The 114,791-nt window shown below is 42.2% G+C and overlaps 6 protein-coding genes and 2 long non-coding RNA genes across 62 annotated transcripts; 3 read left to right on the top strand and 5 right to left on the bottom strand.

Annotated features, from left to right (window-relative positions):
• Nucleotides 1-11,238: 11,238 nt before the first annotated feature.
• On the bottom strand, nt 11,239-31,603 carry LOC116354705 (uncharacterized). Its single transcript, XM_031795274.1, is given in 9 exon segments — nt 11,239-11,243; nt 12,127-12,260; nt 19,512-19,536; nt 21,206-21,283; nt 21,507-21,512; nt 22,112-22,165; nt 22,483-22,785; nt 28,781-29,042; nt 31,487-31,603. Coding segments are annotated over 9 exon segments (984 nt in total).
• A 2,195-nt stretch (nt 31,604-33,798) lies between these two features.
• Nucleotides 33,799-51,896, bottom strand: LOC109909183 (SH3 domain-binding glutamic acid-rich-like protein). 50 transcript variants are annotated; one of them, XM_031795613.1, is made up of 13 exons: nt 51,748-51,896; nt 48,323-48,508; nt 48,090-48,170; nt 47,579-47,707; nt 45,810-45,965; nt 42,898-42,927; nt 42,773-42,799; nt 41,835-41,861; nt 38,668-38,694; nt 37,369-37,386; nt 36,118-36,153; nt 35,683-35,746; nt 33,799-34,798 (listed from the first exon to the last, which is right to left on the bottom strand). In XM_031795613.1, exons 1-12 carry the CDS (start codon nt 51,790-51,792, stop codon nt 35,726-35,728), a joined length of 783 nt encoding a protein of 260 aa, XP_031651473.1. In that variant the 5' UTR covers nt 51,793-51,896; the 3' UTR covers nt 33,799-34,798; nt 35,683-35,725. The 50 variants fall into 50 exon arrangements, with proteins under 50 accessions (XP_031651473.1, XP_031651474.1, XP_031651492.1 ...); XM_031795614.1 differs by having other exon boundaries at nt 35,683-35,743; XM_031795632.1 differs by lacking the exon at nt 47,579-47,707 and adding an exon at nt 37,546-37,609.
• Nucleotides 51,897-52,521: 625 nt separating this feature from the next.
• On the top strand, nt 52,522-58,689 carry LOC109909175 (lebercilin-like protein). The gene is made up of 9 exons (XM_020508171.2): nt 52,522-52,804; nt 52,916-53,232; nt 54,924-55,201; nt 55,786-56,028; nt 56,245-56,382; nt 57,151-57,220; nt 57,320-57,453; nt 57,628-57,718; nt 58,012-58,689. The coding sequence occupies exons 2-9, from the start codon at nt 52,941-52,943 to the stop codon at nt 58,620-58,622; spliced, it is 1,857 nt and encodes a 618-aa protein (XP_020363760.1). The 5' UTR covers nt 52,522-52,804; nt 52,916-52,940; the 3' UTR covers nt 58,623-58,689.
• A 308-nt stretch (nt 58,690-58,997) lies between these two features.
• On the bottom strand, nt 58,998-68,275 carry LOC109909187 (tail-anchored protein insertion receptor WRB). Of its 2 annotated transcripts, none has more exons than XM_020508222.2 (5): nt 68,143-68,275; nt 66,279-66,444; nt 60,148-60,215; nt 59,880-59,994; nt 58,998-59,573 (listed from the first exon to the last, which is right to left on the bottom strand). In XM_020508222.2, the coding sequence occupies exons 1-5, from the start codon at nt 68,230-68,232 to the stop codon at nt 59,500-59,502; spliced, it is 513 nt and encodes a 170-aa protein (XP_020363811.1). In that variant the 5' UTR covers nt 68,233-68,275; the 3' UTR covers nt 58,998-59,499. The 2 variants fall into 2 exon arrangements, with proteins under 2 accessions (XP_020363811.1, XP_020363810.1); XM_020508221.2 differs by lacking the exon at nt 68,143-68,275 and adding an exon at nt 66,878-67,058.
• LOC109909190 (high mobility group nucleosome-binding domain-containing protein 3-like) lies at nt 67,043-71,987 on the top strand. Of its 2 annotated transcripts, none has more exons than XM_031795656.1 (6): nt 67,043-67,081; nt 70,273-70,296; nt 70,383-70,412; nt 70,534-70,572; nt 70,688-70,819; nt 71,009-71,987. In XM_031795656.1, exons 1-6 carry the CDS (start codon nt 67,058-67,060, stop codon nt 71,072-71,074), a joined length of 315 nt encoding a protein of 104 aa, XP_031651516.1. In that variant the 5' UTR covers nt 67,043-67,057; the 3' UTR covers nt 71,075-71,987. The 2 variants fall into 2 exon arrangements, with proteins under 2 accessions (XP_031651516.1, XP_020363813.1); XM_020508224.2 differs by lacking the exon at nt 67,043-67,081 and adding an exon at nt 68,731-68,935.
• A 7,458-nt stretch (nt 71,988-79,445) lies between these two features.
• On the top strand, nt 79,446-107,540 carry LOC109909192 (bromodomain and WD repeat-containing protein 3). Of its 4 annotated transcripts, XR_004203948.1 has the most exons (42): nt 79,446-79,680; nt 79,783-79,841; nt 79,951-79,980; nt 80,200-80,259; nt 81,110-81,257; nt 81,384-81,482; nt 81,639-81,799; nt 81,903-82,124; nt 82,450-82,550; nt 82,642-82,712; nt 82,946-83,046; nt 83,228-83,268; nt 83,367-83,468; nt 83,558-83,711; nt 84,037-84,171; nt 84,263-84,391; nt 86,111-86,336; nt 86,563-86,730; nt 86,997-87,186; nt 87,349-87,439; nt 87,544-87,687; nt 87,787-87,857; nt 87,969-88,170; nt 88,301-88,417; nt 88,646-88,753; nt 88,902-89,026; nt 89,131-89,213; nt 89,352-89,463; nt 89,575-89,636; nt 89,726-89,881; nt 90,000-90,246; nt 90,329-90,398; nt 90,487-90,534; nt 90,621-90,746; nt 90,825-90,977; nt 91,173-91,342; nt 91,445-91,737; nt 91,828-91,983; nt 92,149-92,502; nt 92,640-92,795; nt 92,908-94,567; nt 107,025-107,540. XR_004203948.1 is itself a non-coding variant. In XM_031795611.1 (41 exons), the coding sequence occupies exons 1-41, from the start codon at nt 79,644-79,646 to the stop codon at nt 94,320-94,322; spliced, it is 6,684 nt and encodes a 2,227-aa protein (XP_031651471.1). In that variant the 5' UTR covers nt 79,446-79,643; the 3' UTR covers nt 94,323-95,523. The 4 variants fall into 4 exon arrangements, 3 of the variants coding, with proteins under 3 accessions (XP_031651471.1, XP_031651470.1, XP_031651469.1); XM_031795611.1 differs by lacking the exon at nt 107,025-107,540 and having other exon boundaries at nt 92,640-92,789; nt 92,911-95,523; XM_031795610.1 differs by lacking the exon at nt 107,025-107,540 and having other exon boundaries at nt 92,640-92,789; nt 92,908-95,523.
• Nucleotides 98,057-99,865, bottom strand: LOC116354748 (uncharacterized). The gene is made up of 2 exons (XR_004203950.1): nt 98,627-99,865; nt 98,057-98,419 (listed from the first exon to the last, which is right to left on the bottom strand). It is a non-coding gene; the product is annotated as an uncharacterized LOC116354748 (long non-coding RNA).
• LOC116354747 (uncharacterized) lies at nt 103,622-105,114 on the bottom strand. Its single transcript, XR_004203949.1, has 3 exons — nt 104,945-105,114; nt 104,701-104,813; nt 103,622-104,018 (listed from the first exon to the last, which is right to left on the bottom strand). It is a non-coding gene; the product is annotated as an uncharacterized LOC116354747 (long non-coding RNA).
• Nucleotides 107,541-114,791: the final 7,251 nt, after the last annotated feature.

Below are 114,791 nucleotides of genomic sequence, written 5' to 3'. Positions count from 1 at the left end.
CCAATGGGAACAAATGAGTCATGGTGGGCAGAACAAGCAAGGAGGTGGGCAGAGCTAAGCACGAGCTAGCGAGATCCTATTGGCAGCATCTGCAAATTTACATTAGGGAACGCCTACTCTGTGAAGTGTATGCGTTTCCTAAGCCTTTGCACTCCTAAACAACGCGTTTAAAAAAACGTAGTCCTCTCTGTTCATAAAGATTTTAGTTTGGGAAAAGAAAACTGTGTTGAGATTAAATATTTAATCGATGAGAAAATTTGCTGAATGTCAGCCAAAAATCTCTTTCCATCTTCTCCCAATGCCGGCCAGTGGGTTTCCTCTCACTACCATTTTTGGTAGTGAGAGGAAATGCCAAGCGGATGCTTCACATTTATACATCCAGTGAAATATCTGTCTGATTGTTCTATCTGTGACTGAGTTGAGCCAAACAGCCTTTCGAAGTCCACTTTGGCTTATAAGCCCTGGAGCGGATTAAAATAGTGGGTGCAAACATATTTTTCACCTCCACTTTTTACCAGATAATTAACATAATAACATAATCCATTGGATAATTTTTTAATTTTCACTTATTTTTGAGCTAGTCTGTATTAAAATGACATTTGACTAAATTATATAATTGCATTTTGTAACCCTGCTCCCCCTGTCGCCCCAAGAAGAATGGTTTTGACCACTACAGTTTTGCTTCACATGCCACTGCTTTCATTGGTGCATCTAGAAAGCACTATTTCATGAGTGTCTATCTTATAATGAAAGGCACCCGTGAAAGAAAATTCAAGGAACTTATATATCTATTTTGTTGTGCTGTTGTTACATTTGTATTGGTGTTTTGTCCGATGCGCTCAGGGTGTTATTACATATCATTTGAGCAGTGTGCATCATGAGCAAAGTCATTGTAGCCTATCATTTCACTTCCCCTGTGGGAACCATGAGTACTGCAGCCAACCAAAAGTTGCACCTTGTCCATTACAAGGTATAATACCGCATGTCTAGACCATATCGTTCAATAATTAACCATATTATTCTTTCTAACTATTATATTATTGTGGTGGATTGGCGGCCACAATTTATGGAAGATGTCAAAATTTGGAGATAACAGTAGATTGTGAAGTGAAAGATAGGGTACTTGTTTCCCCTATGCGGCGAAGTTTCTCTAATGCTTAAGACAAATCCAGCTCCAGCAGCAGCCATAGCTGCTATGTATGTAAAACAGCAACAAAAGATAACAACTAGCTAGTTAAATAAAGGTAAAAATAATAATTAAAAAATAATAATAATAAGGTTAGCAAAATAGCTAGCTAGCTAAATAAGGTTAGCATGCTAGCTGGCTACACTGACAGCTGTCAGAGCCTTATTTGTTGTTGCTTATCTACACTTCACATGGAATTCACAACAGTGTTCACACCCCAAATTGTGAATATGTATGAGCCTGCATCATTCTTCAGAGGTTCAACACAACAAGAGCTTCTGTTCTAGGACAGGAATTCCTTTGAAATAGGGGTGGAAACTTCCTCTGGAGGGCGCCTTTAAGGTTACCAAGCAGGAGAGAAGGAGCAGGAGAGAGAGGGAAAGGTTAGACTAGAGGAAGTCTGCTCATCTACTGTTACCCAGGGAATGGCTCCAATGTTTGCTTTTTCCTCCATGAAGGGTCTGGGTGTGAAATGTACATGTTGAAGTGGATAGTCCAGGCAGAGTAGCTATGGAGGTGTGCTATTAAGTTAGAGAGAGAAGGTAATAGATGAAGAGTAGAAACCTCAGACAATCTACCTACATTATCTCATCCTCCTACTTCTAGTTCTGGTACAGCTGAACACAAAGCCCATGCAGTGCTGACAGAAAGAAGCAATGACTGCCATCTCCCAGTCAGCATAGTGAGATCAAAGTGAAAGATGGGTCAATGCTTAATTACTGCCCAGTCAGAAGACCTTGGGTTTCTCCACTATCCCAATAGCTTTATTGAAAAATGTTTCTGAAGATTAACTTAAGCAGTTTTTATGAGATGTGAAAATACTGAGGTAAGCAAAGACCCAGACCAGGAGTTAAAATGCCTTGGGGAGCAGAGGTTATATGACTGATGGTCTACCAATAGCCATTAGCCATTTCTCATTCCCTGCTGCCCTGAGAATAGTTTTTGCTAAAAAAGGGGAGAGATAATTTATACATTCTAGAAACAAAGTTAGTCTATTTAGCCCAGAATGAGACCTCAGACGGTGAAAGGAGCAACACAGAGAATCAATGGCTCCAGTGGTTCTGTAAAAGGAGCGGCACATTTGGGAGTCAATCATGTCCTTCTTGCCCCATTGCTCAGCCCTTGTCTTCAACAGCTCTGTCTGTTCATCTGTGGACGAAAGGCTATAGGGATGCATGTCTTCAGAGCCAGGGCTGACACCTAGCATAAGAGCCAGAGGTGATGCTAAAGGGAGAGGCCTAAGCTAAGGTACACACCCCTAGAATAAAATAAAATCAATTGTTATTAGTCACATGCGCCAAATACAACAGGTATTTCACCTTACAGTGAAATGCTTACTTACAAGCCACTAACCAACAATGCAGTTTAAAAAAATACAGATAAGAATAAGAAATAAAATGAACGAGTAATTAAAGAGCAGAGACTATATACAGGGGGGTACCGGTACAGAGTCAATGTACCGGTTAGTTGAGGTATTATGTACATGTAGTTAGAGTTATTAAGAGACTATGCATAGATGATAACAACAGAGAGTAGCAGCAGTGTAAAAGAGGGGGGGGGGGGGGCAATGCAAATAGTCTGGGTAGCCATTTGATTAGATGTTCAGGAGTCTTACGGCTTGGGGGTAGAAACTGTTTAGAAGCCTCTTGGATCTAGACTTGGCGCCCCAGTACCGCTTGCTGTGCGGTAGCAGAGTGAACAGTCTATGGCTAGGGTGATGAATACAAATTGTCTATTTAACTATGTGTTAATAATTGAGGCCGATGATTAACTGTGGAGTGGGATTCACCCAGGGATGCTGCTTTCTATCTCTCTTTCTGTCTGCTAATGGCTATAGATGGGATTACCCCAGCCCCTCCCCTGCAGCCTCACACTTAGGCTGATCCTTGATGATGGTCTGCATAGTTTAGGGGAAGTGTATTGAAACCAATACCTACATCAACAATGACTTCGACAGCAATTGATCAACCCTCTCTGGTTAGTGCAATAGGTGGACTATTGGATCAACTGGATCAACTACAGCGGGGCAAAAAAGTATTTAGTCAGCCACCAATTGTGCAAGTTCTCCCACTTAAAAAGATGAGAGAGGCCTGCAATTTTCATCATAGGTACACTTCAACTATGACAGACAAAATGAGAAAAAAAATCCAGAAAATCACATTGTAGGATTTTTTATGAATTTATTTGCAAATGATGGTGGGAAATAAGTATTTGGTCACCTACAAACAAGCAAGATTTCTGCCTCTCACAGACCTGTAACTTCATTCTTTAAGAGGCTCCTCTGTCCTCCACTCGTTACCTGTATTAATGGCACCTGTTTGAACTTGTTATCAGTATAAAAGACTTCACAACCTCAAACAGTCACACTCCAAACTCCACTATGGCCAAGACCAAAGAGCTGTCAAAGGACACCAGAAACAAAATTGTAGACCTGCACCAGGCTGGGAAGACTGAATCTGCAATAGGTAAGCAGCTTGGTTTGAAGAAATAAACTGTGGGAGCAATAATTAGGAAATGGAAGACATACAAGACCACTGATAGTCTCCCTCGATCTGGGGCTCCACGCAAGATCTCACAACGTGGGGTCAAAATGATCACAAGAATGGTGAGCAAAAATCCCAGAACCACACGGGGGGACCTAGTGAATGACCTGCAGAGAGCTGGGACCAAAGTAATATAGCCTACCATCAGTAACACACTACGGCGCCAGGGACTCAAATCCTGCAGTGCCAGATGTGTCCCCCTGCTTAAGCCAGTACATGTCCAGGCCCGTCTGAAGTTTGCTAGAGAGCATTTGGATGATCCAGAAGAAGATTGGGAGAATGTCATATGGTCAGATGAAACCAAAATAGATATTTTTGGTAAAAACTCAACTCGTCGTGTTTGGAGGACAAAGAATGCTTGTTGTATCCAAAGAACACCATACCTACTGTGAAGCATGGGGGTGGAAACATCATGCTTTGGGGCTGTTTTTATGCAAAGGGACCAGGTCGACTCATCCGTGTAAAGGAAAGAATGAATGGGGCCATGTATCGAGAGATTTTGAGTGAAAACCTCCTTCCATCAGCAAGAGCATTGAAGATGAAACGTGGCTGGGTCTTTCAGCATGACAATGATCCCAAACACACTGCCCGGGCAACGAAGGAGTGGCTTCATAAGAAGCATTTCAAGGTCCTGGAGTGGCCTAGCCAGTCTCCAGATCTCATCCCCATAGAAAATCTTTGGAGGGAGTTGAAAGTCCGTGTTTCCCAGCAACAGCCCCAAAACATCACTGCTCTAGAGGAGATCTGCATGGAGGAATGGGCCAAAATACCAGCAACAGTGTGTGAAAACCTTGTGAAGACTTACAGAAAACGTTTGACCTCTGTCATTGCCAACAAAGGGTATATAACAAAGTATTGAGATAAACTTTTGTTATTGACCAAATACTTATTTTCCACCATAATTTGCAAATTAATGAATAAAAAATCCTACAATGTGATTTTCTGGATTTTTTTTCTAATTTTGTCTGTCATAATTGAAATGTACCTATGATGAAAATTACAGGCCTCTCTCATCTTTTTAAGTGGGAGAACTTGCACAATTGGTGGCTAACTAAATACTTTTTTGCCCGACTGTATACATTCCCAATATACACTACCGTTCAAAAGCAGGTTTTTTTGTCCATTAAAATAACATTAAATTGATCAGAAATACAGGGTAGACATTGTTTATGTTGTCAAGGACTATTGTAGGGTTAGATTTTTTTATGGAATATCTACATAGGTGTACAGAGGCCCATTATCAGCAATTATCACTCCTGTGGTCCAATAGCACGTTGTGTTAGCTAATCCAAGTTTATAATTTTAAAAGGCTAATTGATCATTAGAAAACCATTTGCAATTATGTTAGCACAGCTGAAAACTGTTGTTCTGATTAAGGAAGCAATAAAACTTATCTGGAGTATCTGGAGCATCAGCATGTGTGGGTTCGATTAGAGGCTCAAAATGTCCAGAAACAAATAACTTTCTTCTGAAACTCGTCAGTCTATTCTTGTTCTGAGAAATGAAGGCTATTCCATGCGAGAAACGGGTTTTCTAATGATCAATTAGCCTTTTAAAATTATAAACTTGGATTAGCTAACACAACATGCCATTGGAACACAGGAGTGATGGTTGCTGATAATGGGCCTCTGTACGTCTATGTAGAAATTCCATTACAAATCTGACATTTCCAGCTACAATAGTCATTTACATCCTCATTAAAAATATCTACACTGTATTTCTGATCAATTTGATGTTATTTTAATGGACAAAAAAAAAGCTTTTCTTTCAAAAACAAGGACATTTCTAAGTGATACTAAACTTTTGAACTTTTTATATCTTATTTTATTTGTATTTCTTATATATTTTTTTATGTTTTATATTTTTTCAATTTGTTTAATTTAATGTCCCTGTCTATAACTGTTCTGTACTTTGTCATGTATTTGTACATTTTATGTGGACCCCAGGAAGAGTTGATGCTGCATTTGCATATCGATTGCCAGTGTTGGTCACTAATATTTTGTAAATGGATAAGAGGAGTTGGTTTGGTTCTAGCCTTTGAGAGGCTAGTTTAGGATAATATCACCTCCACCTTACCTGACACCCTAGACCCACTTCAATTTGCTTACCGCCCCAATAGATCCACAGACAAAGCAATCGCCATCGCACTGCACACTGCCCTATCCCATCTGGACAAGAGGAATACCTATGTCGGAATGTTGTTCACTGACTATAGTGACTATAGCTCAGCCTTCAACACCATAGTACCCTCCAAGTTCATCATTAAGCTTGGGGTCCTGGGTCTGAACCCTCGCCCTGTGCAACTGGGTCCTGGACTTCCTGACAGGCCGCCCCCAGGTGGTGAAGCTAGGAAACAACACCTCCACTTCTCTGATTCTCAACACAGGGGCCCCACAATTGTGCCTGCTCAGCCCCCTACTGTACTCCCTGTTCACCCATGTCTGCGTCACCACGCATGCCTCCAACTCAATCATCAAGTTTACAGATGACACAACAGTAGTAGGCCTGATTACCAACAACGAGGAGACAGGGAGGAGGGCAGGGCCCTGGCGGAGTGGTGCCAGGAAAACAACCTCTCACTCAACGTCAACAAAACAAAGGAGCTGATCGTGGACTTCAGGAAACAGCAGAGAGAGCATGCCCATATCCACATCGACGGCACCGCAGTAGAGAAGGTAGAAAGCTTAAAGTTCCTCGGCATACACATTGCTGACGATCTGAAATGGTCCACCCACACAGACAGTGTGGTGACAAATGCGCAACATTGCCTCTTCAGGAGGCTGAAGGAGGCTGAAGAAATTCCCCTTGCCCCCTAAGATCCTCAGAAACTTTTACAGATGCACAATTGTGGTACGATCTGCCCAACGCATCACCGGGGACACACTGCCTGCCCCCCAGGACACCTACAGCACCTGATGTCATAGGAAGGCCAAAAAGATCATCAAGGACATCAACCACCTGAGCCACAGTGTGTTCACCTCGCTACCATCCAGAAGGCAAGGTCAGTACAGGTGCATCAAAGCTGGGACTGAGAGACTGAAAAACTACTTCTATCTCAAGGCCATCAGACTGTTAAATAGCCATCACTAGCCGGCTACCACCCGGCTACTCAACCCTGCACCTTAGAGGCTACTGCCCTAATATACATAGACATGGAATCACCGGCTACTTGAATAATGGAACACTATTCACTTTAATAATGTTTACATATTTTTGCTTTACTCATCTCATATGTATATATCATATATACTGATTTCTATTCTACTGCATTTTGGTCAATGCCACTCCGACATTGCTCATCCTAATATTTATATTTTTCTTTATTCCATTATTTTACTTTTAGATTAGCGTATTATTGTGAATTGTTAGATACTACTGCGCTGTTGGAGCTAGGAACACAAGCATTTTGCTACACCCACAATAACATCTGCTAAATATGTGTATGTGACCAATACAATTTGATTTGATTTATTGATGATTTAGCAGTGTTGAGAAAACCTCTTACACACTAATTCCACACAGCCTTGCGGTTTAGCAGTATCTAGGCTTTCTGTCATTAATAAACCCATGTAGATTATTCAAAGTGCAAGGCTTTGACATTATGATTTGCAATGATGATCATTCAGATCAAGGATTTAAAGATTGTTTAGGCTGCTGAACCAAAACAAATGCCAGTGGTTAGTCAAGAGGGTCATTTTAGAGGACCAGACAAATTTACATTTACAGCTAAAATAGATGCACTTCAAATTAAGTATTGTGTTGGTGTGCAGAAGAGTGGTTCCGGTCTAATGCACTAACCTTAGGGCATGGTTACCGTCTAGGTGCTTCTAATTGGGGGGGGGGGGACTTGGCTTTGGGTTTTGGCAAACATGAATTTTGGGCATTTGCTGCTCAAGTGGAGAGCAGAGAGAATCATCAAAATGCACAGCTGTGGCTGTTGATAAAATACTGCCCATTGCTAAGCTCTGCTAGCATGTTGTGATAAACCTGGAAAGCTTCTTTCAGAAACATCAACATTTTCCAGACCAGTGTGAACCTTTTAAAATACCTGACACAGCACTCGAAGTTCAAGAAGAGAACATAGAGTAAATTCATAAAAAAAGCTTGAAAACTTTCACCTTGATTGGTACCCAATGTACTGTACTGGTGTGTATGCATCCCTATCTTGACATAACTTTACAGGTGGTGTCCTGCCCAGCTGCCTTCACGGTTTCATTTCGGTTTGATGTGACAGAACATAGTCTGTGAGAGAGGTTCACTTTCCTCGCAGAGCCAGAGGTGAACTCTCTCATAACCTCCTGTACTAGATAGTTCCAATCCAGTTATCGGTTGGTGCCATTTTTGGTCATGGTATGTGTCTTTAATCTGTTGCTCATGGGCTAATACCGGAGTTAGCAAACTAATCCACACATACTGTATGAGGTCTAACATTCTACCTAATGCTGTAGGTCTCCATTTGGGAGTTGTTTTACTAAGTTACTTCTGTGATGTGGAGTGAACAATGATGAGTCAATGCAGATTTGTTATGAAAAGGCTTTCTGTCAGGGGCTCTAGTATTGCATGTCTTTTGCTTGCTGGCCAGTGGGTGTTATTTATCAGGATGAGAGCTGTCAGGGTATGTGAACTGATGCCCCCTTTCTGCCAAAGTCCCTGCCATCTGTGCCCAGCAGTGACAGATGAGCAGGTCGGGACATATGGAAAAGGGTCCACAGAATCTGCAGAGAGTTCATCGGAGCAACTCTGGGTGGACTCAATGTAAGGATGGGTGGGATGATGAAATTAGATTTCAGTGAAGTGTCCATGCACCCAATCTCACTGTGTTAATATTCAAATGTGTACAGGGTAAAACAAATACAATAGACTGGACATAAGGAGATAACATCTGTTAGATAAAATATGTTCTTATTTTCCCACAATGGGTGAAATTGAAGTGATAAAAAACAACAGAAAAATGTGACTCAAATGCAGTCTACACTGATATAAAAATGATATCCATCCTTGGTTGGCTGGTGATATAATCGATTCTACACCCTCGTTTGAAACAGCAGGATGCCCTTAGCAACACACTACGAAGCAATTCCCCAACTCAAGACATTAGGGACTGTATTTGTTTTATATTTTTGTCTACAGAAACAAAATACTTCTATCCAGTTTACTTATGCTTCCCAGAGAATTGCCAGGGGTCAAATAAAAACATGGTGCAAAAAGAAGAAGAATAACTTGCACTCTTGAAGAAATGAACCAGAACATTTTGGACTGCAAATAATTATTTGAGTGCACATGACATGAATCGTTCCCAAGGCTTAACTTGGGGACGATACCACATAAGTCGAATAGCGCTTTCTTTCCAGCTACCATTGAGTCATTAGTGTGATTAAAGTCTGTTGACACATAGGAAAAGGAGAAAACAAAGCTAAGATGAAAGAGTTGTCATGCAATGATGCTGCTATGATTTAGCAAAGTACCATTAGAGTATAGGGAACACTATACTGTATGTATAATGTATAATACTATTCTTCCTAGAATGGCTAAAAGGTCATTCATTCATTAATTAATTGACATTCATCCCATGCTCGTTCAAGATGCATCCCACTAGAGGTCTTGTTGTTTTTATTCTGGTGATAACCCTCATGCAGCTAAAAATGTGTGTTTGGCTATGGCTAATGTTAATGGTAGGATATGAAATTGAATCTGACTGAAAGCACTGTGAGTCAGAGACACATACTGGATGTAGAGGGAAGGCTGGGGAGGATTGGAGACGCCTCACAGGCTTAAAAGTGGAAGTGCTCTGCTTAGCTAGGAATCAGATGGTGGCCATCCCTTGAACCTGCTCCACATTCAGCCACAACCAGTTAAAGTGATGCTCCAGAGCTTTTGTATAATTTCAAGCCAGTAGTTTTGAAAGTAGTGCTCATGAGCCAAAATGGGTCCGTTCTATTTTTTTGTCAACTTTTTTTGTAATTTGTATGATATGTTACAAATTCCTAAATGCTTAAGATCCCGGACTGCACCTTCAATCAGCCACTGGGGCCTGGAGGGTAGCGAAGAGACATGTACCACTGTGCCTCTCACAGAGATCTCTCACAGAGAATTGACCACCACATTTAGCTCTCACTCTGTCGCACTCTGGTAAAGGGCTGCCACATCTATTTCTAAATTGCGTTAATCAGCTAATTAAGAGAGACTTGATTATGTTAACAGGGTCACGTCAAGGATGTTTTGCTCCAGTTGCCTTTAATAGCCCAGGCACATAATACAGTAGCAAATGGCTGGTTTTGGAAGCCCTTCACTCGTGCCCAGGCCAGTGAAAGACGCACTTGAGAGCATTGGCTTTCAATAAGGAGAGGGAGGTCGTGCTAAGTTATTCATCAGCATTGGCCCTGAGAGGCACAAACCGAGCACAATTGTTTTATTTTCCCTGACCAATGCCAACAGGGCCCATTTAACTCAAGTAAATTATATAAACTCAGGACCCATCCTGAAGAGGCAAAGTATTGTATGTCGCTGGGGTCTAATATGCATGAATACATGTTTATAGAAATGGTGAAGAGCTCAGGCTTTATATCCTATTATTATGTTAATATTGGAGTGACAGAGTTGCACTCCTATCTACATTCATGGGTCAATAAGGAGAGATAAATCTGGTGCCACCTTGGTGCCACCAACTCAATAAAATAATCTGTTTTCCTATATCTGTGCAAGCCATGTTTCTCTCAGGCAACAGCAGTTCAAGATTAAGGAGATACTTTCTGTATGTACACTGTTTAAACTGGCCTGACATAGCAGTAAACACAGCTAAATGGTACTGTGGTGTTTTGAGGTCAGCTGTTTCTGTTTTTCTGTTGCATCAGTGCTCGTCTCTGCTCCATCCTCACTGACTCAGTCCTCCATAATGGACACAGCAGTCCTACAGGAAGTAAAAGTTCCACATAACAAGCCACTGGAGAGAACCTAAAAAGCTCCAGAGAGCCATTAGCAAAGGCTCTATTTATTTATTCATACATTAGGAAAGGTCTTGGGCACCCTGGGTAATTGCGAGGGCAAGCTATGAAAGGAACCTGGGAGCTGAACCCTTATCACTGCTTCTCCTCATTGGTTGCTTTTAATTGTGGAACATCTGCTGAGATCTCCTGTGTTCTGTTCGAGTATGAGGGGAAAAACAACTGCCGAAATTACAGAAGCCCCTCGAAGAGAGGAGTGTTGATTACGCAAGAGCTACACCAAAAGGCTGAGAGACGGGACGGCACTTGAGAGAGACTGTGCAACGTGACCACCTCACACAAGAACGTGAGCAGGTGGAGAGCTAACAAAGGAAGGTGGAGAGATGGAGAATGAGTGAAGGAGATACAGAGATGGCATTTAAGAGACTGCCAAGACGTTGATGCTGGAAAGGCACACCTTGCCTGACAAACTCTTGGTGTTTTATATGGTTCACAGCGAAATGAATACATTGTTTGTGAAGGGTAACTGAAAACCTTGGAGCTCAAGTCAGTTCCAGAAAGGGTAACATTAGTCTGGAAAACAAAACACAGAACAGGGTCATGTAATAGGCCTCTCATATCACTCCTCTCTTTGTTAACCCACTGGAGGATGTTTCATTTATTTAATAGCTGCCGCTTTGACGGTATGGCAGGCGTTTGATATGGCAGGCGACTTTCCTCTCAGGCACAGGCACTATGTTATTTTTAAGATGGAGAAGATCTGTACTATCACCCATCTGGTGAAATAGAATAGCGGTGAACAAAATGTTATTTCAAATCAATTCTAATTTTATTTGTCACATGCGGCGAATAAAACAGGTGTAGACCTTACAGTGAAATGCTTACTTACAAGACCTTAACCAACAATGCAGTTCAAGAAATAGAGTTAATAAAATATTTAAATAGTCAGAGTGGCCATTTGGTTAATTGCTCAGCAGTCTTTGGACCTAGATTTGGCGCTCCGGTACCGTTTTCCGTGCGGTAGTAGAGAGAACAGACTACGACTTGAGTGACTGGAGTCTTTGACCATTTTTTGGGCCTTCCTCTGACACCGCCTAGTATATAGGTCCTGGATGGCAGGAAGCTTGTCCCCAGTGATGTACTGGGCTGTGCGCACTACCCTCTGTAGCACCTTACGGTCAGTTGCCGAGCAGTTGCCATACCAGGCGGTGATGCAACCGGTCAGGATGCTCTCGATGGTGCATCTGTAGATTTTTTTAAAGATCTGGGGACCCATGCCAAATCTTTTCATTCTCCTGAGGGGGAAAAGGCATTGTCGTACCTTCTTCACGAATGTCTTAGTGTGTTTGGACCATGATAGTTAGTTGGTGATGTGGACACCAGGTATGTGTCCAACCTGGGCGCATACCTGGTTGACCGGGGTGAGGCCTGGGTCCAGGATGTCCCTGGCGGGGACCCAGCACCTCCTCCGGATCATAACCCTCCCAGTCAACCAGGTACTGGAACCCCCTGCCCCGAGGTCGAACCTTCAGGAGACGCTTCACCGTGTAAGCCAGTTGGCCGTCGGTGAGACAGGGAAGAGGGGTGGGCCTGGAAACAGGAGACATAGGTACTTCTTAGGGATAGGGGCAGTATTCGGAAGTTCGGATGACTGACGTGCCCAAAGTAAACTACCTGTTACTCAGGCCCAGAAGCTAGGATATGCATATCATTGGTAATATTGGATAGAAAACACTCTGAAGTTTCTAATACTGTTAAAATAATGTATGTGAGTATTACAGAACTGATATGGCAGGCGGAAACCCAAGGAGAATCCAACCATAATGTTTTTGTTTGTTGAGGTGACCACCCATTGAAATCCTTGTCTATGGGAAATTCAAAGGAAATCCTCCCAGATTGCAGTTCCAATGGCTTCCAATAGATGTAAACGGTATTTAGAAAGGGTTTCAGGCTTGTTTTTTGAAAAATAAGCTAGAATTTGTAGTTTTTCAAGGTGGCTCTCATTTTGACTGTAATCATGTGGCTCGAGTGGATGAGGGAGCGCACTTCGTTATTTATCTCTGGTATTGAACACACTACTCTCCGTCTTAAAATTGATAATTTATTTACATATTAGGGTACCTGAGAATTGATTACAAACGTTGTTTGACTTGTTTGGACAAAGTTTATTGGTAACTTTTGGGATTCCTTTGTATGCATTTTGAAAGAGTGGAACAGGTGGGTTACTGAATCAAGGGCGCCAACTAAACTGACTTTTTTGGGACATAAAGAAGGACAATATCGAACAAAACGACCATTTGTTGTGTAGCTGGGACCCTTGGGATTGCAAACAGAGGAAGATCTTCAAAGGTAAGTGATTTATTTTATCGCTATTTCTGACTTTTGTGACGCTTCTGCTGGTTTGGAAAATGATTTTAATGCTTTTGTATGCTGGGCGCTGTCCTCAGATAATCGAATGGATGCTTTCACCATAAAGCCTTTTTGAAATCTGAAAGTGGCTGGATTAACAAGAAGTTAAGCTTTTAAATGATGTATGACACTTGTATTTTCATGAATGTTTAATATTACGATTTTTGTATTTTGAATTTTGCGCTCTGCAATTTCACCGGATGTTGTCGAGATTCCCAAAGAAGTTAACTCGGTACACATGAAAGGTGGAGTGTATACAAAGGGTACGGGGCAGCAGAAGACGAACAGCAGAGGGACTAATAATTTTGGAGATGGGAAACAGGACAATAAACCAGGTGGAGGGATTATCAGCCGGAGTGATTTGGACTGGTTACCCCACAGCAGAATGGCATGAATGGTGTGGCTGTTGAACGTTTTGCTCTTAATTGTAATCAGAGGGCTGATATAAATACTATGCAGTGTCTCTTGGCTAAGAGTTGAGGAAAGACTGACTTCATCACTTCTTCTTTTTATAAGAAACATTAACGTGCTGAAAATCCCAAATTGTTTGCAACTTACACACAGCTCTGACACACACACTTATCCCACCAGGGGTCTTTTCATAGTCCCCAAATCCAGAACAAATTCAAGAGCACATATAGTATTAAATAGAGCCCTTTATTGCATGGAACTTCCTCCCATCTCATATTGCTCAAATAAACAGCAAACCTGGTTTCAAAAAACAGATAAAGCAACACCTTGCGGCACAACGCCTCTCCCCTATTTGACCTAGATAGTTTGTGTGTATGCATTGATATGTAGGCTACGTGTGCATTTAAAAAAATGTGTGTAGTTCTGTCCTTGAGCTGTTCTTGTCTAATGATGCTCTGTATTATGTCATTCTGTATTATGTTTCATGTTATGTGTGGACCCCAGGAAGAGTAGCTGCTGCTTTTGCAACAGCTAATGGGGATCCTAATAAATAAAAAAGGTTATAAAAAATAAAAAGTAGAGCGTCGGAACTGGTGTAGTACGATTCAATCTTAGTCCTGTATTGATGCTTTGCCTGTTTGATAAGCTTCTGGACTAGAGTCCCACTCCTTGAAAGTGGCAGCTCTGCCCTTTAGCTCGGTGTGAATGTTGCCTGTAATCCATGTCTTCTGGTTGGGGTATGTACGTACAGTCACTGTGGGGACGACGTCATCGATGCACTTATTGATAAAGCCAGTGACTGATGTGGTGTTCTCAATGCCATCAGAAGAATCCCAGAACATATTCCAGTCTGTGCTAGCAAAACAGTCCTGTAGTTTAGCATCTGCTTCATCTGACCCCTTTTTTCTAGACCAAGTCACTGGTGCTTCCTGCTTTAATTTTTGCTTGTAAGCAGGAGTCAGGAGGATAGAGTTATGGTCAGATTTGCCAAATGGAGGGCGAGGGAGAGCTTTGTACGCGTCTCTGTATGTGGAGTAAAGGTGGTCTAGAAAGGGCAGATTATTGTTGGGGAAAATGTTCTTTCTGACTAGCTATTGTTGGGGGAAATGTTATTTCGGCTTAAATGTTTTATGACACTGGTTCCTACTCATTGAATTTTTTAGGGACACTGACTGACCAAACACTGTTGCTCTGTAAGTTTACTGGGGTTTGGTTGCTCCTTGGTTGCTTAGCTCTATTAATGGGTAGATAGAGACAGTGAATGGTCTTTCTATTCATGCCAGTAATGTGTATTGAATACATACTTTATTGGATTATTGAGTTCCAGCATGATAATATTGTGTAACATAGCTTTCCTCTCATATAATATAGGACATGCTTTATATCATAGACAGATTTTGAAGAGCACGTCTGCATATTGCATGTAATAAAAATCTATTTCTGTCTTCCTTTTTGTTGAATGTCTCTTGTATCCCATTTTCACTAGAAGGGATAGCATACATTATTAATGTTGGCATCATTGATCGATGAACACAAGAAGGTACAGTTGAAGTCGGACGTTTACATACACTTAGGTTGGAGTCATTAAAACTTGTTTTTCAACCACTCCACAAATTTCTTGTTAACAAACTATAGTTTTGGCAAGTCGGTTAGGACATCTACTTTGTGCATGACACAAGTAATTTTCCCAACAATTGTTTACAGACAGATTATTCCACTTATAATTCACTGTACCACAATTCCAGTGGGTCAGAAGTTTACATACACTAAGTTGACTGTGCCTTTAAACAGCTTTGAAATTTCCAGAAAATGATGTCATGGCTTTAGAAGCTTCTGATAGGCTAATTGACATCATTTGAGTCAATTGGAGGTGTATCTGTGATGTATTTCAAGGCCTACTTTCAAACTCAGTGCCTCTTTGCTTGACATCATGGGGAAATCTAAATAAATCAGCCAAGACCTCTGACATTTTTTTGTAGACCTCCACAAGTCTGTTTCATCCTTGGGAGAGATTTCCAAACGCCTGAAGGTGCTGGAGGAAACAGGTACAAAAGTATCTATATCCACAGTAAAACAAGTCCTATATCAACATAACCTGAAAAGCCAGTCAGCAAGGAAGAAGCCACTATTCCAAAACCTCCATAAAAAAGCCAGACTACGGTTTGCAACTGCACATGGGGACAAAGATTGTACTTTTTGGAGAAATGTCCTCTGGTCTGATGAAGCAAAAATAGAACTGTTCGGCCATAATGACCATCGTTGTGTTTGGAGGAAAAAGGGGGAGGCTTGCAAGCTGAAGAACACTATCCCAACTGTGAAGCACAGGGGTGACAGCATCATGTTGTGGGGGTGCTTTGCTGCAGGATGGACTGGTGCACTTCACAAAATAGATGGCATTATGAGGGGGGAAAATTATGTGGATATATTGAAGCAACATCTCAAGACATCAGTTAAACTTTGGTCGCAAATGAGTCATCCAAATGGACAATGACCCAAAGCATACTTCCAAAGTTGTGGAAAAATGGCTTAATAAGGACAACACAGTTAAGGTATTGGAGTGGCCATCACAAAGCCCTGACCTCAATCCTATAGAAAATTTGTGGGCAGAACTGAAAAAGCGTGTGCGAGCAAGGAGGCCTACAAACCTGACTCAGTTACACCAGATCTGTCAGGAGGAATGGGCCAAAATTTGCCCAATCTATTGTGGGAAGCTTGTTTACAGACAGATTATTTCACTTATAATTCATTGAATCATAATTCCAGTGGGTCAGAAGTTTACATACACTAACTTGACTGTGTCTTTAAACAGCTTGGAAAAGTCCAGAAAACTATGTCATGGCTTTTGAAGCTTCTGATAGGCTAATTGACATAATTGGAGTCAATTGGAGGTGTACCTGTGGATTTCAAGGTCTACCTTCAAACTCAGTGCCTCTTTGCTTGACATCATGGGAAAATCCAAATAAATCAGCCAAGACCTCTGAAAAAAAATTGTAGACCTCCACAAGTCTGTTTCATCCGTGGGAGCCATTTCCAAACGCCTGAAGGTACCACGGTCATCTGTACAAACAATAGTACGCAAGTATAAATGCCATGGGACCACGCAGCTGTCATATCTGTCAGGAAGGAGACACGTTCTGTCTGCTAGAGATGACCGTACTTTGGTGCGAAACGTGCAAATCAATCCCAGAACAACAGCAAAGGACCTTGTGAAGATGGTGGAGAAAACAGGTACAAAAGTATCTATATCCACAGTCAAACGAGACCTTGTGCAAAGTTACTTCACGGACAATAAAAGGGGACAAAAGAAACTCCACCAATCTAAGGACAGTGTAGTTGCCATATCGTTCTCCCATCACCATTAGTGATCATGCAGCAACTCTGAACAAAATAGAATTGTATCTGGTCAAACACAATTTTTCCCAAAAGTTTACTAAGGGCTGGTAACAGGCTGATTGGTCAGCTATTTGAGGCAGTAAACTATTCTTGAGTAGCGGCATGACTTTTGCTTCCCTCCAGGCCTGAGGGCACACACTTTATAGTAGGCTTAATTGAAGATATGGCAAAAAGAAGTGGCAATATCGTCCGTTATTATCCTCAGTAATTTTCCATCCAGGTTGTCAGTCCCCAGTGGCTTGTCAGTGTTGATTGACACCTCTTCCACAGTCACTTTACGGAATTCAAAAGTACAATGCTTGTCTTTCATAATTTGGTCAGATATACTTGGATGTGTAGTGTCAGCATTTGTTGCTGGCATGTGATTCCTAAGTTTGCTAATCTTGCCAATGAAAAAAAAACATTCAATTAGTTGGCAATATCAATGGGTTTTGTGAAGAATGAGAATGATATCTCAATTTGCAGTACGCATGCCAGTCGGTTGTGCTGCCAGACTTATTTGCCATACCCTTTGCCTCATTCCAATTCAAACATGCAATTTTTCAATTCCTCATCAATCCAAGTGGATTTAACAGTTTTTACAGTAATTTTCTTAATGGGTGCATGCTTATTAGTAACTGGAAAAAGCAATTTCATAAATGTGTCAAGTTCAGCATTATGAGTGACTCATGGGCCCTGGTCAAAACTAGTGCACTATATAGTGAATAGGATGTCATTTTGAATACAGCCATTGAGAGTTAACTGTCCCCCGGCCAGGGGAGGATGTTGGTAATCCCTGCAGTCCCCGTCAATGTGAGAGCCTGGGAGGTGTCAGGGGCTCCGGCTGCAGTATGGAGACTGACTGCATTATTCAACTGCGATAATTTGCTCTCTCCCTCTCCTTAACTTGTGAGTGCTGATGGAGCTAATCTGGCTGTGGGTTCCCCCAGTGACGATGAGGTCACTGCGGCCAGCTTCTGTCAAGAGATAAATAGTTGTTTAACTGACCTGACATCATCTGACCTGACCATTTCACTGTACCACACTGTAAACTCAGGGGAGGAAGTATAGTACAGCGGCTCCAACATAGAACACGGCATTATGATTACATCATAGTCAATTATAGCCTCTAATGCTGTTAGTAGCCTATAATACTTTTAACAACAAACAAAAATCACATATCAAATAGAATAGCCTATCCAATCTGTTTTTCTATGCCAACATACCTCACTGATCTCATTAGATGTTGAAGATAATGTGTCCTAATGAGGAGCAGGGGTATTTGTCACACTGACTCTCACCTGAGTGGCCCTCTGTGGTGTATCCCAGGTTGACCTTCCCCCCCTGTTGCCTTGGCAACAGAGCTTCTCCTACTCTGTGATTTGTCTATCCTGTGGATACCCAGAGTAACAGCCCAATAGAAAATGTGACCAATTACTACCCTACAAAAGGAAAATGGTGCAACCTTGAAAGAATCAACAGTTTTGTGAGCTTTACGTTGGTACTATCAATTGTCTTGCCGGTGTACAAGCTGATACCTACGAAAAATCCAATATCATTATTGAATTAATTTAGACTTAACCACTCTTAAGTCAGCGTGTTCACTGCTTCAGTAGTAAAATCGTATCATGAGGGACATTAAAACTGCTGACAAATGGTATAAAACTAGATCTACTAGCTATGCTTGACCCTGCCTAGAATATGCCGCACCAGCTTGGCACAGCTCATCGACTCAAGTCCTCTCTGAACAACTCAAGAACATACAGAAGCGTACTTGCAGAATCATCGTTGGCACGGCATATCCTGGATACAACAATGCTTTGACATCACTATCATTGCCCTATCTTCATGAGAGAAGAGATAAACTGTGACTGGACTTTGTTTCAAGTCCCCCTTGAGAGACTGGTAACCTGCCTGCTGGGGACAAGTGTTAGGAAGTTCCACCCACAGCACACACCTGCTTTCAATTCCACAGGCCAGGACTGAGAAATATAGAAAGTGTCCCATTCCATACCTATACAAAGTCTTCTGAATGAGTCTTCTGAATGTACTGTACATATTGTCATGAATTTCACTTGTTTGTACTGATATCCACATGGAAGTCAATGCAGTCAATGAAACAGAAATACATGGATATTGCAATACATACACAGTAGCACATTCGAGTTGAAATATTCTTTGGGGGGGTAAACTAGAGTTTCAATTTTAATGTGGATGTTATAATCTAATAACCATCTAATGTTCCAAATAATTATTCTCAATTCTTTATTTTAATTAACTATAAAATCCCAGTATCTTTCTCAGACACAAGGCAGACTCAGAGACATTTAAATACATGCCTTTGGGTAGACTTATTTACTAAGATTTATGCAGAGTGCCAGCAGTAACTTGTGTAAAGGACTAATGGAATTTTGAATGAATAGGATGACACTATATTAGTACCCTCTCACAAATGTTTCCAATAAGTCAGTAAATGGATGGTTAGTCATATCCTCTCAAGTAACCATACTTGATCCTGGATATTCATTCGGCAGCTCTTGCCAATAAAGAAATGCCAAGGTCTGTACCTTTTCAAATATTGTATAATCCTACATTAACAAGCAGGTTGAGAGGTTGGAAAGAATGGCACAAAGAGCGTCAAACGCTCACTTTCTAGTCTCCAGTTGGCTTGATTCTGAAAGACAAGCAAATACAGAAAGTTACAACAGTCAATATCTTATGTGAATTTATATTACAGCTATCGTACAGGATTTTCACTGTCTCAATGCTCACTCTAGATTCATACAGTAATCCTGACCTTGCTTGTGGTTGCATAGACCACAGCATCGACTGTCCGCACAGGAGAACCCTTTTTGGTTCCAGGTTAAACCCTTTTTGGTTTCAGGTAGAACCCTTTTGGGTTACATTTAGAAAGGGTTCTACCTATAACCAAAAAGTGTTCCTTTAAGGCCCTAGATAGAACCTTTTTTCTAAGAGTGTATGTATGCTAGCTGTAAATGCAGCGTTAATTAGTTTTGGGCCAGCACACACTCACTCAAGCCTGAGGTCACTTTAGAAATGTTAGAGTGAAAGCCTGAGCTGATTGTTAATGAATCTTATCACACAGCATCATTACCTTTCTTAGCCCAAGGTCCTGGCCAGAGCCAAAACAATCCTATAACAATGGCGGTACAGATGGTGCTGACCCAGGAGAAGGATAAACAAGACTCTTTGCAGGAGGAGAAATTGCCTCTGTCTTGATGTTTTAAACCCATACTGTCCAACGTTATTAAGGTGAATATATTTAATCCCCATTCTGTCTGAATAATTGCAATGCATGCATTACTCTTCAGTGTGTTGGATTTGCCAACTGAGAGCAGTACTGACTTGGAGTCATGCCATTTTGTTAAATGTGAAAAATCCTGAGTAATGGGAGTTATAGTAAGGAAATCGGGGAAAGGAACTGGACCAAATCAAGGACAGTGAAAAAGATATCAGACTATTGGGTGAATACTGTAAATGTACTAAGGAGGGCACACCTGCTTTATTAAGATAATCCTACAGCTCCCAAATCATGGCCCTGGTTTGCACTGGTCTGAAATCAGTCACAGGGATTAGAGCAGTCTAATGTATGACTCAGGGGCAGGTTTTGTTATCGTGCACAAACAGCCAGACGGACGCCTCGTCGCACACAACAACGATCCCCTCTGAGATGGCTCTCCAGAAACTCCTCACCATCCGTCTCTACTCTGAAAGCCGCCAAAGACTCACAAAAACGTATATTCACTGTCTGCTGGTAACCCAGTAAGACATTAATCCCAGAGGTGGGAAGTTTAAGATTTTTAGGGGTCACTTCAGAGACATGTTTGTGGGTTGTGGCCCCTATTAGAGTCATTATGAATCTGTCTTGGTATTTATAACACCAGATCATAAGACTGTTTGATGATTGACATAACTCTCAGAATATGCCAATTCCTGCCTAATGACATTCTCACCCATATTCATGAGTATGTTTACCTGTGTTACTTAGTGACAGCATAACTGCATTTCCACATAGTGACCACCAGGTGTGTGTCTCTCCTGGACAACTGTCTCTCCATGGTGGTGCTACAGTGTTTTGTGAACAGGTGGGGGGTTAGGCCAAAGCCAGCACTTTAGAACTGGAGCATTCTGCTGACAGCGGAAGTTCTGTATACGTTGAAAACCCCTATGCCCTTGCCGATGCAGGCGTGGAACACATTGCAGAATCACTGCGCGTGACCGCTTAACTCCTTCATTATACTTTAATCATTGTTCCCGTGAGGGTGGGGGGGGGGGTGGACATTTTTCACTGAGCGGTACAAAAAGAAAAGAAAGGCGCTTACTTGCTCTTCTCCTCTGTCTGTAACAGAGGACAGTGCAGATGCTCATCCACAGGAGCAGGAGGACGGCGGACACTGAGGCTACTCAAATCAAATCACATTTTATTAGTCACATGCACCGAATACAACCGCTGTAGACCTTACAGTGAAATGCTTACTTACGAGCTCCCAACCAACAATGCAGTTTAAAGAAATATGGATAAGAATAAGAGATAAAAGTAACAAGTAATTAAAGAGCAGTTAAACAACAATAGCGAGACTATATACAGGCAGGTACCAGTACAGAGTCAATGTGCGGGGGCACCGGTTAGTTGAGGTATTATGTACATGCAAGTAGAGTTATTGAAGTGACTATGCTTAGATGGTAACAACAGAGAGTAGCAGCAGTGTAAAAAGGGGGGGGGGGGTCAATGCAAATTGTCTGGGTAGCCATTTGATTAGATGTTCAGGACTCTTATGGCTTGGGGGTAGAAGCTGTTTAGAAGCCTCTTGGAGAACAGTCTATGACTAGAGTGGCTGGAGTCTTTGACAATTTTTAGGGCCTTCCTCTGACACCGTCTGGTATAGAGGTCCTGGATGGCAGGCAGCTTAGCCCCAGTGATGTACTGGGCCGTTTGCACTACCCTACCCGAGCAGTTGCCATACCAGGATGCTCTCGATGGTGCAGCTGTAGAACCTTTTGAGGATCTGAGGACCCGTGCCAAATCTTTTCAGTCTCCTGAGGGGGAATAGGTTTTGTCGCGCCCTCTTCACGACTGTCTTGGTGTGCTTGGACCATGATAGTTCATTGGTGATGTGGACACCAAGGAACTTGAAGCTCTCAAACTGCTTCACTGCAGCCCCATCGATGAGAATGGGGGTGTGCTCGGTCCTCTTTTTCCTGTAGTCCACAATCATCTCCTTTGTCATCAGAAATTAGAACAGTGCAGTCGTCGCATATATTCTCCACCAGCACCTCTGCAACTAAACTAAAAAGGTAATTTATGAGGTTTAGTCCCAAAGAAGCCGAGAAATGTAATTCTTCATTTAATATTTTAATTGATGCAATCTATTATCACAGTGAGCGTACCAAATCCTGTAGCTCCCAAGTCTCTATTTATGTAGGATGACTTCAATGGTGATAAAAGATGTGTCTGTCCTGCAATGCCTTTCTTGTCATTCCTCTCATCAACAATAACAAACCCCCACAGTCTGTTTTCACTGATGAATATGAGGATGTAGACTAATCTCAGCTCTGAGTAGAGGGAAAGAGAGAGAGCGAGTGATTTTGTGTTTCTCACCCATGGTCAGATGCACATTGCTGGCCTGAGGCATTTGGAGAGCAGACACAGAGGCTAGGCACTCCACATGAGAGCTCTCTGCTGCCTGGACACTGAAGTTACTGGTCAGGTTGTGGAGGCACTCCACATCAACAGTCCCTTCAGTGCTGATGTTGTACTGACCCTGGTCCACTTCTCTGCCATTCACCAGCCAAGTCAGACTGAGCTCTGGGTAACAGCCTACAACAGGACCTCTGCCTGGAACAGGACCTCTTCCCCTTCAGCACAGTCACGTTCCCCCCATGATGGTCACGTTACCCTTCTCTAGAAATAAAAGATAAAGCGTTTTGGGGTACTGTATGTAATTTCTTACAGTTTGCCAGATCATTCTAGTCCATTGTGCTATTTTGCAAGAGTGTGTGTAGTATTTAGCTGGTTCGGTCACATGCATAACTGTGTGTTTCTGGAATAGAGGAAGGCGCTGTGTGTAGTACGCCATATGCGTGTGTACTGTATGCATGCCAAGTGTATCCTGAGACGGATAGGGATTCTCTGATCGCAATTGACCTGCTCACTTAGAGGCTTCTTACTCTTCCTAAATGACCAATCGTGTGCCTCGAGGTCTCAAAAGACTGATGGGAGAATGCCTCTTTCCACCTATCTCATACACTGGCAGCCAAATAAGCCACTTAGACTGGGCGTTATCTTCTGTGAAGTCTATTATCTGGCAGAGTGAAAGGCAGAGGGTGCAGCAGAGAATTGCTATAGATAGACTGATAATTACTGAAGCTTTGTCGCTTTGTCTAACTGAATTACATGTCTATGTTGATTCACGATCAAAGCTCTCAACGTTCTGTGCACAATGATGGCTTCCCCTGTTCCTTATAGGCTGCGTCTTGATATTTGATTTGGTTGATATAAAACTTTTATTATGCTGTCTCCCCATTGAAAATCTCAGCAGTGCAATAAAATAAAGAGGATCAGAAGAAGAAAACAGTGTCTCACTTCCATGGACTAATAAACTACTGCAACTAATTATGGATGGAAGATTGATACATTTGAGGAAAGATGGTCAGTCCCTTACAACATGAGGCTCCTCCCATCATTCCAATCTAAGTGATCTCTGAAATAACGTTTTATAAGGTTCATTAATCACAGTAAGCCTAGCCATCTAAGACAGGCTTTGTGACTGTTCCCTGAGATGATGCTGGTGAGGAGTACAACTCTTTTTAATTCCTGTGATTTTTCAACAGGGCTCTTGGCAGTGAAATTGCCACTCTGAGGGACAGCCTTTAATCTGGAAGAAGTATGGGCGCCTTCTGCTCGGATGAGCAGTATTGTCTCTCTCCAACAGCACTAGTAGCTCTGTCTGTCTTTCTGTCTGTCTGTCTGTCTGTCTGTCTGTCTGTCTGTCTGTCTGTCTGTCTGTCTGTCTGTCTGTCTGTCTGTCTGTCTGTCTGTCTGTCTGTCTGTCTGTCTGTCTGTCTGTCTGTCTGTCTGTCTGTCTGTCTGTCTGTCTGTCTGTCTGTCTGTCTGTCTGTCTGTCTGTCTGTCTGGTCTGTCTGTCTGTCTGTCTGTCTGTCTGTCTGTCTGTCTGTCTGTCTGTCTGTCTGTCTGTCTGTCTGTCTGTCTGTCTGTCTGTCTGTCTTGTCTGTCTGTCTGTCTGTCTGTCTGTCTGTCTGTCTGTCTGTCTGTCTGTCTGTCTGTCTGTCTGTCTGTCTGTCTGTCTGTCTGTCTGTCTGTCTGTCTGTCTGTCTGTCTGTCTGTCTGTCTGTCTGTCTGTCTGTCTGTCTGTCTGTCTGTCTGTCTGTCTGTCTGTCTGTCTGTCTGTCTGTCTGTCTGTCTGTCTGTCTGTCTGTCTGTCTGTCTGTCTGTCTGTCTGTCTGTCTGTCTGTCTGTCTGTCTGTCTGTCTGTCTGTCTGTCTGTCTGTCTGTCTGTCTGTCTGTCTGTCTGTCTGTCTGTCTGTCTGTCTGTCTGTCTGTCTGTCTGTCTGTCTGTCTGTCTGTCTGTCTGTCTGTCTGTCTGTCTGTCTGTCTGTCTGTCTGTCTGTCTGTCTGTCTGTCTGTCTGTCTGTCTGTCTGTCTGTCTGTCTGTCTGTCTGTCTGTCTGTCTGTCTGTCTGTCTGTCTGTCTGTCTGTCTGTCTGTCTGTCTGTCTGTACAGCACAGCACAGCACAGCACAGCACAGCACAGCACAGCACAGCACAGCACAGCACAGCACAGCACAGCACAGCACAGCACACTGCGCCTCTCCAGCCCAATCACCAAAGGCACGCTCACTCGTCTCTGATTTACATCAAAGTGGCCTCATCCTCGGCTGCAGCCCTTACAGCACATTCTGTTCATATTCAACAACCCCATACAGGCATATTGATTTCTTCATGTAAAAAAAGTGTGCGTGTGTACACTATGTTCATACATGTATGTTTGTGTGTCTGCCAGCAGTATGTATGTTCTGTGTGGGCGTGTTTGCATCATATTCATAAGGGGTGAGACCAGTCTCCAGTGGAGATTTGTAGTTCTCCTCCAATGGACCAACGGGCCACAAATCACCAGCAGAGTTGCTAACTGGAAACTGGAAAAGGCCTAGATGCACAATTAATTCAAAGGCTCTGAGATCCTCTGCATCCACACTGGAGGGCTTGATCCACCATGCACTATTGTTAATGGGTAGTGGTTACATACACTGAGTATATAAAACATTAAGAACACCTGCCTTTTCCATCACATAGACTGTCCAGGTGAATCCAGGTGAAATCTATGATCCCTTATTGATGTAATTTGTTAAATCCACGTAAAATGTAACCTTTATTTAACTAGGCAAATTCTTATTTACAACGGCATACACCGGCCAAACCCACAAAACGCTGGGACAATTGTGCACCTCCCTATGGGACTCCCAATCATGGCCAGTTGTGATACAGCCTGAATTTGAACCGGGGTGTCTATAGTGACACCTCTAGCACTGAGATGCAGTGCCTTAGACCACTGCACCACTCGGGAGCCCTAAGGGAAGGAGACAGGTTAAAGAAAGATTTTTAAGCCTTCAGACAATTGAGACATGGATTGTGCATGTGTGCCATTCAGAAGGTGAATGGGCAAGACAAAAGATTTAAATGCCTTTGAAAGGGGTATGGTAATAGGTGCCAGGTGTTTTTGACGCTCAACCGTTTCCTATGTGTACCAAGAATGCTTCACCAGCCAAAGGACATTGAGCCATCTTGACACAACTGTGGGAAGCATTGGAGTCAACATGGGCCAGAATCCCTGTGGAACACTTTCGATACCTTGTAGAGTCCATGCACAGACAAATTGAGGCTGTTCTGATGGAAAAATGGGCACAACTCAATATTAGGAAGATGTTCCTAATGTTTGGTATACTCAGTGTACGTCAGTGATAATGTGTAGCTCTGGCAATACAGGAGGACTCCTCCTGTAATATATTGAAGGCAATGGGTCATTGCTTTGTTCCTTCCTTTTTGCATGGAGGACATTGCTCAGGCTTTTAGCTGAGCTCTCAGTTTGCAGCAGGGTGAAATTAGCTGAATAATGAGAGAGGAAAGGGGAATACATGAATATCCTCTATGGTGTAATAAAGATTCATCACCCGATATGTCATCATCATGCTATTTTTTTCACACATCATCATCATAACCATCTCATTCATTTTTATGCTAAAACATTCCAGAGTAAACATCATTAATACAATACTTATGTTTTTATCAAAAAATGAATTATACATTTCTCAGCTTGTATTGTTTACAACCCATTTGTCTTCGGTCCAACTTTCCAATATGAGTGGAGTTTATAATAAGATTATATGAAAAATGTAGAAGAGATATGAGCAATACCTCCTAGCATTGCTACTGTCCATAACAGCTTATCATTCGTCATCTTTCTTCATTTCTAGTTGAGTATTCTTTGTGGCATGCAGGGTATCCCCAGCAAACTCTCGGAGATGATTCACTGGGATAGAGATAACAATTTCAGATAACTATTTTGACACTGAATCTCTCCACACCTTTAGCCCCTGTGGAACAGAGTTTATCTGCATACTGGAAACAGGGTCAAAGGGAAACATGGACAGAAGGATAGAGGGGAAAATGGAAACATGGACAGAGGGATAGAGGGGAAAATGGAAACATGGACAGAGGGATAGAGGGGAAAAGGGAAACATGGACAGAGGGACAGAGGGGAAAAGGGAAACATGGACAGAGGGACAGAGGGGAAAAGGGAAACATGGACAGAGGGACAGAGGGAAAAGGGAAACATGGACAGAGGGACAGAGGGGAAAAGGGAAACATGGACAGAGGGATAGAGGGGAAAAGGGAAACATGGACAGAGGGATAGAGGGGAAAAGGGAAACATGGACAGAGGGACAGAGGGGAAAAGGGAAACATGGACAGAGGGACAGAGGGGAAAAGGGAAACATGGACAGAGGGATAGAGGGGAAAAGGGAAACATGGACAGAGGGACAGAGGGAAAAGGGAAACATGGACAGAGGGATAGAGGGGGAAAGGGAAACATGGACAGAGGGATAGAGGGGAAAAGGGAAACATGGACAGAGGGATAGAGGGGAAAAGGGAAACATGGACAGAGGGACAGAGGGAAAAGGGAAACATGGACAGAGGGATAGAGGGGAAAAGGGAAACATGGACAGAGGGATAGAGGGGAAAAGGGAAACATGGACAGAGGGACAGAGGGGAAAAGGGAAACATGGACAGAGGGACAGAGGGACAGAGGGAAAACGGAAACATGGGCAGAGGGATAGAGGGGAAAAGGGAAACATGGACAGAGGGATAGAGGGCAAAAGGGAAACATGGACCGAGGGATAGAGGGGAAAAGGGAAATATGGACCGAGGGATAGAGGGGAAAAGGGAAAGTCAGTTGTACAACTGAATGCATTCAATCAAAATGTGTCTTCCGCATTTAACCCAAACCCCTCTGAATCAGAGAGATGCGGGGGGTTGCCTTAATCGGCATCCAAGTCGAAGATAATGAAAGAGAGATAGAGGGGGGAAAGGGAAGCAGGGATAGAGCAATAGAGGAATACAGGGATAGAGGGAGGGCATATCAGGTGAGGGATCACAGACTCTAAATCCCGGGTGGTGCATGATTGGTGCTCAGGAGAGTTCCCTTCACCTTGTATTTATACCTGGCCCAATCGATTCCCATCCCACACCCTTCAACCCTGGCATCAACAATGTCATACAGCCCATCAAAATAGCCACTGCAGCAGTCCTCCTCTTTGATATACACCTGGCTCGATGCCCAACAACTAAATCAGCTGCTTTGAGAAAAATTTGAGAAGATCTGCTGCATGCATGAAACCTCAAACAAATTTAAACAAAGGTTTTCAATTAAAGCAACAAGCCAATATGGCTTAGGAAAACATTGAGTTTTTGTCTCTAGTGTCAGGGAGTGTGTGGGTGGCATCATCAAGGATTAGGTTCAACTTTTGTTTATTCTGCTTTTCTTCTCCTAGTCCAGGTTAAATTCCCCTTTTTTGTCTTCTTTCATTCTGCCATTGTTTTCAAAAGGGGTTCCAGCTGTTTTGTTTTCTTTGTATGTGTATGCACATGTACATGTGAGTGTGCACACATGTGTGAGAGACAAGGAGAGAGAGAGAGAGAGAGAGAGAGAGAACCCATAAGAAAACAAAAATCCCACTTCCCAGCTGGCCTTTGAAATCCTCTCTTGAAAAACCTCTGCAGTACTGTAACTGTGGCTCCTTTGTTTCTCTACAAAAGCTGAACCACACGCATATCCAGGTACTTTCTGCAGGTGCTGGAGTTGTAGGCAAACTCATGGAAAACAGAAAGGAAAACGCTGCAGGCTGCTCATGCTCATGTGATATTTAGGTCTTCAGCAGGCATCCATATCGCAGGTGGGGATGGAAGGTCCTATATATAGGGGCAGTACTTAGTGACATCACTTCCTGAAACAGGAGGTAAAAAATATCTAACTTAGGTTCACATTATTAACATTCAATTCATCAAAATATATGATCATACACAAGGAATGTGATCCATATTTACAGTAATATATACTGTATATACACAAACAATATTCAATTAGGGCACACAATAATTTTGACATTTTGTCACTAAGTACTGCCCCTATATATAGGACCTTCCAGCCCCACCTGGGATATGGATGCCTGATGAAGACCGTTATAAATAAATATCACCTGGGAGCATGAGCAGCAGTGTCGCGTTTTCCTTTCTGTTATCCTTTGTTTCTCTGCCATACTGAACACTGTCAGCCTGCCAGTAGGCAGCCAGCTCAAGGACAGCCAAATGAGAAAAGCACACAAAACTTGAACAAACAGATCGGCAGTTTTTACTCTGGATGTTTTGGAGGTCACAGGTCACCTGTACCTGGTGGCTGCGCTGGACTCTCCTCAAGACAAATTCCCAGCTAAAGACTTGATTGGTGGAGCGGTTTATGGCAGTCGCATTGGGGTTGTTTGAGAGAATACCGTACTGGGCTGAAATGGTCAACACAGAGCCACTATTGAGGATCCAAACCTCGCAGCACCGTGATGGTTCTGGGCTCCAGCTGCACCCAGGCCTCCAGCACTGACAAGGACAGACGTAGAGACATGGGCGTCAGAAGCATGGCGGTCGGGGAATGTGGGTGACATTGGGGTGTTGTGATACAATCATGATTGAGTTATAATGGAAACCAATGACACATTTCCATTTAACCTAAAGGAGTAGTAAAGTGTTTGAATTCCACTGAATTATTCTCTGGTATGGTACATGAGGCGTGACCATCTTTGTTGATTGGGAAGCTGTAAGAAACATGTACTATCTGACTGTAAGATTCATCCTCTAAAAAACAATACATAAAACTGAGTCGAGAAGGCTTTTGAAATGTGACCTACTCAAGCTTATCTCTCTCCGTCTTACCCCAAATCTGTGTATAAATCTGTTTTGATTGCCGACAGAGGTAAAACATGAGTCACGTGCTTGTCAGCTCCAGACAAACACATGTTAAACCAGTGAGACAAACACATGTTAAACCAGTGGGTCCAAATGAGGAGAGCAACTATAAATCTATGCTGAGCTGTCCAGATGGCAAGCAGGATCTGGCTCGGGATCCAGGACTTACAGAGTAGAGTACAGACCAAAAGGGTAGAGTGAATTAGGTCCCATAGCAGCAGCGGGCAGCGGGTGGGCGCTCTTTAAGTAGCACTGCGCTGGGATGGGTAAACAAACACATTAACAGCTGAAGTGCCATGTTAGATTTAATAGCCCACAAGACCATGTTCCTGATTAAGAATAGATAGACGGTATAGTCTGTGAGGAGAGAAGATCTATACCCTGTTGTGAGGCATTCACATTACACTCCTCCTTTAGAAGAGTCACTCCCCAATTGAATTTCAGTGGCGCTTCACAGAGCTTAATTCCATTGATAGATGGAGGTGAAAGGGGAGAATATTTGTGGGTCAGGTGCGACTTTGGAATATAATATAGTAATATGCTCATTTCCAAGTAATCTGGGTGATCTATAAATTGTTTGTGCAGTGCTAACTGTGTTAGCCGATATGGCCTGTGTGGAGTCATAAATGATGTATCCGTTTAGGAAATTAGGTCTGAGAAATATCTAGGGCAGCTTATGTAGCTCATACTTTTCCTCCAAATGAGAGAATGAATGAAGTAATGAACATGTTCCTGCTCTAATTTGAGATGGGATTCAGTGACACTCTTGTTCCTGACCACTATATCCTCCCACTAATTTGAGGAATTTGAGGAAATTAATTATGCAGAGCACATAGATCACTAGGAAGTTAATTAGTGTGGCTGTGGGTTTAATACCAAGGGGTACAATGACCAAGCACATTGTGGTGGTGGTGGGTGGGTGTGTTGATGGTAAACCTTCAATGTGTGTTGATGGTAAACCCTCACTCATTACAGGAATGTAGGAGTGTGTTACATTTACGCTTATGCCCACCGTTTTGGCAGTAATCTTGATTGCTTTTTTTTCTAAATTGGCAGGTAAAACAGAATTTATTTTGTGTAATGAATGTTATTCAAATGTAAACACCTACTACCTCGATTAAATGAACCAAGAAATATATCAAGGTAATTCAATCAATTAAATGGACTTAATTATCTCAAATAAGAAAAACAGATCGCAAAATGTTGTTTTCTAATTGTTCCTTTGAATAGTTATATTTCAACCAACCTGAATTTAAGTGCACTGACAAGGATTAAACAAACATTTCCCTATGGTATAGCTTGAGAAGAAACAATCTTAGTAAAATAGGTACAGTAAGTCCCAAGAGATACACACCAATATTTCCCATACAGTGGTGGAAAAAGTATCCAATTCTAGTACTTGAGTAAATGTAAAGATACCTTAATAGAAAATGACTCAAGTAAAAGTGAAAGTCATTCAGTAAAATACTACTTGAGTAAAAGTCGAAAAGTATTTGGATTTTATACTTAAGTATCAAGAGTTAAGGTTAAAGTATAAATAATTTCAAATTCCTTATATTAAGCAAACCAGACGGCACCACACAAAGCATGTGTGTTTAGTGAGTCTCCCAGATAAGAGGCAGTCAGAATGACCAGGCATTAGTGAGTGAATTGGACCATTTTCCTGTCCTGCTAAGCATTCAAAAGTAGTTTTGGGTGTCAGGGGAAATGTATGGAGGAAAAAGTACTATATTTTCTTTAGGAATATAGTGAAGTAAAAGAGTAAAAATATACATAGTGAGGTACAGATACCCCAAAAAACTACTTAAGTAGTACTTTAAAGTATTTTTACTTAAGTACTTTACACCACTGGTACTATAACATTTTTAAAATGTAATCTCGATGCAACTTCTCAAACTTATATGTTGTTTTAATCATAAATATCCTACTGTTCATCAAATACAGGATCTTTATGGTAATATGCTATGTTTGTCCTCCTATTGTACTGTATATGGTAGATACCACAGAAATATGTTGACTGGGTGAATTTATTGTTGAACAAAATACAGCTCTTTTTTTACAGTATCTATTTCACTTACCTCAGTGTGACTCTGGGGATTTCTGACAGGTACTGCACCACAGGCTGTCAGCTGAGGAACACTATTGACGCTGCTGCTATTTCCTCTAGTGTGGCGGTTGTGTATTGTGGCTACCATATCACCCAAAACCAGCCTGTTAAACATTACCACAGACCAGTGGCAAATTTGCTCCCTGCCTCTAACAAATGGCGACACACATACAGTTGAAGTCGGAAGTTTACATACACTTAGGTTGGAGTCATTAAAACTCGTTTTTCAACCACTCCACACATTTCTTGTTAGCAACCTATAGTTTTGGCAAGTCGGTTAGAACATCTACTTTGTACATGACACAAGTCATTTCTCCAAACATTGTTGACATACAGATTATTTCACTTATAATTCACTGTATCACAATTCCAGTGGGTCAGAAGTTTACATACACTAAGTTGACTGTGCCTTTAAACAGCTTGGAAATTTCCAGAAAACGATGTCATAGCTTTAGAAGCTTCTGTTAGGCTAATTGACATCATTTGAGTCAATTGGAGGTGTACTGTACCTGTAGATCTATTTCAAGGCCTACCTTCAAATTCAATGCCTCTTTGCTTGACATCATGGGAAAATCAAAAGAAATCAGCCAAGACCTCTGACAAAATGTCTGGTTCATCCTTGGGAGCAATTTCCAAACACCTGAAGGTACCACGTTCATCTGTACAAACAATAGTACGCAAGTATAAACACCATGGGACCACGCTGCCGTCATACCATTCAGGAAGAAGACGAGTTCTGTCTCCTAGAGATGAACGCAATTTGGTGCGAAAAGTGCAAATCAATCCAAGAACAACAGCAAAGGACCTTGTGAAGATGCTGGAGGAAACAGGTACAAAAGTATCTATATCCACAGTAAAACAAGTCCTATATCAACATAACCTGAAAGGCCACTCAGCAAGGAAATAGCCACTGCTCCAAAACCGACATAAAAAAGCCAGACTACGGTTTGCAACTGCACATGGGGACAAAGATTGTACTTCTTGGAGAAATGTCCTCTGGTCTGATGAAACAAAAATAGAACTGTTTGGCCATAATGACCATCGTTGTGTTTGGAGGAAAAAGGGGGAGGCTTTCAAACCGGAGAATACCACCCCAACCGTGAAGCACAGAGGTGGCAGCATCATGTTGTTGGGGTGCTTTGCTGCAGGAGGGACTGGTGCACTTCACAAAATAGATGGCTTTATGAGGGTGGAAAATTATATAGATATATTTGCTTGGTCGCAAATGGGTCTTCCAAATGGACAATGACCCCAAGCAAACTTCCAAAGTTGTGGCAAAATGGCTTAAGGACAACAAAGTCAAGTATTGGAGTGGCCATCACAAAGCCCTGACCTCAATGCTATAGATATTTTGTGGGAAGAACTGAAAAAGTGGGTGCGAGCAAGGAGGCCTACAAACCTGACTCAGTTACACCATCTCTGTCAGGTGGAATGGACCGGAATTCACCCAACTTATTGTGGGAAGCTTGTGGAAGGCTACCCGAAACATTAACCTAAGTTAAACAATTTAAAGGCAATGCAAACAAATACTAATTGAGTGTATGTAAACTTCTGACCCACTGGGAATGTGATGAAAGAAATAAAAGCTGAAAAAATAATTATCTAAACTATTATTCTGACATTTCACATTCTTAAAATAAAGTGGTGCTCCTAACTTACCTAAAACAGATAATTTTTACTAGGATTAAATGTCAGGAAGTGTGAAAAACTGAGTTTAAATGTATTTGGCCAAGGTGTATGTAAATTTTTGACTTAAACTGTACATCATGATTCACTCCCACAGTCCCAGAGAGAACAATGCCATTGAAATTCCCCCAGTCTACAGGGGCTTCATGGCAGCTCCCCTCCCTCTCCAGGAGAATGGGTCTGGACAGACATGATGACCTGTGTGTGAATTTAGAGGGACAGCATTGATCACTGTAATGCCAACCGACCAAAAGTATGCTGTGTTCCAAGGGAGAGACCACAGACAATATTGATTTCTCAGGTCTCTTTCATTCAAATGCATATATCTTTCAATATAGTTATGTTTTCAAAGGAGAGCACCAAATATCACATTTCATGACAAATTCTCAAAACTAATAATACTCTATCAAAATGTACACATAAATGTACTTTTTCACCTATATATTTTCACTGTGCAATACCCTCCTCAGTAACCTCTTTCTGGAGTCCCCCAGAGAAAGGCTTTACACTGAGCTACATCCTGTTGACTTGACCTTGCTCTGCCCAACCCTAAAATTGCACACTGATCTATAAACAAAACCCAATGAATTGAAAATAGAACATAATAGGCCATGTAACTTTATTGGCATTTCACCTCTCTTACATCTTGGGAGGATCTCTTAGTCATCCACATCTTTTTACATTCAACAAACTGCAGAGTAAATCAGCTAACAGTAATGTTCAGTGAATGGTGTCCAGTAGCTGTCATAAGGCACGCTACAATGAGGGTCGTCACTAGTATCCATAGCCACAAAGTCATAATTATGGCTAAACCCCGCCCATTTCTACAATTTCTTAACATTTTATTTTAAACCTAACCCTAATCACACTGCTAACCTTATCCTTCACCCTAACATTAAAGACCAAAAGGCTATTCTTTTTGTCATATGTGACTTTGTGGCTGTGGAATCTGACTTTGTGGCTATGGAAGCTAGTGGAAACCCTACATGAGGGTCTTTCTCATGTTGGACTGAGGCATTGAGAGTCACTGGGTTGCATTCACACATATAGATCTAACGTCTTTGCCGGCATCGAGTGAGAGGCACTGCATTGATAGATCGGTTTCAGTCCGAGAGTCCATTCACTGGTTGCAGTTCACAGTAGAGTGATCTTCACTCAGATACTCACAGGGTTAAAGCTGTCGGTCATTGACTGCTAAGGTGTTGGTGGTAAGATGCTCATCATCCTATACAAACTGTGGTATAAAACTAACCTTTTCAATTTGAAACATGAGAAGTATGTCTGAAATATTTAAATGCTTAACATATGACTGTGTATGTACAATTAGAAAAGCTGCTAAAAACTACAAACTGATAACACTATTTAATTGAGCTACACACTGAATGCAATATAAACATCTGGTAAAACAGGGGGTTATCTCTGGAGTATGGGTGGGCCGTACAGACAGTGTGTGATTGGCAGGTTTCAGCCAGCAGGTTCCAGCAGGGGGACATGTGTGTTCCCAGTGAGCAGTTGGGGGCAATGTGGGTAGTCCGGTGGGGGACGGTCTGAGGGATCAGAGGGGTCAGGAAGGGCCGGAACAAGGGGTCTCTCTAGGCTGGAAGACAAAAAAAAGTCACCAATGCGCCTCTGCTAGTGGCTGTGGGTCCTAAGCTTCTAGTCACCACTGTGCCCAAACTGCCCATGCCATCCTGAGTGCCAGTCCCTCTCGAGGCCCTTCAGTAGCTCACTTAGCTGCTTTCTCTAACTGGGCGTGACAGGTTAGCTTTTTTTATTTGGGAGGGCTGTGCCATCCGATCAAAGTCTCAGGCTGTTCCCTCTCCTCAACCCAAATATATCCTGCAGCGAGCAGAGCCTTTTTCTACACTACTGGAGAGGGGCGATGAGTGCAGCTTTGAAGATTACGATTATTATTATCATCATCATCACTGCCACAGGAAAATAAAAGACAATTCATGAGATATCGTTTTATATGGCTGTTCACTTGATCCTTCAGGCATTTTGTGCTCACTGAAGCTTTCGGTGTAAAGAGACTGGTGACAGTCCCTGTTAAATAGCCCAATGCTCTGTTCTCTCTAGCTTCTCTGATAAAACACTTGAAAACACACAGCTACCAATACAGAACAGCAACACAGTGTACATTAAATACAGGGATTATATCCTCACTTTACACTGGTTGGGCTATGTGTTTTTTAGGATTTGTATCTGTAATCTGGGTACATGTAGGGCACTAAACAATACAATGGTTTAATAATGCCAGTATGAGGAGACATTTGATAAAGGGGTCAAAAAGGCACAAAGTAATACATGTACTGAATAGTTTTATTTTTAAAAGACTCTAGAAAGATATTTAGTAACAAGAAGACATGTTTCCGAGTTTTACGATGCAGCCATCAGTTCATGGCAAATTAAATGCTCTAATACTGCCACTCAGTGGCAGAGAATAGAATTCTGATTAAGTAATAGAGTAGTGTATTTTACCTGGGCAGTAGTAAATCACATCCTAAACCTTTCTTGGCTGTAACTACTCATCCTCTTCTTCCTGCTGAGAAAATAAAACTGAGTAATGGCAACGTTGATGACAAAGTAAAGCAAGACAACAGAAGAGAGGAGAACCAAGATTTCCCACTCAGTCCTATCAATATAAGAATATAAGAGCAGACCGTAGTTTAAATCCATATTAGTTTATTTTTAAAAAAGAGCACAGATGACTCATCTTATAGTGCTAGTTTAATAAAGAGAGCAGCCAGAACAAAGCTTTCCTCTTCAGTTAAGTGTTCTCTCAGCTGTGCTTGATTACAGTTGAACAAGATTACTGAGGAGTGGAGAAACTGATTTCATTCAGATAAGGCAATTTGTCTTTGCATCAAAGAACACTGGTGAGAACATCCGTGTGTTTGCTGGTTGATATACTACCTCTGCTTCCTCTGTCACTTCTTCTTCTTCCTCCTCCTTGGCATAGAAAAAAAGATATATTTTTTGTGAAGGGATGAGTCCAGCATAGGGGAAAAGGAAGAAGTAGAGTGTATAGTTGGGTTAAAAGGGAGTTAAACCATCCAGGGGAGGCATCAAGAAAACAGGTAGCAGAGATGAGACTGGGAAGACACTAGGAATATCACCATTACTTAGGCCAATGGAACAAGTTAGCCACAGGGATAGTGCACCATTTCCTTAACTGCTAGTGAAGTAGTAAGATTAGTGTGGGCCTTTAAGCAAGGCCCTCTATGAGGTGGTATCATATGACGTGAAACTGCAAGGCACTGCATACTTCACAAATCATCAGACCACATTCACTCCGAGGTGCATCTGTTGGGTTGAGCATGGTGTTGCAATTAGCTACATTTCTACAAATGTAAAAAGCCTTTACCCTATATGCTACACTTAAAACAGGGGGTGAAGTGCAATTAATTGGTCCTGTGACCAATTCATTCACTGTTTTTAATGACTAAGTTTTACAGAAAACTTGCTTGTGGATATAGTGCTTGCTGTGTATTCAAGATTTGACGAATGATGTCCACAGTAACACATTATTTAAAGCAGTGTAGTTTGGTGCAACGTATCTGACACTGCCAAGATCTTGTTGTGGGGGAGCATTGCACAATAACAAACAGTCCATTCATCTTCTGCTGTGCTTGTCCTGTCCACACAGTCTCAAGACTCTCCTCGCAAAGTGAAGCCATGCCAATGGCTATTTAAACATCCTGGTTGTCATGGAGTTCTGGTCAGGTCACTAGGGATCCCTATGCAACACTGTAAGATCCAATTCACAAGCATGTCTATGTGTCAGACTTGTACTCATGTGCGCAGAGGCAGATCTGGACACCAAACGATGAATGTCACCTGTTATGAAACATCCACTGGCACAATGCTGCAGAATCCTCAAGCCTCCAGGTAAACCAACGGGTAATGACCTCATCCCAGTCACACAGCATCAAAACCACAACCAGAGTCCAGAGAGAGCTCAATAATTTCCTTGAAATTAAAGACAGCATACCACAGGAGGGATGCTGGCAGCCTTGAAGAATAAGAGGGTAGAGAGCTCTTCACAAACCAACCCACACTAAATCCACATATGAAGGAGTAGGGTCATGCATAAGATCCATTAACTCCACATCAGGGGCCACACCATGCAATGGGCTTGGAGCACAGCCAGAATATACCTCTTACCTCTGGGGCCTCTTCTTCCTAAGGTAGGAGATATGAGGGGTTTTGAGCATTTCAATGTCAAAGAGGGAACAAAACGCAAGAGATACAACAGCCTATATTTGAGATAAGCGAATGTTACTAAGGAGACTACAAGAGGGAGGAAAACCCTGTGTTACCTAATGGTCCCATTATTATTACCATAAGTGAACCGAATGACGGTGTTGGCGATGTTGTGTCTGCCATGCTGCACACCGTCAGTTATCTGTACCACAGAGACCACCACCCATGCAGCAGAGAGAGAGACAGAGAGAGGGTCTTTCTAATCTAAGATAACACAGAAGACACCACAAATTACAACCAGAGGAAACTATTTCAACCTCACTGACTGACTCTTCTTGCTCCTGCAATGAAAGTATAGGAGGAGGTGGAAGAGAGCAAGAAAGTATAGGAGGAGGTGGAAGAGAGCAAGAAAGTATAGGAGGAGGTGGAAGAGAGCAAGAAAGTATAGGAGGAGGTGGAAGAGAGCAAGAAAGTATAGGAGGAGGTGGAAGAGAGCAAGAAAGTATAGGAGGAGGTGGAAGAGAGCAAGAAAGTATAGGAGGAGGTGGAAGAGAGCAAGAAAGTATAGGAGGAGGTGGAAGAGAGCAAGAAAGTATAGGAGGAGGTGGAAGAGAGCAAGAAACTATAGGAGGTGGAAGAGAGCAAGAAACTATAGGAGGTGGAAGAGAGCAAGAAACTATAGGAGGTGGAAGAGAGCAAGAAACTATAGGAGGTGGAAGAGAGCAAGAAACTATAGGAGGTGGAGGAGAGCAAGAAAGTATAGGAGGAGGTGGAGGACGTGGAGGAGAGCAAGAAAGGGGAGAAAGAATAAGAGCAGAGAGAGCAAAAGCAGTGAAGCTTGTGTGGAAGAGAAGAGAGGGCAGGCAGAGGCAGTAAGGAATGTTGGAGAGGCTCTGTGTAAGTGAGTGAGTGAGTGAGTGAAATTCTAAAATCAGGATGAATGACAGTGCTGGGTTTCTCTATCATGGTCTGTGTTCTGATGGCTACCAGAGTTACCATGTTGCTCATCCAACTATGTGATTGAGATATCATTATCTGACATAAGACAGAGGGCTAAAGAAAGTGAAGGGATACAGTCTGTTCAGATGCCATAGGTGAGATAAGGTCTGTTCCATCTACACAAAAAGTAGTGAAGGAGGAAATTGAAGGAATGCTGAATAAACTGTGCAAGATGTGGAATCAAGAAAAGCAGCATTGATAGAATGGTGAAGAGGTAGAGGGGGGACGAGTGTAGTTGGAAAAAAACACTTATCAATCTACCTCAAGCTGTCGCAGCTCTTCTTCCTCCTAGATAGGATGAGATTGAGTGTCAGTGGTGTGGATGGTCTGGTCAGAGGTGACACCAGAAGCATGCGCGATAGGAAAAGTCTTCAAATGTTTATCTACAGGGATAGTTCAGGCTGACAGAAAGGAAGCAGCTACCGGACTAGGGAAGAAATGAGGAGGAGGAAGGCTAAGAGAGATGGGAGAAAGAGAGGTTCAGAGGGAGTGAACATGGACTACTGATGAGGGAACGAACGGCAGATAGATCACAAGACAAGCTCTTCCGTCCTACAACACAAAGCCTTCTGATCTCTGCCAGACAAACCCACACAGCTCGTGACTAAGGGAACAACCACAGAAATTCACAGCCGCAGACGCCCAGTTACCTCCGACCCCAAATCCTCTTATCCCTGCAAAAGCAAACCAAGAGATGGGGGAAAAGGGCAAAGGTGAGAGAGGTCAATGTGTGGAGAAGGTACAAGGAGTTGCTGGCAGAGGAGACCCTCTTGCAGATAGCTTTTCATGCATGATTCAACATGGAGCCCTAAAATATTTTGTTAACTTAAATTATCTTTATTGGATTTATTTATTTATTTTTACTGTGTCTGGTGTTAACTACTTACACAATATATATTTCAATGTAGACACAGTAGCAGCTAAAGGAGCAAGCCATTTTTCAAAATCAAATCATCAAACTATCTTAACAAATGACAAATACAGCGCCTTCGGAAAGCATTCAGGTCACTTTGTGTCACATTTTGTTAGGTTACAGCCTTATTCTAAAATGGATGAAATGTTTTTTTCCCCTCACAATGACAAAGCAAAAACAGGTTCCTGCTAATTTATTTTTAAAAAACAAAGCACTGAAATATCACATTTACATAAGTATTCAAACCCTTTACTCAGTACTTTGTTGAAGTACCTTTGGCAGCGATTACAGCCTTGAATCTTCTTGGGTATGACACTACAAGCTTGGCACACCTGTATTTGGGGAGTTTCTCCCATTCTTCTCTGCAGATCCTCTCAAGCTCTGTCAGGTTGGATGGGGAGCGTTTCTGTACAGCTATTTTCAGGTCTCTCCAGAGATGTTTCGATCAGGTTCAAGTCCGGGCTGTGGCTGGGCTACTCAAGGACATTCAGACTTGTCCTGAAGCCACTCTTGCATTGTCTTGGCTTTGTGCTTAGGGTTGTTGTGCTGTTGGAAGGTGAACCTTTGCCCCAGTCTGAGGTCCGGAGCACTCTGTAGCAAATTTTCATCAAGGATCTCTCTGTACTTTGCTCCTTTCATCTTTGTCTCGATCCTGAATAGTCTTTCAGTCCTTGCCGCTGAAAAACATCCCCCACAGCATGATGCTGCCACCACCATGCTTCACCGTAGCAATAGTGCCAGGTTTCCTCCAGATGTGACGCTTGGCATTCAGGCCAAAGAGTTTAATCTTGGTTTCATCAGACCAGAGAATCTAGTTTCTCATGGTCTGAGAGTCTTTAGGTGCCTGATTGGTGGAGTGCTGCTGAGATGGTTGTCCTACTGGAAGGTTCTCCCATCTCCACAGAGGAACTCCAGAGCTCTGTCAGAGTGACCATTGGGTTCTTGGTCACCTCCCTGACCAAGGCCCTTCTCCCCCGATTGCTCAATTGGCCGGTTGACCAGCTCTAGGAAGAGTCTTGGTGGTTCCAAACTTCTTCCATTTAAGAATGATGGAGGCCACTGTGTTCTTGGGGACCTTCAATGCTGCAGACATTTTTTGCACCCTTCCCCAGATCTGTGCCTTGACACAATCCTGTCTCGGTGCTATACGGACAATTCCTTCAACCTCATGGCTTGGTTTTTGCTCTGACATGCAGTGTCAACTGTGCAACCATATATTAGACAGGTGTGTGCCTTTCCAATTTATGTCCAATCAATTGAATTTACCACAGGTGGACTCCAAGTTGTAGAAACATCTCAAGGATGATCAATGGAAACAGGATGCACCTGAGCTCAATTTCGAGTCTCATAGCAAAGGGTGTGAATACTTATGTAAATAAGATATTTAAGTTGTTTTATTTTTAATACATTCGCAAACATTTCTAAAAACCTGTTTTCAATTTGCCATTATGGGGTATTGTGTGTAGATTTTATTTGTTTTTTAATGTAATCCACTTTAAAATAAGGCTGTAATGTAACAAAATGTGAAAAAAGTCAAGGGGTCTAAATACTTTCTGAAGGCACTGTATGAATGTTGAATGCTAGGGTATCTAATGATTATATCTCTACGGTGGCATGCCATAGAAAAGATCAGTAGTGTTCTAAAACTGTGTCAAGGACTAAGATGAAATGCATCCAAACATAGAGAAATCCCTCCATAGGAGACCTGAGGAAAATGAGAAGGGGGCAAAAAACGACAAAAGTGGGTCTGCAAGTGAGTTGCAAGTCATGGTATTACGAAGGAAGAGGGGTTTCAAGCATTCAATACTGCACAAGAAAAGCTACAACAAAGAAGAATATGTGAGGTTAGTAGTCAGGACAATCAGACACAGACCACAATCACAAGGATGCAAAAAAAACACACATTAAAACTGAACACCCAAGGCCCTTAGCACAGAAATTTAGAAAACATTATATAATGAATTCGATTTAAGGGCTGAACACTACAGCTATAGAACATGGAACACAATTCAAAGTAGATCTACCTCGGCCTCCCGAGTGGCGCAGTGGTCTAAGGCAATGATCAGTTCTAGAGAATGTCACTACAGATCCGGATTCGATCCCGGGTTGTGTTGCATCCGACCGCGACCGGGAGACCCATGAGGCGGCACATAATTGGCCCAGCGTCGTCAAGGTAAGGGCAGGGTTTGGCCGGCTGGGATGACCTTGTCCCATTGCGCTCTAGCGACTCCTTGTGGCGGCAAGGTGCATGCACACTGGCTTCGGTCGCCAGCTGTATGGTGATTCCTCCGACACATTGGTGCGGCTGGCTTCCGGGTTGAATGAGCAGCGTTTCAAGAAGCAGTACAGCTTGGCGGGGTCTTGTTTTGGAGGACGCATGGCTATTGACCTTCGCATCTCCAGAGTCCGCTAGGGAGTTGCAGCGATGGGACAAGACTGTAACTACCAATTGAATATCACGAAGTTGGGGAGAAAAAGGGGTAAAAAAACAACATTCAAAAATAAGTAGATCTACCTCAGAAACCGGCTGATCATCTTCTCCCTAAAACAACGAATAGCAATGATTAGCTTCGGATCAACTCACTAGCTTTCACCAGGTTACTGTAACTAAGAAATAGAGATTTTAACAAATGGACTACTACTACATTCCAATAACATCACAAGTGCTTTGATATCTATTGACACATTGCACATAAGTCTGATGGATATATTCAGTTGAACAGAAGTTTATAACTTTATATCTTATCAATAAAGAGTTGATAGTGGTTCACTCTGTAATGAACAACAGTGCCCTGGGTAACACTAACACATCTAGGGTTAACTCTGCGTTTGTTTGTTTGTACCACAGCATTTTGTATTCAATACCATCATTAGCTAGCTTCTGTGCACTTCTGAGCCCAACAGAACACGACAGTGGTATGAGACATTAAAACAATGTGACCTTTGCTGATCAGTCAGGCAGCTTTCAAGTCACAATAAAAGCATTTATTAATGAATTAAGCTACTGGTGAGTTGTGAAACTTTGCAAATGTATATAGCATGTTATTAAGCATGTATGATGTAATCATATTTTGAAACAATGGCTAGCAGACATAGCTGTGCCTGGGCATTGGAAGAGAAACTTCATAGTACTGATAATCAGTGACTATGGCCAGGAAAACATAGACCTAAGATCTGTATGTCCCTTTTAGACGTACATGTATATGCTTTGTTTAGAATAGTTGGATGACTAAAATATCTACAAGTTAATAATTGACTTCATTCCAGGATATTAGAGTGCTCAATAAAGGCACAATGTAGTATGGAACCGTGTGTCAGGTCTATGAGATCCAGGCTAAGATCGTTTCTTATAGCGAGGCAGATGGCACAATGCAGCGAGCAGTGGCTGTTGTTATTACTGACAATGCCATTCATATCAGGAATTACTCCGGCGGACACAGTGTCGCCTGTTACCTTAGCCTCTTCATCCTCTGCTTCCTCCTGTTTAGAATAAGAATAAGACAAACAGTGAGACTGAGACATGACTCCCAAATGTCTATTTGATTTCAATACTTTTCAGAAATGTAAGAACAATTTACCTGGGCTTCTTCCTCCTTCACGGGGGCCTTCTGGCAGAAAAAGGAGAAAGTAGAAAAGATTGTGTATCAGGATTATTAGAATGATAGCATGACCTCAAGGAGGCATATAGGAAATAGAGAACCTCTCCTCAAACATGAATGAGACACTTCTACATTGGAGGTCATGCAACTTGAACAGATCACGCACATTGAACAACATGGTGGGATTTCCAGAGGACCCCCACCAACACACACACCTAGACATGGATGGACAGCGGAACGACACATACACACCTAGACATGGATGGACAGCGGAACGACACATACACAACTAGACATGGATGGACAGAGGAACGACACATACACACCTAGACATGGATGGACAGCGGAACGACACATACACACCTAGACATGGATGGACAGCGGAACGACACATACACACCTAGACATGGATGGACAGCGGAACGACACATACACACCTAGACATGGATGGACAGCGGAACGACACATACACACCTAGACATGGATGGACAGCGGAACGACACATACACACCTAGACATGGATGGACAGCGGAACGACACATACACACCTAGACATGGATGGACAGCGGAACGACACATACACACCTAGACATGGATGGACAGCGGAACGACACATACACACCTAGACATGGATGGACAGCGGAACGACACATACACACCTAGACATGGATGGACAGCGGAACGACACATACACACCTAGACATGGATGGACAGCGGAACGACACATACACACCTAGACATGGATGGACAGCGGAACGACACATACACACCTAGACATGGATGGACAGCGGAACGACACATACACACCTAGACATGGATGGACAGAGGAACGACACATACACACCTAGACATGGATGGACAGCGGAACGACACATACACACCTAGACATGGATGGACAGCGGAACGACACATACACACCTAGACATGGATGGACAGCGGAACGACACATACACACCTAGACATGGATGGACAGCGGAACGACACATACACACCTAGACATGGATGGACAGCGGAACGACACATACACACCTAGACATGGATGGACAGCGGAACGACACATACACACCTAGACATGGATGGACAGCGGAACGACACATACACACCTAGACATGGATGGACAGCGGAACGACACATACACACCTTGACATGGATGGACAGCGGAACGACACATACACACCTTGACATGGATGGACAGCGGAACGACACATACACACCTAGACATGGATGGACAGCGGAACGACACATACACACCTTGACATGGATGGACAGCGGAACGACACATACACACCTAGACATGGATGGACAGCGGAACGACACATACACACCTAGACATGGATGGACAGCGGAACGACACATACACACCTTGACATGGATGGACAGCGGAACGACACATACACACCTAGACATGGATGGACAGCGGAACGACACATACACACCTAGACATGGATGGACAGCGGAACGACACATACACACCTAGACATGGATGGACAGCGGAACGACACATACACACCTAGACATGGATGGACAGAGGAACGACACATACACACCTAGACATGGATGGACAGCGGAACGACACATACACACCTAGACATGGATGGACAGCGGAACGACACATACACACCTAGACATGGATGGACAGCGGAACGACACATACACACCTAGACATGGATGGACAGCGGAACGACACATACACACCTAGACATGGATGGACAGCGGAACGACACATACACACCTAGACATGGATGGACAGCGGAACGACACATACACACCTAGACATGGATGGACAGCGGAACGACACATACACACCTAGACATGGATGGACAGCGGAACGACACATACACACCTTGACATGGATGGACAGCGGAACGACACATACACACCTTGACATGGATGGACAGCGGAACGACACATACACACCTAGACATGGATGGACAGCGGAACGACACATACACACCTTGACATGGATGGACAGCGGAACGACACATACACACCTAGACATGGATGGACAGCGGAACGACACATACACACCTAGACATGGATGGACAGCGGAACGACACATACACACCTAGACATGGATGGACAGCGGAACGACACATACACACCTAGACATGGATGGACAGCGGAACGACACATACACACCTAGACATGGATGGACAGCGGAACGACACATACACACCTAGACATGGATGGACAGCGGAACGACACATACACACCTTGACATGGATGGACAGCGGAACGACACATACACACCTTGACATGGATGGACAGCGGAACGACACATACACACCTAGACATGGATGGACAGCGGAACGACACATACACACCTTGACATGGATGGACAGCGGAACGACACATACACACCTAGACATGGATGGACAGCGGAACGACACATACACACCTAGACATGGATGGACAGCGGAACGACACATACACACCTAGACATGGATGGACAGCGGAACGACACATACACACCTAGACATGGATGGACAGCGGAACGACACATACACACCTAGACATGGATGGACAGCGGAACAAAGGACATAGTACATATCAAAGAAAATCAAGACCAAGGATTATGTAGTCATTGAGATGCCATTACAGTTAACTGCTACAGAACAGAGAAGTGGTTGAACATCCAACAGATCTAAGGAACAAACAGAACAGTCAACAGTCAATAGAAACAGTTATAGAACAGTCAATTGAAACAGTTATGGGACAGTCAATATAACAGAATACAGGTGGGTTAGTATGGTCCAGAGTTGAGGAGGAGATGAGAATAACAGCAGCTTGAGGGAAACAAAACCCTGAGGTCGAGAAAAAGACAACGTTAAAGAGATGGAGAGAGGAGACATCACGGGAGGACACAGCATGGGATTCTGGGAGCCAATTACAGTGTTCTCTAAGGATTCCTCTGTGTCTTCGACTGCCTCCTTTTCCTCTGCCACCTTCTCTTCTGCTGCTTCCTCTCCTGTTTCTCCTCCCACCTCTGCTTCCACCTCCTCTGTGTGTTCATCTCCATTGCACTCCTCCATTGGAACCTCTCTTTTCTAGAGTGAAAACAACAATGTGCCATCAAGGGGGAAAAAACGATGTGTTAGAATAATAATGACACAGCAGCTGTCATGGGCACACATCAAACACCAGGAGGGGGGCAGCCCTACTGCTGGAGTCACATTTTCAAAGACATCACAGAGTAAGGCCTCAGCATCAGCAGCTCCTCTGAGTAAAGGAAAATGCATGAATAAATTAAGGGCAATTACATATGGTTGCAAGGTGATGAATAGCAGCATAGTGGTGCTGCGGAGATAAATTAGAGGTTTTCAATGATGTATGCAGTAGCGAAAAAGACTGCATATTATCACACTGCCGGGAGCCAGCCAACAGGACAGGAGTCCAGTCAACAGTATCAATAAAAAAAACTGTCATTCCAACATTGCAACTTAAATGGAAAATAAACCAGCCTGGTACTCTGGAGAGCAGCGAAAACAGAGGGCGTCTGAACTCTTTTCCCAGAAATAACCATGAAGCTGGTCCAGTAAAATTAACTCAATTTGCACCCTTCTCGAAACAGCATCCTCTAAAAGCCTGTGGGATTTGTTATAAGACGATCACAGGTTCAGCTGGGCAATAATTTCTCTGCTGTCCCTTGCCACCTTTTTGGAAAAAATATACAAATAATTTCTCTGTGATGCTCATGCACCAGGTCAATCTCTACGGTTTGGCAGCATCCCAAAGTGAGTTGAGAAGTTTAAGATTTTTCTTAATATATCTACGTATAAATGTTCAGATAATTTTTTACAACAGCATCGGCATGTTCTTCTATAAGAATAGTCCTATTATACAAATAATGAATTAGAAAAAAAAATAACTGATTCCCAATCATCTGCTTTCTATTGAGTATAAATCCTATATAATATCATAGAATTATTATAAATACTTTATATGCTTTGCAAAAACTACAGATGCAATATAAACACAATGAAACACTATAAAAACTGAGAAATGGCCGTCATTGTAGGCCGTCATTGTAAATAAGAATTTGTTCTTAACTGGCTTGCCTAGTTAAATCAAACTAAAACTTGGTAATCATCCATGGAAAATTAAACCAACAAGATTTAACTGGGTAACTGGAAAATGAATCCAACAGGAGTTAACTGGAGAAATGGTTAAGGTTATGCTGGATGGGAGGAAACCAGGGGAGAAATGGTTAAGGTTATGCTGGATGGGAGGAAACCAGGGGATAAATGGTTAAGGTTATGCTGGATGGGACGAAACCAGGGGAGAAATGGTTAAGGTTATGCTGGATGGGAGGAAACCAGGGGAGAAATGGTTAAGGTTATGCTGGATGGGAGGAAACCAGGGGAGAAATGGTTATGGTTATGCTGGATGGGAGGAAACCAGGGGATAAATGGTTAAGGTTATGCTGGATGGGAGGAAACCAGGGCAGAAATGGTTAAGGTTATGCTGGATGGGAGGAAACCAGGGGATAAATGGTTAAGGTTATGCTGGATGGGAGGAAACCAGGGGAGAAATGGTTAAGGTTATGCTGGATGGGAGGAAACCAGGAGAGAAATGGTTAAGGTTATGCTGGATGGGATGGAAACCAAGGGAGAAATGGTAAAGGTGAGACAGGGACTGAGGGATAAGAGAAAGACATTACTAGTGTGTCATCATCAATGTTCTCCTCCTCAGCTTCAAGGTTCTCTTCATCCTCAGCATCATCAGTTCCATTTACAATGGTTCCATTCTCAACAGGCCCATTTTCAAGGAGATATGCCTCTTTCGCTTCCTGCACCAAGGAAAATTGGCAGGTTGTTTAACAAATTTGCAACAGGCTCAACTACGTTAGCCTACATGTCACATCGTATCCCTCTCACACAATTAACCTCACTAACTCCTATTTGCCCTCCAAAGAAATATGTTATGTGGTGTGCACTCAGGCACGTCTCAACCTGAGCGAAAACAAATTAGGAGGACAATACATGCCTGAGCATTTCAGCTAAACAAACATTAAAACAGCCTGTCTCTGACAGCAACAATATTGGGGCGAGTTTATTTGCATTATAAAATCCCTGGAGTGGAAAACACATTTTGTGGTTGAATTCTATAGCTAAAAAGCTATATAAACACAATTTATATTTTAGAAAATTAAGTGAAAGTTGAATTCCAACCTTGGAACCTGGAGGAGGTGGCAGACCCAGGAAGGCATATACCGCATTGTCTTCTTTAGCGTCAAAGAATGTCTCGTAGTCCTATGGTAAAAGGCAAATTAGACATTTCTGTTTATTCTCCAATCGTTCTCTCAGCATTTGAATGGACACTTCTCCCCACCTTTACCTGAACCATTCAGTAGGGAGTAGGCTTATTGGTCACCACACCTTCTATATTATCTTGTTATGCTCACCCCACAGTAGCTCTCTTCGTTGAAGATCTGAGGGGGTAGAGGGATCCCGTTGGTGGGCTTTTTCTCCACAGGGACATTTTCCCTCATCCACATGCGGTTGTCCTCATTGCAGGCAATGTCCAATGGAGCGTAGTCCACTTTCAGGGCCTCCAGGAACCCAAGCACATCCTGTTGCTTCTTTTTGATCTGGACCATCACACAGGTGTACAGACAGACAACAAACACAGTATAGATAGGCTTCATCTTCATCACTAGGTTGGGGAGAGCAGAGTAGAAGGCTAATACATTAATGAAAGCTTTTAACTTTTTGTTTTATAGTTTGACAAAGAATCTATTCCCATATCATACACTATATGCAGTTGACGACGGAAGTTTGGAGGTTGGAGTCATTAAAACTTGTTTTTCAACCACTCCACAAATGTATTGTTAGCGAACTATAGTTTCGGCAAGTCGGTTAGGACATCTACTTTGCGCATGACACGTCATTTTCCCAACAATTGTTTACAGACAGATTATTTCACTGTATCACAATTCCAGTGGGTCAGAAGTTTACATACACTAAGTTGACTGTGCCTTTAAACAGCTTGGAAAATTCCAGAAAATTATGTTATGGCTTTAGAAGCTTCTGATTGACTCAAATTATATCAATTAGCCTATTGGAGGTGTACCTGTGGATGTATTTCAAGGCCTACCTTCAAACTCATGCCTCTTTGCTTGACATCATGGGAAAATCAAAAGAACTCAGCCAAGACCTCAGAAAAAAAATTGTAGACCATAAGTCTGGTTCATCCTTGGGAGCAATTTCCAAATGCCTGAAAATACCACGTTCATCTGTACAAACCATAGTACGCAAGTATAAACACCATGGGACCATGCAACCGCCATACCGCTCAGGAAGGAGGTGCGTTCTGTCTTCTAGAGATGAACGTACTTTGGTGCAAAAAGTGCAAATCAATACCAGAACAACAGCAAAGGACCTTGTGAAGAAGCTGGAGGAAACAGGTACAAAAGTATCTATATCCACAGTAAAACGAGTCCTATATTGACATAACCTGAAAGGCCACTCAGCAAGGAAGAGGCCACTGCTCCACAACCACCATAAAAAGCCAGACTACAGTTTGCAACTGCACATGAGGACAAAGATTGTACTTTTTGGAGAAATGTCCTCTGGTCTGATGAAACAAAAATGGAACTGTTTGGCCATAATGACCATCGTTATGTTTGGAGGAAAAAGGGGGAAGCTTGCAAGCCGAAGAACACCATCCCAACTGTGAAGCACGGGGGTGGCAACATCATGTTGTGGGGGTGCTTTGCGGCAGGAGGGACTGGTGGACTTCACAAAATAGATGGCATTATGAGGGAGGAAAATTATGTGGATATATTGAAGCAACATCTCAAGACATCAGTCAGGAAGTTAAAGCTTGGTCGCAAATGGGTCTTCCAAAGTTCCAATGGACAATGACCCCAAGCATACTTCCAAAGTTGTGGCAAAATGGCTTAAGGACAACAAAGTAATGGTATTGGAGTGGCCATCACAAAGCCCTGACCTCAATGCTATAGACATTTTGGGGGCAGAACTGAAAAAGTGGGTGCGAGCAAGGAGGCCTACAAACCTGACTCAGTTACACCAGCTCTGTCAGGAGGAATGGACTGGAATTCACCCAACTTATTGTGGGAAGCTTGTGGAAGGCTACCCGAAACATTTGACCTAAGTTAAACAATTTAAAGGCAATGCTACCAAATACTAATTGAGTGTATGTAAACTTCTGACCCACTGAGAATGTGATGAAATAAAAGCTGAAACAAATCATACTCTCTACTATTATTCTGATATTTCACATCTTAAAATAAAGAGGAGGTGACCCTAACTGACCGAAGACAGGGAATTTTTACTTGGATTAAAAGTAAGGTATTGTGCAAAACTGAGTTTAAATGACCTTGGCTATGCTGTATGTAAACGTCCGACTTCAACTGTATACAAAAGTATGTGTACACCCCCTTCAAATTAGTGAATTTGGCCATTTTAGCCACACCTGTTGTTGACAGGTGTATAAAATCGAGCACACCGCCATGCAATCACCATAGACAAACATTAGCAGTAGAATGGCCTTACTGAAGAGCTCAGTGACCTCCAATGTGTCACCGTCATAGGATGCCACCTTTCCAACAAGTTAGTTTGTCAAATTTCTGCCGTGATAGAGCTGCCCAGGTTTACTGTAAGTGCTGTCATTGTGAAGTGGAAACATTTAGGAGCAACAAGGGCTCTGCAGCGAAGTGGTAGGCCACAAAAATGGCCTGTCCTCGGTTGCAACACTCACTACCGAGTTCCAAACTGTCTCTGCAAGCAGCGTCAGCACAATAACTGTTTAGTCGGGAACTTCATTAAAATGGGTTTCCGTGGCTGAGCAGCTGCACACAAGCCTAAGATCATCATGTGCAATGTCAAGCATCGGCTGGAGTGGTGTAAAGCTCGCCGCCATTGGACTTGGGAACACGTTCTATGGAGTGATGAATTACGCTTCACCATCTGACAGTCCTAGGGATGAATCTGGGTTTGGCAGCTGCCAGGAGAACGCTACGCCCCAATGCATAGTGCCAACTGTAACGTTTGATGGCGGAGGAATAATGGTCTGGGGCTGTGTTTCATGGTTCGGGCTAGGCTCCTTAGTTCCAGTGAAGGGAAATCGTAACGCTACACCATACAATGACATTCTGGATGATTCTGTGCTTCCAATTTTGTGGTAACAGTTTGAGGAAGGCCCAGTCCTGTTTTAGCATGACAATACCCTCGTGCACAAAGCAAGGTCCATACAGAAAAGGTTTGTCGAAATCCGTGCAGAAGAACTTGACTGGCCTGCACAGACCCCTCACTAATGCTCTTGTGGCTGAATGGAAGCAAGTCCCAGTTGCAATGTTCCAACATCTAGTGGAAAGCCTTCCCAGAAGAGGGGAGGCTGTTATAGAAACAAAGGGGGGACCAACGCTATGTTAATGCCCATGATTTTGGAATGAGATGTTCGACAACCAGGTGTCCACACACTTTTGGTCATGTAGTGTACATTTCCTTTGATATTGTAGATTAGGTTTGAGGTAATCCAAATATATTCCAGAAGGTTCTGCAAGTGAGTGCATGGTGATTAATCTTCAACAGATTGCTGTTGCAGGTTAGGAATATGATCTCAGCGACCGTAGAGATATATATGGAACTCGGGTAGTCCTAGTGCTCCTCAAATGAGAAGTTAGACGCAAATAACGGTACTAAAAGTTGACAAACCGCTAAATTGCCTAGGCCTATAATAACTTCAAGCGATTTGAATCTGTTTGCCAGTCACATAAACGCATGAATTAAGAGCTGAACAATAGTCGTGGTAAACCGGCCACGAAGTTAATAGCATTTAAAAACAAAGACTCGGGTAAATGCTTACCGCTGTCGATCCTGATGAAGAAGCTAGAAATACTTTTATAACCATTTTGTTACAACGTGTTCTGTAGAATGAGGTACTAACGTAGGTTAGTAAAAATAAAGCCTGCCTCCCCTAATAGTAGAGCACACCCAAGCCACACACACCACTGAGGCTATTTTTGTCCCCAAACTCTCCATCACCGCAGGATTGGTGGGCCAGGTTTTAGGGGTGCAGCGCTGACCGAGTGATTGGCAACTTCAGCTGTCTGTCGGCATGGGGACCACAAAGTTAGTTCGCAGCTACATGCATAGTGCATATATGGACAGAAATAGCCACTGCCCAACAGAGCAACTAGTGAAACAAAACCAAGAGTTAAAGCGGCAGGTGAAATGTATGCTGTTGGACCATGATTATCTATAAGCCTAACAGTCATTTTTGTAGATCTACATTGTGCATGTTTATTTTAGGCTAATGTATCGTTTTTTTATTGTAGTATATCCTGAAAGTTGATCAAAGCAACAATTGTACTATGTACTAACTTGTACTAAGTCTAATATAATTGGTTTAGTTGAAAACAGTTTGAGTTTATTTACAAATTAGGATGGTGTGTTTTTTAATTCTCCCAAAAGCTGTCAGTTCAAATAAATGTCATATGAGCTGTGATTTAACCATATAATTAGAACGTATTCCAACGAGGTTCAGTAGACCGACAACTACATTTCCCATTGTCATATTCTATGAGAACGCTGGTTTCTAGGGCAACCAAAAATACATTTTCAGAGACAGCCAGCCAGCAACATAATCGTCAACGATTGTCTCTTGCTATTGAAGATAAATAATAACTCAACTGAATGCGTGTAGGGGAAAAAAACATTGAGATATTTTAATAATTGAATGTAGGGATAGCCTTGGCATGGGGAATAATTAGGCTTGGTTGTTAGTTATGTAGAATAGTTGAGGTCAGGAAAGGTTTTCAATCGAGCTAATGATTGTCTTCAATCACTCTGTGTCTTCAATTGGCTAGACCTAGCTAGATAACGTTAGATAGATAGCTAAACGGATTATACTATTAAATAATGTAAGTACGCTATAGTTGGAAGTATAGATTGCTTTGATTCTTATAATTTAACATACAGTGTGGCTAAATGAACTACTTCAACTAATTGGATATCTTTCTGCTATATTACAGAAACTGGTGCAGGATCATATTTTGCATGGGAGACATGTCTCTGAGTCTGAGACACCACACAAGAGACATAGTGCAGCAGGACGATGCTAACTATGAAGTTGGAGCAGGGGATGTAGACTCAAGCTGCTCCTCAGGCCAGTCCACCCCCTCCAGGTCAAGCAGGGGATACAGCAGTACGACAGGCAGCAGGGTAGACTCTCAGGGGTCATGCACCCAGTCAGACTACGAGGAGGAGGCTGACACTACTGCAAATAGGACCTTTGCCCTCTCGCCAAACAAGAAGCCAGGTCTAGGCCTGAAGACAGCTAAAACACGAAGTATGTGATATCTGATATTTCATATCTTCTCATTACTACTAGCTTTAATGACACACAGTGCATTCGGAAAGTATTCAGATCCCTTGACCTTTTCCACATTTTGTTACGTTACAGCCTTATTCTAAAATGGATTAAATCCGTTTTTATTCCTCATCAATCTACACACAATACCCCACAATGACAAAGCGAAAACATTTTTGCAAATGTATTAAAAATAAAAAACGGGGGGAAAAATGTACATACGTTTTCAGAACCTTTACTCAGTACTTTGTTGAAGCACCTTTGGCAGCGATTACAGCCTACAAGCTTGGCACACCTGTATTTGGGGAGTTTCTCCCATTCTCTGCAGATCCTTTCAAGCTCTGTCAGGTTGGATGGGGAGCGTTGCTGCACAGCTATTATCAGGTCTCTCCAGAGATGTTCAATTGGGTTCAAGTCCGGGCTCTGGCTAGGCCACTCAAGGACATTCAGAGACTTGTCCCGAAGCCACTCCTGAGCTGAGCTGTCTTGGCTATGTGCTCAGGGTCGTTGTCCTGTTGGAAGGTGAATCTTCGCCCCAGTCTGAGGTCCTAAGTGCTCTGGAGCAGGTTTTCATCAAGGATCTCTCTGTACTTTGCTCCGTTCATCTTTCCCTCGATCCTGACTGGTCTCCGAGTCCCTGCCGCTGAAAAACATCCCCACAGCATGATGCTGCCACCACCATGCTTCGCCTTAGGGATGGTTCCAGGTTTCCTCCAGACGTGACGCTTGGCATTCAGGCCAATGAGTTCAATCTTGGTTTCATCAGACCAGAGAATCTTGTTTCTCAAGGCCTGAGAGTCCTTTAGGTGCCTTTTGTAAAACTACAAGCGGGCCGTCATGTGCCTTTTACTGAGGAGTGGCTTCCGTCTGGCCACTCTACCATAAAGGCCTGATTGGTGGAGTGCTGCAGAGATGGTTGACCTTCTGGAAGTTTCTCCCATCTCCACAGAGGAACTCTGGAGCTCTTGGTCACCTCCCTGACCAAGGCCCTTCTCCTCTGACTGCTGGCCGTGCGGCCAGCTCTAGAAAGAGTCTTGGTGGATCCAAACTTCTTACATTTAAAAATGATGGAGGCCACTGTGATCTTGGGGACCTTTAATGCTGCAGACATTTTTTGGTACCCTTCCCCAGATCTGTGCCTCGATATAATCCTGCCTCGGAGCACTACGGACAATTCCTTCAACCTCATGGCTTAATTTTTGTTCTGACATGCACTGTCAACTGTGGGACCTTATATAGATATGTGTGTGCCTTTTCAAATGATGTCCAATCAATTGACTTTACTACAGGTGAACTCCAATCAATTTATAGAAACATCTCAAGAATGATCAATGGAAACAGGATGCACCTGTGCTCAATTTTGAGTCTCATAGCAAATGGTCTTTATACTTATTTATATAAGGTTTTTCAGTTTTTATTTCTAATACATAATACAAACTTTTCTAAAAACCTATTTTCGCTTTGTCATTTTGGGGTATTGTGTTTAGATTGATGAGGGGGAAAAACCATTTAATCCATTTTAGAATAATGGAGGTAAGGTAACAAAATGTGGAAAAAGTCAAGAGGTCTGAATACATTCCGAATGTACCGTAAGTGTAGGCCTATAGGCAGAGATGGTTTGCAGCATATTCCCATGTACACATCACACTTAGGCACATTTTTCCTCTCAGCGCAAAACAAGGGAGGGCAGTGGTGCAAAAAGAAGAAAAACACTAATTTAAGGAACCGCAAGGCCTCTCTCGTCCCTCCAATCAAGCCCCTGGAGGGCCCAAACCAGCGCATTAGGTCTGCCCACAGGCACCGCATCAAGGAGCTCAACAGCCAAGTGTGGGAGCTACAGCAGCAGCTGAGTGGTGTCACCACAGAGAACAAACTGCTAAAGCAGCTCCAGGTCCGCCACACAGTGGCGCTACAGCGCTTCCAAGACTCACAGAGTGGCCTTCCCCAGGTACGCTGCAGTTTTTCTGGGGGCTTTAATAACTGATCTGTAACACAGCTATAACCAACTCTGATCTGTAACACAGCTATAACAAACTCTGATCTGTAACACAGCTATAACAAACTCTGATCTGTAACACAGCTATAACAAACTCTGATCTGTAACACAGCTATAACAAACTCTGATCTGTAGCACAGCTATAAAAAACTCTGATCTGTAACACAGCTATAACAAACTCTGATCTGTAACACAGCTATAACAAACTCTGATCTGTAACACAGCTATAACAAACTCTGATCTGTAACACAGCTATAACAAACTCTGATCTGTAACACAGCTATAACAAACTCTGATCTGTAGCACAGCTATAAAAAACTCTGATCTGTAACACAGCTATAACAAACTCTGATCTGAAACACAGCTATAACAAACTCTGATCTGTAACACAGCTATAACAAACTCTGATCTGTAACACAGCTATAACAAACTCTGATCTGAAACACAGCTATAACAAACTCATCAGCTAACAACAATAATCTGATCTTGTAGCATTGGCTAAGATCATAATGTTTTGCACCCACCCACACCCTCAGGTCCTGGCCAAGCACGGCAATGAGGTGCGTGGTCTGCAGGAGCTCCTGCGCAAAGCCCGCATCCGCCGCAACAGTCTGTCCAGGCGTCTGCGTGGTACGGAGGAGGAGCTGCTGCGTACCAAGGATGTTCTGCACAGGCTGCAGCTGCTCAGCGAGGACCGCAGCCTGAAAGAGAGGGAAGAGCTTAGCCACAGGCTGGCCCTGATCAGTGTGGACCTGAACAGAAAGAACAAGAGGATACAGGTAGAGTACATGGCAGGGCTGACTCCATGTTCACAGGCCAGGTGGATGTCTGTATTGAAACTGATTGGGTTTTCAAATATGTCCATCTGTATTGGTCTTCTACTGGGAGACCAATATAGGTGGACAGGGTCAATACAGTTATGCTAGATTGATACTGTACACATAGTATCACAATGTTATATATGTAGTGAAACTTACATATATTGTATGTTGTAGGACTTGGAAAGAAATTTTGAGCTGAGCCAGATATCCTTCAATCGCCATCTTGCCACAGAAACAAGGAAGACCAATGAGGCCAGAGAGATGTCTGATTACCTCCAGGCACAGATCAGTCTGTTGACCCAAAAAATCAAAGTAAGTTTATAAGTAATTGAGAGCAGCAACATACAGAGTGGAAAAACTTTAGGAACACCTTCCTAATATTGAGTTGCACCCTACCCTACCCCACCCCACCCTCAACCTGGTCAGTCTATATCATGGAAAGAGCAGGTGTTCACAATGTTTTGTACAATCAGTGTAGGTAAACTGTTCCAGATCTGAGTAGATTTGGAACAGTACTGTTGTTTGAAAGAGTGAGTCATTTAACTTGCAGTACTGCAATGTAAACACAAGAGGGTGTCTAATACAGCTGTATTTCAAAAGCCATAATTGAATGAAGCAAAATACCCATTACCCTCTCGTAAACTTGCCTGGCTACCCAAACGCTATGCCACGCCCACAGACGTTAGTTTCTTCTCCACAATGAACCTGGATCTGAGTACCTCCCAGACGATTTCTAGAACGCAAACACATTCTAACCCTTCTGATTGGTCCCAGAAACCGATGGGTTGGGCCAGAGCCAGAACACACATGGGTAAGGCAGCGTTTTGAAAAAGTGTCATTGGCTTTGATACTCTAATCTAATTGGTTAGAAATGATCCAATCGCTGATTACTTTGTTTTGTTCAACAAAACAAAGTAATCAGAGAAGTGGACTAATTCGGTTTGAGTCGTCAAGCAACTGGCAACAAACCAGCCTGGTAATAGATATCAGGATGATTACACTACATTTGAGAAAGTAACATTTATTGTACATATTGCATTCTTGAGAAATGATTACTGATGCATTTAACATGAAATATAGGAAAAAGAGAGAGAATTGGAGATCCACAATATCTACTCACATAGATTTCCAAATGGCTGGAACGGAAAAGGTACAAAGACATTATAAGCTACTTTTAACATGTTCAACCCATGATCCAGATCAGACTATTTGTTTTTACTTGAGGCTGAATATCTTTTCACATTTACAGGGGCAAGAGAAACTAAATCTGTTCAAACAGATGACTTGTCCTCTCTCCCCATTGAGGCTCCGTGCCAACTTGAACTAGAATATGCCTGTTCACTCCAGCATCTGGAGTTGGAGAAGCAGAAGAGCTTGAGCTGGGTACGTAAATGGATTTCGTTCTCTCTCACATTCTGTGCAGAAAGCTGTTTAAATGGGTAATGGTCAATAAAACATTTATTCAATATTGACCGATAAAAGCAAGAGTGTAACTCTTTGATAAATGTTTGTGTAGTGAGTTCCAGTGTAAAGCTAATATCTGGTTGTTTTTTTCAGGAGTCCTTTGCCATCGACTTCACAGACAGAAGTGACGCAGCAGACACGTTAGTGGATGACAGAGGATCAAACAATAATGAAGACTTTGCAGGTAAGGATTTAAAAAAACTTTACTACAGACTATTGGGAGAACCAATGAACAGCTGCAAAGCGAAGGGGATATTGAGGAAATAAATGGTTAAATTACATTCTGAAAAGGCTTGTATGTACTCTCCAGTCACAGTATATGCAAACACAAAAAACTCCAATATTGGGAATAATTAAAGCTCACGTGTCATAGTAATTAACAGGACTGAAATCATCTTTCCTGTGTCATGTTATATCCCCAAAAAATCTGAGGGAATGACAACCGCAAATGCAAGCAACTATCATATTTATCCACAGAGGATGGAGAGTTGGATGGTGATTCGGACAAGGAGAATCCTCAGCTTCAGGGTGAGGAGGATTGCCTTGCAGAGAAGGCAGCGAGTTCCCCGAAGGCTTCAGGAGAGCAAACAGAACCATTTGAAAGCCAGGTCCGGTACACACTGGAGGATTTTCTGAATACAGAACGTGCCAACAAGGCCCTTGAATCCTCTCCCAGGACCAAACGCCTCTACAAATTCAAAGAAACCATCCAGAACCTACACAGTGGAAAGCCTGCCTATACCAGCCATACCCACAGCCTGAGAAAGAGCCCTCCTAGATACATCAAGAGCCAGGCCAGGGTCGAGAACCTTGGGTCTGGGGCATATGAGCCCTCCTTTGTCACTCTACCAGCAGAGAAGTGGCAAAGTGACACCAGGGGCCCTCAACCGGAGGATGGTGTAGTCCGCAGCAAGAAGAGCAGCTTGATGAAAGAGCTTTTCGGCCAGGCCCCAATCACTGATCCAATTGCCATGCAGACAGGCAGATCCAGAGTTCAAAGTACAGACCTGGACAGAATGTCATCTCACCATACAGGAGATGCTAGCCCAGTCTCACCTGGGAGAGAGACCAAGATCATTTTTGATTGACCCAAGAACAATACAAAATGATAATCTATTTTCACAAGTTGATTATTTTAATAAATATTTCATCTGCCATGGCAACTCAACGCATTACTAAACGGAGTATTTGTATACGTGATATTTATAGTGAGTTAAATACCTGGAAAGTATTGTTTAACTATTTGTTACAGAGGTAATATTAAGCTATCTGTTTGTGATTAGAGCATCAAACATTGTCTGACACTATTGCTCATGACGAATTCCTTAACTCCCTTCAAATCAGATTGTAATGAAAGCAACATTCAATGAAGACCATTCCTATGCCACAATGGTACATTGTACAATTTTGTACCAGCTTCTGTAAAATACCCAAGATGCTAAGAACAACCAACACTTGAGGCCTTCGGATTTCAAATTCTTTATTGTGTTGAAGTACACATATTTTCTTATGCATACTTCAACACTTCCAAAACCCAAACAGTAAACTTTGTGATATTAGTTCAGCAAAATGAAAATGTTGCCACAGACCATGCCTACAATTAACATGAATAACAAATTAACAAAATGACATAACAATTAAACCATTTTAACACTTCTTCCTCAACTCATCTCAATAAGTTGGAATGAGATTTAAATACATGCTCATTAAAACATGCTCATACAATCATTTCGCAGAGTAGCAACCTGTGAAATAACATACAATTCCAAAGCCAACATGAGAGACCGTCAAATATGTGCAATAACACTGGCAATGTAAGGCAACGGTTGAATATGGGGTGCTTTGTAAAAAGGTGCTTACCAACAGTACCGGTTTAAACTTTAATATCAAAGCGCTGAGTAACACTGCCTGACTTCATTCTCAGAACATTTGGGGAATAAATAAGACATGAGAAGATACCATTCCTTAGCTAACAGCATGTAGACCAATAGACACCACTTTGTTGCACACCACCAGCCAGCATGTGATTCCAACACCACCTGAAAGGATAAAAAGACTGGTTTCAAATATGTTTCGTCAGAGTTGTCAGTTAGCAGTATTTGATGACAGTTTTCAAAAGAAAATAAAGTTGAATTTGGAGACAACACAGAGTTTTGAATTCCATATTAAGATGGAAAAGGGTCATGTGATTCTATCTTCAGTATTTAAAGAGACCGAATAAAAGGGACATTCAGTAGTCGTCTATAATTAAGTATTTTACACATTAAACTTGATTATAATGAATTGACCCACTTTGAAAGCGAGTGTGGGCCTCAATTCTCAGGTGTTGAAATCACACAATTTACCTGCTACTCTAGATGGGAAAGCCACCATCTGCTCCAGGGGGGCAATCCACTTACTGGGTACAACAGTCACTGGGTCAGCATAATACTTCCAAATCAGTGAGATCATCAGAGCAGCCTAGAGAGACAAGAGAAAACAGTCTGATTCCGTGCATCAGAATTACTTGTGCATGTCTTCTGGTGGTGACAACTGACATTTAAAAAAAGGTATGTGTATTTTGTACCTATTAAAGAATATAGGACATATTTCTCACTTAAATGTTTAACTTACCTGCAGGATATAAAAACCTATATTCACCATCCATTTCATTTTGGCTTGTTGAGCAGTTCTTGACTTGACTGTAAGAAGAAAAAACTAAATGACCAATCTGCACAGGAACCATCTAAATTAATTATTGGTATCCATTCTCTAAATATCCATTAAAATGCCTACAGACATACATTAAATGTTAGGAATTTTGGCAGATCTAATAACACTTGCCTTTTGTGTGTTCTTCACAATTCATTTCAGTGTATACTACTCAACATGCATTGGAATAGAACCTGCTTTTTATGGTATGGCGTAAGGGAGGGGTTGGCGGGACCAATAAGACTGATGTGTGACCAGTGTATACAGTGCATTTACATTTTTTTAAAGTATCTTTATTTAACTAGGCAAGTCATTTAAGAACAAATTCTTATTTACAATGACAGCCTACCCCGGGCCAAACCCTAACCCAGGCGGCGTTGGGCCAATTGTGCGCCACCCTATGGAACTCCCAATCACAGCCAGTTGTGATACAGCCTGGAATTGAACCAGGCTCTGTAGTGACACCTCTAGCACTGAGATGCAGTGTCTTAGACTGGAGAATTACTGGAGAAATACATGTGGTGCATTTCAATGTGAAAACCTTTTGATTCCAAAATAGTGAAATATTCCTGTCATTGAACAACAGGATTTGAACGTGAAGGCATGTTGGTTGATAGGCAGTGGCCCTGAACTTAGACAACATATAAAACACCATATATCAAGGTCACCTGCATTGTGACTCATTTAATAAACAATGTGGTAAAGCGTGAACGTGTGGACTTTTTTGGCCATTTTGACAAATTCAAAACTAAATCTCTTCAAACAAAACCCCCCAAAATAGCCTTTGGGTTTTTGTCACAACCTGTATTTGCCCCTGTAGAAAACAAAAATTGTGTAACAAAATCCACTTGAGGAATGTTTTCCAAACGAACCATTCTCATTCCTGAGAATTTGTCCAAAATAGTTTTTCATAACAAAAAAAATTAAATCCATCTGAGTATAGTATTTCCTTGTTGGCTCGGCCATAGCCCTTACAGTTACAGGGCAGGCGCCATAGTGTAATGCAAAGGCTGTCATTCATATGACATTAACTCGTCAAACGGCTGTTGGAGACATGTGGTTGTTGTCTGATAGTCAATGGAGTGTGTGTCTGTATGACAGTCGGAATGAGGCTCTATACTATGCTTCCTGCCTCTGTATAGTTCAGAGCTATGGCCTGGACATGAAGGAGAGCAACAGGCAGCAACTGCAACAGGCCCCCCAGTATCAAATCAAATCAAATGTATTTATATAGCCCTTCGTACATCAGCTGATATCTCAAAGTGCTGTACAGAAACCCAGCCTAAAACCCCAAACAGCAAGCAATGCAGGTGTAGAAGCACGGTGGCTAGGAAAAACTCCCTAGAAAGGCCATAACCTAGGAAGAAACCTAGAGAGGAACCAGGCTATGTGGGGTGGCCAGTCCTCTTCTGGCTGTGCCGGGTGGAGATTATAACAGAACATGGCCAAGATGTTCAAATGTTCATAAATGATCAGCATGTTCGAATAATAAGAAGGCAGAACAGTTGAAACTGGAGCAGCAGCACGGCCAGGTGGACTGGGGACAGCAAGGAGTCATCATGTCAGGTAATCCTGGGGCATGGTCCTAGGGCTCAGGTCCTCCGAGAGAGAGAAGGAGAGAATTAGAGAATGCACACTTAGAGTCACACAGGACACCGAATAGGACAGGAGAAGTACTCCAGATATAACAAACTGACCCTAGCCCCCCGACACATAAACTACTGCAGCATAAATACTGGAGGCTGAGACAGGAGGGGTCAGGAGACACTGTGGACCCATCCGAGGACACCCCCAGACAGGGCCAAACAGGAAGGATATAACCCCACCCACTTTGCCAAAGCACAGCCCCCACACCACTAGAGGGATATCTTCAACCACCAACTTACCATCCTGAGACAGGGCCGAGTATAGCCCACAAAGATCTCCGCCATGGCACAACCCAAGGGGGGGCGCCAACCCAGACAGGATGACCACATCAGTGAATCAACCCACTCAGGTGACACACCCCTTCCAGGGACGGCATGAGAGAGCCCCAGTAAGCCAGTGACTCAGCCCCTGTAATAGGGTTAGAGGCAGAGAATCCCAGTGGAAAGAGGGGAACCGGCCAGGCAGAGACAGCAAGGGTGGTTCGTTGCTCCAGAGCCTTTCCGTTCACCTTCCCACTCCTGGGCCAGACTACACTCAATCATATGACCCACTGAAGAGATGAGTCTTCAGTAAAGACTTAAAGGTTGAGACCGAGTTTGCGTCTCTGACATGGGTAGGCAGACCGTTCCATAAAAATGGAGCTCTATAGGAGAAAGCCCTGCCTCCAGCTGTTTGCTTAGAAATTCTAGGGACAATTAGGAGGCCTGCGTCTTGTGACCGTAGCGTACGCGTAGGTATGTACGGCAGGACCAAATCAGAGAGATAGGTAGGAGCAAGCCCATGTAATGCTTTGTAGGTTAGCAGTAAAACCTTGAAATCAGCCCTTGCTTTGACAGGAAGCCAGTGTAGAGAGGCTAGCACTGGAGTAATATGATCAAATTTTTGGGTTCTAGTCAGGATTCTAGCAGCCGTATTTAGCACCAACTGAAGTTTATTTAATGCTTTATCCGGGTAGCCGGAAAGTAGAGCATTGCAGTAGTCTAACCTAGAAGTGACAAAAGCATGGATAAATTTTTCTGCATCATTTTTGGACAGACAGTACACACTCAGTCTGTTATCTAAACCCCACCTCTCACACATGGTGCATTAACATGCAATTCCCCTATAGGCAGCAGAGAGCAGTTTGAAAAACCTAGAGGTATGGATCATTTGGTTTCCTGTCTTTTTGCCCCTTATCTTATATAGAAGGTAAATGAGGGAGCTATAGCATCTGCATTACTTGCTGTCTCAAAACCCCAACCCACTGTGGCTGCAAGGCATGAGGTAGGGATAATGGTTTCGGAGACCGAGGGTGTGGCAGAGGAACTGTATAGGCGGGAGAGAGCGTCAGGCTTAACATTTTTGGACCCTGGGTGGTAGGAAACGGTGAAGTTGAATCTAGTAAACAAGAGAGCCCACCCAGCCTGCCTGGAGTTAAGGCGCTTGGCTGTACGGAGATATTCCCCCCCCAAAAAAATCTGAAAAATAAGGGAGCATTGAGAAAGATAACCCCTGCAGGTTCCAGGATCCCCAGAATATCACTCCGGAGGTGGTAAGCGGGGGTTCTCGGGGAGCCGGGGTAGGCTGTACAAACCCATCACTGATAGTAGACAGGTTACTGGGTGGTTGGGAGGGCTGAGGTGGCAGGTTGCCTATAAGAGCTAACTCACTGATTCGCACCATGATAGCCTTGAACCCTTGGTCGTGACATTCTGTCAGGGAACGAAGCCCTTCCAAAAGGTCCAGCAGTAGATCCTCATGCCGCCCAATGGTGGCTCCCTGCAAGGAGATAGCATGGCGGAGCTGGTCCAAGTCTGCTGGGTCTGTCATGGCCAGTTCGTACTATAAAGGCACAAGGCGAGACTCAGATGCAGACACGGGAGGCATGAGTCTTTGATATTTATTATATCCAAAAGGGGTAGGCAAGAGAATGGTCGTGGACAGGCAAAAAGTCAAAACCAATTCAGAGTCAAGGAGGTACAGTGTGGCAGGCAAGCTCAAGGTCAGGGCAGGCAGGAATTGTCAGGCAGGCAGGTAACGTCCAGAAAACAGGAACGGGTCAAAACCGGGAGGACTAGTAAAAGAGAATAGAAAAGGCAGGCGCACAGGAAAAACACACTGGTTGACTTGAAACATACAAAACAAACTGGCACAGAGAGACAGGAAACACAGGGATCTATACACCAGTGATAACAAGCGACACCTGGATAGGGTGGAGACAATAACAAGGACAGGTGAAACTGATCAGGGTGTGACAGGGACAGACACACCGGTCTCTACATTGCAGATGAGCTGAAGGCAGTCATCAATGACCTTGGACCACAGAAGGCATTTGCACTGGTGACAGACAATGCAGCGAACATGAAGGCTGCTTGGTCTAAAGAGGTGGAGTCCTACCCTCACATCACACCCATTGGCTGTGCTGCTCATGAATTGAATCTGCTCCTCAAGGACATCTTGGCACTGAAAACAATGGATACACTCTACAAGAGAGCCAAGGAAATGTTTAGCTATGTGAAGGGTCATCAAGTTATAGCAGCAATCTACCTCACCAAGCAAATTGAGAAGAATAAGAACACCACGTTGAAGCTGCCCAGCAACACCAGTTGGGGTGGTGTTGTCATCGTGTTTGACAGTCTCCTGGAGGGGAAGGAGTCTCTCTAAGAAATTGCCATATCACAGTCTGCCGATATGGACAGCCCCATCAAGAGGATCCTCCTAGATTATGTATTTTGGGAGAGAGTGGTAAACAGCCTGAAACTCCTGAAAAATGTAGCCATTGCACAGATTGAGGGAGACAATGCCATCCTGTCTGATGTTGACTCTGCTTGCAGATGTAAGATAAGAAATCCGTACTGCCCTGCCCATTTCACTGTTGCTCCATGCAGAGGAAACTGCACTTCTGAAATACATAAAAAAGCGTGAAGACTTCTGCCTGAATCTCATACACGCCGCAGCATACATGTTGGACACCAAGCATGCTGGCAAGAGCATCCTGTCTGATGCAGAGATCAACCAGGCCTATGGTGTCATCACTACCGTGTCTCACCACCTTGGCCTGGATGAGGGCAAGGTTTTTGACAGTTTGGCAAAGTACACTTCCAAGCAAGGGCTTTGGGATGGAGATGCAATATGGCAGTCATGCCAACATATATCATCAGCCACCTGGTGGAAAGGACTTTGTGGATCTGAGGCTCTTTCCCTTGTTGCCTCCATCATCCTTCAAATATCACCAACATCAGCCACCTCAGAGCGCAACTGGGCCTTGTTTGGGAACACACACACCAAAGCATGCAACAGGCTGACCAATACAAGGGTTGAACAATTGGTGGCCATTCTGTAAAATGTGAGGCTTTTTGAGCCTGACAACGAGCCATCCTCAACAAGGTTGGAAAGTGACAGTGAAGATGAGGCCTCAGAGTCTGATGTTCAAGAGGTGGACATTAAGGAGGTCCAGGGAGAACACATGGAAGCCTGAGAAGAAGAGCCTAGAAACTAAAGCTTTGGTTATCATTTTACAGATGTATGTTGAAAACGTTTTTGGGTGATGCGATGGATCATTGGGGATCGTTCAATATTCCCTTTTGTTGTTCAGTGAAATCATCCCATGTGAAGAGTCAACTCATTTAATTAAAGTTCAATTCGTAACTAAATCGTTTTTGTTATTTCTATTGGAAGGATGTCATAATTTGCAATTATGTCTACTTATGATAAGGTAAAATGTTTATGTTTCTGTCTCCATATGATATGGTAAATATATCCAATGCAAAAAACATCTACATTTAAATTATATTCATTTGCATGTATTTCCATTAATGTCCATATATTCCCATGGAAAGTTTCCACCTCTGAATATTCCCCAAAATGTGCAACCCTACTCACTATAAGGGATTTTTCTCCCATTGCAATTTCTGGGTGGGCAGCCTAAGCATTTTTTCAGGCCACCTAATTACAAACAGTGTTAAATTTAAACAATTATACCATTACAATACATTTTTGGAGTGGAAAAACACTTTCAGTGTAAACTTAAACAACTAAAACCACCTATAAAGTATGTAGAACATTTTAAAGACATATCTTATTTAATTAAATAACCTTTATAAAAGCTAGAATATCAGGGAGAATTGAAAATTCCAAAAGCAATGAATTTAGCAGTATTAGCAATGACGAATTGCAAGAAATAAGCTTTAAAACAATTATCTTAGCTCTATTGCAGAATGTGGAATTGCATGAAATTAACTTTAAAACTGCAAAAATGTATCTCAGCTCCATGGAGAAAATGTGTAGAACTGCAGGAAATGTCTCTACATGGCCAAGATAGGGGTGTAGAGAAATTCAGCAGAGCCAACTGGCCCGACCACGCCCATTACCACGCCCTCTTCCACACCGACCACCTAAACCAACTTTAAATTGTGTGTCTCTCTTACCATGCGTCTTCAGCTTGTCAGTCATCTTGTTGATTTTGCGCTCTAGTCTGGCGTATCTGGCAAACTCATCCATCATGCTAACGGAGTTGTGCTCCTTCTTCATCTCCTGGATCTCAGCCCTCATATCCCTCTCCTGCTCAACATCGTTCTGAAGGACCTTCGACAGCTTCACATCCCAACAGACAAACATTTAATTTTATATTTTGCTAGAACATAGCGAACACACGTTACTAGGCCTACTGCCAACAGATGGCGCTATTATTCCATGTTTTTTTTGTCATTTTCAATGGGAAATTACAAAATTCGTAAGGAATAAAAGCATCATCTGCTGCAGCAGGGCTAATACACTACAGGTTTAGCCTGGTTTCTGATAGGAGATAACTTTGGGATGGTTACTAGTTTTCCCTTGATCATGACTCAGTTTTATTACACATAATTCATTGGACGAAGGCATCTTCTATACAGTGGGACTTTGTTAATTAAGAGCCCCGACGCTCAATCTGAACATTAACACGCATCGCTTGACGTACGGTTTTGGAAGCATAAGAAAGGACCTTATCTTTTATATCAGCGACAAATAAAGGTACATTTAAACACACCTTGATAGGTTTAGGGTTAGTGTTCCCATGCGGCCATATCTCCATATTACAGAGCTTGTTTATGGCAGCCAAGAGTCGGCCACCAGTGCTAATTAGCATGCTCCGAACACCTGAGTGTAAGTGTAACTCGGGAAGTGTGGCGGAAGTGTAGTTTCTTCGGATGGAGGCCCCCATAGCTGTATGGATCTATGCAAAACTGCTACAGTGAGTGTAGATTTTTTATTTGAAACATTCCTTCTCCCTGGTGAAAGATAAGGGCCATATGTTTCGAAAGCCGAATCGCAAGTGATGATTATTGATGTTCCTAAACATTAAAACACAGCTTCAGGATTGTAGTTCACATGAGGTAGTCGTGAACGAAGCTAATGGCTGAAAACTGTAGGGAGAAGGCAGAATGCCACCTAGAGTTTGAGAGCTAGTTACCAGTATGTTACTGCAACAAAAGTGCAAAAGTATTGGAAAGTTGTATTATATCCGATAAACACTGTACGTCATCCTGTTAAATGTGTTGTCAATGACGTTCATGAATTGCATTCACATGTAGGATACCAAATGTTTTACTCATTTAAAAGTCTATTTTCTTTGTAATGAAATTGCCCTGGCAATTGGCCATTTGTGGTTTATTGCATGAGAACATGCAACACATGGTTTAGGAGTATATTGCTTAATAAGTCACTAAGGAGGTGTGGTATATGGCCAAAACATCACATCTATGAGCTGTTCTTAACCACGATGCAATGCGGAGTGCCTGGATACAGCCCTTAGCCATGGTATATGTGTCATATACCACAAACCCCAGAGGTGCTTTACTGCTATTATAAACTGGTTACAAAATTAATTAGAACAGTAAAAATAAATGTTTTGTCATCCCAATGGTCTTATATACCATGGCTTTCAGCCAATCAGCATTCAGGCCTCGACCCACCCAGTTTCTAACAACCCATATTCTATGCCTATAGGCTAGAAATACCATAAGACCTCAGATGTATTGACATGTTATGGTTGCTATTTGAATCTGTAGCCAATAGATAACTACACGGCATTATCTACCCGGCAATATTATCAGCCTAACACACCTTCCATGATCCAATGTCACAATTTGCCAACAGGACGGAATGGTTGGTTAGCTTCGTTGTTTGAGGGGCGCGAGAGGTGAAATAGCAAGCTAGCTAATTTAACCTGGGCAAATCTGCCAAAACATTACATGATTTACAAGCCAACCCTGCATTTCTCACACGACCAATGCCTAAATAACCCCTACTTACGAAAGAGGAAATGGTCGGCAACAGTATTTTGAAGAGATTGCACAAAAAGACAGATCCCAGCACCAGGAACCAAGCGCACCCGTCAGCCATTTCTTCTTATCAACCTTTGTTGCTGCTGCGCTTATGATAAATGGAAGACACATCCAGTCTGAACCACGAGCTGATTTTCACATTAGAAACTCTTATTTATTCAAATACAGCATATTTTATTAACTTCAAATCATTATGAGAATGTGCAAAATATATGCATAAGAAGATGTAATATATAAATTCATTATCCACATAGGCTAAATTTACTAAATTACTTTATTCAATAAAAAAATATTGACAATTCTATAAGGGTCATTTACAGTATGTATACATTATTCAAATATAATATCAACGAAAATAACACAATTTTGAATCGAGCTATTCCCACCCATTTAATAAAAATCGAAAGTTGGAACGACTGATTGGCATACAGACATACCCACACAGGTAACTTGCTATGGTTTAAAAATATGTTGCCTGGACTTTAAAGCCAATCAATGGCAACAAGGGGCGGAGAATGCGTTGGCCGTCAGGTTGGTAGGATAAGGAATATAATATAGAGAGGGGGATCCAATCCGGTTTCAGCTCGTTTCTGTACGTAGGCCTACTGATGGAACATTTATGTTAGTTACAGTGTGTTCTGAAGGTACTGACTGAGTTACACCGAACACTTTCAGAAGCCTGCACTGAATTTTCAGTAACTGAGAAGGCTCATTTGTTATCTAGACATACAAGTAAAGCAGCCATGCCGAAAAGAAGCAAAGTAAGTTGGATTGTGTACCTTCATTTAAACCTTATTTTACAATATAATTTAACACAGGGAAGTGTTTTATAAATACCTGCAACAATTGCATGTACGCTAAAATATGCTTGTTACAATGTAACACTTTTGCTCTAAAGTCTGAATGTGTCTTTGTGTGTCTGTCTTGTTGATATGGAAGTGGCGCCTTTTTACTTAGTGTGGTAGCATTTTCCAGTCGATCTCACTTTCTTCTGTTAATAATCCGTACATAATAAACTATCACAGCTTGTGCTTTTTATATAAGTAACGTAATCATCTAATTTAATTTGACGCATATATTGGGTATTTCATTAATGTAAAGTAGCTTAAAAGCCTTCTCAGCAATGAGATCAGACAAAGGGGTGTAACCCACCAGCGATGTAAGTAAGCTACATGTTGCCATTGCAGAAATGCGTGCATGAACTATAGGATATTATTTTGTGAATATTGGAAGTGCTTTAAATCGCCTACATAGTACGTTCACGTTTGTATTCAAATACTTTTAATAGCCCCGTTTTAATCCTAAAAAAACAGACGCTTGTGGCATCCTATATTATCACTTTGTGTCCTGTGTGCAGTAAAGCGTAGTGTAATGCGCGACACCCTATGGCATGGAAAGGTACGGTCTTTGGAGTGTCATGGCAGCCCTTGCAAATACGAAAGGCATCGACAACTCATCGTTATGTATCACTTAAATGGGGTCATATAATTTATTTATTTTTAAAGAAAAAGACCACCTGAATTATAGGTGGTCACGGTAATAAAAAAAATGTTTTGCTATTTGTTCGTGCGTATTTCCTGTCTTTGCTTAATGCAACATTGAATTTCTCTGGACATGCACGAACGCGCATACGGGATCGTATAGGGGTGATTCAGGGAATTATAGATATTACTAATGGCGGGAACATACAGTAGATTGGTTGACATGGCGTGTGGATGGATGCCTCCGTGGATTGAAGGGGCTGCTATTTGGCCTTTATGTTTACAGGCTACTAAAGCCTGACTATAACATACTGTTTTACTCGTCGCTCTCCCGGTAACTGGTACCATAAAGGCTCAGTTTTTGCATCATGACAATGGGAAAAGTCAAATGGCTTAGTAATGTAAATACGTTAGCCTACCCTCCCCCACCCAGTTTCAGATTACATAATCCTCGTTAATTTGGGGGTGGAGCGGCGGGGGTACAGCATGTGAGCCCATCCCCCCTCCCCAAGCATTACACTCCCACTTCTCCCGGCAGCTCCCTATCCATGAATGTGGGATTGTTGTTCTTGGTTTTGCTAACATTTTATTTTCTCTCTCTCTCCCCACCCCCACAGGCAAGTCATGACACTGAAGTGGAGGTTAGTATTTCATGCTGTTATATTTGTTCATTATAAATAAATACTTTTTCTGCAATAACTGATAACCTTTTTGTTTTTCTTACCAGCCAAAAAGGCGATCCACGAGGTTGTCATCAGTAAGTTTACTATATATCATAATATTTATATGTTGTATAGCCTATTTATGATCTATTCGGTTAATATATGCTATTGTCTATTTGTAATTGGACTAATTATCAAATATGAATTATTTTGCAGAAACCCACTACTCCGGCTAAACCAGAGCCTAAGACAAAGGTAAAAACAAATGTTGTAGTTGTCAGCTTTTGCTGAAACCAAAAAGCACCCAATTATTATGCGTACTGTGCATTTTTACATTGACATGTATCTCATGTTTGTCTGTTTTTTGTAGACACCAGTCAAGGCAGCAGCCAAGCCCAAAAAAGTAAAGGAGGTAGTAGAGAAGGTCAAGCCTGAGGAGAAGAAAGAAGCTCCTGAGGAAAAAACAGCACTGGCAGAAAACGGAGAGACCAAAGATGAGGAGGCAAGACTTGGTCTAGTTTAAATAATACAATATGCCATGCCACTGTAGTATTAGGTATTACAAACAGGCCAACTATTATAATTGGCATTGACAGCTGTTTGTCCCCCACACACAAAAATATTGTGTAACCAACAAGACCTAAAATAACTATCCTATAATATGAGACTTATTTTTTTTTTCATCCTCCAGGAGGCAGCAGAAGAGGCAGATGCTGATGCAGATGAGCCTGAGAAAGAGGAGGATGAGGCAGAATAATAAGCTTACATTTTTGCCAGTGCTCCCCGTACCTCCTTTCTTGTACAATGCAGAGGAATATTTTTATCAACTATTTTCTTAAGAAAAGGCAGGTTGTGTAGTAGTAAGATTGTAGAAACACTTACCCCCCCCCCTTTTTTTTTTCACCTCTGGAAGAAAAGTTATGGTCATTGTGTGTTTCCCTTTTCTTTTGTAGTCTGGGGCAGTTGTCAGAGGGAGGGGGGGCAGGTTTGCAGCAATGACATGCAATCATGTCAATATCAGGAATTTGTTATTCAACTGGGAGAGCTTGTCTGACACTAACATTCCATAGGCTTTATGAGGGACAGTTTATTTAACCTGTATTGTATGGGGGGGGGGGGGTTATACACAATAATACTTGTTTCATTTTTGTTTATAATGGGTAGGAATGTGGTGACTGTTTAAGCTGTGCTCTATGAATATTAACTGTTTTATGAATCCACAGTTATGATTCATCATCCTCCCTGGTACATGTACTGGATTTTTCATCAGGCCTGTGCATTATGTTAAATGTTGTTTGACTCTGTTCGGTGATGGCATTGCAATAACATTTGATATAGCTGCTGTAAAACTAGTTTTTTTTTTCATAATTTCTATGCAGTATGTAATGGTACATTGTGAGGAATGGGGATGGTTCATGTGTTTTTAGCCAAGCTAGTAACATGAAATGCATTACAGTGTTAAACATACTGGTTGTAGCTTATCCTTTTGGGGATACTGATAAACATGACTGTAATTTCACTTAATCTTTCGAGTGAACATAGCAGCTGTAGCAAGATTTACGTGTGGTTTTAGGATTTTATGTACAGTATTTCTCCTTTTTTGTAGCTGTATCTGTGTTATGATTGATATAAGCGTGCCAATTTAATTAAATGGTTGTAATTTCTCTGTTTTCTCTGTTCTCTTATTGATCACAAGTGAAATAAAACCTGTATATGTGTGATATTCTAATTCACAGACACTTACTATGTATGCATTGATTAAATACTCTGTAATATCTCTTATACCATATTGATTGAAAATGTGTGATTGTTTTTTGGTGCTTGCCAAATATTGAGCATATGTCTAATTCTATTAGGCCAGTGTAGCCATACACCACCTCGGGCTATTCGACAAGTAGCTGCATGACAATCACAATATTTCAGGGATTGTCAACTAATTAGTCCTGTTATTGATTTTATCCCCTCCCCCAAGTTTTCGGAATAAATTCTCATAGCCTACAATGATCCGTTGGGCTTCTTGTGTAAATTTGCAGAGTGCACATTATGTTCCTTCCCCATCATCCGCTCAGAAAAAAAAATTGTCGAAAAAATGAGCTGAATCTAGGTAATGGCCCATTAACTATTTCAACCAATTAGCTACCTATTAATAACAGTTGTAACTACTCAGTTATACCTACTTATGAAACTTTCATATCTGTTGCATATGTCATTATTTTTTCAATATGACTTTCTTTTTTTTTACACATGACATTTGTACCGTAAATACATAGCCTAGAGTGGGTCGTGTCTTGAAGGGATGCCGCTAATAACTGACCTCAAAACTTTCATATTTGAATAGCATCGGGGAGGATTTTAGCGTTTTAACTAACCTTATGACACGATCGTTATAAGGAGTGGACCAAGATGCAGCGTGGTATGTTTCAATCCTTTATTTTGGAATAGAAAACTTTAGACAACAAAACGAACAAACGAAACGTGAAGCTACTATAATGCTCACAGTCAACTATACATAGACAAGATCCCACAAAGCACAATGGGAAATGGCTACCTAAATATGATCCCCAATCAGAGACAACGATAAACAGCTGCCTCTGATTGGGAACCATACCAGGCCAACATATAAATATAATTCACCTAGATAACCCACTCTTAAATCACACCCCGACCTAACCAACATAGAGAATAAAAGCTCTCTGGTCAGGGCGTGACTGTAGCCCCCCCCCCCCCCCCCATAGGTGCGGACTCCGGCCGCAACACCTGACTCAATAGGGGATGGTCCGGGTGGGTATCTACCGTCGGGGGCGGCTCCGGTGCGGGGCGAAGTACCCACTCCGCTAGTGGACACGTCGCCGGAAGTACCGGACCGCAGGTCGTCGCCGGAGGAATCGGACCGTGGGTCGTCACCGGAGGCTCCGGACCGCCGACCGTCACCAGAGGCTCCAGACCGCCGACCGTCTCAGGAGGCTCCGGACCGCTGACCGTTGTCGGAGGTTCCGGACTGTGAAACGTCACCGGAAGCTCTGGACTGGGACCTGTCGCCGGAAGCTCTGGACTGTGGAGGCGCACTGGAGGCCTGATGCGTGGGACCGGTACAGGTGGCACCGGGCTGATGACACGCACTTCAGGGCGAATTTTGGAAACCCAAATTGGTCTACACGGACAAGTTCTGGCCTGGTTTAGATCTTATCTTGTCTCTGTGAATGGTTTGTCCTCTGATAAATCAACTGTAAATTTCGGTGTTCCTCAAGTTTGCGTTTTAGGACCTCTATTGTTTTCACTATATATTTTACCTCTTTGGGGATGTCCTTCGAAAACATAATGTTAACTTTCACTGCTATGCGGATGACACACAGCTGTACATTTCAATGAAACATGGTGAAGCCCCAAAATTGCCCTCGATAGAAGCCTGTGTTTCAGACATAAGGAAGTGGATGATTGCAAACTTTCTACTTTTAAACTCGGACAAAACAGAGATGCTTGTTTTAGGTCCCAAGAAACAAAGAGATCATCTGTTGATTCTGACAATTCATCTTGATGGTTGTACAGTGGTCTCAAATACAGTGGGACAAGAAAGTATTTAGTCAGCCACCAATTGTGCAAGTTCTCCCACTTAAAAAGACGAGAGAGGCCTGTAATTTTCATCATAGGTACACTTCAACTATGACAGACAAAATGAGAAAAGAAAATCCAGAAAATCACATTGTAGGATTTTTTATGAATTTATTTGCAAATTATGGTGGAAAATAAGTATTTGGTCAATAACAAAAGTTTATCTCAATACTTTGTTTTATACCCATTGTTGGCAATGACAGAGGTCAAACATTTTCTGTAAGTCTTCACAAGGTTTTCACACACTGTTGCTGGTATTTTGGCCCATTCCTCCATGCAGATCTCCTCTAGAGCAGTGATGTTGTGGGGCTGTTGCTGGGCAACACAGACTTTCAACTCCCTCCAAAGATTTTCTATGGGGTTGAGATCTGGAGACTGGCTAGGCCACTCCAGGACCGTGAAATGCTTCTTACGAAGCCACTCCTTCGTTGCCCGGGTGGTGTGTTTGGGATCATTGTCATGCTGAAAGACCCAGCCACGTTTCATCTTCAATGCCCTTGCTGATGGAAGGAGGTTTTCACTCAAGATCTCATGATACATGGCCCCATTCATTCTTTCCTTTACATGGATCAGTCGTCCTGGTCCCTTTGCAGAAAAACAGCCCCAAAGCATGATGTTTCCACCCCCATGCTTCACAGTAGGTATGGTGTTCTTTGGATGCAACTCAGCATTCTTTGTCCTCCAAACACGACGAGTTGAGTTTTTACCAAAAAGTTATATTTTGGTTTGATCTGACCATATGACATTCTCCCAATCTTGATTTTCTGGATTTGTTTTTCTCATTTTGTCTGTCATAGTTGAAGTGTACCTATGATGAAATTTACAGGCCTCTCTCATCTTTTTAAGTGGGAGAACATGCACAATTGGTGGTTGACTAAATACTTTTTTGCCCCACTGTAAAACTGTGAAGGACCTCGGCGTTACTCTGGACCTTAATAATCTCTCTTTTGACGAACATATCAAGACTGTTTCAAGGACAGCTTTTTTCAATCTATGTAACATTGCAAAAATCTGAAACTTTCTGTCCAAAGATGATGCAGAAAAATTAATCCATGCTTTTGTTACTTCTAGGTTAGACGACTGCAATGCTTTACTTTCCGGCTACCTGGATAAAGCACTAAATAAACTTCAGTTAGTGCTAAATACGGCTGGTAGAATCCTGACTAGAACCAAACATTTTTATCATATTACTCCAGTGCTAGCCTCCCTACACTGGCTGATTTCAAGGTTTTACTGCGAACCTACAAAGCATTACATGGGCTTGCTCCTACCTATCTTTCTGATTTGGTCCTGCCGTACATACCTATACGTACGCTACGGTCACAAGATGCAGGCCTCCTAATTGTCCCTAGAATTTCTAAGCAAACAGCTGGAGGCAGAGCTTTTTCCTATAGAGCTCCATTTTTATGGAATGGTCTGCCTACCCATGTGAGAGACGCAGACTCGGTCTCAACCTTTAAGTCTTTACTGAAGACTCATCTCTTCAGTGGGTCATATGATTGAGTGTAGTCTGACCCAGGAGTGTGAAGGTGAACGGAAAGGCTCTGGAGCAACGAACTGTCCTTGTTGTCTCTGCCTGGCCAATTCCCCCCTCTCCACTGGGATTCTCTGCCTCTAACCCTATTACAGGGGCTGAGTCACTGGCTTACTGGTGCTCTTTCATGCCATCCCTAGGAGGGGTGCGTCACTTGAGTGGGTTGAGTCACTGACGTGATCTTCCTGTCTGGGTTGACGCCCCCCCCTTGGTTGTGCCGTGGCGGAGATCTTTGTGGGCTATACTCGGCCTTGTCTCAGGATGGTAAGTTGGTGGTTGAAGATATCCCTCTAGTGGTGTGGGGCTGTGCTTTGGCGAAGTGGGTGGGGTTATATCCTTCCTGTTTGGCCCTGTCCGGGGGTATCATCGGATGGGGCCACAGTTTCTCCTGACCCCTCCTGTCTCAGCCTCCAGTATTTAGGCTGCAGTAGTTTATGTGTTCGGGGGCTAGGGTCAGTTTGTTATATCTGGAGTACTTCTCCTGTCTTATCTGGTGTCCTGTGTGAATTTAAATATGCTCTCTCTAATTCTCTCTTTCTTTCTCTCTCTCGGAGGACCTGAGCTATAGGACCATGCCTCAGGACTACCTGGCATGATGACTCATTGCTGTCCCCAGTCCACCTGACCATGCTGCTGCTCCAGTTTCAACTGTTCTGCCTGCGGCTATGGAACCCTGACCTGTTCACCCGACGTGCTACCTGTCCCAGACCTGCTGTTTTCAACTCTCTAGAGACAGCAGGAGCGGTAGAGATACTCCTAATGATCGGCTATGAAAAGCCAACTGACATTTACTCCTGAGGTGCTGACTTGCTGCACCCTCGACAACTAATGTGATTATTATTATTTGACCATGGTCATTTATGAACATTTGAACATCTTGGCCATGTTCTGTTATAATCTCCACCTGGCACAGCCAGAAGAGGTCTGGCCACCCCTCATAGCCTGGTTCCTCTCTAGCTTTCTTCCTAGATTTTGGCCTTTCTAGGGATTTTTTCCCAGTGTTAGGAATTTTATGAATAATGACTAAACAATATCTACATTTTAAATAGAACTATAACTAATGAAACTTATACTCTGTTTTATTATATCTGATTAATAATATTAATTCATAAGGGAGGGATTGTGGAGCATGAGACAGGGGGTAATTAAACGAAATAAATACCATTCCAGCCAGGTTGGAGAAGACTGGAATTGTGGGTTTTTAAGTAAGCAGAAAGGGTCGTTAACCTGTGGTTGAACCGATTCAACTTAACTCTGGGATGTTTAAATAAGGCAGTGTGTGTTTTCTTAGGTTTTCCATTAGCTGGAACTGTCTGCTGAATGGTGATGGATGAAAACTTCAGAAGTTTTATCTTGATTTAACTGTGTGTCTGGAGTGAGAGAGTGAAGGGGTGGGAATAAACTTTTAACTTTTGTTGGGTCCTGGTTGATAGGAGGAAGAACATTTTATACCCTATGACGTCATATTTTGTATATAAACTGTTGTTCGTGGTTAAATTGGAGCGCGCTCCGAGAATAAATACTATTATCTAATTTTGATAAGACTGGTCTCTGTCTATTTTATGCAAATAAGAATCTTACATATTCTCATAAAATAGACATATTGGAATTATGAAATTACATTAACACCCAGCCACCGTGCTTCTACACCTGCATTGCTTGCTGTTTGGGGTTTTAGGCTGGGTTTCTGTACAGCACTTTGAGATATCAGCTGATGTACGATGGGCTATATAAATACATTTGATTTGAGTGTGGTGAGGAGGCACAGGACGTACTGGACTGTGGAGGCGCACTAGAGACACAGTAGGTATGGCCGGCGCAGGTTATACTGGGCCGTGGAGCCGCACTGGAGGTCTGGAGCGTAGAGCTGGCACAACGCGTCTTTCTTTATTTGATGATATACATCTTTCTTTATTTGATGAACACCCAAAAAACAAAAAACTATAAATGACTGTAACGTTCTGCAGGCTAAACAGTAACTATACAAAATCAAGATCCCACAAAGCACAATGGGAAAATGGCTATGTCACGACTTCCGCTGGCGGTGCTCGTGTAACAGTATAACTTTAGACCGTTCCCTCGCCCATACCCGGGCGCGAACCAGGGACCCTCTGCACACATCAACAACTGACACCCGCAAAGCATCGTTACCCATCGCTCCACAAAAGACACGGCCCTTGCAAAGCAAGGGGAACTACTACTTCAAGGTCTCAGAGCAAGTGACGTCACCGATTGAAACACTATTTAGCGCGCACCACCGCTAACGTTTCACATCCGTTACACTCATGTGTGTGTTTTAGGTATAGGTGTGTATTTTCTGGACTTGGCACCCTGTGTCTTGGGTAGTCACTTTTACTGTCCGCGCCCTGTGTTGTTGGGCTTGTCTAATTTTGTGTGCCTCAAAAAAGAGCACTTTTTTCCCAGTGGAACTCTCTGCGCCTGACTCCTTCCTCACCCACCTAGTCCCGTGGTGACAGGCTACCTAAATATGATCCCCAATCAGAGACAATGATAAACAGCTGCCTGGGAACCATACTAGGCCAACATAGAAATATAATTCACCTAGATAACCCACCCTTAAATCACACCCGACCTAACCAACATAGAGAATAAAAGCTCTCTATGGTCAGGGCGTGACACCTTTAACATAATTCTCCAAACCTGAGCTTAAATTCTCCTGACCTGCTACGAAAAGTCACTTCTGACATTAGCTGCATATCCCATCTAGTCAAGATCCCTCAAATGCAAGTGCAGGATAGACACCACATGGAGACTAGAAAACAATATACAGTATTTACATTATGTAAAAATGTGGGTATATCATGTCATGTCTCCAGACAAATGTCTAAAAATAAGTATTCCTGAAATTGTCATAGCACTAATATTTCGCCTACTTATCAATTCAATTGAAGCCTAGGAGAACGCTTCCTGATGGAATGCATAATGCCAACTGTAAAGTTTGGTGGAAGAGGAATAATGGTCTGTGGCTGTTTTTCATGGTTCAGGCTAGATCCCTTATTTCCAGTGAAGGGAAATCGTAACGCTACAGCATACAATGACATTCTAGACGATTCTGTGCTTCCAACTTTGTGGCAACAGTTTGGGGAAGGCCCTTTTCTGTTTCAGCGTGACAATGCCCCCGTGCACAAAGCGAGGCACATACAGAAATGGTTTGTTGAGATCGGTGTGGAAGAACTTGACTGGCCTGCACAGAGCCTGACCTCAAACCCAACAAACACCTTTGGGATGAATTGGAACCCTGACTGCGAACATCAGAGCCCGACCTCACTAATGCCCTTGTGGCTGAATGGAAGCACACAGCAATGTTCCAAAACCTAGTGGAAAGCCTTCCCAGTGGAGGCTGTTACAGCAGCAAAGGGGGGACGAACTCCAGATGTTCCACAAGCAGTTGTCCACATACTTTGGGTCATGTAGTGTATTTACATGATGTAAGAAATGTGGGTCTATCATGCCATATCTCCAGACAAATGTCTAAAAATAAAAAGATAATATTCCTATTATTGTCATAGCACTAATATTTCGCCAACGCAATTGAAGCCTATCGTGCACTGCACAGGCTAATACTGCATTGTTCTCATCAGCATTGCATAGCCTACTTGTCTATACAAAGGGATGCATGGACATTTTTCTTTATTTAGTTGAGTTATTGAAACAAAGCCTAAATAATGTAGCTAAGTGAGTGTATCAAAGACAAATTGCATCGGGTAAAATAAAATGTGACAGATTGACATTTTTGTTTTGCCATCACATATGACGTCATCAACAAGACACTCGACCTTGTCGAAGACAACAACAATGCGTCTTTATACTATAGTTTCGCATATATAAATAGCTTTGTTTCGTTACATTAACCCAAAGCTTTCTAATGTATTCAAATAGAATATCAGTTCATTTAGAGGGCGAGCTTCGCTTTGTCTTTGTTGTAGTCGAACAAAAAATAAAGAGTTGTTCCCCACCCCCTATTTCCTTTGCTGTGGCGGAAGTAACTCGTATTGCTGAGGCCTCATCCTTCCAATGGCGACTGAAAACAGGCTGATTAGAAAGCGGGAGCAACTGTGGAGGGGGTCAGAGCAGTGTAACCGAAATTAAATAAATATATCATACTCTCACTAGTCATAAAGTTAGTTTAAAATTGTAGACCCACCAAATCACGGCCGATTCAATGGCCAAAAGTCGGAATATTTCGCTCCTTGAATCAGGTAAGGCGAATATAGTTGCCTAATTCATTGCTTAAATTATATATAAATCTTGATTTAATTGATATCCAATTGTGCTCACTATTTTATTATATTCACTTACAGAGCTATATTACCTAATTTCACGTTTTCTAACAACGGGTCCATGTCAGAGCGCGGCTGAGGTAAATTGGCGTGCCTTTATTGACATCATTTTTCTTACTATTCAAAATTGTTGGCGAAAAGTTCATGAAAGCAACACATTCGAAAAACCTATTTTTGTATCTATTGCAGGTTCTAGCGAGCGAACTAGAAGAATATCAGGTGTGTATTCCGGTAGCAGCGGCGTTCTGCCGTCGGTGTATGTAGCTACTAGCTATCCCGATTGGACTGGAACGTAGAACTTGTCTCACTCACGAGTTTTAATGCTTCTCTGACCGCCTCACTCGTTTGACATCACATGTTTTTACTAACTTAATTTCTGGCAGTATTTCTAGCATCTTGAGTGTTGTGATTTACACTAACAGGCACCTTTTTGGATAGCTTTTGCCTTGCAGATTAGACTGGCAAGGAAATGAACATCCAAGATCTTACGAAGATTTGGTAAGTCTATAATCTATAGATGTAAATTTAAATGTCGAATATCTGTTATTGTTGAATGACAGCCACGTTGTGTCCATGCATAGGCCATTTACTCTTTGTTCTATTCAGCTTTATTCCTTGTTACATTCTTGTTACATAATAACCTGATAATTTTTTTTACTGGTATGTAGGATTACTTATTTTTGTATGTTTCGAAAGCTTAACGCTGTAGTATAGAAACACATTTAACACATTTAAATGTATCTGTTGTACTGCAGATAGGGTGGGGACTCTTTGGGTTCTGGCTACGTCAAGACACCACTGTTGACCAATCCACGTCCTAGAAAGGCTGTAGTTGCGTTATTTTCCTTGTGACCTGTGTTGTGATTCGTCGGTTGATGAATGTGTTTTACATAAAACGTTCTGCCCACAAAGAATACAGCACACTGGTGGAATGAGATCCGATGTACATGAAGAACCCAAGTTATGTCAGTGATTCTTTTTTTACCCCCTAGAAAAATAAATGCAATTTTCTTACAGTACCACTGGCTGACAGTCTATTAGACAAAGACTATGATGATCTAAATAATAATATATAGACAGTGTGGTTGCAGTACTGTAGTTTCACGATTCCTGGTGTCATTTGTATTTGTATTTTTTCATTTAGCAGACGCTCCAGAACGACTTAACCTATTCGGCTCGTGGATTTGAAACAGCAACCATTTCGGTTACTGGCCCAACGCACTTAACAGCTACCCAAATATAAATATACAAATGTTGTGATGGCTTGATTGAAGAAAGAACAAAGCATGCATAATGGTTTAACAATGAAAGCTGGATTAGTCATTCTGCTCATCATCAAATCCCATAGGTTGCAGCCAACGGACACATTGCACCTGACCATTTGCTGCAGATCTGTAAGAAGATTGGGCCGATTCTGGACAAAGAAGTGCCATGTGTTCCAGGCGTACATTCCCTACTGGGAACTGGGAGGCAGTCCTTACTCAGAACTTCAAAAGGTACAAAGCTTTACATGCATCTTGATTGAGCGTGCATTCTAAATGTATACATCAGCAACTATTTGTTCTGAAATCGAATTGTAAAATGAAATGATTCAATTACTTTTTTCTTTCCATCTCTTCCAGGTTACGGCAATGTTCGGAGGAAAGGCTCATCATTTGCTGCCCTGCACAGAGGGAGACCACCAGAGATGCCTTTGACCTGCAAGGATCCTCCAAATCAAGGTGGGTATTCCCTGACACAGGATTGACACGTTCACACATTATTTTCTATTCATGCCGGTGCTGTAAATTCAACTTAACGCATTCTGTGTTGTTTTCTCTTAAAATGATTCTGTTATCATGTTTGGACTCTGAATCATAGTGTTTTGTCCTTCACAGTGGAGGTGTACAGAGGAAGGGAGCTAACAGGTACTCAACGGTTCAGCACTGTGAACCCTGTGAGCAACTATCAGCACATGCGGATGCACAGGAGGATTCTGGGTCATCTGTCTGCAGTCTACTGCATTGCTTTTGATCGGACCGGTCTCAGGATTTTCACTGTGAGTTTTGTCGTCATAAAGATCAAGTTCTTGGGGGAAATCATGTTAGGTGGTATACCCGAGGCTCATCACTTTATCTACCTTATCAAACCCTACCTTCAAGGGCTCGGACGACTGCTTGGTGAAGATATGGTCTTCGTTTGACGGGAGGCTTCACTCCACCCTGCGAGGACATTCTGCTGAGATCTCAGACCTGGCTGTCAGCTTTGAGAATACCTTGATGGCAGCTGGCAGCTGTGACAAAACCATCCGAGTGTGGTGCCTTCGTACCTGTGCCCCTATGGCTGTCCTACAGGGGCACAGTGGATCCATTACCTCCCTACAGGTAGGAGCTTCCATATTCCTCCAACACCCTTATTATGTTTCGATCGACTAATGTTAGCCGGCCAAATAGTATGTAAGCTAATGCTGTCCACAGTTTTGCAAATGTAGGACACCATGCAACAGTGCAATGCGTTAACTGCACACAGCACTTTTTAACTCATAATGTACATACTAAACCTGATTGCTTCAGCAGCTCACATTGGACTTCTAGTGTGATTTGCTGTCTGTACCGTAGACATCCCTCAGTATAGGGGATGTCTACATAATTATATAACTACATAAGTATATCTGGAACAGCATTTAACTTTGAATTATATCTGTCTCAGTTCTCACCTTTTGCCAAGGGCTCAAAGAGATACCTGGTGTCCACTGGAACTGATGCAACAATCTGCTTTTGGCAGTGGGATGTCAATAACATCAATTTCAGGTGAGTTTCATCTACTGGTAATTTGATTTTAGATAGTAATTGCATCCTGAAAATGACATAAATCTGAAACATTTACACTCTGTTTATAAAGTGATCGTCCGCAGAAGTTTACAGAGCGACCCAGGCCGGGAGTTCAAATGGTGTGCTCATCATTCAGTCCAGGTAACGATGTCAAGATAGCAGTTTTGTGTAAAATAATGCTTTGGCTCATTAAATACATTTCTACAAATTGATCATACTATTACACTAATCATAGCTGATACGATTTTAACAGAAGTATTGATTCAACTTTTTACCTCACCAACTGTTACAAGTTATTCTAACATGGGTATATAAAGGCTTAACCAAACTGGGATAAATTGATAGTAGTTTTTTTGTTTTATAAAACATTTTAGGTGGTATGTTCTTAGCGACGGGAAGTACTGACGATGTCATCAGAATATATTACCTGGGAGGTGGGAACCCTGAAAAAATATCAGAGCTTCATGAACACACGGTAAGATCCTTTTGAAGAGCAGATAAACCATCACATAGCAGCGAAAAGCTGAACACAAGAAAATGTGTTCCTAAAACAAATAATCATTAAATCCATTGAAGCTTTAATTTACAACAAATACAAACAACGTTGATGTAATATTCTAATCATCATTGTTGTCAATATATGTTCTAATTTTTAGGACAAGGTCGACAGCATCCAATTTTGCCACTCAGGAGAAAGGTATGATCAATGTGATTAGTTGAAGCACTTAACCTTAGCCCAACCGTTTTCATGAGGATTGCCTAGACTCCATTGTCTTGGTTTGCCTCGTCTCGTAGGTTTGCGAGTGGCAGTCGAGATGGCACAGCACGCATCTGGAGGCTGACTCAGCGTCAGCAGTGGAGGAGCCTTCTTCTCAACATGAATGCCACTCTACCAGGGTAAGGAATGAACAGCTTGCCGGCACCATTACATACACCTACACATGCTTGTATCTGTTTTTATCCTTTCATATCAACTTTCTCCGCAGCTCAGAACACGCGACCTGTGAGGAAAGCTTTTTCAAGCCCAAGGTCACTATGGTAGCGTGGGATCGCCATGACAACTCAGTAATCACAGCGGTCAACAACCATATCCTCAAAGTGTGGAACTCCTATACAGGCCAGCTGCTACATATCCTTAAAGTAGGAGCAACTGCATTGTCTTACATTCTATTTTCATGAACAGCGCTGTCTCACAAAGCTAGCTGAGGACATGTTGTATCTATGACTACTAGTAGTGTAGATGAATTTCCTTCCTTCAACTATTTGTATATAAATAACTGTTGAGGGATAGTCCTAGATTCTTTAGTCAAGAGGACATTATAGTTCTACTATTTTTCCCCTTGCAACTGCTTGTCACTGTAAGCATGCTTTTCAGGAGCATTTCCTCAAAACATTTTGTCCAGTGACTTGGCAAAATAGCATCAGACAGTGATTTGACCTGACAGCTGTGTGATGCTCTGTGCAGGGCCATGAGGCTGAGGTGTTTGTCCTGGAGCCCCACCCCTCAGATCCCAGGATCATGCTGTCTGCTGGCCACGACGGAAACGTCTTCATCTGGGACATCGTCCGGGGCACAAAGACACAGCACTACTTCAACATGGTGAGGAGGAGCCACGCACCACAGAAGACCGTAACATCTATTCTCTCCAACTATGACTGACTCCATCTTGGTTGCTCTGTCTGCCCTACAGATTGAGGGCCAGGGTCATGGTGCTGTCTTTGACTGCAAATTCACTCCCGACGGCCAGCGCTTTGCCTGCACAGACTCCCACGGTCATCTGGTCATTTTCGGCTTTGGGAGCTCCAAGCCATACGAGAAGGTAAGGCTGGAGCTCCTACTATATCTACAGTGCCTTGCGAAAGTATTCGGCCCCCTTGAACTTTGCGACCTTTTGCCACATTTCAGGCTTCAAACATAAAGATATAAAACTGTATTTTTTTGTGAAGAATCAACAAGTGGGAAACAATCATGAAGTGGAATGACATTTATTGGATATTTCAAACTTTTTTAACAAATCAAAAACTGAAAAATTGGGCGTGCAAAATTATTCAGCCCCTTTACTTTCAGTGCAGCAAACTCTCTCCAGAAGTTCAGTGAGGATCTCTGAATGATCCAATGTTGACCTAAATGACTAATGATGATAAATACAATCCACCTGTGTGTAATCAAGTCTCCGTATAAATGCACCTGCACTGTGATAGTCTCAGAGGTCCGTTAAAAGCGCAGAGAGCGTCATGAAGAACAAGGAACACACCAGGCAGGTCCGAGATACTGTTGTGAAGAAGTTTAAAGCCGGATTTGGATACAAAATGATTTCCCAAGCTTTAAACATCCCAAGGAGCACTGTGCAAGCGATAATATTGAAATGGAAAGAGTATCAGACCACTGCAAATCTACCAAGACCTGGCCGTCCCTCTAAACTTTCAGCTCATACAAGGAGAAGACTGATCAGAGATGCAGCCAAGAGGCCCATGATCACTCTGGATGAACTGCAGAGATCTACAGCTGAGGTGGGAGACTCTGTCCATAGGACAACAATCAGTCGTATATTGCACAAATCTGGCCTTTATGGAAGAGTGGCAAGAAGAAAGCCATTTCTTAAAGATATCCATAAAAAGTGTTGTTTAAAGTTTGCCACAAGCCACCTGGGAGACACACCAAACATGTGGAAGAAGGTGCTCTGGTCAGATTAAACCAAAATGGAACTTTTTGGCAACAATGCAAAACCTTATGTTTGGCGTAAAAGCAACACAGCTCATCACCCTGAACACACCATCCCCACTGTCAAACATGGTGGTGGCAGCATCATGGTTTGGGCCTGCTTTTCTTCAGCAGGGACAGGGAAGATGGTTAAAATTGATGGGAAGATGGATGGAGCCAAATACAGGACCATTCTGGAAGAAAACCTGATGGAGTTTGCAAAAGACCTGAGACTGGGACGGAGATTTGTCTTCCAACAAGACAATGATCCAAAACATAAAGCAAAATCTACAATGGAATGGTTCAAAAATAAACATATCCAGGTGTTGGAATGGCCAAGTCAAAGTCCAGACCTGAATCCAATCGAGAATCTGTGGAAAGAACTGAAAACTGCTGTTCACAAATGCTCTCCATCCAACCTCACTGAGCTCGAGCTGTTTTGCAAGGAGGAATGGGAAAAAAATTCAGTCTCTCGATGTGCAAAACTGATAGAGACATACCCCAAGCGACTTACAGCTGTAATCGCAGCAAAAGGTGGCGCTACAATGTATTAACATTTAAGGGGGCTGAATAATTTTGCACGCCCAATTTTTCAGTTTTTGATTTGTTAAAAAAGTTTGAAATATCCAATAAATGTTGTTCCACTTCATGATTGTGTCCCACTTGTTGTTGATTCTTCACAAAAAAATACAGTTTTATATCTTTATGTTTGAAGCCTGAATTGTGGCAAAAGGTCGCAAAGTTCAAGGGGGCGAATACTTTCGCAAGGCACTGTATGCATAGGAAAGAGTCCTTTATTCAATGGTTTGAGGTTGACTGCCTGTTTGTCTTTGTCCAGCTTCCAGATCAGGTGTTTTTCCACACCGACTATCGGCCACTGATCCGGGACGCCAACGGCTTTGTTTTGGATGAGCAGACCCAGCAGGCACCCCACCTCATGCCCCCTCCCTTCCTAGTGGATGTGGATGGGAACCCCCACCCCCCTAGATACCAGCGGCTGGTCCCTGGGAGGGAGAACATTGCAGACGAACACCTGGTGCCTCAGCTGGGATATGTTGCCACAAGTATGTAAACTAGCATTTACGAGACAGTTGTAAGACAATATGATCCTTTTGTTTATTGGACCAGTACAACCACACTAAAATAGCAGTTGGGCACATGTGGATGGGTGGATTTTGTTTGACCAGTGCAACTACCATCTGTTTCTCTGAGAGTTTGTGAGTGGGTGGATGTGCTAATCTGTTTGAGAAAGTGGTTGTTACTTAAGACTGTCCATGTTGTCCCCCTCAGGTGATGGCGAGGTGATGGAGCAGGTGATCAGTCAGCTGACCACAGACCACGAGGAGGCCACGGCCAGACGCAGCATTCTGGACGACACCATCAGGCAGCTGCAGGAGCAGCAGGACAGGCAGAGCAGACCAGGGACACTGGCCCCAGCCCCCAGCACCCCACGCAGAGGTACCGGAACACACCCATACTGTCAGTTCTACTAGCAGTATTGTGTGGTGGTGTGCAAGATAACATATTCCTAGCTCTTTTACTTTCTATAAGCTACCATTGCTCTGGGGCATGCTCAAAAACTTTGTATTCCTACATGTTAATGGTCGAGGTCTATTGGTCTATTGGAAATGGAAAATAATTTCTCACCCATTATGGTTGAATGAATGATTGGGTCCTGGACAAGCAGTGATGTTGTGTTCCCTTCTCTCCCACTCTGTTCCCAGCATCGGTGAATGAGCGAGGTGCAGCTGAGGTGCAGTCGTCCCCTAACGTGGGTCTGCGGCGCAGTGGGCAGGTGGAGGGGGTGAGACAGATGCACCAGAATGCCCCTCGCAGCCAGATGGCCACGGAGAGGGACCTACAGGCCTGGAGACGCAGGGTGGTGGTACCTGAGCTCTCATTCAGCAGTTACAGGTGAGACCGACATCCCTCAAACAACAGGGGTAGATAATCTGTATAGTTGGTTATATAACACAAAGGATGTCATGTATATAAACAAGCCTACTCCTGAATGGTTAATCGCTAGAACATTATTCCTGAAATGCAAGTTTAAATTACATGTGTAAATGATCTTAGTTACCAGGATGAGTTCCGAATTACAAAAGGAGAGGAGGAGATTGCCTTATACAATGCAAAGAAACGACGTGTGACATACGGCAGTTGTAGAGTAAGTAGACCTATATTTATTACTTTTAAAAATCATGACTGACCACAGGAATTTTTAAATGATACTGACGTCATACCTGCATTTCTGCTTTGCTTCTGCCCCAGGATGATTCTGAAGATGAACTGCCTTGCATCAAACGAGCACAGTCCCGCAAAAAGCAAAAAGTCTTCCAGCAGAGCAGAGATGGCATTGTGGAGGAATTAATCGAGTTCTCCTGTGAGGAGGGAGAGGGGACCACAACATCAGAGGTACATTCTATGCTTTTGACGTGTCCGTTAGAGAATAACAAGCTATTTTGGAATATGGGTGAAAGAGGTCAATCTTGCCATCTCCTATCCCTCCTCTAGGACCATGAGATGGAGGGCAGTGAACTGGATTCATCCAATGAGGAAGAGGAATGGAAAAGTGACAGTTCAAGGTACAGATAAGCTCCTTGCTTCTCTTGATTCCTTGCAAGAGGTACATGACGTATGTCATATTGTTGTTTCCCTTGGTTTAATGCTAATATAACTTGCGTTTCCCATGACAGCCACTCGTCCAGTGAGTACTCTGACTGGACTGCAGACGTTGGGATTAACCTGCAGCCCTCCACTCCCGTGTCATCACGGAAACGAGTTCGCCGCCAGCTTAGCAGCTCGGAGGAGGAAGAGATCGAGGAGGAAGAGAAGCAGCAAAGTGAGGATGAGGAACGGCCACCTCAGACTAGCAAGCAGAAATCCAAGAAGCCCAAGGTTAGCCACTGTACTAACCTGCATATTTTCTGTCAGTGCTTGCATCCTGTTATGGTATGACAAAAAGTAGTTTCACACTTCTCTATTGAATATTAAATAAATCTTACGTAATTGTTCATTTGTATCACAGCGGCCTAAAGCCAGGCCGTCGATCAACAGAGAAGTCTCCAACGAGTTCAGACCCTCAACGTGGATCACTGATGTCATTCCCAGGAAGTCTCCCTTCGTTCCCCAGATGGGTGATGAGGTACGTGGCTCTGTCTGGACCATATGTCTCCCCTACTGTGTTGTGTGCATCTCTGATGTCACATCAGAGGAGGCTTGTGGGAGGAGCTATAGGAATGGCTGGAATGGAACGGTGTCAAACAACTGGAAACCACATTTCCATTCTAGCAATTTCAATGAGCCTGTCCTCCTATAGCTCCTCCCACCAGCCTCCTCTGATCTAATTACTGTTTCCCTCTCTCTCCCTCAGGTAATCTATTTCCGCCAGGGTCACGAGGCGTATGTGGAGGCGGTGAACAGGAACAACCTGTACCCCATTAACATGGAGAAACAGCCCTGGAGGAAGATGGAGCTGAGGGTAAGAACATATCCACTCTGCTCCAAACTAGGAAACGGATGAATCTGTCTTCCACTGATGCGGTAGAAAACGAGCTAGTGTGTTGAGAGGGCCTGTGTTTAAAAGGACATTGTTGAAGAGTAACTTGACGCTCTCCTTCTCTCTACAGGACCAAGAATTTGTTAAAATAACTGGGATCAAGTATGAAGTGTGCCCTCCTACACTCTGCCGCCTGAAACTGACGCTCATTGACCATGGCACGCGCAAAATCACAGACAAATCATTTTATGTCAAGTAAGTGATGCAACCGCTTCAAAGTGTCTAACATTAAAGATGAATGTACACAGATATTACCAGAGACATTTGGTAACTTTGGACTTCTGTACGCCTCCCCTCAGGTATCATGACATGCCAGATGTGATTGACTTCCTCGTGCTTCGGCAGAGTTATGACGAAGCACGCAGTAGAGTCTGGCAGCCAAGTAAGTTAACAATACATCTCTCCTCAGGGGTTCCTCACACTACTCAAGGTCCAGTAACGTATGAGATGAACAGGTCAACATTTCGATACAATGTTTTCTGCATTCCCCCACCTAAAATGGTAACATTCCTCACTGCAGATGACAGATTCCGGTCCGTAATAGATGATGCCTGGTGGTTTGGGATTATTGTTTGTCAGGAGCCATATCAGCCTGAATATCCGGACAGTCATTTCCAGTGCTTCAAAGTCCGGTGAGAATGTATTAAAGTGCTAGTATGATTGGGTCTGCAATGTTGGAAACCAGTCAAAATGGTCCCCAACGGTTGATGCTTCTAACCTGCTTGTCTTTGTTTTGTTGCCAGATGGGACAATGGCGAAACGGAGAAGCTAAGTCCTTGGGATGTGGAAGCTATTCCAGAGGATGGTAATTTTAACAGACTCTGTTGTAAATGGGACATTCTAGTACACTATTTGGTAATGGACTATATGGCAACAATGGTGTGTGCTCTTCAGCCCAGCAACCTGAGTGTATAGGTGGAGGGGTTCCAGTGACAGCAGAGGAGATGAGAGAGGTCATGTATAAACCCCAGACAGGAGAGTGGGGTGAGAGGAGCAGAGATGACGAGTGTGAACGCATCATAGCAGGCATTGACCAACTCATCACTGTCGGTAAGCACCACTGCATTTTGGTACTACTTCCTCCTCAACTACTCCTGCATTGTATACCATTCCTAGATGGGCTAGTGAGGTTTTGAATTTAAAATGTTATTTTCCTTCTCATTGACAGATATTGTAGCCCCATTCTCTGGCCCGGTGGACATAGTTCAATACCCAACTTACTGCACAGTGATAGCCTTCCCCACAGACCTGAGCACCATCAGACTGAGACTGTTGAGTAGGTTCTACAGGCGACTGTCCGCTGTAGTTTGGGATGCCAGATACATTGTGCACAATGCCCGGACCTTCAATGAGCCAAGGAGCAAGATAGCCCATTCAGCAAAACTTATCACAGATGTCCTGCTAAAGTTTATCAAGTGAGTTTTCCAAGTGTTATTGAGCTTAAACTTTTATACAGATAAATTTTTAACAACTTATGTTGCCTTTTTATTTCCTCAGTCGACCTAGCTGTACAGATATCATGGAGATCTACAATGCAATTGAAGACATGGACTACACGGATGATGAGGTAAATCAGGGTTTGATGTGGCAAGTCATTCAAACCTTGCTCTGAAATGTTTGGGATGAACTGATGTTGATTTGAATGTCTTTCCCAGGACCTGGAAGAGGCACCAGGCACCTCTTCTGGACACAGACTGTGCCAGGTAAGTAATGAAAGATTATGTAAAATCATCAATGAAAACTGAGGGAAGTGGCTGGGGATGTTATCTTGTGTCTTCCTTCATCCCAGCGCTCTTCGGAGACGGTACCTGACCCAGACTCCTGGAAGGGGCAGTGCAAACGCCTGATGAACTATGTCTTTGAGTGTGAGGACTCTGAGCCCTTCAGAAAGCCTGTGGATCCTACCTCCTACCCAGTAAGAGAACAGAGAGTTCTACTGTAATAATGACTCTGACAGAACTGTTGATCGAATGGGACTCATATCTGTTTGCAGGACTACCTTAGCATCATTGACACTCCCATGGACTTTGAAATGGTGAAGGGGACCCTTGAGGAGGACCGTTATGAAAACCCCATGGAGCTCTGCAAAGACACACTTCTGATATTTGCCAATGCTAAAGCCTTCACGCCAAACAAACGCTCAAAGGTATTTCAGCTCTTGCATTTCCAAACCATACAAGTGATTCCAGTGTAAAAAATCATACCTTGATCAAAAACCTATTGAGTTGATTTTTCATTTACAATTTGACATTGGTCAGGTTCTGGATTGTCATCAATCTAGTGACTAGAACCTGATGCCAAATTGGTGTGCTCTACATATTTTTATCTCCTATGTCCCCAGATCTACAGTATGACTTTGCGGCTCTCTGCATTCTTCGAAGAGCGAATCAGAACAATCATATCGCAATACAAAACTGCCGTCAAGAGCAGCGAGAAGCTCCGCCGCAGCCAGAGGTTCCGAAAGAAGCTTCAGCACCACGAGTCTGCTGCACCCAGCACTGACACCACAAGGTAGGCCTCATTTCTACTGCCCACGGACCTCATTGGGCTTAAGGAAATGTACTTGTCCACATGACGTACAGCACTTCTAATTATATTGTTCTTTCCCTTCAGTCAAAAGAGGACTGCTCTAAAAACTCAGGAAAAGGTGGAAGCGGCGTCGACGACCAAATCTACCTCAGCCAAAGTCTCTGCTCCTGAGAGAACCAGGAGGAGGAGCCACAGCAGTGACAGCTCAGGCCACAGCTCTTCTGAAGCTTCCTCAAGGTCAGACTCTGAGATTTACAGTGAGTTATATATGAGTGACTCTGAAGAAGAGAAACGCCCGAGGTCCTCACAGCACCATCACAGCACAGAGACCAGGGGAACCAGAAGAGTCACCAGGAACAATGGGGCAAAGAAGAAAAGTGAGTATTTCACATAAATCCGGCAGAAGGCAGCTAGCTCTTATTAGCTGTCCTTCTAATAAAATCCCTGTTTTTGATGTTTTATTTCAGTTGCTGAGAGCGAGAGTGAGTCCTCCAATGAGCGGGAGGAGAGTGAGGACGGTGAGAAGTTGTCCAACTCAATGTCTCACCGATTCCCCAGCAGGTCCAGCACCAGGTTAACCAGGAACAATGCTGTTACCCATAGGAAGCATACCAAACGGCCAGGTAAACACCATCACACCACAGAGCAAGGAAAAGGAGAGGTAACTAGAGCAGGGGGTAGAGAGCAGATAACTGCCCTTCTGGTCAAAGGTCTGTACAGAGCAGATATTTTTTTTAGTTATTATATGATTATTAGCCATTAAACTGTTGTTGCTGCACTGTGTCCAGAGAGGGGTTCCCAGATGAACGGTCATCGCAGAACATTTGGGCGAGAGAGGCGACGAGGGAACGAGTCTGAGAGATCACCATCCGAGGGTACAGACACTTACCGGGATGAGGAGGAGAATGTGGGCCGCAGGACATTGAAAAGGAAGACTGCCAGGGCAGCCGTTAACAAGATGAAGCTTCTGGAAGCCTCTGAGGAAGACGATGGTTCAGCCTCTGAGGATGAGGACAAACATAGGCGGAAAAGCAGCCGCCATGCGACCCGAGTCAGCAAACGCACTGCCGTGATCCAGAGCAGCTCTGAATCCGAGGATCAGTCATCAGCCTCTGGATCCGAGGATCCGTCATCAGCACAGAGTAAGCACACAGTCAGTTTAGACCGGTTTGGATCAACTTTTGTTTTCAAGGATCTCCTGTACCAGAACCACAAAAGGGGGCATTCTTTGAGAACAAATTTCAACACTATTGGGTAACATATTCTTTCTCTCACCTAGGTTCTAAAAAAGGCAAGGATTCATCGGGTGATTGGGAGAGCAATGAGGACAGTATTGAGAGTGAAGCTTCATCCTCTCGTTGCCATCAGAATGGAGAGAGTAAGAACTCCAGCAGCCGCAGGACGACCAGACAAGCTGCAGTGACGGGGGGTAAGGGTAAGAGCTACAGGCATGCTCTAGATGCTTTCACAGTCCAGGCTACTTTCTCTCTGCCTTTACTCCAATTTCATTCATTTGTTGCTGTAGTGTTAATGTTTATCTCTTTCAGATGATTTGTCTCATGTAAATGGCTACAGCACAAAACATCAACCGGCTGTTAGTAACTCTGAGAAAGAGGATGAGGAGAGCTCTGATGGTGAAGAAGGGGAGGAGGAAGAAACTATTGTGTCTCAGAAGTCCTCCAGAAGCACCGCAACTGCTGCAGTGAGCAAAAGTAGAACTTGCATTACCAGTTATGTGGCAGAAGAGAAGTCTGGCTCCAGAAAGAGACAACACACAACACGAGACCACAATGCTCAAAAGCACCCTCACAAAAACGGGAGGAGGGTGGAGAAAGAACATCCTAAAGACTCTGAGAAAAATTGTAAATTACCATCAAAAAGCGAAGAGCAAACATCTGCCTCAACCCACAAAGAGGATGGCCCTGAATCAGAGGAACTCAGTGACACTCCAAAGAGATCAAGCTCTCGCAATAAAATACTGAAATCTGAAGAGGAGGAAGATGGGGAGGAAGACGAAGCAGACGGCAACCATTCATACGATGAATCTGAGGGAGAATCGAATAAAAAAACTCCATTGCGAAACAAAAAGCAGAGTCGCAATGACTCTGCTTCAGAGAGCGAGGAGGAAGTTGTACCCAACAGGAGAGCAAGGAGGAAACTGCATGCTTCCTCAGAGGAAGAATCTGATGGGAAGGAGAAGCATAGCCCTAGCATGCGGCCTTGCCTTCGAGCCCAACCAAAAAAGAAATATATCAATGAAGACTCTGAGGAGGACTTGAACTCTGAGATGCAAGGCAGTTGTAAGAATGGGAAGAGCAAAACTGTTTCACATAAAGGATATCAACGCAACCGAAGAAAAGCCTCCCCAGCTGCTACAAAACGACAGTCCTCTTCCAAGAGAAAACGCATTTACACCTCAGACTCCTCAGAGAACCCGGATGAAAACAAACAGTGCATGCGCAAGGCTAAAGCTAAGAGCTACTGTGACAAGGACGAGAGGGAGGCAAAAAGATCCAACTCAAAACATCCCAAGAAGGAATCTCGATCCATGTCAGAACCCGAGGACTGTAATAGTCAGGAAGATGCCTCTTCTCAAGGGTCAGAGGATGAGAAGGAGGTTGAGTGTCCGAGATGGAAGAGACGTTTGGAGCGACAGAAACGCAAGCGAAAAGAAAGCTGCAGCAGCAGTGCCCACAGTTCTGCCTCTGAAAGCGAAGAGGAGGAAGAGTCCTCTGCCTCTGAGAAGTCCTCTGCTAGCTCAGGTTCCCAGAACAGTACAAAGAGAAAAAGCCACAAGAGGTCAAGGGTCAGCGAAAAGGGTGCCGTCCGCCACTCTCGACAACGCAGGAGGGATGCATCTGAGGCAGACACCGACCAGTCGTACAAGGAACCCCAGAGTGGAACACGTATCAAGACCCGAAACCGTGGCAAACGGACAGTGACATATCACGATAGCGAATGAAGGACTTGGCGCAGCAGGCTTAGCCAGAGCGAGACTAACTGGAGACCTTGAAGACACTTGATCGCCACATTAAGGTAGTAGCACTGGAGCCCTTTCAAAAGGAAATGCTGTGAATCTGTTTCATTCAGGGATATTTATATTTTCTATGAAAAAAATAATCATAAATGGAGAAAAAAAAGGTTAAATGTATGAATGCAAGCATTTGAACAGCTGGTTTTCACAAGTGTGTGTGTGTGTGTGTGTGTGTATATATAAAGCAAACCACCTCCCATTCTGCTTTTGTGATTTGGCCAGCTAAATAACCGTTTGGGGGAGCATTGTCAGCTTGGGTGCTATCTTAATATACCTCTGTTTAATCAAGCATATTTTGCTGGTTTGCACTAAGAAACACACTGTAAAGAGGTATTTCATACACTAGTTTTGCATTAGGAACTCAGGGGTCAACTAAGTTTACCGTAGTCTCAGAAATGCAGTCTTGGGAGTTAGAGTAGGTAGGGATAAACATTTCCAGGATGGCGGATTCAGTCCAAGTACACTCGCTGAGACAACTAATCTTCTTCACCCTCCTTTTGACTTCAACACTCCTTTGTAAATCCACACGAATTATCCTTTAATGTATTGTGTGGTGACTTGTTGATATGAGCCAAAATGTACAAATTTGAATTCCTAGTTTTCCTCTGTTTTGTCTTCATTTTTTCATTGTTTATTTTGCAATATTTAGTTGTATTCTAGTCATTGATTGAGGTGTAAATATGAGATTGAGTGATGTGGTTTGGGGATCACTCTGTAGCAAACCATTGCTTATTTAAATTTGAGTATTCATTTTCCTTTTGTATGACATTACAATGCATTGTCTTGCCACATGTCACAAATTGGTACCCTTTTGCCAAGTACAGGAAACCAAAAAGTACTTATTGCAAAATACTGTGATTTCTCATATTGGGAAGACATTCTAGTGTTGTTCTGTATTATGTACGCTCAGTATTAAATTCCTTTTCTGAGATTTTTGCCAGTCGTGTGTGTGTGTGGGGGGAGGGGGGGGGGGGTCTTGAACTGCAATTGCATTGACATTTTTGCTTAATGTTTTTCATACTTTGATACAAACAGATTTCACAGGGAAAAGTTCCTGGTACTCAGTATGGTTGTGGAGTGCAAGAGGGCTGTTTTTTTCTGGTTAATAAAGACATCAATTCAAGGCTAATTTTGTATGTGTTATCAATTTCAGTGTTGGTCTCGAGACCACATTAAGTGTCTCTGTCAGATACATTTTGTACTGATACATTTGTGCTCAGTCTGACAGTGAGGACATGTAATTTCTTCCCGAGACCAGCTGAAAAGAGCAGAGTAAAGAAACAAATGATCATCATGCATTGTGACAATGGAAAAAACTGCTTTGCCAGACTAAGTCTATACAATTCTGCCTTGAAACATTAATACAGTCTTAACAGCATATTTATTATTATAAACGTGTTTGTTTTTTTCGCAGTGGGAACCTAATACTAGTGCACTCATGTAGGAGAGTGCACTCTGTAACACAGGCCCGTTGGTGTAGTGGAGTTTATACGCAAGTATAAACCGTATACCCACTTCTTTTCAGTGACTATTGCGTATACTTAAGGAATAAGGCATAAGGGGGTGTGGTATATGGCTAATATACCACAGCTAAGGGCTGTTCTTACGCACGACGCATCGCGATGTGCCTAGATACAGCCCTTAGCCGTGGTATATTGGCCATATAACAACCCCCCCCCCCCCCCCCCCGATGTGTCTTATTGCTATTATAAACTGGTTAACAATGTAATTGGAGCAGTAAAAATAAATGTTTTGTCATACCCGTGGTATACGTCTGATATACCACAGCTGTCAGTCAATCAGCATTCAGGACTTGAACCACCCAGTTTATAATTACTTCTTAATGCCTGATGCGTATCAAAGTATTGTAGTGCAATAGAGAAATCATGCACAATGTAGCATACGAAATCGCAAAGCACGTGAACTCTATTCACATGCCCGCCGCGCACAGTTTCAGCGGAATATCCAATTAGCTGAGTAGAGTGTTGGAGGCTATTTTGTAAATGACATCACATGAGTGAAGGATGCTTTGTTGCGAAATAGGAAGCCAATTCTAGGTGTAATTTTGGATTGGAGATGCTTAATGTGAGTCTGGAAGGAGAGTTTACAGTCTAACCAGACACCTAGGTATTTGTAGTTGTCCACATATTCTAAGTCAGAACTGTCCAGAGTAGTGATGCTGGCTGGTCGGTCTGGCTGAAATGTTATATAGAGGATGTCTTCGTAAAGACAATCAAAAGACTTTGTATTTTTTCAAGAGTTGTTCATTTGTTAGGCGATTGGTTAAAGGTGCAACACAATATTTATTAATAAATGACCTTTTATCTAGTTCAGTCTTATTAACCCCTTAAACATATTTTGTAATGATCTCTTACCTAGCTTGATGACTGTGGGCATTTTGGTAAATAGAGACTGTGGATTGTGGAAAAAGTTAGGAAATTAGCTTTAGATGCCCCCCCAAATGATGGGGAGGACCCCCAGCTCCCCCTGCCACTATTTTGAATGTCTAAAGAATATATATGTTGTTCTGAAATATGCACACAGAAATACCGGACTCTTGTTTATGGTAGTGATTTGACAAAATGACAATCATGGGCTTGAATTGGACTCTCGGCCTTGACTCGTCTCAAACCCCTTGTCCACCTCCTGGTCTATCCCCCCTCCGGTCTCGGTCTTGACTCGTCTCGAACCCCTTGTCCACCTCCTGGTCTATCCCCCCTCCGGTCTCGGTCTTGACTCGTCTCGAACCCCTTGTCCACCTCCCGGTCTATCCCCCCTCCGGTCTCGGTCTTGACTCGTCTCGAACCCCTTGTCCACCTCCTGGTCTATCCCCCCTCCGGTCTTGGTCTTGCCTCTGACTTAATGTATGTTATATTAAACAGAGTAAAATGTAGGCAAGCAAACATTTCAGATGAACTACTAGTCGAATAAGACATGGGAGAGATTAATTTTGGCAAAGAGATTTATTATTAGACTAATACATTTGAAACAAAATGACAAACTGAAAACTGCAGACATTACTAGTGTCTCCTCCGCGATCAAACCGCCATAACAAATCAAATGAAACACAGCCTAACGTGATCATTGACAGCTGCCTTGAAGGACACAAATAAAAAAATCATTTCTGCTCCTATGATCAGTGAAATGTAGGCTAAACTGACAATGGAGTGAAGAGCAGAAATCTCAACCAGCAAGTACCCCTGACTGCAGTGTGACTCTGCTCACATTTGACCCTGCTCACATTTGACCCTGCCCACATTTTTTTGTCCATCTGATGTTTGACAGTAACACACATTTGCGCAAGGCACAAGTTGAATACAAACCTATTTCATTTTTGAAGATTGTAAGAAATATTATATAAAGTACCAGCAGATGTAACACTTTTTGCTTCATGCTATATTTGAGACAAACTACTGATAGTTGCAGTGAACAGCAGACTTGTTATTTACTGTTAAAATTGTGTTGATAAATGTTATAACTTTGTAATTATATTATTTAATTGAGCATATATACACACACAGTTACTACCATCCTGATTTATAATGTTATTTACTTTCCTCATGAGAATGGAGACAGACTATACCATATAGACATACTGACAAGCTGAATGTGCTTTGTACATTAAGTTATACCAGCTCCAGTGAAGAGATCAGAGACTCGGGTGACTTCTACGTCATCTTTACTAAACATAACACAATTAACAATTGAAACAATTAACACAGCAGACAAAATAAGATTTGACCACTTCACTCCTGCTCCTCTAAAGAGACAAAGACAGTCATTTTCTTGTTGTCAACTGCCTCCAAATAGAACAACTTATAATCTCTCTGTAACATGAATGGTTCCTTGAGGAGAACATTTCTCTCTTCATCCAGGCCATCATACAACTGTAGTTCTTTAAGGGTTGTATTGTGGTCTTCCCCGTCCATCCCAATTACACTAGAGAGGGGAACAGTGCCTTTAAATGTTTGGAGTTCACATCACCTTGCTGCCTCTAGGGTGTCCCTTAGAAGAACATCTGCTTCCTTGAAGAAAAAGGAAGAATAAATATTAAGAGTAGTGCCTCATTGAGTGATCAAGTCAAATTATACTCCACTTTCACAATACAATGCAAACAAAAGCCCCTATTACTAAAGGGGTTTTCAGTGATATCTACAACTACTCAAGTCATCACAACTATTATATCTTGCCATGCATCAAGTCTTCAGCATTACACACAGTAGACTACATACCCAGGTCACAGCTCCCAGTTCGTTGTGCATTTTGTTTTCAGTATCATCTAGAAAGAAAATAGACAGTGGTCTATTGGTGGTCAGAGTGTTGGGCCAGTAACCGGAAGGTTGCTGGATAAAAATCACTGAGCTGACAAGGTAAAAATGTCGTTCTGCCCCTGAACAAGGCAGTTCACCCACTGTTCCTAGGCTGTCATTGTAAATAAGAATTTGTTCTTAACTCACTTGCCTAGTTAAATAAAGGTTAAATAAGAATGCACCTTACTTTAGCTAATAGCCTATACAGTACCTGATCCTGCAGAGCTGGATGCTCTGTGACTTCTTTAAACATTGGTTTAAGACTATACCACTAATGACACCTCCCTGTAGTGTGTTTTGTTTTCGCTGGCTTTTTCGATCTTTCAACCTCTCTTCTTCAGACCTTAGTGAGTGAATGACATACATACGAAAATATATTCAGGTCATTCTGGCTACAGTGAAACAAGTGATTTAAAGGATGCAAATGAAAAGTTTTTATAATGTTCAAGACTTATGGCATGGGAAAGTTCTGCAGGAGAACTAGACTTATGGCATGGGAAAGTTCTGCAGGAGAATTAGACTTATGGCATGGGAAAGTTCTGCAGGAGAACTAGTCACCACCATCGCCTAATTTGCTTCATGTTTTCCTTTGAAAAAGAAAATCACAAAATCGGATGGGGATTCCAAAACACATATCCACTAGTGATGAGAAATTCATAATTTATATATACCTCAGTGAAATCACACTGTGCTTCCATTGCAATGTACAAAGTTTAGTGTAGGCCCTGTGGTGTGAACAAGGTACAAGTTTCAATAAAGGAATGTAAATCAAATATTACAGTTCAGTGGAATAATTTAAAGGAATGTCTAACCTGAACATCATCCACAAAAGTCCCCCAAGGTCCAGGGGACAAGATCCGAGCAATGCTTATGTACACACAGTATGTGAAAGTAAAGAAAAAGTCAAATTCAACAGCGTTTTAATACTCCAGCATTCATAACAGTTTTGAACCAAGTTGGAACATGTATGGGTTTTGCTGGACCAGAAAATGTATTTGACTGCAAACACACCATTTCTCACATCAATGAACTCACATGCCAAAAATGTTTCCTTGGACACTGTTTCAAAGCAATGTGCATGACTTCTTCGTAAATATGTTTTGAAATATGTTTGCAGTGTGGACAAGTTGCAATGACTTTTGCCATGTATTTCATTACTGTATAAACTAAACTCAGCAAAAAAAAGAGAAACCTCGCTTTTTCAGGACCCTGTCTTTCAAAGATAATTCGTAAAAATCCAAATAACTTCACAGATCTTTAAACCCTGTTTCCCATGCTTGTTCAATTAACCATAAACAATTAATGAACATGCACCTGTGGAACGGTCGTTAAGACACTAACAGCTTACAGACGGTAGGCAATTAAGGTCACAGTTATGAAAACTGAGGACACTAAAAAGGCCTTTCTACTGATTCTGAAAAACACCAAAAGAAAGATGCCCAGGGTCCCTGCTCATCTGCGTGAACATGCCTTAGGCATGCTGCAAGGAGGCATGAGGACTGCAGATGTGGCCAGGGCAATACATTGCAATGTCCGTACTGTGAGACGCCTAAGACAATGCTACAGGGAGACAGGACGGACAGCTGATCGTCCTCACAGTGGCAGACCATGTGTAACAATACCTGCACAGGATCGGTACATCACACCTGCGGGACAGGTACAGGATGACAACAAATGCCAGAGTTACACCAGGAATGCACAATCTCTCCATTTCTCAGACTGTCCACAATAGGCTGAGAGAGGCTGGACTGAGGGCTTGTAGGACTGTTGTAAGGCAGGTCCTCACCAGACATCACCGGCAACAACGTCGCCTATGGGCACAAATCCACCGTCAGTAGACCAGACTGGCAAAAATTACTTTTCACTGAATTTCTCTTTGTCTCACCATGGGTGATGGTCGGATTCAAGTTTATCGAAGGAATGAGCGTTACACCGAGGCCTGTACTCTGGAGCGGGATCGATTTGGAGGTGGAGAGTCCGCCATGGTCTGGGGCGGTGTGTCACAGGATCATCGGACTGAGCTTGTTATCATTACAGAAAATCTCAAAGCTGTGTTACAGGGAAGACATCATCCTCCCTCATGTGGTACCCTTCCTGCAGGCTCATCCTGACATGACCCTCAAGCATGACAATGCCACCAGCCATACTGCTCATTTTGTGCGTGATTTCCTGCAAAACAGGAACGTCAGTGTTCTGCCATGGCCAGCGAAGAGCCCAGATCTCAATCCCATTGAGCACGTCTGGGACCTATTGGATCGAAGGTGAGGGCTAGGGACATTCCCCCCAGAAGTGTCCAAGAACATGCAGGTGCCTTGGTGGAAGAGTGGGGTAACATCTCACAGCAAGAACAGGCAAATCTGGTGCAGTCCATGAGGAGGAGATGCGCTGCAGTACTTAATGCAGCTGGTGGCCACACCAGATACTGACTGTTACCTTTGAACCCCCTCCCCCCCTCCTTTGTTCAGGGACACATTATTCCATTTATGTTAGTCACATCTCTGTGGAACTTGTTCAGTTTGTCTCAGTTGTTGAATCTTTCTATGTTCAAACAAATATTAACACATGTTAAGTTGCTAAAAATATACGCAGTTGACAGTGAGAGGACATTTTTTTTTTTGCTGAATTTGTGTGGGCTGTGTAAACTCGCTATGTGCAACTATGGGAATGGCATCAACGATAGACATTTAGAGCCAGCCAAACAAAACAAGGCATACATTGAAGAAACACAGAAAATCAACAATCAAATTGATTACATAACTGTACATGTAAACCTAGGCTTAACGTAAACTCACCTCATTCCGTACAAATGTGCGCAACCGCAACATTCAAACGAGGCTACAAAGAAAACTAATGGGGCTGTAGCGACTGTGTTGACTTCAAAAGAGTTGATCGACATGGTAATGGCTCTATAGTATTGGAGAAAAGTTGAAAAAACGGACCCTCCGTTACATCTAGACGTCGTAACGTACAGCACACATAAAGCAACTATTTCTGTCTTACAGTCTCTCTCCACCAGGTGTAGCACTTCTCTCATCCTTTAAAAGCAAGAAATGGACAGTGACAGGGGGAATACCTAGTAATTTTTGCGTCATCATTGCATGCGATCATCATTCTCAAAGCCGCTGTTTACTTCTAAGATCACTTTAGCACCGCCCTAAAAACCCGATTCAAATTTGACACAAACCTTCAAATAGGTATGTAATGAGACATTATATAAACTCTTTATAGTGTTTTATTTAAATTTTAGAGGCGATAAGTTGATAAGTTGGACAGATCGAGTGGAAAAAAGCTATTTTCCCACACGACATCTCTCCTCACTATCACGCATTAGTTTCGCTTCCCCACCCGCCATTTTAAAAAATGCCTACTTGAATTATGCAGAAACGGGCAGCGTTTAGGTTATGTAATTGATTCGGTTGGAAAGGGGAGATATTGTGCTTTACAATGGTATTGACATTACAGTTGATCTGGAAGTATTACGTTTTTGGGGTGCTAAAATAAGGGCAATTGTACGGACCAAGGCGATGTACGAGTTTACGTTACTGCCCCATGTAGGCAAATTTGTCCAAATAAGTGTCATTTATTGTGAGCAATTAGCTAGCTCACGTGCTCATGGTTTATAGTGCTATCCATGTAGGTTAGGTTCGATTGAGATTCGCTTTCGTTGACACCATTGCCTTTACCTCAATTTGCGTGACCTCGAAGGAGATGGGAAGGTTTTGGGTTAAACCGTTTGACTCCGCCCACATTGAGCCCGGCCGAGAACTGCACCATGCAGTCAGGGGCTTCTCAGCAAGTAGCAGCAATGAAAAATTTAGTGTGTGGGCGTTCACGCCAATGGGGGGGGGGATTTCTGCAGGGGTGGATTTCAGGCACAACACCTGCAAATCGTGCAAATATATATTTCAAACACTGGCGTGGAGGGCATTATCACTTTTATACAACGGGTTACCAACATATTCAGATAATGATTGACATATTTTCATTCAAAACGTTATATTTTATTAACCCTTTCACACGTACCATCACACGGGTGTGATCGTTCTACAGTGGTCCCTGAAGCGTACATCACACCCGTGTGTTTAGAACACTCTTTAGAATGCTCGTTTAGAACGGCAGTTTCGAATGACGCAACAATCAGCGTTTGAGCTGGCCACACTTTTTTCAGAAACTATTTACACAAACACAGTCCTTACAAAGTTATGTCCAGAATGTCAGCAGTTTATTTTTGGATGCATTGTTCAGATATTCACAGAAGTAAATATAGCATAACACAATCATCCTAACCGGAAAAATGTAGGCTACATTTGTCCTAGCGCTGAGGAAAGATTGACCCAACACAAGCAGTCATATTTTCTAACTGTCGGCTGACGTAAACTACAATATGAATTAGCTAATAGCAATTACTGTATATAATTAATCACATCACGGGTGAGCTCACCATTGATCGAAATAACTAGGTAAAACACTTTATAGAAATCGAAAGTAATCCGACGATTAGTTTCAGCGCGCAGCCATGCATTTTTTCCTCACAGAAACCGAAGATAAGAGAAGACGAGATGAGTTTGGTCTGTTTGTAGTATGCATGTTGAAGGGGTGTGTCATCTACCGTCGTTCACATCCCACCATTAATTTCCGGAAGTCCTCAAAAAATGTGTGAACTCTTACTCACCTCATTTTGTTATAACATCTTTGGTCAAACAGACGTGAATCCCGAATGCATTGTATGTCAACAAACATGGCTACACAGCTGGAATTAGCTTAGCTCATCATAATCAGTACAACCTTCAAAAATGTATTTTACACACATAATATGTGCCCATTACAATCTGTGCAAGAATCTGAATGCATGATTTGTCACCTAGAATTGAAAACACGTGAATAAAATCGTAAATACACAAATAATTACCACACAAAACATTTTCTGATAGTGATTTATTGATACAAGTAGCGCGTGCCGGCAGTCAACCACGTAACCTCCCACTCTGCGCCATTCAGTGTTGTTGCAGCCATGATACTATGCCTTAGAGATGGGGGTGGAAATGCAGTTGTTGTTCAGTCACTGCATGGATATTAAATATGGGTTATGCATATTCCGTTTTATTGTCCTCTAGTAAAACAAGTTGTTGAACCAACTACCAGTACTGCAATAAAATAGATTAATATTACATATTGGCATATGTGTTTTCTTGCTGTGTTTTCATCCAGTACAACTGTTAAGGAGTGTACATTAGCATACAAAAGCTGTCCTCATTCTTCAGCTCCAAAGATGTCCAGCTCCAGTTATGATATTGGCAAATAATGTTTCTGGTTTCTGAAAGTACAGAATAAAGAGGAATTATTCATTAGAATACAATATAAGGATATAGCAATAAAACAATACTACAAAGAAGTAACATAATAAACACTGCTATAAAAAAAAATAGTTTATTGCATTGACAAAATCACAGATTTGAGTTATAACAGTAAGAAACTAACTTTTGAGCTCCACAAGGGGGCAAGGCAGGGCAGAATAGAGCTATGCTGAATAGACCAAATAAACAAACCATTGTCATATTTTTTATTTATTTAACTAGGCAAGTAATTTAATTATTTACAATGATGGCCTACACCGGCCAAACTCGGACAACGCTGGGCCAATTGTGCGCTGCACTATGGGACTCCCAATCACAGCCAGTTGTGATACAGCCTGGATTTGAACCAGGGTGTCTGTAGTGCCATAGACCGCTGCGCCACTTGGAAGTTATAAGGCCAGGGTAGCTTCAAAATACAACACAAGCTAATAGTTTTCTGACGCAACTAGCATCGTTTTACAGAGCTAATAGAATAATGTAGCTAGGTAAGCATGATTGACAATAACACCATAAAGGTTATAACATGTGTAACGTTACCTCACGTGTCCGCAGTTATAAGGAATATATTATGATCTACAGCTACAGCAGAAACGGCATACGGAAACTATTATTATAACTATTATAACGTACTAAGGCACTTACTTTGATGGAAACGCAGCCTGGATTTGAACCAGGGAGTCTGTAGTGACGCCTCTAGTACTGATGTGCTGTGCCTTTAACCGCTGCACCACTTGAGAGTCATAAGGCCATGGTAGCTTCAAAATGCAACACAAGATAATACTTCTCTGACGCATTTAGTATTGTTTTACAGAGCTAATAGAAGAATGTGGCTACATAAGCACGATTGACTATAACACCATAAAGGTTATAAAATGAGTAACGTTACCTCACGTGTCCGCGGTGATAAAGAATATACACAAATATATTATGCTCCATACATACAGTACGCTACAATAGAAATGTGGAATAGAAAATGTGATCACGTGTGCAGATCCTGTTCTGACGGGAGATGAGCAAATGTCTGCAGACGTGAACTGCACAAACAATTGGTAAGTGCTTGGGGAATTTTGTCAGTTTCAGAAATGTCCCAAAAATGTAATTATCCGCAAAAGTAAAAATGACTATTTTTATGTGAATGAATGAGGAGGCGGAACACACCTAAATTCAAACTGTTTTTAGAAAATAAAAACTTGTTTGAAAATAATTTGAAATTGAAGTTAAAACAACCTATAAATATAAACAGGCTGCGTGCTTGCTTTAGTTTGAGGGCAGCGCGGATCAAATGTACTGTTACGTATCAATCACATTCTGGAATGGAGAGAACATTCTAACATCACGTGCATAAAAAAAACTCACGCTGGGGCGACCGTTAGAGATATTTGGAACTCACGCATGAAAGGGTTAATTTATCATTTCATCCTTCAACAAGATATAGTCCCGAGACCAATCTAGGGTTGCTACCCAAGCAACGTTCGTTCTATTGGTTCGGTCTTTTTGTTCTGTATCTACTGACGCGACACAGTCGTTCATTCTAAATGTTCTATTGTCATACTGGCAACGTTCTTATCCCTTGCTTGCTAGCTAGCCAACTACAGTTAATTTACAGTCACCTCAAACAGTGCAGACAGAATAACAACAGTAGCTGCATTTGTTTAAGCTGTTTTCTAGTGACATGTTTTTGGATTCATCCATAACAATGAGCTAATGAGGCACGATTTCGCTTGGCATAGAAAATGTGCTCACTCGTCAGGACACTTGTTCAGAGGAGCTAGCCAACACAATCACTTCCAATTTTAGCTGGAAAGACTGCAAACTACAGTAGCTGCACTTCGTTTCGTTTAACCTTTTTTCAATTGACATTTTTTGGTGATGCCAGCTGATTCATGATTTCGTCTGGCTGAGAAACGCTGCCTGCCTCTATCTCGTCCCGACTCGTTCATTAATTACTATGGGACAGCTGTAGATCCAATGAATATTGAAAAATGTTGCAAATATCGGAGAGAAGACAGCAAGGTTTATACAAATCTCTGCTGTTGGAAACTAAATGTTATTCCAAAAAAAATGAGATAAAATGTCTAGATGCTTTTTATGGTGGAGATCAAGTTTATAATTTGCCTGGCTGGGTTGACGAGACAGTGGATTGCGCAGTCAAATGGAACAGAGTAAATAGCCATTTTAACGTCATAGATTTAGCTGGCGGTAGCTTGTGGAATAGACACCGGCTGGGATGCGTTTTTAACCAACATTCAGTGTACAGGATTAGATCCACCCATTGTTTAAAACAGACCACGGAACACCTTTTCACACGAATGTCCACGGCGGGTCTCTGTAAATTATGCGATTATATTGGAGACAGGTTAATAGCGGTGACTGTCATCTATTAATTTACTTTTATAGTATTTCTAAGTTGAATCCATATCATCCAGGGAAACTTTGTGATAGAACATTCAGATGTGTCTGCCTGACTGTGGGGCTCTATACCTGAATTATTAGGATTTTATTGTGATCACAACAAACTAGGTATTTTGATCAAATATAGATATAATAAATGTTTATATTTGAAAAAATGGGCCTAGCTGAGAATAGCACATTCCGTTTTTTTGCCTGAGTGTGGCACTGTTTACCACATTTAAAAAAATCATTTTGTGACTTTTACTCAACTAGAGATTAATATAAATAGTGTAACAAGAAGTCAAAACTATACAAGGACTGAAGCAATAGACTCTTCACTCAACTAGATATTGAAATCAATTGTGTTTCTTGAAAAGATGGGCTTGGCTGATATAAAAAAAATACATTAAGGGGAAACGATCCAATGACACAGAGGCTGATTATCTTTCTGCACATCTCTTCATTTACAATGCTGGCTGCCTTTGTTAACACAATTGCAGGACATCAAATGCTACCTGAATTCACTCAAAAAAGTAACATAAGTAGACCTTCAGTATCACAACGAGGTCAAACAGGTGTGTGTGTGTGTGTGTGTGTGTTAGTCCGACTGTCCAGTGTCCACAACAACACTTTTGATTATTCTCTACCCCCAGTGTATGTGGTGTACTATGGTTTTAGGCATGCGCTCACAAACCCTAATCTTTTCTCTTTCTCTGTCTCTCCTTCCGGAGGACCTGAGGCTCTTGGACCGCGACTGAGGACACCTCAGCCTGACACCTGAATGTGCCTGGCCCAATCCCACCTTGCCCCCCTCTACCAGCCTGTTGCTTCCTCCACTGATTCTTTCTCCCCCTCAAGTCACTGACCCACTCCCCACACACCTAGAAACTTGTATTTCATGACTTACCATATGACTTTATGAAAAGCCTTCGGTTCCTAGGGTCTTAAAGTGTGAGTACTTTCTCTGTAGTCATTATGCATATTGTCTGAGCCTTCTGGCCAGTAATACTGGTATTGCCCTTTCCTTATTGAAATTGTGAATAAAGGAAGACTATACTTTCATTTTCTATTAAAACAAAATGAAGACATTGTTAGATTGAATGTATTCTTTTATACTGTCTGTATCTCTGTATTACAGTAAATCAAATACAGATTAGTGCAAACTGGAAGTGTGACTTCTTTCCCCAATGATTTCCTAAGGCTGAGGTACTTTTTCAGTTATCAGTTATTCCATACCAACACTAGATGAGGCTGAATGGCAACAACACCACACACAACTGCAATGCAACTTATTCATCTTATTGGTAAATGACTGTTCAGTCTGTATAATATTTAATCAATGAAAATACGTCTTGGCTGAATGAAGGTTTTATTAAACCTTCAAAAGAGACACACATACACAATAAAGGGCATTTATCAAACAAAGTTATTTACTACATCACTTACAGTCCCAGCCTCTCCCCTTCGTTTGCTTAACTAGGGGAATGGGATGAAGAAATCGTTTACAATAGGCAGGGTGGGGCTCATGGCAACATTGAGCCATGACTACATGGAACTCTATTCCACATCAAGTAACTCATGCAAGCTGTAAAATTAGCTAAAATATATATATATAAAAAATACACCTTATGGAAAAGCAGGAACTGTGAAGAGACACACATACAGGCACAGACACACTCATACACACACATGATAACATACACATGGGTTTGTGTTGTAGATATGATGTGGTAGAGTAGTGGCCTGAGGGCACACAGTTAAAGGAAAATTCCAACCAAAAACTATCGTTTTGTGTTGGTTTCATTAGACACTTGTTGACCTAGTTCCAAAATGTTTTTCTTTTCAGCAGTCAAGATATGTAACCTTTAAAATACAGAAATATGCAATGTAATGTTTTTAATTGTTGGCAGCAGCTAATGGGGATTCATAATAAATACAAATACAACAGGCAGAATGCGTCCCAAAGGGAACCTTATTCCCTATAACTTTTCCCTGTATAATGCACTACTTTTGACCAGAGCCCTGGTCAGATGGAAAGAGACTGGTAAGTAACTTGAGGAGGAGATATAGCCAGTGGAGGCAGCAACATCCACCAGATAGAGCGGGGCCCGGTGGATTGGACCAGGAACATCCAGGTGTCAGGCTAGGGTGTACGCAGTCGCAGTCCAAGAGCCTCGGGCCACTGTTTGACCTCTCTGTGACACTGTAGGCCTAATTATGTTACTTTTCTGAGTCAATTCAGATAGCATTAAATGTTGTTCTTTTTTTTCTCCATCTCAGAAAGTATTAAACTGTCAAGAGGAGTAAAACAAGGTTGTCCACTATTGGCATAAGTATTTATTATGGCTATCGAAATGTCAGCTATTAAAATCAGATCCAACAATAATATCAAGGGGCTAGAAATACAAGGAAACACAATTTATTTAAATCTCAAGTTGAGTATAATAAATCGTTTTTTTCTGGTCACAAGATAATCTGAATGGGAAAACGGCCATTCTTGAACACGGGGTGAGCCTTTCTTACTAATCTGCTAGAGAACCAGTTCAGATTTAAGTACAGTGTGTAACTGAAGCCTTTAGTAAGAGGCCTATGTCTTGAATATTTAATAATTTCAGCCCTCAGAATTCATATTCATTATCCAGAGAGGTTAGAAAAAATGATCTAGATCATCTATGAGGCTATGGAGGGATCCAAACTGTGGATTAAAAAACAAACAAAGGTGTAGAATGACACCTTTGATTTTAAGCCCTGTATTTCTAGCCCCTTGATATTATTGTTGGATCTGATATAAAAGATATAAAACTGTATCACAGTGCAGGTGCATTTATACGGAGACTTGATTACACACAGGTGGATTGTATTTATCATCATTAGTCATTTAGGTCAACATTGGATCATTCAGATATCCTCACTGAACTTCTGGAGAGAGTTTGCTGCATTGAAAGTAAAGGGGCTGAATAATTTTGCACGCCCAATTTTTCAGTTTTCGATTTGTTAAACAAGTTTGAAATATCCAATAAATGTCGTTCCACTTCATGATTGTGTCTTGTTGTTGATTCTTCACAAAAAAATACAGTTTTATATCTTTATGTTTGAAGCCTGAAATGTGGCAAAAGGTCGCAAAGTTCAAGGGGGCCGAATACTTTCGCAAGGCACTGTATATAAATTCCAATCGTACTATATCAAAAGCCTTTTCAAAGTCAGCTATGAATACCAGGCCTAGTTTCCCAGATTTTTCAGTGTTTTGTTGTTTCCAGTACTTGTCTTATATTATCACCAATGTATCGTCCATGTAAAAAACCTGTCTGATTAGGATGAATAATATCGGACAATACCTTTTTAATTCTATGCGCTATGCATTTTGCAAAAAGATTTGCGTCACAACACTGAAATTTAAGGGACCTCCAATTTTTTAAATGGACTGGATATTTATATTTGAAAGCAGACTGCCTTGTTGAGTATCTGATAGTCTACCATTTTACAGGAGTGGTTAAAACATGCTAATAACAATCCTCTGAGGACATAAAAAAAGGATTGATATACCTCAACTGGTATGCCATCCAGCCCTGGAGTTTTACCGCACTTAAAGGCTTTAATTGCATCAAGAAGTACCTCCTTGGCCTTCACATGAGTCTTTCTGTACAGGTGTTAATTTTACATTATTAATAGAAAAATAATCCTTAATATTAATTTTGGTTAGTGGAGATGGAGGAAACTGATACAAAAACATATGCTTATCGTACTTTGCTTCTTTTTCTAAATATTACTTGGTGAATCATGACTTCATAATTTGTTACAAGTTTCAGTAAATTATTTTTTTGTAGCATTTCTGTTGAAAATATCATATAATGTCACACCCTGACCATAGAGAGCTTTTATTCTCTATGTTGGTTAGGTCGGGGTGTGACTAAGGGTGGGTTATCTAGGTGAATATGTATATCTATGTTGGCCTGGTATGGTTCCCAATCAGAGGCAGTTGTTTATCATTGTCTCTGATTGGAGATCATATTTAGGCAGCCATTTCCCCATTGTGCTTTGTGGGATCTTGACTATGTATAGTTGCCTGTGAGCACTATAGCAACTTCACGTTTCGTTTTCAATGTATTGTTTTCTTTGAGTTTCACTTCAAAATAAAGAGGATGGAACCATACCATGCTGCATCTTGGTCCACTCATTGTAACGATCGTGACATATCAATTTCCCCCATTTCGCCCCATATTCCATCCAGTTTGCTTTTTTTAATAATATATTACACTTGATCTTTCTTGAATAAGTTCCTCCAGTTATTTTTATTTTTCCTCTAACTTATTCCGTGCCTCTATGGTACAGTTTTCTATCTATCTGGACTGTTAGTCCCTCTATTTTCTCTCTTTTGACCTAAATTGCTGGATCAATTGCGGGCCCTGGATCCCAAAAAAAAGATGAGTATTGAATTGCATGGCCTATAAAGCCACATTTAAAAGTGTCCATTACAATAGGAGGATCTGCTGCACCTATGTTTGTCACGATCGTTGGAATAACTGGACCAAGGCGCAGTGTGCGTAGAGTTCCACATGTTTATTTTAATGAAACTCACAGAAAACAATAAAGCGCAAAACGAAATGTGACGCTATGCAGTGCTCACAAGCAACAATACATAAACAAGATCCCACAAAAACCCAGTGGGAAAAGGCTGCCTAAATATGATCCCTAATCAGAGACAACGATAGACAGCTGCCTCTGATTGGGAACCATACCAGGTAAACATAGAAATGAAAAAAACTAGACTACCCACTCTAGTCACACCCTGACCTAACCAAAATAGAGAATAAAAAGGATCTCTAAGGTCAGGGCATGACCATGTTGAAAAAAATATTTTATAAATTCTTCTGTCCTGGTTAAAAATAAGTTGTTATCCAATAGGATTTGATAAAATGTCCAATATCCTCACCCATGTGGAAATTCTGTAAGTGTAATGTATATTTCAATTATTTGATGGTCCAACCGCATTCTATAACCACTTTTTTTTTTAAACTTTTGGTGCCAACGACTAGCTTGATTGAGACTCTGCCTTGTATTTTTCATTAGGTCAGGATATTTAAGCCTCCATATATCCACTAGTTCCAATATATCCATGATATTCGTGATTTCCTTTAGTGCATGAGGATGATAGTTTGTAATGTGATTTTCTTATTTTATTTTTTCTAAATACAGTAATGATAATCTCCCACCATAATAATAGAGTCTTGTATTGCTTATAAGCTCGATCAATTATTAAATATTTTCAAAGAAGCATGGATCATCATTATTTGGACCGTATAGATTAATGAGCCAAATCTGTTATGGTCTTTGCGGATCTGTTTGGACAATTCGCATATTCATATCACAATTATTGTTAATTAATAGCATCACCCCTTTTGAGTTTCTTTGTCAATGGGAGAAGTATATTTTTCACACCCAGTCCCTTTTCCACACAACTTCAACTAAAATTGTTGAATGAGTTTCTGTAAACAATATTATATTCCTTCTCTTTTAGCCAGGTAAATACTGATGGTCTTTTCTTATTATATGCTAAGCCATTAGAATTATAACTAGTTATACTTATTTCACCATTTACCATAATGACATACAAGTTTCAATTCTATTGATCATAATATATGTTTGTAAACTTACCATTAAAAATATGATTGAGTGTCGATATACTGTATCTGTACCATGATCTGCTACTGAGTAAACCGCCATTGTTCTCTAGGAAGGAAATATATTTTCTCCATCTTTGTTTTGAAAAGATGATATGTATCCTCTCTACCACAAGGTGACGATATAATACCTTGAAATAGTTAATTGCTCAGAGCTTTCTAAGTTTTGTGAAGTAAAGGTTTTTATGTTTGAAAAAAATATATATTTGAAGAATCACCAAATAAAAATGTGTGAATTATAATTTATATGCTGGAACATTCAGACTTCCAGTTTTTTTGTTTCAAATATTTTTTATTGAACACACACAAAAATGGTGTATAGGTATACAAGACAGGTATACAATTCTTATCTAAACATAAAAGAGCAGACAGGTACAACAAGACCCAGAGTTCTGGGTACAAAACAAATAATACAAAACAAGACATACAGAACAAGGACATGTAGAAAGAAAGAGGGTAGATGTCGAGAAGTTTCCATACCAGGTGGTGATTCTCTCGTTGGTGCAGCTGTAGAACTTTTTGAGGATCTGGGGACCCATGCCAAATCTTTTCATTCTCCTGAGGGGTAAACGGGGTTGTTGTTTCCTCTTCACAACTGTCTTGGTGTGTTTGGACCAAGACAGTTAGTAATATCATGTTTCTCTTCCATAGGAGCTCATGCCATTGAACCCTCCGTACTTCAGTGGTGTGTTGTGTGCTAAAAGGGGAGTATTACAGTCTTAGATCTAATATTTAAACAAACCAACTGACACAGTTATTCTCTGCCAACCGCCAATGAGATACATCTGTTTGAATTCTGTGTGTGTGTATTTTGCGTGGGTGGGCACAAACTTCATATTTCATTGTTGCTCATCATTTTATTCTTTACCTGGTCCTCCTTGGGCATCAAATGTTACAAAGAGTGTTAGGAGATACATATGGGAGCTACGTAAAGTCTTTGTTTATCCTATATCAACTTCCTTCGCTCAGTTGAGCTGTCTTCTCATTTTACCTGAAGATTTTCCCATCTGCGTTTATATAATCAACTAATTATCCTAATTACCCTGTAATTTTGACTTATTTGATAGAAAATATAAAAAACTATGGATTAGAATATGTAACCTGAATCACTGTTGCCATGCTACAGTATAAAAAGACAGTTTGAATGTGTTAGGCAGATGAGAACCATCCAGAATACAGTGAGGACCCATATTCCCTCTAAATTGTGCACGTGCAGTAGCCCCAAGACTGCCGCACGGCTCCCCCGGGACTGCGGTGCAGAAATATCAGCCCACAGAGGGAAGATAAAGGCCTCCCCAGTGGAGCAAAATTCTAAGGCACTACAGACCCGGGTTCGATCCCATGCCGTGACCGGGAGACCCATGAGGCAGTGCACAATTGGCCCAGAGTCATTAGGGGAGGGTTTGGCCAGCCACGATGTCCTTGTCTCATCGCACTCTAGCAACTCCTTGTGGCTGGCTGGGCACATGCACACTGACTTCAGCCACCAGTTGTAGTGTTTCCTCAAGCACATTGCTACCACTAGCTTCCAGGTTAAGCGAGCAGTGTGTCAAGAAGCAATGCGGTTTGGCTGGGTCGTGTTTTTATTTTTTATTTATCCATTATTTTACCAGGTAAATTTAGCCAGGACACAAGGGTTAACACCCCTACTCTTATGATAAGTGCCATGGGATCTTTAATGACCTCAGAGAGTCAGAACACCCGTTTAAAGTCCAATCCGAAAGACAGCACCCTACACAGAGCAGTGTCCCCAATTACTGCCCTGGGGGATTGGGATATTTTTTAGACCAGAGGAAAGAGTGCCTCCTACTGGCCCTCCAACACCAGTTCCAGTAGCATCTGGTCTCCCATCCAGGGAGTGACCAGAACCAAACCCGCTTAGCTTCAGAAGCAAGCCAGCAGTGGTGTTTCAGAGGACACACAGGTCTCGACATTCACCTCTCTCTCTCGAGTCCGTACAGGAGTTGCAGCGATGGGACAAGACTGTAACTACCAAATGGATATCAGTAAAAAGTTCAAAAATAATAATAATACAACAACGATAAAGCCTTTTTATTTTATCTGTCTCAGGCTGTTAAAATATATAAAATATACTTGGATTTGTTTAATCATTTTTTGGTTACTACATGATTCCATATGTGTTATTTCATAGTTTTGATGTCTTCGGTATTATTCTACAATTTTGAAAATAGTATAAATAAAGAAAAACCCTTGAAGGAATTGGTGTTCTAAAACTTTTGGGATGCATTTTCTCTATAGTTTTTGATGGTAGGCCACTGGTAGGCCTACAATATGATCAAATAGCCACAGTAGCCTACATGGCCACTGTTAAAACTGTAACTTAAAGCGGGTACAGCTTCTGTGTTCACAGTAAACGTGTGCTGGAAGTTCCACATAATTTTCACAATGTTGAAGTTGGCACACAGCAGACCTGAAATTTGCTCAGTGCTGAAAAAAATTAAAGGGGACATTGGTGAGGACCCAGATAGTATTCAAGTCAACCTGAATCTGAACTCATTGCAGGAATAAATCCCATTTTAGTCTGTCGGGAAAGGATTTCTCCAATAGCATATACAATATGTTGTATTATCTGTTGAGACCCTACTCATTTGTTCTAGTATGTGTTATGTCAGCAGTTTGATGCTGATTAATGGGCTTTGGGCC

This window comes from Oncorhynchus kisutch, linkage group LG18, assembly GCF_002021735.2.
Source record: "Oncorhynchus kisutch isolate 150728-3 linkage group LG18, Okis_V2, whole genome shotgun sequence".
NCBI lineage: Eukaryota > Metazoa > Chordata > Actinopteri > Salmoniformes > Salmonidae > Oncorhynchus > Oncorhynchus kisutch.
The sequence above is the reverse complement of the archived record's forward strand: the minus strand, read 5'-3'. Positions and strand labels throughout refer to the sequence as shown.

Bases quoted from the DNA above. Each gene is read 5' to 3' on its own strand.
- LOC109909183 (XM_031795613.1), bottom strand. From the start codon at position 51,792: ATGGTTATAAAAGTATTTCTAGCTTCTTCATCAGGATCGACAGCG. The intron at 48,509-51,747 runs GTAAGCATTTAC...GTGATGGTCCAG, and splicing joins CTTCATCAGGATCGACAGCG to ATCAAAAAGAAGCAACAGGA. The intron at 42,800-42,897 runs GTAAATTGTTCT...TATTCTAAACAG, and splicing joins TGAAGGAGGAAGAAGCCCAG to GAGGAAGCAGAGGATGAAGA.
- LOC109909175 (XM_020508171.2), top strand. From the start codon at position 52,941: ATGGGAGACATGTCTCTGAGTCTGAGACACCACACAAGAGACATAGTG. The intron at 55,202-55,785 runs GTACGCTGCAGT...CCACACCCTCAG, and splicing joins CACAGAGTGGCCTTCCCCAG to GTCCTGGCCAAGCACGGCAA. The intron at 56,383-57,150 runs GTAAGTTTATAA...CATGAAATATAG, and splicing joins TGTTGACCCAAAAAATCAAA to GAAAAAGAGAGAGAATTGGA.
- LOC109909187 (XM_020508221.2), bottom strand. From the start codon at position 67,051: ATGGGGGCCTCCATCCGAAGAAACTACACTTCCGCCACACTTCCCGAG. The intron at 66,445-66,877 runs GTGTGTTTAAAT...TGGGATGTGAAG, and splicing joins CTAACCCTAAACCTATCAAG to CTGTCGAAGGTCCTTCAGAA. The intron at 59,574-59,879 runs GTAAATTGTGTG...TTATCCTTTCAG, and splicing joins TTTCCCATCTAGAGTAGCAG to GTGGTGTTGGAATCACATGC.
- LOC109909190 (XM_031795656.1), top strand. From the start codon at position 67,058: ATGGATCTATGCAAAACTGCTACA. The intron at 70,297-70,382 runs GTTAGTATTTCA...TTTTCTTACCAG, and splicing joins GTCATGACACTGAAGTGGAG to CCAAAAAGGCGATCCACGAG. The intron at 70,413-70,533 runs GTAAGTTTACTA...ATTATTTTGCAG, and splicing joins GATCCACGAGGTTGTCATCA to AAACCCACTACTCCGGCTAA.
- LOC109909192 (XM_031795609.1), top strand. From the start codon at position 79,644: ATGGCCAAAAGTCGGAATATTTCGCTCCTTGAATCAG. The intron at 88,754-88,901 runs GTAAGAACATAT...TTCTCTCTACAG, and splicing joins GGAGGAAGATGGAGCTGAGG to GACCAAGAATTTGTTAAAAT. The intron at 91,738-91,827 runs GTGAGTATTTCA...GTTTTATTTCAG, and splicing joins CAATGGGGCAAAGAAGAAAA to TTGCTGAGAGCGAGAGTGAG.